This window comes from Symphalangus syndactylus, chromosome 17, assembly GCF_028878055.3.
Source record: "Symphalangus syndactylus isolate Jambi chromosome 17, NHGRI_mSymSyn1-v2.1_pri, whole genome shotgun sequence".
NCBI classification, from domain to species: Eukaryota; Metazoa; Chordata; class Mammalia; order Primates; family Hylobatidae; genus Symphalangus; species Symphalangus syndactylus.
The window spans coordinates 63,234,696-63,378,874 of record NC_072439.2 but is presented as its reverse complement, the minus strand read 5'-3'; the positions used below and the strand labels follow the sequence as shown (position 1 = coordinate 63,378,874).

Below are 144,179 nucleotides of genomic sequence, written 5' to 3'. Positions count from 1 at the left end.
AGAAAGAAATTTCCTTAGGACTATTACTAAAACATTTTCATTTGAATCTCTTGCAATATCTCAAACTTCACACCAATATTATATCCTTTCCCCCCACCCCAGATTTTCTTGCCTCCCAAATTTCTCACTGTCAGTGATACCACCATCCACCTGTCTGAGCTTAAAATCAAGTCCTCTTTGACTCTTCTTCATTTACCTTATATTCATCAAATCTTGAACATTTCCTATAATATTTGATGTCATATCCATTCTCCATCCTCACTGTCAACACACAAACTTAGCAAGGCCTCCAGTCCCATCCGGATTATCACAACAGCCTTCCCATTCTCAGACATATAAAGACTCTCTCTTATCTGCTGCATGCTTGCAGTCTAATAGTCTTGACCTGTTTTTCAGGAATCCTCATAATCCAGTTTTCTCTCTTCCCACTACAAATCCAATCTCACATCAATATCCATGGCCCACGGTGTTCTTGCCATTGATCAATCAAATGGTGATTTGTTCTTTCCCTATCTGGGAGCTTCCCTATCTAGAATTCCACCTATGGGATTCTGCCCACAATTCAAGGCTGAGATCAAATGATTTCTTACATAGGAAACTTATTATGACCATTCTAGTCCTAAGTGTTTCTTTTATTTATTTACATTTTTATTTTGAAATAACTTTAGATTTGCCAAAAAATTGTAAAAAAAAAAAAGAGAGAGAGAAAGAGAGACTTTCCATATACCTTTCACCCAGCTTCTTCTAATATTTTTAATAACATGTTGTATAACCATAGTATATTATCAAAACCAGGAAATTAATATTGTTACAACACCATTGACTGAACTACAGCTCTTATTTGAATTTCTTCAGTTTTTCCCTGAATGTCCTTTTTCTATTCAAGAATCAATTCAGGATCCCACATCGCATTTGATTGTCTCCTTGGTCTGCTCGTCTGGTCCAATCTGTGACAGTTCTCAGTCTTTCCTTGTCTTTTGTGACCTTGACACTTTTAATGAGGGCTCATCAGGTATTTTGTAGACTGGCCCTCTATTTGGGTTTATCTAATGTTTTCTCACGATTAAATAGAGGCTTTATGCCTTTTTGGAAAGATTATGGCAAAAATGATACTGTGTCTTTCCCAGTGCACACTATCACCAGGTATGTAATGTTGATATGTCTCAATACCAGTGACATTAACTTTGGCCACTTGGTTACTATAGTGTTGTTGGGTTTCTCCATTGCAAATGTATTATTCTTCCCTTTATAAGGAATAAGTGCTTTGGGAGAGATATTTTGAGACTATGCTGATATCCTATTTCTCCTCAAACTTTTTCCCACTAATTTTATCTGTCACTGGATCTTGTCTGCAATAGTTATTACTGTGCTATTTCCCCAATGATGGCTTTTTATTCCCCCTCTTTTATTTTACATTTATTAATTGGGATTCTTCTGTAAGTCTGTGTTTCTTAATATATTGTTTTTTTTTATTTTTATGGGTACATAGTAAGTGTAAATATTTATGGGGTACATGAGGTATTTTGATACAGGCATACAATGCATAACAATCACATCAGGGCAAATGGGGTACCTATCACCTCAAGCATTTATTATTTCTTTGTGTTATAAACATTCAAATTATACTCTTATAGTTATTTTAAAATCTACAATAAATTATTGTTGACTTTTGTCACCCTGTTGTGCTATGGAATACTATATTTTATTCATTCTATCTGACTATATTTTTGTACCCATTAACCGTCCCCACTTCTCTCCAGCTCCCACCCCCTACCCCTGCCCCACTACCCTTCCCAGCCTCTGATAACTATCATTCTACTCTCAATATATTGTTGATTTACGTTTCTCGGCAGGTATCTAGTGTGGGGAGTACAGTCCTGGGGGTCTGGGGATCCCTGTCCAGTCACAGCTCTGCTTAAAGGATACCTGACAGAAAAAAAGGAGAGAGAGGAAGAAGAGGAACTAAAGAAGGGAAGGAAGGAGGGAAAAAGAAGAAAAAAGGAACTCTGTCTTTGTCTTAACTATCAGTTACTTTGGAAACGAAGTATTTTAATGGAACACTTTCCTTTGAGTGGATACCCATGTTGAATCCCAAGGAAAGATCCAGAAACACGCTTCTGGTACTTATGCCAATTAGAATAATAAATGTATTATGCACCAGGGTAATAGATTCATGAGGACATTACATGCCATAGAACCTCTATTATGGCTTTTTCTCTTCTTTTTTATAGAGAGTAAGTATATCTTAGGATAGGAAAGAGGGGCTTCAAGCCATAGTACAAACTAGGAGATGGGTAACATGGAAGGCTGACATCAATCCGCAGAGTCTGGTCACCCACAGAAAGAATTTAATCTAAGTCTATCTGCAAAATGGAGAAATATCTCCCTGGCCTGGGCACTGGGGAGATATAAAACCACACAGACCACAGCATCCCATTCTTAACTCGGCCAACTTCCTTGCCAGCAGCAGACAGAACCCTATAAGAGTTTGAAAGTAAGTCTGTGTTCACTCCCTTCAGCAGCGTTCTCCCTCCACCCCCAAGCCTACGGCCTCTGTGCCCCACACAGGGAAGTGGAACACAGCGCACAGCAATTCTCAAACTGGGAACTTCTCACTTATCCAGAGCTGTGGTTGGGGTCAGGGTGGGTGACCATATAACAAATACCTTGAGATTATTTTAATTTTTTATTCTCATATGATTGATACTTTTTTAAAAAGATAGGCATATTCTGCATCAGTCTAAATGACCACTAATACCCACAAAATGCAATCCCTGCATTTTGTACTGCTATTTTTAATCAGGTTATAACCAAATGATCCTATAAAGGAATAGTATTTCATTTCTATGTATTAACATGCATAACTGAATGTATTTGAGCCTGCACATCCTAGTATCTAAATGACAACACTCTGTATCTGCTATTGTACTTGTAATTTATTTTAACCAATTATATGACAAATCTTGAGATTTTCCCATTTACACACTTCTCTGTAAATGGGAACATTTTGCATAAAGATATTACGACCTTTCCTCTATTAATTGTTTCGCAAACCTTTCTTTTTTACAAGACAAAGGTGAACTTGAGCACAACCCTCTGTGAATGATCACAAGTTCCATAATAGTATACATTCTTCCTTTTGCGATTTTTCAGAGGGAAAATTTTTTTTTCCTAGGGATAGAATTACAAGACATTTTCATGGATTGAAACTTTAGTTTTTTAAGTTACTGAATAAACTGAGGTTTACATATGGTGTCATGAAAATGACAGGGGGCAGTAATATATACCAACTGGGGCAGCTAATAAGGAAGAAATTGAGGTGGACTCAGAAAGGAAACAAGGCACCAACGTCCACTGCAGGCCAGAATGCCTCATTTTATACTATGCAAACAAAAGTTTACCAATAGTTCAAACAAGGAACAATTTGTGAGAGAACTGAGTCATCTTATACACAGTAATTCGATACAGTGGTATGGTAGTTAGTACTATTTGGGAAATGTGGATTCTTTGTGTGTATCTACCTCTGTACTAATCAGATTGCAAAAGTTCATTACTAGAACTTACAGTTGTAGAAATACATGAAAAATATTTTTGGCAAATTGTCCTTTAAAAATGTTTCCGTATTGTTTGGGCATGCACTATTACATTGCTTTATTGCCTTTTGACTGGCCATAGGATAAAATGAGAGTATATATTTATTGTTTAAAAGCAAAAAAAAAAAATGCACTATCATGCTCAAAATCAAAAATCAACAAGTGAAATAAAATGTCTTCCTATAATTAACCCAAACATTGGCAATTTTATTTCAATTACATTAAAATGCATTGCCTTAACATTGATGATTTAACTTTCATTTTTAAATTATATTGTTTCTTAATTTATTCAGGTTTTATAGTTATGTATAATTATAAGGACACAAGGAAGTTTCATACCTAAATATATATTTAGATATATATCTATAGATATGTAGATATATATCTGTATAATTTAAGCCACAGTATAATGAAATAATTCAAATCACTCTGGGAGGGAAGGGTCCAAAGTGAAAGGAAAAAAAGCACAAAGTAATAAGAAGTTAAAGGAAATCATTAACAAAATGACCCTATTTACAGTGGATATCCAGCAGGAACAGACCACGGGCAAGTCACTTTAACTTCTCTAAGCTTCAGTTTACCTTTTCTATAAGAATCGTCATATATGTGCTAAGTTTGTAAACGCACAGGGGAAAAAGTATCTGGAAGAAGTCACATCCCACTGTCAATAATGATAACTTCTGAGAAAAAAAGTGGTTTGAGGGACATAGGTCAGAAGAACTGAATTGAACTTTTTACTCTATAATTTTTACTCCATAATTTCTGTAATGTTTGAATTTTATACAAGTATACTCATCTAATAGAGTAAAACATAAAGTTATTGCATAAATAAAAGGTCAGTAGATTACTGAAGTGGTGAAAAGAGCATGGACTTTAGCTTCAGAAAACCTAGCACTAAAATTGATTCAGGTGATTCTTACAAGCTGTGAGACCTTGGGCAACTCACTTAACTTCTTTAAGCCTCAATTTTCCTTATCTGAGAAGTATTAGTAATAATAGCTATGGAGATACTGTGAGGATTAAATAAGATTAAGCATGCAATTCAGACCTAAGATGATCAGGCTTCCCCAGGGTTGCTAGCTTCAGGGTTCTGCATCATTCCTTGTTGTTTTCCCTAGTCAGCAAGTGATGCTTTTCTTAAATGTTTCAAAGTACCCAGTTGGAGTGTAGCATCTGTTTCTTCCTAGACTCCCACATATTCACTGTTCCATAGTGTGGCTTCAGTGAGATGACCCAGCTCTACAGAGACAACTTCACTGCAGGAAACTTCCAGTGGAAATTTCTGCAAATTTCAACAAATCAACGTCGTGCTTAGGCAACATAGGGAGAAACTTATGTTGTGCCATTTCAGTGGGATGGAAAAAATCCCTCTCCTGCTGGTCTGAAATTCCACCACTGTGGTAACTACAGTTCATTCACTGGTAGATATAAAAGATGAAAGTTTTCTAATTACAGGTTGCAATTCCAAACTGCCTACTCAGAATTCGTCTGCAAAGGTAAAGGATAAAATTTTTGAAAATGTAATTTTCTCAATCCCTATTGTCAAGTTATTTTCTGCTTGTGAGTTGCTCATAAGTATGTCTTAAACAGGCAACAGGGGTCAGTGAGAATCATACTTATGACCATAACAGTAGCTGTAGCCTCGACCACTGCCCCTGCCTTTATTACAGCCTCTCACTCTGCTCCAAAAATGCCACTTCCCTGTTCAAAAACCTGTGATGGATACGCATTTTATGTAATAATCACTGTTGTAGAACTTACCTTGTGCTGGGTACTGGTCTAAGCAATTTATAAACATGAATTCATTTAATCTTCACAATCCTCCTATGAAATCCATTTTTTTTCAGGTAAGGAAACTGAGACACAGATAGGTAAGTAACCCCAAGGTTACACAGCTAGTAAGTGGTAGGACTGACAGTGGAACCCACATAGATAGTCTGGCTCCTAGTCTGTGCTTTCGATCATTCCACTATGAAGCTTCATTGTCTAATAAATTAGTGCAAACTTCTCACTAGACTTTGCATTTCTCCACAGTATGGCCCCAACTAACCTTTTCCAGGATTATCTCACATCACCATGACATTACACCATCTACTCAGTATCCATTCATCCAAAAAAAAAACCTAACGAACACCTTGTGAAGCCACAGCCTAATGAAAAGACAGACATTAAGAAAGAATTGGCAGCTAAAGTGGCCAAGGCAAGATGGGTGAAAATCAGAGTGGGGGTTATGGTCCTGGAGTTTGCAAGAAGGATGACAGGACAAGAAAAATAAATATGAACCTCCTGTACCAACTAGAGTGGAGAAGAAGAAAACAAAAGGACCAGATGCTGCCAGCAAACTGCCACTGGTGACATCTCACACTCAGTGCCGATGAAAATTATTGAAGTTAGAGAGAATTGAAGACTGTCTTCTCATGGAGGAAGAATTCATTAGAAATCAGAAATAAATGAAACCATTAGAAGAAAAGCAACAGAAAAGATTAAAAGTGGATGATCTGAAGGGGGACCCCAATAGCAGTAGGAACCTTGGAAGAGATCACAATCATGCCATCATTCTACATCTGTGGGCTCAGAACACTACATCAGCATTCTTTCATTTGTAGACAAGGATCTACTGGAACCTGGCTGCTAGGTTCTGCTCAGCCACAAGGTGCATGCAGTGATAGGGGTGCTGATGGATGACACGGATCCCCTAGTCACAGTGATGAAGGTGGAAAAGACTCCCCAGGAGACCTATGCTGATACTGGGGGAAAAGTTGGACAACCAAATTCAGGAAATTAAGGAATCTGTGGAGCCTCCTCTCACCCAACCTGAATATTATGAAGAGATGGTTATAAAGCTTCCTACCGGGTGGGGGAGTCATTCTCTATGGTCCACCTGGCACAGGTAGAACCTTGTAGCCAAAGCGGTAGCAAACCAAACCTCAGCCACTTTCTTGAGAGTGATTGGCTCTGAACTTGATATTCAGAAGTACCTGGGTGATGGGCTCAAACTCATACTGGAATTGTTTCAAGTTGCAGAAGAACACACACCATCCACTGTGTTTATTGATGATACTAATGCCACTGGGACAAAAAGATATGACTCAAATTCTGGTGGTGAGAGAGCAATTCAGTGAACAATGTTGGAACTGTGGAACCAGTTGGATGGATTTGATTCTAGGGGAGATGTGAAAGTTATCATGGCCGCAAACCAAACAGAAATTTGGATCCAGCACTTAGCAGGCCAGGCCGCACTGACAGGAAGATCGGGATTACCCTCCCTAATGAAAATACTAAGAAGAGCATCTTTCAGATTCATACAAGCATGATGACTCTGGCTGATGATGTAACCCTGGACGACTTGATAATGACTAAAGATGACCTCTTTGATACTGACGTCAAGGCAATCTGCACAGAAGCTTGCCTGATGGCCTTAAGTGAGCCACAGAATGAAGGTAACAAATGAAGACTTCAAAAAATATAAAGAAAATGTTCTTTGCAAAAAACAGGAAGGCGCTCCCAAGGGGCTCTATCTCTAGTGAACCACAGCTGCCATCAGGAAAATGGTTGGGAGACTTTCCAATCCCTGAAAGGGATGAGGCTGGGGAGTTACCCAGAGGAAACCCTGTTCCAGTTTATTTTTGTTGGTAAGATGTTCTGTGTGTCTTTTGGAGTAAAATGTGTAAATGCTCATTGGGCGTCCTTCATCTCTTGGTCACTGTGCAGAACTCTGCTTTCTAATAAAGCATGCTCTTTCACCAAAATAAAAAATAAAGAAAGAAAAAAGAAAAATCCATTAACAGTAATATGGATGAATTGTGGCAGGTTTGCATAATGGAACAACATACAGCACTGAAAATTAACAAACCACAACCACAGGCAACAGCATGGCCAAGCCAGCTAAGACTGAGGCTGCAAATGCTGGGCTTGGAGCAGCAATGTCTGCTATTAGCAAGAGCACTGAGGTAACACACTAGAGAACATGGCCTGCAAAGGGAAGGTGCTGCCCTGGTGATCCTAAGCACTTTCAGCCTCTGGGGCACAATGTCACTATGGCTTTCCTTGTTGCCCTTCCTTGGTTGTTGCCTTTCCAAGCAGCCAGTTGCAGTACTTGCTGCCTTAAATGCTTGTCTATTCCTCCTGAAGACAAAAAACAACAGGATAACTTGGTCCATCTTAGAACTTAAAAAAAGAGAAAAGTCTAAAGTAGTGAATGAAATAAACATTTAAGTCTTGTGTCTTACAGCCCATGACAGATGTTGGCATTCTAAGACCTGTCCTGCCTGCAGAACACATGGTCCTGCATTATGGTTTATATAATAAGCCAAATGATTGATGGGCAATAATAAGGGTTCACCAATACTGAAAAATAGAAGTGTAGTAACAGTGATGAGTTAGGATCAAATGCCTTTGTGTGCTGCATTATCTTATTACAGTATCTTTCCATTTTTCATGTATCCAAAAATTCCTTTAAAAGGTGATCCAAATGATTGCTACTGGTTAAATAATTATTTATGTCTATTGCTTCTTGGTCTATTTCTATTTACATTTGATATTTTATATAATCAAATAGTTGTTTATGTAGAAATCGTCTGTTAAGATAAGATAACCAAAGCTTCTTCTAACAATAAAATCAACACTTCTGATTTTAATCAGGTAAAATCTAAGTGTTTAGAATCCAAACTATTTTTGAATAGAAATATTTTCAATAAAATCTACACATTAAAATTTTTTTCTACTAACCAAAGCAATCTGCAGATTCCATATAACCCTATCAAAATACCCATGCCATTTTTCTCAGAAATAGGAAAAGCAGTCCTAAAATTCTTGTGGAACAACTAAAGAGCCTGAATAGTCAAAGCAACCCTGAGCAAAAAGAACGAAGCTAAAGGCACCACACTATCGGACTTCAAAATATACTACAAGGGTAGAGTAACCCAAATAGCTTAGTATTGGTATAAAAACAGGCACATAGGAACAGAAATTATAATAAACTGTCTCTCAGACCACAGTGCAATCAAACTAGAACTCAGGATTAACAAACTCACTCAAAACCGCTCAACTACATGGAACCTGAACAACCTGCTCCTGAATGACTATTGGGTACATAATGAAATGAAGGCAGAAATAAAGATGTTCTTTGAAACCAAGGAGAACAAAGACACAACATACCAGAATCTCTGGGACACGTTCAAAGCAGTGTGTAGAGGGAAATTTATAGCACTAAATGCCCACAAGAGAAAGCAGGAAAGATCCAAAATTGACACCCTAACATCACAATTAAAAGAACTAGAAAAGCAAGAGCAAACACATTCAAAAGCTAGCAGAAGGCTAGAAATAACTAAAATCAGAGCAGAACTGAAGGAAATAGAGACACAAAAAACCCTTCAAAAAATTAATGAATCCAGGAACTGGTTTTTTGAAAAGATCAACAAAATTGATAGACCACTAGCAAGACTAATAAAGAAGAAAAGAGAGAAGAATCAAATAGATGCAATAAAAAATGAAAAAGGGGATATCACCACCGATCCCACAGAAATACAATCTACCATCAGAGAATACTACAAACATCTCTATGCAAATAAACTAGAAAATCTAGAAGAAATGGATAAATTCCTCGGTAAATACACCCTCCCAAGACTAAATCAGGAAGAAGTTGAATCTCTGAATAGACCAATAACAGGTTCTGAAATTGTGGCAATAATCAATAGCTTACCAACCAAAAAGAGTCCAGGACCCGATGGATTCACAGCTGAATTCTACCAGAGGTACAAGGAGGAACTGGTACCATTCCTTCTGAAACTATTCCAATCAATAGAAAAAGAGGAAATCCTCCCTAACACATTTGATGAGGCCAGCATCGTCCTGATACCAAAGCCTGGCAGAGACATAAGCAAAAAAGAGAATTTCAGACCAATATCCTTGATGAACATTGATGCAAAAATCCTCAATAAAATACTGGCAGACCAAATCCAGCAGCACATCAAAAAGCTTATCCACCATAATCAAGTGGGCTTCATCCCTGGGATGCAAGGCTGGTTCAACATACGCAAATCAATAAATGTAATCCAGCATATAAACAGAACCAAAGACAAAAACCACACGATTATCTCAATAGATGCAGAAAAGGCCTTTGACAAAATTCAACAACCCTTCATGCTAAAAACTCTCAATACATTAGGTATTGATGGGACGTATCTCAAAATAATAAGAGCTATCTACGACAAACCCACAGCCAATATCATACTGAATGGGCAAAAACTGGAAGCATTCCCTCTGAAAACTGGCACAAGACAGGGATGCCCTCTCTCACCGCTCCTATTCAACATAGTGCTGGAAGTTTTGGCCAGAGCAATCAGGCAGGAGAAGGAAATAAAGGGTACTCAATTAGGAAAAGAGGAAGTCAAACTGTCCCTGTTTGCGGATGACATGATTGTATATCTAGAAAACCCCATTGTCTCAGCCCAAAATCTCCTTAAGCTGATTAGCAACTTCAGCAAAGTCTCAGGATACAAAATCAATGTACAAAAATCACAAGCATTCTTGTACACCAATCACAGACAAACAGAGAGCCAAATCATGAGTGAACTCCCATTCACAATTGCTTCAAAGAGAATAAAATACCTAGGAATCCAACTTACAAGGGATGTGAAGGACCTCTTCAAGGAGAACTACAAACCACTGCTCAATGAAATAAAAGAGGATACAAACAAATGGAAGAACATTCCATGCTCATGGGTTGGAAGAATCAATATCGTGAAAATGGCCATACTGCCCAAGGTAATTTATAGATTCAATGCCATCCCCATCAAGCTACCAATGACTTTCTTCACAGAATTGGAAAAAACTACTTTAAAGTTCATATGGAACCAAAAAAGAGCCTGCATCGCCAAGTCAATCCTAAGCCAAAAGAACAAAGCTGGAGGCATCACGCTACCTGACTTCAAACTATACTACAAGGCTACAGTAACCAAAACAGCATGGTACTGGTACCACAACAGAGACATAGATCAATGGAACAGAACAGAGCCCTCAGAAATGATGCCGCATATCTACAACTATCTGATCTTTGACAAACCTGACAAAAACAAGAAATGGGGAAAGGATTCCCTATTTAATAAATGGTGCTGGGAAAACTGGCTAGCCATATGTAGAAAGCTGAAACTGGATCCCTTCCTTACACCTTATACAAAAATTAATTCAAGATGTTAGACCTAAAACCATTAAAATCCTACAAGAAAACCTAGGCAATACCATTCAGGACATAGACGTGGGCAAGGACTTCATATCTAAAACACCAAAAGCAATGGCAACAAAAGCCAAAATTGACAAATGGGATCTAATTAAACTAAAGAGCTTCTGTACAGCAAAAGAAACTACCATCAGAGTGAACAGGCAACCTACAGAATGGGAGAAAATTTTTGCAACCTACTCATCTGACAAAGGGCTAATATCCAGAATCTACAATGAACTCAAACAAATTTACAAGAAAAAAACAAACAACTCCATCAAAAAGTGGGCAAAGGACATGAACAGACACTTCTCAAAAGAAGACATTTATGCAACCAAAAAACACATGAAGAAATGCTCATCATCACTGGCCATCAGAGAAATGCAAATCAAAACCACAGTGAGATACCATCTCACACCAGTTAGAATGCCCATCATTAAAACAGGTGCTGGAGAGGATGTGGAGAAATAGGAACACTTTTACACTGTTGGTGGGACTGTAAACTAGTTCTACCATTGTGGAAGTCAGTGTGGTGATTCCTCAGGGATCTAGAACTAGAAATACCATTTGACCCAGTCATCCCATTACTGGGTATATACCCAAAGGACTATAAATCATGCTGCTATAAAGACACATGCACACGTATCTCTATTGCTGCACTATTCACAATAGCAAAGACTTGGAACCAACCCAAATGTCCAACAACGATAGACTGGATTAAGAAAATGTGGCACATATACACCATGGAATACTATGCAGCCATAAAAAATGATGAGTTCGTGTCCTTTGTAGGGACATGGATGAAACTGGAAAACATCATTCTCAGTAAACTATGGCAAGGACAAAAAACCAAACACCGCATGTTCTCACTCATAGGTGGGAATTGAACAATGAGAACTCATGGACACAGGAAGGGGAACATCACACTCTGGGGACTGTTGTGGGGTGGGGGGAGGGGGGAGGGACAGCATTAGGAGATATACCTAATGCTAAATGACAAGTTAATGGGTGCAGGAAATCAACATGGCACATGGATACATATGTAACAAACCTGCACATTGTGCACATGTACCCTAAAACCTAAAGTATAATAAAAAAAATAAAAAAAAATAAAAATAAGCACATAGACCAATGGAACAGAATAGACAACCCAGAAATAAATCTACATATTCACAGCCAACTGATCTTTGACAAAGCCATTAACAACATACACTGGGGAAAGTACAATCTCTTCAATAAATGGTGGTAGGAAAACTAGACAACCATATGAAGAAGAATGAAACTGGACCCCTATCTCTCACCATGTACAAAAAAATGGATTAAACACTTAAATATAAGACCCCAAACTATAAACTTACTACAAGAAAACAAAGGGAAACTGTTCAGGACACTGGCCTAAGCAAAAACTTGACAGCTAAGACTCCGAAAGCACAGACAATGAAAACAAAAATAAACAAACTGGACTATATTAAATTAGAAAGCTCCTGCATAGCAAAGGAAACAGTAAATGGAGTGACAACCTATAGAATGGGAGAAAATATTTGCAAACCATCATCTGACAGGAGACTGATATGCAAAATATACAAGTGTGAAAAAAATTGACCAAGATGCCACATGATTCCAGAAGAATTGGAAAAGTCATATTTCTTGTGAAGAATATCTTAGAAATAATTATGCATAGAAGATATAGATGTACACAAGTCACTTGCCTATTTTAGTAATTTATCCCCTTGTGGACTTTGGGTTTAAGATTCCTGGCTTAGTTTTTATATCTATAGTTTCATCCTTGGGTACAGATCACTGAGGCTTAAATAAAATATTTCCCACCTCAAGAGACAGTCTTATTTTCTTTCTTTCTATTTTTTTTCAGTGAAACTGAGCTTTTTATGGTGGCAATGTGCCTAGAACCAGGTCTATGCCAAAATTTTTACTCACGTATTCTTATTTCTCAGTTTCCTTTGTTTCTAGCCATGTAACCCAGTTCTGACCAACAAGATGTAGGCAGAACATGCTGCTGACTTGAGGAATTTTAAATTTCTCTGTAGAAGGGACATACAATTGGTTTGGCCCTTGATCTTTCCCCTTTCTTCCTGCTTTGAAGTGGACAAATTATCTGGAGATGCAAATGCCATTTTGTACTTGTGAGCGGACAGCCACAAAGACAAAAGCCAGCTTGTGAAGGATGCTTAGCAGAAAGTAAAGCAAGAGTCTGGACCCTTGGGTCCAGTTGTGTAGCTAAACCAAATGCCAGTAATTGCATAGCTTTGGTAATATGAGAAAAATAAACCCTTCATGTTTAAGTCATGTTGGTCAGCTTTTCTGTTACTTGCAGCCAAATGCATTCTTGATTTGTTTTTCTTCCCTTCTCTTTCTCTGAAGAATCACCATGATGGCTTAGATCCTGTACACATATCCTGAAAACTGGAGGGCATTCAAAGCCCTCATCACTGCTCAGTACAGCAGGGCTCGGGTCTGCATGCTCTCTGCACCATCCCCACTTCCACTTTGGCCAAACCAACCACACCCCTAAATTTCTTTGCAAATTTCCTGCTGGCAAGATTCCAGCATTTGATAGTGACAGTGGAGTCTGTGTGTTTAAGAGTAATGTCATTACCTACTGTGTGAGCAATGAGGAGCTGCAGGAAAGTACTCCAGAAGCAGAAGCCCAGGTAGTGCAGTGGGTGGGCTTTGCTGATAGCAACATAGTGCCCTTAGCCAGTACTTGGTTGTTCCCTACCTTGGGCATCATGCACCACAACCAATAGGCCACTAAGAATGCAAAAGAGGACGTGATGTGGATTCTGGAGCTGCTGGATGCTCACTTGAAGATAAGGACTTTTCTGGTGGGTGAATGAGTAACTGGCTGACATCACAGTTCTCTGCACCTTGTTGTGGCTCTATAAGCAGGTGCTGGAGCCTTCTTTCCACCAAGACTTTCTCAGTATCAACCCTTGGCTCCTCACCTGCATTAACCAGACCCAGTTGCGGGCTGTCTTGGAATAAGTGAAACTGTGTGAGAAGACGGCCCAGTTTCATGCTAAAAATTCCACAGAGAGCCCGACTAAAAACGACACCCATGGAAAGGGAAAGGTTCATTAAAAGAGAAGCAGATGCCTCGGGCTGAGCAGAGAGAGGAAAAAATGTGGCTTCCCCTGCTTCTGAGGAGGAGATGGATGAATGTGAGCAGGCACCGGCTGCTGAGCCCAAGGCCAAGGACCTCTTTGCTCAGCTGCCCAAAGATACCTTTGTGTTGGGTGAATTTACACCCAAATGCTCCAGTGAGGACACACTGTGTCACTGCCATATTTTTGGAAGCACTCTGTTAAGGATGGCTGGTACCTATGGTACTCTGAGTATCACTTCCCTGAAGAGCTCACCCAGACCTTCATGAGTTGCAACCTCATCACTGAAATGTTCCAGTGACTAGACAAGCTGAGGAAGAACTCCTTGGCCAGTGTCTTCCTCTTTGGAACCAACAATAGTAGCTCCATTTCTGGAATCTGGGTCTTCAGAGGCCAGGAGCTTGCCTTTCCCCTGAGTCCAGATTGGCAGGTGGACTACGAGTCATACACATAGCAGAAACTGGATCCTGGCAGTAATGAGACCCAGATTCAGGTTCAAGAGTACTTTTCCTGGGATAGAGCCTTCCAGCCTGTGGGCAAAGCATTCAATCAGGGCAAAATCTTCCAAGTGAACATCTCTTGCAATCACCCAGTTACCTGAACCTGCGCTTCAGGGAGATGAGGGTCATTAAAGAAAACCGAACATTGATAAAAAAGAAATGCTTCAATATTTTATTAATTCTATAATAAAGCAAACAGCTGTGCAATCATTTTGATAAATGGCAACTCAGCCTCCGTGTCTGGCAAAAATAGTGGGGTTAGGGAAGGGACAATTATGACCTGGCTCTGTCCCAAATGAGCAGCTTCTATTCAGTTCCTATTGATAGTTGCTATGCTGAAATGTTATCTGATTTTTTAAAAGAAATCAGAAATGTGGATTTTTATATGAAATCTCACAATTCAATATTAATAATGAATTTGGAAGTTTCAGACTCACCAAATGGCCTCAGGAAGGTTAAAAGTTTTTTGACCTCTGAAAGCAGGTGTCAAAGACAAGAAAGAACAATTACCACAGGCCAAGCCCAGCAACTGCCTCTAAGTTTCCTTTCCCAGTGCAGATGTCAGCCTTCTCTGTGGGCATATTCCTTTTCCACTTCACAATGTCTAGACAGTCTCATCCACCTTGACAAACAAATAAGTGTTAAGTTAGGGCACTTTTCATTCTAAAACTGGAGTCCATTTCTAAGAGCAAACTTCACTGTAGGAATTTCCAATTTTTTACTAAAGGCTAAATAATCTTTGTCATTAAAATTTATACCATTAAGATTAAAAAACAAACCCAGCTATTTCTGGTTACCATAAAAAGCAAATATTGACTCACTTGATGGTGAAATGACTGCTTCTTTGTTCATTCTTTCAGTAGTTTGTTTTCATCTAGAAAGTGCTATTTACTTTACAAGAAATACCAATGGTCTGTTTACAGTTCAGGAAAATGATCAACTCCTTTACTTTCTCAAATTTTCCAAAGTATAACTTTAATAGATAAAGCTCTGCCTTGTCGTCATGCATTTTGATTTTCCTTTTTCCTCCTGTTGTTTTCTGTCTTCCCATTTCACTCTAACCTTCAGCCTTTTGGTAAGCCTGTAGCAAAACCAAGAGTAATTTAACAACGAATATGCTCCTTACTTCACAAAATAATATTCCTATGGATTTATGTCACTGTAACTATCCAAGGCAACTGATAATTTCCTTGGATCACTGAGATTCTCCAATCTCAAATCTAATACTCTTTTTCTCTCATAGTGATAGAAGTGTACCTTTTGGATTCTGTTGCCTGACCTTGGTACCTGCATCTGACCTCTGCCTTTCTCATAACTGGGCCACTACACAGCTGTCTCACCAGGTTTATAATATCCTTCTCCTCTGAGGATCCTTTTGTCTTTCTCCTAAGTAGCAAAACAACCAATACATAACTAAAAGTAAAACGAATTTTTTCAATACATAATTCTCCTCACTGCATAATATCATCTCAGCAACTCTAGCCATGTAAATGTATCTGTTTATAGTTTATAAATCTCCAGTCTACTCTTTGAGTAATCTCTATTTGCCTTTTCTATTCATAAGCATAATACATAATACCTTTGCCTGTTTATCTAACAGTTATTACTGCTTGATGTTTCTTAATGTTTCATCATGGTGAGAGGCATTGATTGGATCTTCCTTCAACATAGAGATGAGCCAAAATTTGCTAAGTGTATTTATTTATAATTTATATTCCTTATAGTTCCAAAATGCATTTAAGATCATTTAGACGAAAATATGTAGTTAGCTTAATTAAAATAAAAACAAAAGTTAAAAATATCTTTTAGAGTTAGGATAAGATAGCTATTGTCACAGCGCATAAAATTTGGCTTGAACTTTTTTGGCAAGCCAGGGAAAACATAAAGTAGTACAAAGCTCTCATTATGTGATCAAATAAACCACATGAGTTCTTTCCTCAATAAATGAATGTCTGTAACAAATATTTGTGAAGGACTCACAACGCCTCAGACACTACACTTACTGTGTGGATACAAAGACAGAAGATACTAAAATGACATGAAAAGCCCAACATCCAGTTTGATAAACAGACATATAGATAATGACAATAACATGAATTAAATTTAGTGCTTGAAATCTCCACAGGGTGTTATTGAAACACTTACTTGGAGTCAGAAGTAGTTACCTCTCCTGAGGAGAAGCATGTGCCACGTGCTGAGGAAAAGAATGTGTATTCTGTAGCCACTGGATAAAATATCCTATAAATATCAATTATGTCAATAGTACAGAGTAAGTCCAATGTTTCTTTGTTGATTTTCTGTATGCAGATCAGTCCAGTACTGAAAGTGGGATATTGAAGTCTCAAGTTATTATTGTATTAGGGTCTATCTCTGTCTTTAGCTCTAATAAAATTTGCTTTATATACCTGGGTGCTCCAGTGTTGGGTGCATATATATTTATAATTGTTATATCTTCTTGCTGAATTAACCCCTTTATCATAATATAGTAACCTTCTTTGCCTCTTATAGTTTTTCTCTTTCATTCTATTTTGTCTGATACAAGTATAGCTACTTCTGCTGTTTTTTTGGTTTCCACTGGCATGGAATAGCTCTTTCCATCCCTTTATTTTCAGTCTGGGTGTCTTTATAGGTGATGTGTATTTCTTGAAGGAAACAGGTAATTGGGTCTTATTTTTTGGTGGTGGTTGTTTGTTGTTGTTGTTGCTGTTGTTTTTTAATCCATTCGGCCACTCCATGTCTTTTGATTGGAGAGTTTAGTCCATTTGCATTCAATGTTGTTACTGATAAGTAAGGACTTACTCCTGCCATTTTGTTGTTTGTATTCTCATTGTTTTGTGATCTTCTCTTCCTTCTTTCTTTTTCTTTCTGTTTTCCTTTTAGCAAAGGTGATTTTCTCTGGCTACATAATTTAGTTTCTCTTGCTTTTTTATTTTTTTGTGTATTCCTTGTGTGTTTTCTGGCTTGAGTTTATCATGAGGCTGGCAAATACTGTCTTATAACCCATTATTTTAACCAGATAACAACACTGGTTGCATAAACAAGCAAGCAAAAAGAAAGCTAATAAAAGCTATATGCTATAACTTTATTCCCCCACTTTTTAACTTTTTGTTGTTTCTATTTGTATCTTATTGTACTATCTATGTCTTGAAAAGTTATTTTAGTTATTATTTTTGATTGATTCACTGTTTAGCCTTTCTACTTAAGATGAGGGTAGTTTACACCACTGTTACAGTGTTATAACATTCTGTGTTTTTCTTTGTACTTACTATTATCAGTGAGTTTTGTACCTTCCGGTGATTTCTTATTGCTCATTAACATCCTTTCTTTGATTGGAGTGCTCCCTTTAGCATTTCTTGTAGGACAGATTTGGTGTTGATGAAATCCCACAGCTTTTGTTTGTCTGGGAAAGTCTGTATTTCTTCATGTTTGAAGGATATTTTTACTGGATATACTATTCTACATAAAAATTTTTATACCTTCAGCACTTTAAATATGTCATATCACTCTCTCCTATTCTTTAAGGTTTCCACTAAAAAGTCTGTTGCCAGATGTATTGGAGCTCCTTGTATGTTATTTGTTTCTTTTCTCTTGCTGCTTTTAGGATCCTTTCTTTATCCTTGACCTTTTGGGAGTTGATTATTAAAAGCCTTGAGGTAGTCTTCTCTGGGTTAAATCTACTTGGTGTTCTATAACCTTCTTGTACTTGGATATTGACATCTTTATCTAGGTTTGGGAAGTTATCTGTTATTATCCCTTTGAAGAAACTTGCTACCCTTATCTCTTTCTCTACCTCCTCTTTAAGGAGATAACTCAGATTTTGTTTTAAGGCCATTTTCTAGATCTTGTAGGGGTGCTTTATTGTTTGTTAATATTTTTTCTTTTGCCTCCTCAGTCTGTGTATTTTTATTTAGCATGTCTTCAAGCTCACAAATTCTTTCTTCTGCTTGACAAATTATGTTATTAAAGAATTCTGATGCATTCTTCAGTATGCCCAATGCATTTTTCAACTCCAGAATTTCTGCCTGATTCTTTTTAATTATTTCAATACTTTTGTTAAATTTATCTAATAAAATTCTAAATTCCTTCTCTATGTTATCTTGAATTTCTTTGAGTTTTCTCAATGCAGCTATTTTGAATTCTCTATCTGAAGGGTCATATATCTTTTTCTCCAGGACTGATTCCCTGGTGCTTTATTTAGTTCATTTGGTGAGGTCATGTTTTCCTGGATGGTTTTGATACTTGTAGATGTCCATCTGTGGCTGGGTATTGAAGAGTTAGGTGTTTACTGTAGTCTTCACAGCCTGGGCTTGTTTGTACCCACCCTTCTTGGGAAGGCTTTCCAGATATTTGAAAGGACTTGGGTGTTGTGAACTAAGCTGTATCTGTTTTAGGGGGCACCCCAAGCCCAGTAATGCTGTGGTTCTTGCAGATTTTTCGAGGTAACAACTTGCTGGTCTTGGAAAAGATCCAGAATAATTTTCTGGATCATCAGGCAGAGACTCTTGCTCTTTTCTCTTACTTTCTCCCAAAGACACTGGGTCTCTCTCTCTGTTCTGATCCACTTGGAACTGGAGGTGAAGTGACACAGGCACCCTTGTGGCCACCACCACTAAAACTGTGCCTCATCAGACTTTAAGCAGCACAGCATTGGGTTTCACTCAAGGCCTACTCTAGCCACTCCCTGGTTACTGTCTATGTTCACTCAAGGCCCTTGGGCTCTACAATCCATAATGGCAAAGCCTGCCAAGCCTGTATCCTTCCCTTCAGGGCAGCAAGTTCCCCTAGTCCCTGGGAAGGTCCAGATGTGCCATTCAGGAGCCAGGGACCACAGTCAAAAATCTTAGAAATATAACTGGTGTTCTATTGTACTGCAGCTAAGCTGGCACTCAAACCACAAGACACAGTTTTTCCCACTTTTCCTTCACCTTTGCAAAGGCAGAGGAGCCTTACCTCATAGCTACTACCACCACAGGCCCACAGAGAGTACAGCCAGATTACCACTGATGTTTCCTTAAGGCCCAAAGGCTCTTCAGTCAGCCTGTGGTGAATGCTGCCTGGCATCAGACTCACCTTTCAGGGTAGTGGACTCCCCTCTGCCCAGGGCAGGTCCAGAAATGCCATCCAATAGGCAAATCCCAGAATCAGGGACCTCAAGACCCCTCTGGGTACTCTACCCTGCTGTGGCCAAACTGGTATTTAAAGTGCAAGGCAAAGTCCCCTTTACATTTCCTTCTATTTTCTCAAGCAGAAGGAGTCTCACCCAACAGGCACCACAGTTGGAAATGTGCTGAGTATCACCTGAAGCCAGCAGGTCTCAGAGGCTCACTCAAGGCCCTGGATGTACTAATATTACCTGTGTATTGCTGATGGTTATTCAGGGCCCATAGGCTCTTCAGTTAGCAGGTGGTGAATCCTGCCATGGCTGAGTCCTTCCCTTCAAGGCAGGGGATTCCCTTCTGGCCCAGGGTGTGCCTAGAAATGTCATCAGGCAGGTAGGGCCTGGAAAAGGGACCTCACACCTCTAACCAGTGCCCTATCCTGCTGTGGCTGAGCTGGTATCCAAGACGCAAGACAAAGTCTTCCTCACTCTTCCCACTCCTCTCCTCAAGTGGAAGAAAGGTGTTTATTTTGGAGCTGCAAGTTGTGCAGCATGGCTTTATGGGAAGGGTGATGCCAGCACTCCTTTGGCTGTTCCAGCTGGTATCTCAGTATGTCACATGCCCCCCTCCCCCCCCCAGCCTACTTCCCCCATTCAGTCCACTGACCTGGGCTCAGTTCAGTCCTAGGACTTCCCTAGGTGTTGCAGTCCTCGTGTCCTAGACTGCCTTTCAAGCTTATGTAGAGCCATGGAACACTTTAGCCCACAGTGGTAAGGCTTGTGGAACTCAAGTTCTAGCCACTGGAATCAGTGATTCCCCTCTGGCTATGGCAGATTCAAATGCTTCCTCCATGGGCAGGCATCAAGTGAGTTTGGTACAGTTTTTCTTTCTGCTATAACAGGGTGAGACTGAGTTTAGTGCCTCACAATTTCTGTGTTCTCCCTTCCCTAGCTCACAGAAAGGCTCTCAGTACCATGCTGCCACTGCTAGGGGATGGGACAGGCCTGGTGTTGGCAATTCAAGGCTGTTTTTTCTACCTCTTCAGTGCCTTTTTCAGAGACATGAAGTTAAAACTAGGTACTGCGAGTGCTCATCTAATTTTTGGTTCTCATTAAAGTGATTTTTCCATGCAGATAGTTGTTAATTAGGTATCCTTGCAGGGGGAGCGATTAGTGGAGCTTTCTAGTCCACCATCTTGGTCCACATCCATTTAGTGTACATTTATTTTTTAGCAAAATGTTCATAGTTACATAGTCTGCCACAGTCCTGTAAATTCAAACTAATTTCTCTGTAAAAAGGAGTTAATAGTCTTACTTGATTAAGCTGTCATCTTTAGCAACATTGAAATCCTAGATCCTCCTTTAACAATACCCTAATACTGGAGGGAGAAATGTGAGATTGAGATTGGGACCATCCACACATAGCTCTCTAATCCCATGCTTCCCAGAGGATCTTAGTCAGCAAACTCAGAGTTGAAAAAAGAAATTATTCTATTTTATCTTTTTTTTTCTTTTTTTTGTTAAGAGACGTGGGGTCTCACACTATGTTGCCCTGGCTGGACTCGAACTTCCGGGCTCAAGTGTTCCTCCTGCCTCTGCCTCCTGAGTAGCTGGAACTACAGGTATGTGTCACTGTGCCCCGCAATTTCATCTTATTTTAACAATTATTTCTATTTTATTATCTCTATTATTTTAACAAAGTCTAATTTCTATTTTGAGTGTACATCCTGCCAAGCAGGGAGGAAACACAACCCCAGACCTCAGGGCTCTTCCCCTCTGGTCAAGCTGCTGTCTCAGACTCAGGCAGTGGAAGACATTCAGGGATAGACTGCCTCTGAGACATTTATCATCCACAGCGGAGGACCCTGGAATTTCAGGGTCTTTCCACTCCTACCCTGACCTATCTGGGGCATGAAAGTCTCTGTAAAAATGCCCCAAGCAGCCTTCACAACTCTAGTGTCTTGCCACCCTCCCAAAACCCTGCCTAAAAGTTTAGCAAGAATACCATAGCAGTTAAAAGAAATGAAGCCGGTTTATCTGGGTTCTAATTCCAGCCCTGCTACTTACTAGCTGTGAGATCAGCAAATTATATCTTCCTTCTCTGTCTCACTTTCTTCATTTGTAAGCTGGGAATATAGTATCTAACTCAAGGGGTTGTTGTGAGAAGAAAACATACCAAGCACTTAGAATAATGTCTGACATGAGAATCTCGTACGTTTTGAAATTCACTAAAATGTAAGCTTCATGAAGGCATTTGTTCTAATTTTATCTATTTGTTCACTGCTCTCGAAACAGTCCTGGTGTAAAAAAAGTTGAATGAATGAATGTTGAAAGATTCAGAATGTCAATCTAAATAACAAATTAACAGAGGCTCTATTAGAAAAAATGATGTTTTCTACATATGGCTAGCCAGTTTTCCCAGCACCATTTATTAAATAGGGAATCCTTTCCCCATTTCTTGTTTTTGTCAGGTTTGTCAAAGATCAGATAGTTGTGGATATGTGGCATCATTTCTGAGGGCTCTGTTCTGTTCCATTGATCTATCCCTGTCTCTGTTGTGGTACCAGTACCATGCTGTTTTGGTTACTGTAGACTTGTAGTATAGTTTGAAGTCAGGTAGCGTGATGCCTCCAGCTTTGTTCTTTTGGCTTAGGATTGACTTGGCGATACGGGCTCTTTTTTGGTTCCATATGAACTTTAAAGTAGTTTTTTCCAATTCTGTGAAGAAAGTCATTGGTAGCTTGATGGGGATGGCATTGAATCTATAAATTACCTTGGGCAGTATGGCCATTTTCACGATATTGATTCTTCCAACCCATGAGCATGGAATGTTCTTCCATTTGTTTGTATCCTCTTTTATTTCATTGAGCAGTGGTTTGTAGTTCTCCTTGAAGAGGTCCTTCACATCCCTTGTAAGTTGGATTCCTAGGTATTTTATTCTCTTTGAAGCAATTGTGAATGGGAGTTCACTCATGATTTGGCTCTCTGTTTGTCTGTGATTGGTGTACAAGAATGCTTGTGATTTTTGTACATTGATTTTGTATCCTGAGACTTTGCTGAAGTTGCTTATCAGCTTAAGGAGATTTTGGGCTGAGACAATGGGGTTTTCTAGATATACAATCATGTCATCTGCAAACAGGGACAATTTGACTTCCTCTTTTCTTAATTGAATACCCTTTATTTCCTTCTCCTGCCTGATTGCTCTGGCCAGAACTTCCAGCACTATGTTGAATAGGAGTGGTGAGAGAGGGCATCCCTGTCTTGTGCCAGTTTTCAGAGGGAATGCTTCCAGTTTTTGCCCATTCAGTATGATATTGGCTGTGGGTTTGTCGTAGATAGCTCTTATTATTTTGAGATACGTCCCATCAATACCTAATTTATTGAGGGTTTTTAGCATGAAGGGTTGTTGAATTTTGTCAAAGGCCTTTTCTGCATCTGTTGAGATAATCATGTGGTTTTTGTCTTTGGTTCTGTTTATATGCTGGATTACATTTATTGATTTGCGTATGTTGAACCAGCCTTGCATCCCAGGGATGAAGCTCACTTGATTATGGTGGATAAGCTTTTTGATGTGCTGCTGGATTCGGTCTGCCAGTATTTTATTGAGGATTTTTGCATCAATGTTCATCAAGGATATTGGTCTGAAATTCTCTTTTTTGCTTATGTCTCTGCCAGGCTTTGGTATCAGGACGATGCTGGCTTCATGAAACTGGATCCCTTCCTTACACCTTATACAAAAATTAATTCAAGATGGATTAAAGACTTACATGTTAGACCTAAAACCATTAAAATCCTACAAGAAAGCCTAAGCAATACCATTCAGGACATAGGCGTGGGCAAGGACTTCATGTCTAAAACACCAAAAGCAATGGCAACAAAAGCCAAAATTGACAAATGGGATCTAATTAAACTAAAGAGCTTCTGCACAGCAAAAGAAACTACCATCAGAGTGAACAGGCAACCTACAGAATGGAGAAAATTTTTGCAACCTACTCATCTGACAAAGGGCTAATATCCAGAATCTACAATGAACTCAAACAAATTTACAAGAAAAAAACAAACAACCCCATCAAAAAGTGGGCAAAGGACATGAACAGACACTTCTCAAAAGAAGACATTTATGCAACCAAAAAACACATGAAGAAATGCTCATCATCACTGGCCATCAGAGAAATGCAAATCAAAACCACAGTGAGATACCATCTCACACCAGTTAGAATGCCCATCATTAAAAAAGCAGGAAACAACAGGTGCTGGAGAGGATGTGGAGAAATAGGAACACTTTTACACTGTTGGTGGGACTGTAAACTAGTTCACCCATTGTGGAAGTCAGTGTGGCGGTTCCTCAGGGATCTAGAACTAGAAATACCATTTGACCCAGCCATCCCATTACTGGGTATATACCCAAAGGACTATAAATCATGCTGCTATAAAGACACATGCCCACGTATGTTTATTGCGGCACTATTCACAATAGCAAAGACTTGGAACCAACCCAAATGTCCAACATCGATAGACTGGATTAAGAAAATGTGGCACATATACACCATGGAATACTATGCAGCCATAAAAAATGATGAGTTCGTGTCCTTTGTAGGGACATGGATGAAACTGGAAAACATCATTCTCAGTAAACTATCACAAGGACAAAAAACCAAACACCGCATGTTCTCACTCATAGGTGGGAATTGAACAACAAGAACTCGTGGACACAGGAAGGGGAACATCACACTCCAGGGACTGTTGTGGGGTTGGGGGAGGGGGGAGGGATAGCATTAGGAGATATACCTAATGCTAAATGACGAGTTAATGGGTGCAGGAAATCAACATGGCACATGGATACATATGTAACAAACCTGCACATTATGCACATGTACCCTAAAACCTAAAGTATAATAATAAAAATTTAAAAAATAAAAAAAATAAAAAATGATGTTTATTTGAGAATAGAGAATTGCAATGGGAATACGTCTGCCATAGTAAACTACGTGTATATTCAGGGAGGTAAAGGAAGACAAAGATTTTTAAAGGAAAAAATTAGCAGGATTACATAATTGTTTTGAAAAAAAATTATCCTTGTCTACAAAGATCAATCACAAAGGATTAGTTGGGCTCAGTAGTGCACACCTGTAGTCCCAGCTACTCAGGAGGCTGAGGCAGGTGAGTAGCTTAAGCCCAGGATTTCGAGACCAGCCTGAGCAACATAGTGAGACCCTATCTCTAAAACACAAACAAACAAACAAACAAAAAGGTGATACCAACCCAAGGTTAAACAGGCAGTTGCTGGGCAGATGTCCTTGCAAAAATATTTTTGTGTGTGTAAGGTTGCAATGACCTTTGTGCGAGGTTTTTGCACTCTTTTGTGATACTTTTGTTATCAGGCATACAAGATCGAATACCTTCTCCTCACAGCCTTGCCCACCTCTGTTTGTCAGGGTTGTTATTGTTGCTATTGCTGTTTTAACATTAGTGACTCCATTTTGAGTCTGACGACTTTCACAAGGGCTTGTTTCTTCTCTGCCCCAGAACTTCAGAGCTGTCTGTTCTTCTATGTTTCCTCCTTCCAGCCCCGGGAAATCTTCCAGCCCTGGTCTCAGAGGAGTCTTTTCCCTTGTGGGTTCCTGGCCAATATGTTGGCCTCACCTATTCTTCCAATGCCAGGAAAACATGTAGACTATTTCACCTTTTTGCCCCAACTATATTCCTCCATGGAAGCAAAGAACAGACTTAACTACCTATTTGAGTGGAAGGAAAGGAAAGGAGGAAATACAGAATAAAAGTAAATGTTTAAAACTTTGAAATGTTATCCCACCCCAAGAGTTTTCATTCATTGTTTTTTTAACTTTCAGCTTTGCGTGAATGAGTCCTAAGGTTGTGTAAAATTATAGAAATTTTTCTTTAGTCATAATATGAAATGCAACTCACAGCTGTTCACATATCAGCTGAATCTAATCAGTGTCTGACTCATGGCCTCACCATCATATTAGCTGTGCTGGTCAGACAGTTTCCTCCTGGCCTTCTTGGAAAAGATGGGCTTGGTGATTGGGTAGCCATGGCACTGGAGTTATAGTAGTAAGCAATTTGCCTTCTTTGAAAAAAGTTCTACTCTATTTGTTAGGTACACCCAGAACCCACACGCAAACACACCACACACATTTTCTGAACAGAGGTGGGGCAAGCAGGTAGTAGAAGACTTTCCTGCCACATCAGACCTCAAGGTAATGTTCTCCTTCCCCACCCTCCTTTCCACCCATCTCCTCCCACTCCCCCAACTAATTTCCAGCCTCCTATTCATTTGCCAAGGCAGTCTGGGTTTCTTTGCCAAAAAACCACACCCAGGAAGGCTCCTTTGCCTGTATCCAGTTATACCAGCCCTGCTGCTTGTTGGAAGCCTCCCTATCCTTCACTTCCTTGAAGAGCCCTAAGTTAACCCACAGTTAACTAGGCTTCTTCTGAGACAGCAGTACCAGAGCCTACAATTTTGCACCAACATTTATAATGAAATTATCAAACCGTCCATTTCAAAAATAGACCTGAAGTTGGTTTGGGTTTTTAAGTAAGATGTATTTTCTTGTTCTTAGTTTACTCAGTCTTGTTTGAGATTGGATTTCAGTCTAACCTGTGCTAACTAGATGGGAAGATGGTGAACTATCTTACAGCAAAGACATCTCTCCCTCAGTCTAAATATTCTCTAGGGTTGAATATTACACCTTACTTACATGGTGAATATTGGTAAGACTGAGAACTGATATAATTTGGAGGTAAGTACTCCAGACTGAAGTTCCAATATCTGCATTCCAAATCATGACCTTGTCACTGTTTGTCCTTGGCAAGTCAGTGACCCTCTCTGGATCATTTCCCTATCTCTATGTTATATTTTTGAAATACTTTCAAGTATATTTTCACATCCTATAATTTTCTTTGACTCTGCTAATCCACACATTGACGTAGCATCTATTCCTTTAGGAGGGCAGATACCACTTAGAAAAAAGGGTCAGCCTCTATGCCCAACACTACCTCTTTTAAAAATTTATAGTGAAGTATTAATTCTGAAATCTCTAAATTTTTTCAGCTACATTTTTATTTTTTAAAAAAGCAAATCTTGGAGTTGGAGTGGCCACCTCATCTTGATTTGCCCAGGACTTTCTCAGTTTTATCAATGAAAGTCTCAAATTTTGAGAACTCCCTCAGTCCCATGCAAATCAGGTGACTGGTCACCCTATTTGGAGGTTTAATGATGAGTCATAGCATAGTGACAACTTAAGAAAGGAAGCAGGATGGTAAGAATGTGAGCTGTAGGGAGAGTGGATGCTTCAGTCACCTATTGGCAAACTATCCCAAATGAATGACTTAAAACAAGGGCAAGCATTTATTTTGCTCATGAATCTGGGCATTGAATGGCTTAGCCAGGTGGTTCTCACTCAGAGTATCTCTTGTGGTTGCCATCAGACAGTGGCTGAGCTGGCATCTTCTTTAAGGATTCTTAGCTCACATCAGCTCCTGAGCTGGATGCAACTGAACAGCTGATAGCACACACTCCTCAGGTCTCATTCTTTCTCCACATGGTCTCCCCAAATGGAGGTCTCAGGATAGCTGGACTCCTTACATGGGATCGGAAAGCTCTGAGAGCAAGTCCTAAGAGAAACTGGTGGAAACGGCAGGGCCTTTCCTAGTTCAACCTGACATCACACGGTATCTTAGTCTGTTTTGTGTTGCTGTGACAAAATATCAGAAGCTAGATAATTTATAAAGAAAAAGGGTTTATTTAGCTCATTGTTCTGTAGGCTGGGAAGTTCAAGAATTATGGTCCCAGCATCTGTTCAGTTTCTGGTGAGGACTTTTGAGCTAGGTCAAAACATGATGGAAGGTCAAAGGGGAAGTGGGTATGAGTGAAAAGGCACAATCTAAGAAATATCCTGGCTGTATAACAACCCACTCTTACAGCAACTAATCTAATATCACCACAGCAAGAACTCACTACATTGAGGTAGCACCAAGACATTCATAAGGGATCTTCCCACATGACCCAAACACCTCCCACTAGGCCCTACTTCCCAGTACCACCACATCGGGGACCAAATTTCTTTTTACTTTTTTTTTTTTTTTTTTTTGAGATGGAGTCTTGCTCTGTCACCCAGGCTGGAGTGCAGTGGCATGATCTCGGCTCACTGCAAGCTCCACCTCCCAGGTTCACGCCATTCTCCTGCCTCAGCCTCCTGAGTAGCTGGGACTACAGGCACCCGCCACCATGCCCGGCTACTTTTTTGTATTTTTAGTAGAGACGGGGTTTCACCGTGTTAGCCAGGATGGTCTCTATCTCCTGACCTCATGATCCGCCCGCCTCAGCCTCCCAAAGTGCTGGGATTACAGGCATGAGCCACCACACCTGGCCTTTGTGGACCAAATTTCAACATAAGTTTCGGTGGGGACAAACTCAAAGCATAGCATGCAGCATCACTTCTGCCATATTCCTTTCATCAAGAAAGTCACAAAGGCCCACCCAGGATCAAGGGAAGTGACATGGACTGCACCTTTTTTAGTTTCAAAAAAATTTCAGGCTTGTTTTAAAACCACCATAAAGAGAAAGAGGAGAATCTACCCCTTCCAGCTCAGGGAGTTTGCTAGAAAGAGAGAAAGGAGATTTAGGGAAAGCAAACTGTCAGATGTGTATGTATTATGGATCACTACCAAACCTCCCTAGCTCATAAGATCAAAGAAGTATCAAGTGGGACAAGGGCCAAGAGGAAAGCCAAGAGTAAAGGTGCTGTTGCCACTTTCAGATTCACTTTGGAAAGATGTCATCACATAGAGGGACAACAACGAATGGCCACAGCAAAGTAAAAAATAGGCAACACAGTATGGGTAGATAGTAAGAGGGCTTGCTTACCCAGAGTTTTCTTTGGCTCTCGGGTGTCATGGAAGAGACCTAGAGGTTCCTGCCTGCCTCATGAAGGTGGTGAAAAGAAGCTGATATTTCTGTTGGCAAAGATGCCACACATCATTAGTGAGGTGACCCTGAAGAATCTTAAGCTGGGGGTCCCAGGGCCCTTCAGACCTTAGAAAGAAAGAACAGCAGCACCAAGAAAACTGAAGAGAGAGTGAGTCTACAGAAAGGAAGTCCAGGCCGACTGAGCCCAGAGAACAGACTAAGTTCTCCAAAGGCAGGGCAGCAAAGCACCCCCGAACTCCACCACCTGACTAGATAGACAAACAGCATTGCCATGGAGACAGGTGGGGCTGGAGTGCAATAGAACAACTTGGCCTCTCTTCTCTGCCACCTTGAGGTCACATGAGCCTCCCAATCCATCTAGGAGAGAAGCAGGTGAAGAGATAAAAATCTGAAAGTTCTCTAAGGAAGAGACGACCAAGGAGGGAAATTGAGCAACTAGGTAGGACCCTTTCCTAGGATGGGAAGTCTGGAGAGGAACAGGTTGGGGAGAGTACAGGTGGGGTGAGATTTATTTATTAGACAAAATAGGCCTGGCATGGTGGCTCATACCTATAATCTCAGCACTTTGGGAGGCTGAGGCAGGAGGAATGCTTGAGGCCAGGAGTTCAAGACCAGTCTGAGCAATAAAGTGAGACCCTATCTCTGCAAAAAATTTAAAAACTTAGCCAGATGTGGTGGCACATGCCTTTGGTCCCAGCTACATTACAGGGTGAGGCAGGAGGATCACCTGGGCCCAGGAGGTCGAGGCTACAGTGAGCCATGATAGCTCCACTGCATTCCAGCCTGGGCAACAACAGAGTGAGACCATGTCTCAAAACGGAAAGAAAAAATAAATAGATATGGAGATCAGGAAAAAAAAATCCTGCCAGATGTGGTGGTTCACATCTGTAATCCCAGCACTTTGGGAGGCCAAGGCATGAGGAACACTTGAGCCCAGGAGTTTGAAACCAGCCTGGGCAACACAGGAAGACATCATCTCTACCAAAAAAAAAAAAAAGAAAGAAAATTTAATTAGCCGGGCATGGCAGCATGTGCCTGTAGTCCCAGCTACTTGGGAAACTGAGGAAGGAGGATCGCTTGAGCCTAGGAGGTGCAGGTTACAGTCAGTCGTGATTGCACCACTGCACTCTCAGCCTGGGTGACAGAGTGAGACCTTGTCTAAAAAAAAAAAAAACCAAAGACATTTTGATACAGCGCTAAATGAAGTCCTCACTCAGGAGTTGATATTTAGGGTGAAATCTAAAATGTGTGAAGAGCCAGGAAAGAACATTCAGATTAATTGACCAATATGTTCATGTCAATCAAATTCTTTAATTCTTTCTTCAATTGAACAATTTATCCCTATGGGTCAAATTCCTCAATTATGATCAATCCCTGTAGGTCAAATTCAAATTGAATCTTTTTAGTAGTTTTATTTTTGATAAATTTTTTATTTCATTTCACCTCTCCCAATGGATAGAAATTTATTTCAAAATACACTGCAACCCATTATTGTCAATGCTTCAAACTTACTCTGATTCATGGGTGTGTGTATGAGCGCATTTAGCCTCTCTCTGGTTTCCAACATGCTTGGGTTAACCATAATGATCACAACTTCCATTTTTTGTCACTTCTTGGCATCCACACCCAAAGCATCTAATCCTATTGGAACAAATGTAAAGCAAATTGCAAGACAATGACTGGAGTTGGTTGAGATATGCTGGACTCATGTTTGGCCAAATGTATGTGCCACAGTCAATTTGAAAATGCTTTCAATTCCCTTTTACTTCACATATCAGAACAATTTTCTATTAACTAATATGATGTTTTGACTTTTGGTTTTAGTATATTTTAGTACAAATATCCAGGGATAAACTCTTAGATTGAATACATCTAAGAGACAGACTTTCAATTCATCCAAATATTCCAGATAAAGGAAGCCATGGGTGTAAAGGTGATAGAGTCACCTGAAAGAGGTGGATTCATTGGCAGGTTTAAAGCCCTGGTACCTTCTTTCAATCTCAACTCCTATGAGAAAAATCAGGTCAGCTAAAAAGAGAAAAAAGGCACATTTCTTCCATCACATCTAAGCTACAATATGAAACACGGAAACCACTCCTTTGATTACCTCTCTCCCTTGGGTTCCCTCTGAGTTGTGAAGCCACTTCCTCCCCTGAGCCTCTGCACCTGCAGTTCCCTCTATCTGAAATGTTCTTCTCTGGCTTTTCACACCTTTCAGTTCTCAACTTAAATGTCAACTCCTGAGTGAGGCCTTCATCGACTGCTCTATCAAAATAAGCCTACTCTTCTTTTTTCCAGTCTCTGTACAGTACCAATTTATTTCTTCATTACCCTTGATTCTTCACTGTACCCTCTCCAACCTGTGCCTCTCAAGACTTTCCCATTTCAGGAAATGGCCCTACCTATGTGCTTAAACCAAAAGCTTCAGTCCTTCTAATCACTCTCTCATTTACCCTCACCCCCACATCCAATCCAACCACAGTCCTGCCAGTTCTGTCTTTAAAATATGTCCTAAACACATTCACTCCTCTTGCTCAGCCCTGCCACAAACCCTACTCTAGACCATATCCTTCTCATATGGGCTGGCTGTGGTGGCCCCATAACTAGCCACATTTTCCACACCGTTCCACATCACATTCAACAAAACATTTTAAAAATATAAATTGTATCCCTCAGCTCCTCTGTAGACCTTTCATAGACTGAGGGTCTTCACTCAGCCCACAAGGCCTGCAGGCTCTGCCATGCCAAGCCCTCACCTTACACTGAGCTGTGTTCTACTCTGAACTGACTAGTCATCCTCCTACCTCAGGGCTTGGCTCTTCCTCGACCTGTGAGAACCTCCTCCATTATCATAACAAAGATGATGAGGACTTTTCATCATTCAGGCCTCAGCCTAAATGTCATCTCCTTGAAAAAGTTCTCCCTGAACACCCCCTTCCTCCCAATCAGAATTCTCTTCTTTGTTCTTCTTTTCTTTAGTGCACTTATCACTGTGATGAAATTGCTAGTTAATCCAAAAGTGTAGTCTTTTCTAATTCCTCTTCCACATACACACTATGTAAGCCCCCTAGGAGCACGTCCCAATATCCCCAGCACTCAGAACAATACATATCTGGCTCACAGGTGCTCAGATTGAACAAGTAACAAACAATTGAATGAATGAACAGCTTGAAAACCACTTATTCCCTGAAAGAGAAGCATCTTCTTCTGGTCTTGTTTTCCTCACCTGTGAAATGAGGCTATTGAATAAGGGAATCTCCAGAGCTCTTTTTAGCCTAAATGGCTGGGATTCTTGCTGTAATTGAAACGGTACTCAAGTAGTTGGTTCAGTGAGGCCATCTTTTCTTCACAGACAGTTTAAATGGCTATTTCAGTCTTCTCCTAAAGTATGAATTAGTTACTGCAAAGATCGTATAACTTTATTAATTAATAATATGTGAGAGTTAATAATTGCCAATTAAGTAAAGAGGACCAAATAAAATGTAAGTCCATCATTACAACAAATGTTGAAATAAATTGCTTGTGATCAAGGGGCTATTCATATCTGGCACTTAGCTTTTTTTGAATTTGGCTTCTCTGGGCTAGAGCCCAATAATTAAACACAAGAAAATACAGAATCAAGACTCTATTAACTGCAAATGGTTTGTTGTGTTCCTAATGGGGCAATATTCTTTATTGTCAGTTGTACTTGATTTTCAGTTTCAATTCATTTTTCAAGTTCTTCCTGACAAAACACTATAGTGGAAGAAATAATCTTATTTTGGCAGAGTTTCCAGCTGTATGACTTCAGCTTACTGCCTCCCAGGAAATGGCAGTAGGACTCAAAACTTAAAGTCATACTTTCCCATTCCAAAGAAAAGTTCCCTTGGAAGAACTACAAACTAAGTATAAACTCTCTTTAAGCTTCAAAGCAAGCACATTTTGTGCCAGTCCCCATGGTCCATTTTTATCATACAGGCATACCCCAAAGATATTGCAAGTCTGGTTCCGGACCACAGCAATAAGGTGAATATTGTCATAAAATTAGCCACATAAATTTTGTGTTTTCCAGAGCACATAAAAGCTATGTTTACATTATATTATAGTCTACTAAATGTGCAATAGTACCATGTCTAAAATAACAATGTACATACTTTATTAAAAGATACTTTATTGCTAAAAATAAGTTAATGATCATCTGAGCCTCCATTGAGTAGCAATCTTTTTGCTGGGGAAGGGTCTTGCCTCAATGTTGATGACTGCTGACCAATCCGGGTGATGGTTTCTAAAGGTTGGTGTGGCTTTGGAAATTTCATAAAATAAGACAACAACGAAGCTTGCCACTTCGATTGATTCTTCCTTTCATGAAAGATTTCGCTGTAACATGTGATGCCGTTTATAGCATTTTGCTCACATAGAGCTCCTTTCAAAATTGGAGTCAATCCTCTCAAGCCCCTCCACTGCTTTATCAACCAAGTTTATGTAATATTCTAAATTCTTTGTTGGTATTTCAACAACGCTCACAGCATCTTCACCAGTAGTAGAGTTCATCTCAAAAAAACACTTTTTTTGCCCATCTGTAAGAGGCAACTTTTCATCCGCTAAAATTTGATCATGAGATTATAGCCATTCAGTCACACGTTCAGGCTACACTCCTAATTCTGGTTCTTTTGCTAGTTCCACCATATCAGCAGTTACTTCCTTCACTGAAATCTTGAACTCTGCAAAGTCATCTATGAGGGTTGGAATGTATGCCTTTCACACTCCTGTTAATGATGTTTTCACTTCCTCCCATGAATCACAAATGTTGTTAATGGCATCTAGAATGGTGAATCCTTTCCAGAAGCTTTTCAGCGTATTTTGCCCAGATCCACCAGATGAATCATTATCTATGGCAGCTATAGTCTTACAAAATGTATTTCTTAAATAATAAGACTTGAAAGTTGAATTAGTCCTTGATCCATGGACTGAAGAATAAATATATTAGCAGGCATGAAAACAACATTCATCTCCTTGTGTATCTTAATCAGAGATCTTAGATGACCAGGTATACTGAAAGGAATCTTCTTTTCTGAGCAGTAGGTCTCAACAATGGACTTAAAATATGTAGTAAATCACACTGTAAACAGATGTGCTCTCATCCAGGCTTTGTTGTTCTATTTATAGGGCACAGGCAGAGTAGGCTTAGCATAATTCTTAATGGTCTAGGTTTTTCAGATGGTAAATGAGCATTGGCTTCAACTTAAAGTCACCTTTGACCCAGCCATCCCATTACTGGGTATATACCCAAAGGACTATAAATCATGCTGCTATAAAGACACATGCACACGTATGTTTATTGCGGCACTATTCACAATAGCAAAGAGTTGGAACCAACCCAAATGTCCAACAACAATAGACTGGATTAAGAAAATGTGGCACATAACACCATGGAATACTATGCAGCCATAAAAAATGATGAGTTCATGTCCTTTGTAGGGACATGGATGAAACTGGAAAACATCATTCTCAGTAAACTATCGCAAGGACAAAAAACCAAACACCGCATGTTCTCACTCATAGGTGGGAATTGAACAACGAGAACTCATGGACACAGGAAGGGGAACATCACACTCCGGGGACTGTTGTGGGGTGGGGGGATGGGGGAGGGACAGCATTAGGAGATATACCTAATGCTAAATGACTAGTTAATGGGTGCAGGAAATCAACATGGCACATGGATACATATGTAACAAACCTGCACATTGTGCACATGTACCCTAAAACCTGAAGTATAATAAAAAAAAAAAAAAGTCACCAGCTGCATTAGCCCCTAACAAGGGTCAGCCTGTCTTTTGAAGCTTTGAAGCCAGTCATTGACTTCTCTTGTCTAGTTGTAAAAGTCCCAGATAGCATCTTTTTCCAATGGAAGGCTATTTTGTCTACATTGAAAATCTGTTGTTCAGTGCAACCACCTTCGTCAGTGATCTTAGCTAGATCTTCTGGGTAATTTGCTGCAGCTTCTACCTCAACACTTGCTACTTCACCTTGTAGACAGCATCTTTCCTTAAACCTCCTGAACAAACCTCTGTTAGCTTCAAACCTTCCTTCTGCAGCTTCCTCACCTCTCTCAGCCTTCATAGAATTGAAGAGAGTTTGAGCCTTGCTCTGAATTAGGTTTTGGCTTAAGGAAATGTGGCCAGTTTGATCTTCTATCCAAACAACCGAAACTTTCTCCATATCAACAATCAGGCATTATATTTTCTTATCGTTTGTGTTCATTGGAGTGGCACTTCTGATTCCCAAGAACTTTTCCTTTGCATTTACAAGTCTGCTAACTGTTTGGCTCAAGAGGCTTAGCTTTTGGCCTGTCTTGGCTTTCAACCTGCCTTTCTCACTAAGTGTAATCATTTCTAGCTTTTGATTTAAAGTGAGAGATGGGACTCTCCTTTTACTTGAACACTTAGCAGCCATTGTAAGGCTACTAACAGACGTAATTTCATTATTGTTTTGTCTCAGAAAATAGGGAAGCCTGAGGAAAGGAAGAGAGATAGGAGAAGGGCCAGTCAATGGAGCAGTCACAGCACACATAATATTTATCAATTATGTTCACTGTCTTATATGGTCATAGTTCATGGTGCCCCAAATCGTTATAATAGGAACATCTAAGATCACTGATCACAGATTAGCATAACAGATACAATAATAATTTTAAAGTTTGAAATATGTAGAGAATTGCCAAAATTTGACACAGAGACACAAAGTGAGCACATACTGTTGGGAAAATGGCACCAATAGACTTGCTCAATGGAGGTTTGCCATAAAACTTCAATTTGTAAAAAACACAATGTCCGTGAAGTGCAATAAAACAAGGTGTGCCTGCACACCTCCTCTGAAGCTGGATGCCTAGACACATCCGGCTTCAGAGGCTAAAGGCATAAAAGAATAAGCTTTGAGATAAAGTAGAAGTTTGATTAAGAAAATAGTAACCAAAAAAAAATCTAAGACATCCACGGAAGCTTTCCCTATTCTCTTTCTCATCTTCTAAATCAAATCCATTTTTCAAGGGTCACTTTAAAAGTCACCTCCTCCAGGAAATATTTTTCCGGCCATTCAGGCCACTATAAAATCTCCTTCCTCTAAATTCCTGCCATACTTTGCTTGGAATTACTCAATTCATTTGATTCAGGGATCGTAAGTGGTTGCTTATATCTGCTTACCTCCCAGTAGACAATGTGCCATTTACCAAACTATCTTCCCTACTCCACCAGGCACTCAAAAGACAAGGACTTCCTCTTACCGAGAAAGCTCAGCAAAACCTAATATCACACTTCTGTTTTTATGTTCAAAATCATTGTTGCCTTTATTCAAAGTATTAATAAAATACAGATATGTCCTAGTACTTTCATAAGCATTTGTTGTTGTTGTTGCTGTTGAGATGGAATCTTGCTGTTGCCTAGGCTGGAGTGCAGTGCTGCAATCTCAGCTCACTACAACCTCGGCCTTCAGGTTCAAGCGATTCTTCTGCCTCAGCCTCAGCCTCCCAAGTAGCTGGAACTACAGGCATCTGCTACCATGCCCGGTTAATTTTTTTTTTGTGTGTGTGTGTTTTTAGTAGAGACAGCATTTCACTATGTTGGTCAGGCTGGTCTCCAACTCCTGACCTCAAATGACCTGCCCGCCTCGGCCTCCCAAAGTGCTGGGATTACAGATGTGAGTCACCACGCCCAGCCTCATGAGCATTTTTAACTCGGCACTTAATTTCTAGTTTGTTTTGTTTTGAGACGGGAACTCATTCTGTTGCTCAGGCTGGAGTTCAATGGTGCAATCATGGCTCACTGCAGGTTCAAACCCCTGGGCTCAGCTGGTGCGATGGCTCACGCCTGTAATCCCAACACTTTGGGGGGTGAAGGCGGGTGAATAACTTGAGATGAGGAGTTCGAGACCAGCCTGGCCAATATGATGAAACCCCATCTCTACAAAAAAAAAAAAAAATTAGCCAGGTGTGGTGGCATGCACCTATAATCCCAGCTACTCAGGAGGCTGAGGCACGAGATTCATTTGAACCCAGGAGGCGGAGGTTGCAGTGAGCCAAGATCCCACCACTGCACTCTAGCCTGGGCAACACAGCAAGACTCTATCTCAAAAAAAAAAAAAAAAAAAGAAAAAGAAAAAAAAACCCCTAGGCTCAAGTAATCCTACTGCCTCATTCTCTCAAGCAGCTAGGACTACAGGTGTGCCCCCATCACACCTAGCTTTGTTATTTTGTTTGTTGGTTTGTTTGTTTTGGTTTTTTGTTTGTTTGTTTTTGTAAAGACGGGCCTCACTATATTGCCCAGGCTAGTTTCGAACTCATGGCCTCAAGCAATGCTCCTACCTCAGCCTCCTCAAATGCTGGGATTACAAGTGTGAGCCATCATCCCCAAGCACCACTTAGTTTTTTTGCTGGTTTTTTTTTTTTTTGAGATGGAGTCTCGCTCTGTCACCCAGGCTGGAGTGCAGTGGCGCAATCTTGGCTCACTGCAAGCTCCGCCTCCCGGGTTCACGCCATTCTCCTGCCTCATCCTCTCCGAGTAGCTGGGACTACAGGCGCCCGCCACCACGCCTGGCTAATTTTTTTTTTTTTTTTTTTTTGTATTTTTAGTAGAGACGGGGTTTCACCGTGGTCTCGATCTCCTAACCTCGTGATCCGCCCGCCTCGGCCTCCCAAAGTGCTGGGATTACAAGCGTGAGCCACCGCGCCCGGCCCACTTAGTTTCTTTTTAACTCTTTATTTTGAAATAATTATAGATTCTCAGGAAGTTGCAAAATAGTCATTGCACTCTTTCCCCAGCATCCCCCTAGTGGTGACAGCCGATATACAATATCAAAACATGAAACTGACTTTGGTATAATTCTGTTAACTAGACCATAGACCTTGTTTAATTTCACCTGTTTTTACTGTGCTCACTTACTTGTATGTGTGTGTGTGTGTGTGTGTGTGTGTGTGTGTTTATTTCTGTGCAATTTTATCCCATGTATATATTTATGTGGTCACCACAATCAGGACTCAGAACTGTTCCATCACCACAAAGAAACCCCCCATATTCTCCCTTTATCTTCACACCCACTCCCCATGCCTGTCACTGTAGTTTTGTCATTTTGAAAATGTTACAGAAATGGAATTATACAGTATGTAAGAAACCTTTTGCAATTGGCTTTTTTCACTCAGCATAATGCCCTTGAGATTCATCAAGATTGTTGCATGTATCAACAGTTCATTTCTTTTTATTGCTGAGTAATATTCTACTGTGTAGATGTACTAGAGTTTGGCTGTTTCCAGTTTGGGACTATTGCACAGCTGCTAGAAACTTTTGTTTACAGATGTTTGTGTGAACCTAAGTTTTCATCTTTCTGGGATAAATGCTCAAGAGTGCAATTGCTGGGTCATTATGGTAAGTACATGTTTTGATTTTCAAGAAACTGCCAAATATCTTTCCACAGTAGCTGTGCCATTAGACATTCTTAACAATGTATGAGAAATCTAGCTTCTCTGCATTCTCTCCAGCATTTGGTAGGATCACTATTTTGCCTCATCTGACAGATGAGTAGTGATATCTTCTTGTGGTTTTAATTTGCCTTCTCCTAACAGCTAGTAATGTTGAACATCTTTTTATGAGCTTATTTATCATCTATATCTCTTCTTGGATGAAGTAGCTGTTCTAGTCTTTTGTGCATTTTCCAATTGGACTGTTTGGTTTTTCCCTGTTGAGTTTGAAAGTTCTTTGTACGGTCTAGATATAGATACATATAGATATATAAATTTGTCAAATTTGTGGTTTGTAAATGTTTTCTATGTAACTTGTCTTTTCTTACTCTTAACAGATTATTTTGCTGCACAAACATTTTAAATTTTTTACAGACCCATTTACTAACTTTGCCTTTTATGGATGGTCTATTTAGTGTCATATCTAAGAACTGTTCACCTAGCCCTAGGTCTAGAAGATTTTTCCCTATGTTTTCTTTTAGGAGTTTGTATAGTTTTACATTTTATGTTTAAATTCATGATCCATTTTGGATTAATATTAATATGAGGTATCATGGTTAGGTCATGGTTTATTTTTTTGCCTATAGATGCCCAATTGCTCTAGCACCATTAGTTGAAAAGACTACACTTTCTCCATTGCTTCACTTCTTTGTCAAAAAAAAATCAGTTAGGCAGTAGATACTGGCAAGAATTGAAAACAGGTACTTAAGTGCATGTACACATATGTTCATAGCAGCACCATTCACAATACCCAAAAAGTAGAAACAGCATGTATGTCCATCAACAGATGAATGCAAAAACAAATTGTGGTATACACATACAATGCAATATTTTCAACCTTAAAAAGGAATGAAGTACTAATACATGCTATAAGGTAAATGAACCTGAAAATCATTATGTTAAGAGAAAGAAGCCAGACACAAAAGGCGACATATTATGTAATTCTATTTGTCTGAAATATCCAGAATAGGTAAATTCATAGAGATGGAATGATGATTGGTGGTTACCAGGGCCGGGAGAGAAGAAGGAATAGGGAGCAACTGCTTAACAAATATAGGATTTCCTTTGGGGCAGTAAATGTGTTTGGAAATAGAGATGGCAGTTGTACAACATTGTGAATGTACTAAATGCCACTGAATTATTCCATTCAGTGGAATAAAGAAAGGGGGTTTAACTGACTCACAGTTCTGCAAGGCTGGAGAGGCCGCAGGAAACTTACAATCACAGCAGAAGGCACCTCTTCACAGGGCTGCAGGAGAGAAAAATGAGTGCCAATTGAAGGGGGAAGCCCCTTATAAAGCCATCAGATCTTGTGAGAATTCACTCACTACCACAAGAACACCATGGGGGAAACTGCCCCATGATTCAATTACCTCCACCAGGCCCTGCCCTTGACATGTGGGGATTATTACAATTCAAGGTGATATTTGGGTGGAGACACAGAGGCAAACCAATATCCAGAGTAGGTAAATTCATAAAGATAGAATGATGATTGATGATTACCAGGGCCAGGTAAGAAGGAGGAATAGGGAGCAACTGCTTAACAGATACAGGATTTCCTTTGGGGCAATAAAAGTGTTTGGAAATAGAGATGGCAGTTTTACAACATTGTGAATGCTCTAAATGCCACTGAATTATTCACTTCAAAATAGTTAATTTTATGTTATGTGAGTTGCACTCAATCAAAAAAAATAGTTGAATGTAAAAAAAATAGTTTAATGTACAAATATATGCAACCATTCAACTACACACCCTTTATCTTGGTAGGTATGTAGTTAACACTGCACTTTTCACACATAGGGCCAACATCCAACCACAGATGAGCTGAATAAATGGATACCTACTCTTCACCAGGCCTTTTCTCTCACTGTGCTGGAGTTTTCCCCCATAGGCACATATCTCCCTGCTCTAACACACATTCACGGGCCCCCTAATATTTCCCTCTCTATTATACTCAAGTAGAGGTCGACTTTGCTGACACATGTTGGCATAAGGTCTCAAGAAACTAGACATTTGGTGAAAGTCAATTTATATTACCACTTTCATTTTCTGCTTACCCACCTTATTGCTTAAAAAAATCTTCTGGCCAGGTGCAGTGGCTCACGCCTGCAGTCCCAGCACTTTGGGAGGCCAAGGTGGGCAGATCACGAAATCAAGAGATGGAGATCATCCTAGCCAACATGGTGAAACCCCTTGTCTACAAAAAATACAAACATTAGCTGGCCATGGTGGCGGGCGTCTGTAGTCCCAGCTACTCTGGAGGCTGAGACAGGAGAATGGCGTGAACCTGGGAGGCGGAGGTAGCAGTGAGCCGAGACTGTGCTACTGCACCACAGCCTGGCAATGGAGGGCTCTCAAGAAAAAAAAAAAAAAATCTTCTAAGTATTAAATGTAATATTTGCATTATTATTTTAAATCCTATGCATAATTTAAGTAAAGAAAGGAGTTTTATCTTTCTATTACTCTAGAATTATCTAGAGTATGAATTACTAGCTTTTCAAGATATTTCAATTTCACAGCTTCACTTCATTTTTTACATTAGAGAGAAAGCTTCTGTCAAGCATTTCAAAGACACCCACAAACTGTCATCAAGAGCTTCTACAGCAGTTAGGCTGTCTCCACCTGATCATAGGGCATTTCAGTCTCCATTTATGGAAGGCTGGGCCTAGGAGTGGGTTTCTTCTCCAGCCAGGCTAAAGGTTAATTGGGAAGTAAAGTCCCATCTCATGCCTGTGCCTAACCAACTGAAGAGCTCATTTGTTGTGTCAAACCTACAATTTACTGACTTTGTGGATCTGATATGAAGATTGATTTTTGTTGCCTTGTCCTTCCTTTCAAATGCTAACAGTGGGATAATAAAGAAAATCTGCTCATGTCAAATCCCTGCTTAGATTTCTCCATTGAGCTCAGAATAAAGTCCCATGGGCCTGCATGTCATCTGAACCCCTTGGCTTTCTGGCTTCCTCTGGACACTTCTCCTCCAACCCTGAGTCCCAGCCTGCCACCATATCAAAATGTTTCCACTTCTAGGACTTTGCCTGTCCTTGCTTGGCCCGGCCCCTTTGCAAGTGCTGTCATTCTTCAAGCTTAGCTCAGGATAATCCTGCCTTTAAAGTTCTCCTGACCCTTCACAGCTGGGTTAGGAGTCCCTATAGAGGTGTTCCCCCTTCCATGGCAGATATCACCTGTGCTGCAATTTTCTGTTGATTTGTTTTCCTCTCTCGTGAGATTAAAGACAAAGCTTATGCCAGGCATATAGTAGGTGCTCAACAAATGTTTTTAAATTAATATATTAATTATTTATTTAATAAAAGATATTTATTGGACTCCCATTTTATGCCACTGTTCTCAATGTGAAGATGTGGCATTTTACAAGGCAAAGCCCCTGCCCTCTTGGAGCTTATATTAGAATGAAATAAGGAGAAAGACAAATAAGAATACATATATATATGATATATAAATACATCATATATATGATATATAAATACATCATATATATGATATATAAATACATCATATATATATGATATATAAATACATCATATATATGATATATAAATACATCATATACATATGATATATAAATACATCATATATATGATATATAAATACATCATATATATTCATATATATATATATATATATATATATATACACACACACACACATATAATCAAGTTTTGGGTGGTGATAAGGGGTATGAAGGAAAGCAAAGCATGGTGAATGAATAAATGGATGGATGAAGAACTCAGAGCTAGAAATCAGGCATTTCAGACTACACTGCCCTAGAAGCCTCATCCCGGCTCAGCATCTCTACACTTCCAGTTCTCTCTGCCTGGACTGTTCATCATGCAGACATCTACGTCTTGTCTCACTTCCTCAACTTCCTTAGCTCCCTGTTCAATTGCTGCTTTATTTGTGAATTCACACCTGACTAACTACAATACCAATACCAATGTTCTGCTACAAATTCAAACTTGAAAGTACATGGATTTATTTTTAACTTGTTTATTTCCTACAGATATTTACTGAATGCCTGCTAGGTGCCCACACTGCTCTAGGGCTGAGATACAGTAGGGCACAGAATAAAAAGTCCTGTCCTTATGGATCTCACATGCTATTGTTAGCAAGTAAATATATAATATGTCATATGGTGATAGGTGCTTTGAGAAAAAATAAAGCAAGAAAAAAAGTGAAGAAATTCTTAGGTATGTGTGGAGAGATGGGGATTATTAGTATTGTAACTAGTTAAGAAAGAACTCACAAATAAAGCAACATTTGAGCAGAGAACTAAGGACGTAAGGGAGTGAGACAAGTATGTATACATCTGCATGCTGAACAGTCCGGGCAGAGAGAACTACCACTGTAAAGACCCTGATGCAGGGCAAAGCTTCTGAACCTGAAACTTGCTCTTAATATGCAGTAGAAGCACAGGTTACAGTGGGGTGCACGCTACACTGAGAACCAAACAAACCCAGTGCAAGACTTGGGGACCCCACTTATTGGTTGTACGGCTTTAGCCAAGTTTTTAACCACCTTGAATTTCCAATTATTTATTTGTACAATTAATGCCTAGCTGAAAGCATGGTCATGATACTCCCGTGGGATGATGTACTCTATAAACTGTGCTCTATAAACTGTAAGATTGTAAATGTCACATAACTACCTTTTCGTATGCCTTATCTTCTAAGATTGACAGTAGTATTAACTAGATCATTTAAAACCAACGATGAAGAGCAATTGTTATCGCTAAATGCAATGTAGAATTAATGGAATTATAGAATTTTTAGCTTCTTGTTGTATGTTTGCATTATGTACCTACTTATTTATATAATGTGACTTCTTGAACATTTGTTCAATCTCAGCATCTCCTTTTTTTTTGAGACAGAGTTTCACTCTTGTTGCCCAGGCTGGAGTGCAACAGCGTGATCTCGGTTCACTACAACCTCCGCCTCCCGTGTTCAAGCAATTCTCTTGCCTCAGTGTTGAACTCCTGACCTCAGGTTATTCACTCTCCTAGGCCTCCCAAAGCGCTGGGATTACAGACGTGAGCTACCACACCTGGCCCAGTCTCAGCATTTCTTGAAAGAGCTACCATTTTTGGTCACTAACAGTATTAAGATTTCCTACATCTTTCAGGTTAAATATTTTTTAAGATTGATATTTAGTTTCATTGCTTGTGTACACACGTCCTTTGTCAAATTGGCTTTGATTCCTGATTCTAGATATTGACCAGATTAATCTTATTACAATTTTATGATTTAAAATTGAATCCAGCTATTCCCTAAGTGCTATGTGAAAAAGAGTCCCTATCATTTTTTATTTAGATAAGCATAATACATTGGAGGTTTCAGTTCAAGAAGACTGAGTATCTAAGCCTCCTAGATGTCTGGGACAGGTCTAACAAGGATACCTGTTTTTTGTTGATGACTGCAACAATGGAAAGGGTCTGATCTGGTAGGGCAGTTAACAAAAAGGCAATTTAAGTTTTCATTATTATCCCTCATTGGAGTTCTATTATACACATTATACATGCATATATATTACAGTGTATTTATACACAAAGCCATGTTTATGTATGTTATGAGTGATATTGAAACCGGCCCAATTGTCCCCCCAGAACTGATGTTTATGGTTTCTTTTGAATAAACATAAAAATTGACTCTGGTCTTAAAACTTCAGAAAGTTACATTTGTCTTATCTGAGTTCCTTTCACAAGAAACCAACCATAAGGCCTCCCAGATGATATCAAGGAACTGACACTTACCAGATCAACACAGCCAAACAATGAGAAGCCAGTCCCTTCACTCATAATGATAGCCTAACTGATCACCTGCTGCCTCTTGACCAACTCCTCTTCTTTATGCCTCCTGAGTTCATGTTTTCCTGCATGTAGTTACATTTCTTCCATGCTATATAAACCCTTGATTTTAGTTGGTCAAGGAGATGGATTTGAGATTGATCTCCCATCACCTCAGCTGCAGCACCTGATTAAGCCTTCTTCCCTGGCAATACTCATGGTCTCAGTGACTGGCTTTCTGTGCAGTGAGCAATAGGACCTAGAACAAACCCCTGGCATTTCAATAACAATACAAGGGATTTTTTTATTTTTTGAGACGGAGTTTCCCTCTTGTTGCCTAGGCTGGAGTGCAATGGCGTGATCTCAGCTCACCGCAACCTCCACCAACCGGGTTCAAGCGATTCTCCTGCCTCTGCCTCCTGAATAGCTGGGATTACAGACATGTACCACCATACCTAGTTAATTTTGCATTTTTAGTAGAGATGGGGTTTCTCCATGTTGGTCAGGCTGGTCTCAAACTCCTGACCTCAGGTGGCCTCCCAAAGTGCCAGGATTACAGGTGTGAGCCACCACACCCGGCCAATACAAAGAATTTTTAAGTGTAATTCTGTACTATGCAAGTCCTTCAGAAACCAATACAGGAATGCATACAAAGCTAATTCACAGATAAGGCAGCATGTGATGAGTGTCAAATGACTGATGAAGACAGAGTACAATGTAGGGTTGAGAGATTTCAGGGGTGAGGTAATTTACTAAATCAGACAATCAGGAAAGTTTACGTATGAATTAGGACTTGAATTAAGGATCTATGATGCAGAGGTAAGAGGAAGAAGACATTTCCAGAAAAAAAAAAAAAAAAGGCAAAGGCCTAGAGAGGGTGCCCACAGAGGATGTTTAGGAGACACTAAATGAAACAATGTAGCTGGAACCAAGGGCTGATCTGAAGTAGAGGCTTCATAGAGGACTATATTTAGAATGAGGGGTGGGAAGAACAGTTGGTTATGAGAGAATGTGGAAGGGCTGGAATGAATTGATCTCTGATACTCACATATACTGTTGGTGGGAGTAGTAAATAATTAAAACTTTCTAAGAGGCAGTTCAGCAATATTTCTCAAACTGCATATACTCTTTGAATTAGTTATGCCACTTCTAGAAATTTATTCTAAGGATATAAAGAGAGAACATCTCAAAGATGTGTGTAGAAGGATGTTTACTATAGCATTACTTATAACAGGAAAATAAAACTAACTGTCCCATATACCAAATTGGTAATAAATAATAGTAACTCCACATATGGAATCCAATGCGACTGTGAAAGCAAGTTTTTTTAATTAGTAAGAAGATGTAAAGATTATATAAACACGAAGTAAAGAAAACAAATGACAAAAAATCTTTATATAATATGATTCCAATTTTAAATGGTTATATAAAATGGGCAGTGAATACAACAAAATGTTAAGAGTGGTTAATGGCTGAATTCTTTTTTTAATCTCAAGGCAATTAATACTTACCTGAGTGTTCCTTCAGTGCCAGCATGATAAACTGGGAAAATGTGTTGGAGGACACTTGTCAATGACTGCCTCTTCCATGGAAAGGACAGTTGTCGTCTCATGGAGGACGGTTCTCTTACAACAGAATCTTCCTGAAGCCAGTGCCTGAAATACAAAGCACAGTGAAAAGCCAGTAGCACAGACATTTTGAAGGTTTCACAGATCATACCAAGAAAGAACTGAGGCTTTAGTTCGTGTTTACTTTGGTGCTGGGCCTTGTGCTTTTACTTTGCATAGATGTTCTAACATAATCCCCCAACTGTCCTATGAGTTAGCTACCAGTGTTATTCTCATTTTACAGATGGAGAATCTGAGGCATAGAGAGGTTAAGTTTCTTTTGAATAAACATAGAAATTGAACTTTCTTGTCTTAAAACTTCAGAAAGTTACATCTGTTTTATCTGAGTTCCTTTTGCAAGAAAGGGTACAGAGCTAAGTGACGGAGCCAGCATCCAAATGCAGACAATGACTCCAGATGACTTCAGAATCCACACTGACTACTACACTCTGCAAACCCATTTTAATGCAAAAGAGAAAAACAATCCATCCTGTAGACCTCCTCATTTCAGGGCCATCTGTTAACTATGTCCTTGGTGGGGAGTTAGGCAGCATACAATCAAATAGAAATGCTCTGGATGGGGCCTGTGGGAGCCGTCTGGTGTTGGGCCTGGCACTTCCTCACTTTGTAACTTTAGGCAAGTCATAACCCATTCAAGCCTTGACTTGCTCATGGGTAAAACAGGGAAATAATATCTGAATGGCTGGCCTCCCACAATGGCTGTGAAGATCAAAGAAGACAAAAACACATAAAGTCCTGTGAAAACTATCAAGTGGCACGCAAGTGGTATAAGGTATAATTAGTCACAATACTAGCGTGGAACTCTCAGAATATTAAGATTGGACATCAAATTCTTCCAAGAAGCTCCTCGAGAGTCATTCTCAAGGAGTGTATCAGACAATCCCAGAGACAATTGCTCCAGCTGTGGCCTGACATTAGTGATGTGCCATTAGGACAAGGCATTGAGTTTGCATCCCTGTGCAACACACCATGTGGTGCCGACTACCACCGAGTAATGGACACCAACTGAGGTGGGCTGGATAACAGCACTCACACAACCCAAATCCCCGCCTGGAAAGCCATCTGTAGAACTTACTCTGATATTCTGGAAATAAGGCGTTTCCTAGGTTCACAACGGAGAAGTTAGGTGAGTAATGATGGTGCCCACTACATACCATTACATGCTAGGTCCCTCATAAATATCTTCTCTAAGCCTCACAGTGTCCCTGCTATTACCCTACTTTACAGTTTACAAATGTGAGGCTCAGGGAGGTTTAGAGGCTTTCCCACCAGCTAAGGTACAAAGAGCAAATTAAGGGATGATGACACAGTTTTGTTCCTCCATTTTTATTCTGATAAACTTATCCAAACTTTTTGGGTTCAGTCCCTCCAAAATAAAGATAATTAATAAATCATACTAATTTCTGGGTTTCTGGTGACATGTTAGATGAGTAAAACTGAAATTGACTCAAAAGATTCTATTAAAATTTAAAACATATATCATTGTTTTGAGATCAATGCATGGCAGCCAGACTCATAAGATCATGTGAATTTAATAGGAAATTGTTTCGTCTACTTTTTTCTCAATTAAGAGGAAAAGGATTTTTATTTTTAATTAAGAAAACTGAAAGGAATACTTACAACAACTGTGACACATTCTTAATGTCAATAGTACATATAAACAACTCCTGTAATTCTATAAGATTGTTTAACACTTCAACCAATTGGCTCCAAAAATGAAATTTATATTTCTTTCTTACAAAAAGGAAGAAATATAAATTTTTATCAAGTCTGTGTAAGTGCACTACGTAAGTTCAAAGTAAAACAATGAGATCCCACATTTTACCTATTGAATAAGTAGAGATTTTTAAAATTTTTAATATTTAATGTAGGTGAGTGTAATGATAGACAACCTTTCTGGAAAGTGATTTGCTAATACGCATAAAGACTCTTCAACAATATGCTCTTTGTGGTAAATTCATTACGGCCACAGATTCTTTGACCCATCCCCTGGAAAGAGGTGTGGCCTATTTTAACCACACTCTGGAATTTGGCCTGTGACTACTTTGAGCAATGGAGCATGGTGGAAGGCACTCTGCCAGTTCTGTGCCTAGCCTTTAAGAGAACTAACAGCTTCCACTTCCTCCCTCCTGGAACCCAGTAGAGAAGCCCATCTGGATGGCACTCGATGCCTCCAGCCACCAACCAGCATCAGTTTGTCAGCTATATCAGTGAGCTATCTTGGAAGTGGGTCTCCAGCCCCAGTGAAGTCACCTCAGTTAACATTATGTGGAACAGAGACAAATTGTCCCCAAAGAGCCCTTCCCAAATGGCAAAATTGTGAGCAAATAAATTATTACTGTTGTTTTCAGTCACTAAGTTTTAAGGTGGTTTGTTACACCATAATAAATAAATAAGATTGTCCCAATAATTTTACTCCTAGGAATTCATGCTCAGGTATTAATTAGAAATGCAGACAAAAGCTCACATTCAAAAGCATTTCTTGTGAAGAAGCTTAGGCAAACCTTATTGTCTAAATCAGAAAAATAATTATGTAGATCACAGTACATCCATTATGAAAGCAATTTAAATGTTAGTAATTTGGGAAAATACTTACAATATACTTTTAAATGGAAAAAGTCACATAAAGTGCTATGCATATCAAAGGGAAAAAATTAACTTACGAGTGGTTATTTTTGGGCAATAAGATTATGGGTGATTTTATTCTGATCTTCACATTTTTGTGATAAGTGCATAATCAGAAAAAAATAATTTTAAAAATGAGAAAAACTATCAACTTGCAAACTATGTCCATAGGTCAAATAAACATTAAAAACATGAAGTTTTATTTTAACTATACTTTCAAACTCCTTTTTATAAAAACCATTTTACCAAGACATTCAGCAGGATTGATGTTGAATTGTTTGCTGTTTCTCATAATTGACATGCTGATATGCAGTTATATTGCAGTTTTAAAAGTCATCAAGAGATAAACCTATTAACAAAGGGCTTCCATAATCCATAAACTCAATATAAAAATCCTGAATAATTAAGCAGTTCCAATGATGTGGCAAAAAAAGTGAAAAAATTGAAGAAAAGCCTTCAAAAAAATCACACTAACATCATTAAAAACCTATTCTGGCTAGGACCCTTCCCACAAACCACGTGCCTCAATCCTCTCAACAGCCTTGTGAGGAAAATGTTCTCCCCATTTTACAAATGTGGAAGCTTCAGACTTCACCAAAGTTTACACAGCCTGCACCTGGGAGTCTGCCGCCATACACTCCCTCCACTGTACCCTCCCTCTGCACAAAGTTCAGTGGTTCAACCTGTTTATATGGTGAAAAAAAAATTATCAAACATGTGGGCTATTTGAAAAAACCTTTCTTTTATTCTAACACAATTAAGTAAAATATATTTAATTGGACTTTTCAATCCTCTTTAGCTACATCATTTTCTACTAACAGAACCTGAAGAAGTGCTCAAAGGTATTGGGAGGAGGGGGATGAGCTTACAAAGTACAGGTAGTTCCTGATGCAGCTCCCTCCTCACTGTCCTCTCTTTCTTGCGTCTCTGTGTGGCCCCATCCTTAGCATTACTGAGGTTTTTGGGAAGTGGAAAGCTGGCTGTGGTTGTTGGATTTATTCACTATTTATACTGGTTTTGTTTTATTTGCAGTAAGCCTTATCCAACCAAGATGTGAAGGGTCAGTACCACAGAGAGTCCCCACAGGACATTTGACTGGAGACAATGAAGAGCCAGATCTTAATCAAGTCCAGTGTGTCTTTTTAAATTAAAGAATGTCAAATAATAAAAATAACAATATCAGCCAAGATATTCATAGTGTCTATATGTATCAGCTCTGTGCTATGCATTTTATCTGTGAACATTATCCTACTTAATCATCCTCCTTCTTAATAGGTAGCTATTATTTTTTATCTTCATTTTACAGATGGAGCTGAGAACTCAGACCCCAGATGGATGGTGGTCAGGGTATGAACTGTTTGTCTGATTTCAGTCCGTGCTCCTAACCACCATGCTATGTGGCCACATGGGCTGCAGTAGTCAGGGCTGAGGATTCAGAGAATCCTGCTTCTTTCCTCCTCCCCCAGCTCCAGAGGGAACCTGAATACAAGCAAGAGGAGAAAGGCTGCGGCAGGGAGAGTGAAGAAATGGGAATCCTCATCTTGCAAGGTCAAGCTGGAGAGTGGCTTTTTCCAAAGCCGAGGCTACTTTCTTCCCAGTTCCAAGCTACTAAGTACACTGCAGTTTCTTTTAAATTGTGTTTGTATTCATCCATCACTCCCCATTTCTAAAAGGATATAAGGTAGTTATAACTACTTTATAGACTGGGCCATTGCACTCCAGCCTGGGCAAAAGAGTGCGACTCTGTCTCAAAAAACAAACAAACAAAAAAATTATGTAACCCGCCTCATTTTTCCTTTAAAAAACCCGTGCTGCCTTCATCTCCTGAATGCACACATAGTTTACCATGGCAGTTATATTCCCATTGCAATGCTCTATTCCCAAATAAATACCGTTTTCTCTTAGAGAGCCTCTCTCTGTTATTTAGGTTGACAGCTCTAATGTCATTTTCTCAGCAATGCCTTTCCATACAACAATATTTAAAACTGAAATGTTTTTCCTACTTGCTTTCCCAAACAAGCAGCCTACGTCCCCTTCCCTGATTTTTCTCTACAGTACTTCTCATGCTCAAATCACCAGTTACTTTCTTTCCTTTGTTTTCTCTTTATCTGTCTCCCCTAAATGAGGGCAGGTTTCCGTATTATACACTGCTCTATTCCCAACAGCTAGAACAGAGCATGACAGAATAGATACTCAATAAACATGTTAAATGAATTAATTAATTGACCCACAAACTCATCACTTTACAATTGCAAGGTCCCCTCAAAACACTTGTAAAGGTAAGTCAGTCAGTCAAAAGATGAGCCAGCCAGTTGTCTGGACTTTTCAATCATCTGGTAACAATTCAGGAAATATTTTGAAAGTCTTACAAAATTATGTGGTGACAAATATAATTCTATTGAGATTTTAGGTGACATGTACCCTTTTATACTTTTTTTATTTTTTTGAGATGGAGTTTTACTCTTGTTGCCCAGGCTGGAGTGCAATGGCGCGATCTCCAGTACTGCAACCTCTGCCTCCCGGGTTCAGGCGATTCTCCTGCCTCAGCCTCCCAAGTAGCTGGAATTACAGGCATGCGCCACCTCACCAGGCTAATTTTGTATTTTTAGAAGAGATGGGGTTTCACTATGTTGGTTAGGCTGGTCTCGACCCACCCACCTCAGCCTCCCAAAGTGCTGGGACTACAGGCATGAGCCACTGCACCCAGCCCCTTTTATACTCCTTAAGCAAGTTTAGAATTAGTGATTATCAGTCACTTATAGCAGGGGCGCAGCTTGAAGAAACAGACAAAATGCAGAAGAAGAGGTAAAGCATTACTGGAATTAAATCGCCACTGTTAATTCCTAATGCAGTTGGTCCAAATAAATCACAAGTTTTATTATCCAGCTCTCTCCTACTGCAAAGAAAAGGCAGGAAAGACAGTTATTGATGAGCACATCTTCCTTCATGCCTCAAGAAACTCAAAATTCCATGCCTCCTAACACAAGTGCAAGAATGAAATGTGCAGAACCGGGGGAGGTGTGTGCTCTGAGGAGAGACACCAGGAGACACAGGGCTCCATCTAGTACCAAGAGATGCATGCCTGCAGTCTCAGTGGTGAGATGTCGTCTTTTTAAACATTTCAATCTCAGTAATGAGAGGTTGTCTTTTCAACCAGTGGAAGGTAATCTAGCAGAACAGAAAACATGCCACAGAAAGGGCATTGCAGGCAGGCAGCGTGAGTCAGACCCCAGGTGGAGCTGGGAAACTTGCCCAGACCCAAAGGCCTATCCACCTGTACCATCCAAATGTGGCAAAATGCCAACCTTGCATCTGAGGCAACCATTTTTGTCCACCACTCCTCGCCACACAATAGGGTTTGGGGAGCTCTTGGCTTTCCCATACTCAACTATGAGAGCTGGGAATATTTTCATGATAAATGAGATTTATTCATACAGTATTCAGAAAGAGGAAGTTGAATTGACTAAGGCCAAGATGGCATTCTTCTGAGTTCTACTGTTGTCCTTAGCTTTGTTCACATTAATTATAGGCTGGGCACAGACTTCACTGCGGTTTCTGGCATGGGAGGCGACTATATGACACGGATTGCTGGCTGTGAATGAGCCAGGATCTCTGAACCCTGCCTGTGCCCTGAGGCCCACAAGACCTTCCCAAGCCTTTAGCTCACATTGACCCAACCCTCTTCTACAAACACCTGTACTCTAGTACTCTAGTCTTTGATTAAATGTAATCTCATCTTACTCCATTCTTTTTTTAAAAGTGTGATTATTCTTTCACAGCTAGAATATAGGTTCCTTAAGGGGCAAGGACTACATTTTATGATTGTTTGTGCCCACAGAACTACACACCACTGTCTGACCTAGCCTTGTATTTTTTTCTTTTAGACACAGTCTTGCTCTGTCACCCAGGCTGAAGTGCAGTGGCACAATATTAGCCCACTGCTGCCTTGACCTCCAGTGCTCAAGAAATTCTTCTGCCTCAGCCTTCTGAGTAGCTGGAACCACAGGTGCATGCCATCATGCCCAGCTAATTTTTTAAATTATTTGTGGAGGCCAGGTCTTGCTATGCTGCCCAGGCTGGGCTTGAACTCTTGAGCACAAGCGATTCTCCTGCCTCAGCCTTCCAAAGTGCTGGGATTACAGGCACAAGCCACCGTGCCTGACCATAGCCCTGTCTCTTTAAGTAATCAAGAACAGAGAGCTCTGGACATCCCAGTTCTTTTTACCACAAAACTCTTGGATCCACTAACTACCTAACTCTTAAATCTCCAGCTTCTCCTACAACTCCAAGCTTCGTCCTTGTCCAATATTACCTCTAAACAAGAACAATTCAAGAACAGAGAGCAATTCAAGAACAGAGAGCTCTGGACACCCCAGTTCTTTTTACCACAAAACTCTTGGATCCACTAACTACCTAACTCTTAATCTCCAGCTTCTCCTACAACCCCAAGCTTCATCCTTATCCAATATTACCTCTAAACTTAGAAATTTGCCCCTCGCTATTCATCCCATTGGATCTGAAATGGATTTGGCTTTTTTGGTTTGGCCTCCTTTTGCCCCCTGGCTCTATCCATTCTGGGTACCTACTCCAGGAGATCAAGCCTACACTCACAAGACCCAACCTGTGATTAGCCAGATGCACAAGGTCACCACTGAGATCATCTCTGGTTCCTGTTGGAGAGAACTGAAGAAACTGGACATGCTACAATCATCATGAGTGCAGTCAGGAGGAGGACATAATTCTGCCAAGCCACCTGCTGCTTCTGCCACCACCAGCAGCAGCAGCCCCTTCCCTGGATGTTCATTCACGTCTCGGGTAAGCAAGAAGGAATAGTCTGACTTGGCTCACCACCACCTGAAGCAACATTTGATTTATCAGGGAAAGCATAAGTGAATTGAGGAACCAAGACATGAAAGTGGAAAAGACTGAAAGCTCCCTGAAGGCAAGAATTATGTGTGTCTTATTCATAATTGCATCTTCAGGTCATGCCAGTGTCTAACCTGTTAGTAGGTTCTCAATAAATTTGTGGAAATAGAGTGTCTGTCTTTTATCTCCATCATACTGTTTTTTTGAGGGAATTAAGTCAATAAACATGTGTTGTTCAAATAGGCAGACACATTTTAGATACTTGTGTGTTAAGTTTCATTATTGATGTAGATAAAATGCTAGTTTCACTATTGATGTAGATAAAATTCTATGGCACTTGCACTCCAGCCTGGGCAACAAGAGCGAAACTCCATATCAAAATTAAAAAAAAAAATGCTATGGCACACAGACAGCACTTTATGGAGTCAATTATTCTGTTCAAATTGGGAGCCTACAGGTGAAAAAGTGACATTTGAGCTGGGCCTTGAAATAGGAAACAGCATTTCAAAGGAAAGTATGATGATGAGAATGAAATTGGCCTCACAATTAAGACTCTTTGAGGGACAGCCTCCTCCTCAGAAAAGAGCTGCTGGTGCCCCTCTGGCAGCCAGAGCTGATTGCTGACAATAGTCCTCTATCACAGATGCTCCACAACACACCAGAGATGCCTGAGAGGAACCCCGGGGACATAAATGGGGAGCACATGGCTTATGATAATTTCAGCTCTCCCCCAAGGTCTGCTAATGGCTCATGTAGCTCAGCCTGGAAGATGCCTCAGAACACTGGTCAGTTCTAGGGCTCCCTCAAGGAGTTCTGGGCTATTCTTGGTGGGCCCTGGGGATTTAAGTCTGATTATGTGAGTCACAATGCAGATGAAAAAGTCTGGTGCCTTAGAAAGGGCCTGGAACCAGCTGGGTGTGGTTGTTCACACATGTAATCCCAGCACTTTGTGTGAATCACTTGAGGCCAGGAGTTCCAGACCAGCCTGGACAACAGGGCAAAACCCTATCTCTACTAAAAATACCCAAAGTAGCCGAGTGTGGTGGCACGTGTCTGTCGTTCCAGCTACTCAGGAGGCTGAGGCATAAGAATCGCTTGAACTTGAGAGGTGGAGGTTGTGGTGAGCTGAGATACCACCACTGTACTCCAGCCTGGGCAACAGAGCGAGGCTCTATTCTCAAAAAAAAAACAAAAAACAAAAAACCTGGAACCACCTGAGCCTCTGGTGTGGCTGGCTCTCATGGTCACTCCAGGCAAGGATCTCCATGGTAACTTTGCCAGCTCCCAAGGCCACCAGAGAAGAGAGCTTCCCTGGAGATCCAGGCTATTCTACACAAATGGTTGTAGACATTAACTAGGGAACACCCACTTACCTGCAGCCATCTATATAATCTCTAGGGTATAGGCTGAGACCCAGATACTTATGCCCATATGGGAAGAAAAAGTCCATGACCAGTAAGGAAGCTATGAGAATACATTAGAGCCATAAGTCATGTCTCTCCACTATTTCGAAGAGATAATAGCAACACTACTAGGCAAGAGTCTAGTTATGCAAAATTAAAGAGGAAGTGAGGTTCCGGGCAGCACTAAAGCCAGTTGACCTGAAGACCCTGGGGAAGTACCCCAGGTTGTGAATCAGGTTGCCTAGACCCCAGTGGCAGCACTGTTACTATTTGTCTGTGGACAAATAATGATGTTTTGATTAAATAATTATCAATAGAATACTATCATAACATCTTGAATCAATTTTTGTATAAGGTGTAAGGAAGGGATCCAGTTTCAGCTTTCTACATATGGCTAGCCAATTTTCCCAGCACCATTTATTAAATAGGGAATCCTTTTCCCATTTCTTGTTTTTGTCAGGTTTGTCAAAGATCAGATAGTTGTAGATATGTGGCATTATTTCTGAGGGCTCTGTTCTGATCCATTGATCTATGTCTCTGTTGTGGTACCAGTACCATGCTGTTTTGGTTACTGTAGACTTGTAGTATAGTTTGAAGTCAGGTAGTGTGATGCCTCCAGCTTTGTTCTTTTGGCTTAGGATTGACTTGGCGACGCGGGCTCTTTTTTGGTTCCATATGAACTTTAAAGTAGTTTTTTCCAATTCTGTGAAGAAAGTCATTGGTAGCTTGATGGGGATGGCATTGAATCTATAAATTACCTTGGGCAGTATGGCCATTTTCACGATATTGATTCTTCCAACCCATGAGCATGGAATGTTCTTCCATTTGTTTTTATCCTCTTTTATTTCATTGAGCAGTGGTTTGTAGTTCTCCTTGAAGAGGTCTTTCACGTCCCTTGTAAGTTGGATTCCTAGGTATTTTATTCTCTTTGAAGCAATTGTGAATGGGAGTTCACTCATGATTTGGCTCTCTGTTTGTCTGTGATTGGTGTACAAGAATGCTTGTGATTTTTGTACATTGATTTTGTATCCTGAGACTTTGCTGAAGTTGCTTATCAGCTTAAGGAGATTTTGGGCTGAGACAATGGGGTTTTCTAGATATACAATCATATCATCTGCAAACAGGGACAATTTGACTTCCTCTTTTCTTAATTGAATACCCTTTATTTCCTTCTCCTGCCTGATTGCCCTGGCCAGAACTTCCAGCACTATGTTGAATAGGAGTGGTGAGAGAGGGCATCCCTGTCTTGTGCCAGTTTTCAAAGGCAATGCTTCCATTTTTTGCCCATTCACTATGATACTGGCTGTGCACCCTATACAAAAATTAATTCAAGATGGATTAAAGACTTACATGTTAGACCTAAAACCATAAAAACTCTAGAAGAAAACCTAGGCAATACCATTCAGGACATAGGCGTGGGCAAAGACTTCAGGTCTAAAACACCAAAAGCAATGGCAACAAAAGCCAAAATTGACAAATGGGATCTAATTAAACTAAAGAGCTTCTGCACTGCAAAAGAAACTACCATCAGAGTGAATAGGCAACCTACAAAATGGGAGAAAATTTTGGCAACCTACTCATCTGACAAAGGGCTAATATCCAGAATCTGCAATGAACTCAAACAAATTTACAAGAAAAAAACAACCCCATCAAAAAGTGGGCAAAGGACATGAACAGACACTTCTCAAAAGAAGACATTTATGCAGCCAAAAAACACATGAAAAAATGCTCATCATCACTGGCCATCAGAGAAATGCAAATCAAAACCACAATGAGATACCATCTCACACCAGTTAGAATGGCCATCATTAAAAAGTCAGGAAACAACAGGTGCTGGAGAGGATGTGGAGAAATAGGAACACTTTTACACTGTTGGTGGGACTGTAAACTAGTTCACCCATTGTGGAAGTCAGTGTGGCGATTCCTCAGGGATCTAGAACTAGAAATACTATTTGACCCAGCCATCCCATTACTGGGTATATACTCAAAGGACTATAAATCATGCTGCTATAAAGACACATGCACACGTATGTTTATTGCGGCACTATTCACAATAGCAAAGAGTTGGAACCAACCCAAATGTCCAACAACAATAGACTGGATTAAGAAAATGTGGCACATATACACCATGGAATACTATGCAGCCATAAAAAATGATGAGTTCATGTCCTTTGTAGGGACATGGATGAAACTGGAAAACATCATTCTCAGTAAACTATCGCAAGGACAAAAAACCAAAAACTGCATGTTCTCACTCATAGGTGGGAATTGAACAATGAGAACTCATGGACACAGGAAGGGGAACATCACACTCCGGGGACTGTTGTGGGGTGGGGGGAGTGGGGAGGGACAGCATTAGGAGATATACCTAATGCTGAATGATGAGTTAATGGGTGGAGCACATCAACATGGCACATGGATACATATGTAACAAACCTGCACATTATGTACATGTACCCTAAAACTTAAATTATAACAATAATAATAAAAAGAATACTATCATAACAGAGGAAATTATCAATTTGCAATAAAAAAAGAACCTCATTTAAACTGCATCATAAACCAGAATTAATTAGTAACTACAACATCTTAAATAGTACAGAAGTTTCCATTTTCAAGATACTTTACCATTTGTCATTGTATATGATATTCATAATCCCTATTGAGGTAGACAGAAAAACAGGTAAGACAGAGAGGCTAACTACATTCCTAGGTTTCACAGCAAAGCAGAAGGCAAGACCAAGAAAGCCTGATTCCCGATCCTGAGGTTTTCTAATCCTGGTCAAGTATGGTCACTGGGAAGATCTCTACAGTCACTGCTTTTATTTAGCCATCTCCAGATTTCATCTGTCAGGTGCTTCCATTTGACTTTCTTCGGTAACAAAATCCTATAGCTGACTGTTTAGTATTTAAAGCACTTAACTTTTTCTTTTTTTTTTTAGACAAAGTCTTGCTCTGTCACCCAGGCTGGAGAGCAGTGGAGCGATCCAGGCTCACTGCAGCCTCCACCTCCCAAGTCCAAGCAATTCTCCTGCCTCAGCCTTCCAAGCAGCTGGGATTACAGGTGCATGCAACAGCACCTGGCTAATTTTTTTATTTTTTTGGTTGAGACTGCGTTTCACCATGTTGCCCGGGCTGATCTCGAACTCCCAGGCTCAAACGATCTGCCCATCTCAGCCTCCCAAAGTGCCAGGATTACACACATGAGCCACTGCACCCGGCCTATTTCTTTTCTTTATGATGCATGTTCCCTGTTGTGTGTAGTAAGAGAAATGTAAAGCAAACTATATTAAGAAAAACACGTAGTTTCAGGAGTATATGTGCAGGTTTGTAATATACGTAAATTGCTTGTTGCAGGAGTTTGATGTACAGATTATTTCATCACCTAGTAATCAGCATGGTATCCAAGGTAGTTTTTTGGTCTTCACCTGCTTCCCACCCTCCACCCTCAAGTAGGTCCCAGTGCCTATTGTTCCTTTCTTTGTGTCCATATGTACTCAATGTTTAGCTCCCACTTATAAGTGAGAACACACAGCACCATTTGGTTTTGGGTTCCTATGTTAGTTTTCTTAGAATAATCGTCTTCAGCTCCAACTATGTTGCTGTAAAGGACATGATCTTATTCACTTTTATGGCTGCATAGTATTCCATATGTATATGTACCACATTTTCTTTATCCAGTCTACTGTTGATGGGCATCTAGGTTGATTCCATGTCTTTGCCATTGTGAATAGTGCTGCAATGAACATATGCATGCATGTGTCTTTATGGTAGAATGATTTATATTCCTTTGGGTATATACCCAATAATGGGATTGTTGGGTTGAATGGTAGTTCTGTTTTAAGTTCTTTGAGAAATCACCAAACTGCTTTCCATGAGGGCTGAACTAATTTACATTCCCACCAGTAGTGTATAAGCGTTCCCTTTTTCCTACAACCTCACCAGCATCTGTTATTTTTTGACCTTTTAATAACAGTCATTCTGACTGGTGGAAAATGATATCTATCTCATTGTGGTCTTGATTTGCATTTCTCTAGTGATGAGTGATGTTGGACATTTTTTCATATGCTTGTTGGCCATTTGTTATGTCTTGAAAAATGTTCATGCCCTTTGCCCACTGTTTAATGGAGTTGCTTGGTTTTTGCTTGTTAATTTGTTTAAGCTCCTTTTAGATCCTGAATATCAGACCTTTGTCAGATTCATAGTTTGCAAATATTTTCTCCCATTCTGTGGATTATCTGTTTATTCTGTTGATTGTTTCTTTTGCTGTGCAGAAGCTCTTTAGTATAACAAGGTCCCATTTGCCAATTTTTGTTTTTGTTGCAATTGCTTTTGGCATCTTCATCATGAAATCTTTGCCAGGGCCTACATCTGGAATGGTATTTCCTAGGTTTCTTCAAGAGTTTTTATAGTTTTAGGTTTTACATATAAGTCTTTAATCCATCTTGAGTTAATTTTTGTATATGGTGAAAGGTGGGGGTCCAGTTTCAATCTTCTGCATATGGCGAGCAAGGTATCCCAGCATGATTCATTAAATAGGGAGTCCTTTCCCTATTGCTTGTTTTTGTTGATTTTGTCAAAGATCAGATGGTTGCAGGTGTGCAGCTTTATTTCTGGGCACTCTATTTGGTTCCATTGGTCTATGTGTCTGTTTTTGTACAGTACCATGCTGTTTTGGTCACTGTAGACTTGTAATGTAGTTTGAAGTTGGATAATGTGATGCTTCCAGCTTTGTTCTCTTTGTTTAGAATTGCTTTGGCTATTCGAGCTCTTTTTTGGTTCTATATGAATTTTAAATTAGAAAAAACTTTTTCTAATTCTGTAAAGAATGTCATCGGTAGTTTGATAGGAATCATATTGAATCTGTAAATCACTTCGGGTAATATGTCCATTTTAACAATATTGATTCTTCCTATTCATGAGCATGAAACATTTTTCCATTTGTTTGTGTCATCTCTGATTTCTTTCAGAAGTGTTTTGTAATTCTCATTGTACAAATCTTTCACTCTCTAGTTAGCTGTATTCCTGGGTATTTCATTCTTTTTGTGGCTATTGTGAATGAGACTGAATTCTTGATTTGGTTCTTAGCTTAGATGTTCTTGGTATCTAGAAGTGCTACTGATTTTTGGCAGGGCACAGTGGCTCTCACCTGTAATCCAAGCACCTTGGGAGGCCGACACAGGTGGATCACCTGAGCTCAGGAGTTCGAGACCAGCCTAGGCAACATAGTGAAACCCCCATCCCTACCAAAAGATACAGAAATTAGCTGGGCACGGTGATGCATGCCTATAGTCCCAGCTACTTGGGAGGCTGAGTTGGGAGTATCACATGAGCCTGGGAGGCAAAGGTTGCCGTGAGCTGAGATCGCACCACTACACTCCAGCCTGGTGACAGAGTGAGACCCCGACTCAAAAAAAAAAAAAAAAAGAAGAAGTATAGAGGTGCTACTGAATTTTGTACATTGTATATCAGGCTTTTAAATGTTCCAAATCCCAATTTGGTTAACTGTAGAAACAATTCATCACAACTGAGGAACAATTCATCACAACTGAGACTCATACAAAATTCCATATATTCCCTTATTTTAAGGAATCAGGAAAAATACCAGAGTTTTTAATCTGTTAGTGGTTACATAGGGAGTGACCAGTGCCCAACCCTATGCATGCATGCCCTCCCCTGACACACACCCACTTGGCCTCAGCATTCCCCGTATGGTCTCACTGCCCCTCACTTCACCCCCATGCTCATCATTACCTCAAGCCATGACATGTTCCACCCTTCTCCACCACTGTTTGGCTTGTAGCTTTGCCTTGACTAAGTTGCAGCTCTGGTCTCTGTTATTAGTTAGCACAAACTTGAAAAGAAGCATTGGCCCACATCTTGGATGGGTAATAAGTTTACACTAAAATCAGAGGGACAAATGGAAAACCCAGCAAATAACTTAATTAAACTTAGCAGCAGGCATCAAATAAAACTGTTCTGTTGTCGAATACATTTAGCTGGGTTAGGAAAATTCTCCAGGCTTCTGTACTTAGAATAACAATTTCTAGCCCTAACAAACCCAACATATCTTTTTTGTAAACATTTCACACTGTGGGAAATGTTGGTTTTGATCATTTTTAAAAGTGTATTCAATAGTGAAGGCAAACAGAGTATCCATCACAAGTGAACAGCTAGAAGGTTCTGGAGCATGTGTTCCACGGATGGAAAGCCTGATATTTGCTTGCTTCGGTGTCTCAATGCACCAGCAGTACAGAAATGTTACACCACCTCCTTTACCATCCTAAAACAAAATTCATAGATATGTCCTATATGAACGTAATTTCCAGAAAGGCTGACAACAACAACATAATGTGCATTTTAATATGCAAATGCTTGGTCATGTATAAACCAAAAAACAAGTAGTCATATGCTTGCATCTGTATGCAGAATAACTGTGAATGTGACAGCTTAGAAACACAGGCTACACAGTTGTGCTGTATCAGCTACTCAAATACAACCAGTGGTGTCTGTTCATGATATGCCTTTCTGAAATAAGAAACAATTTTTGGCAAAGCTCCAAACGAAATACACCCAGCTACTTGGGAGGCTGAGGCAGGAGGATCACTTGAAGTCAGGAATTTGAGGCCACAGTGCACTATGATTACACCTGAGAATAACTATTGCAATTCAGCCTAGACCCCATAACACAATCATGTCTTTTATTATTATTATTATTTCAATAGTTTGGGGGGAACAGGTGGTGTTTGGTTACATGGATAAGTTTAGTGGTGGTTTCTGAGATTTTGGTGCACCCATCACCCAACTAATGTACACTGTACCCAATGTGTAGTCTTTCATCTCACCCCCACCTTTCCCCTGAGTCCCCAAACTCCACTGTATCATTCTTAAGCCTTTGTGTCCTCATAGCTTAGCTCCCACTTATAAGTGAGAACATAACAATGTTTGTTATTCCTGAGTTACTTCACTTAGAATAATGGTCTAGAATGCAAATGACTTTTTTTTTTTGGCTGAGTAGTATTCCATGGTATACATACATACCACATTTTCTTTATCCATTTGATTGATAGGCATTTGAGCTGGTTCCATATTTTTGCAGTTGTGAATTGTGCTACTATAAACGTGTATGTTCAAGTGTCTTTTTCATATAATCGCTTCTTTTCCTCTGGGTAGATACCCAGTAGTGGGATGGCTGATCTACTTTTAGTTCTTTTATTTTTTTTTGGTAGCATCTCGCTGTGTCACCCAGACTGGAGTACAGTGGTGTGATCTTGGCTCACTGCAACCTCCACCTCCCGGGTTCAAGTGATTCTCCTGCCTCAGCCTCCTGAGTAGCTGGGATTACAGGTGCACACCATCATGCCCAGCTAATTTTCGTATTTTTAGTAGAGATACAGTTTCACCATGTTGGTCAGGCTGGTCTCAAACTCATAACCTCAAGTGATCTGGCTGTCTCGGCCTTCCAAAGTGCTGAGATTACAGGCGTGAGCCACCATGCCCAGCCAGTCTTCACACTGTTTTCCATAGTGGTTGCACTAGTTTATGTTGCCACCAGCAGTGTAAAAGTGTTCCCCTTTCACCACATCCATGCCAACATCTATTTTTTTTATTTTTTAATTATGGCCATTCTTGCAGGTGTAAGGTGGTATCTCATTGGGGTTTTGATTTGCATTTCCTTGATAATTAGTGATGTTGAGCATTTTGTACATGTTTGTTGGCCATTGTATATCTTCTTTTGAGAATTGTCTATTCATGTCCTTAGCCCACTTTTTGATGGGATTGTTTGCTTTTTTTCTTGCTGACTTGAGTTCCTTGTAGATTCTGGATATTAGTCCTTTGTCAGATGCAGTTTGCAAAGATTTTCCCCCACTCTGTAGGTTTTCTGTTTACTATGCTGATTATTTCTTTTGCTGTACAGAAGGTTTTTAGTTTAATTAAGTCACATCAATTTATCTTTGTTTTTGCTGCATTTGCATTTGGGTTCTTGGTCATTAACTCTTTGCCTAAGCCTATGTCTAGAACAGTTTTTCTGACATTATCCTCTAGAATTTTTATGGTTTCGGGTCTTAGATTTGAGTCTTTGATGCATCTTGAGTTGATTTTTGTATAAGGTGAGATATGAGGATCCAATTTCATTCCTGTACACGTAGCTTGCCAATTATCCCAACACTATTTGTTGAATAGGATGTTGTGTTGGTTAATATTAAGTGTCAACTTGATTGGATTGAAGGATGCAAAGTTGTTTCTGGGTGTGTCTGTGAGGGTGTTGCTAGAGGAGATTAACATTTGAGTCAGTGGACTGGGAGAGGCAGACTCACCCTTAATCTGGATGGGCACCATCCCCCCGGCTGCCTGCACAGCAAGATAAAGCAGGCAGAAGAAGGTGGAATGAACAGACTTGCTGAGTCTTCCAATTTTCACCTTTCTCCCTTGCTGGATGCTTCTTGCCCTTGTACAGCAGACTCCAAGTTCTTCAGCTTTTGGACTTTTGGACTTACACCAGTGGTTTGCCAGGGGCTCTTGGGCCTTCGGCCACAGACTGAAGGCTGCACTGTCAGCTTCCTTACTTTTGAGGCTTTGGGACTCGGAGTGGCTTCCTAGCTTCTCAACTTGTAGACAGCCTATAGTGGGACTTCACCTTGTGATGATGTGAGTCAGCTCTCCTTAATAAACTCCCTTTCATATATACATATATCCTATTAGTTCTGTCCCTCTAGAGAACCCTAATACAGGGTGTCCTTCCCCCTATTTATGTTTTTGTTTGCTTTGTTGAAGATTAGTTGGCGGTAAGTATTTGGCTTTATTTCTGGATTCTCTAGTCTGTTTAATTGGTCTATGTGCCTATTTTTGTGTCAGTACCTATGCTGTTCTGGTGACTATGGCCTTACAAGTATAGTTTGAAGTTGGATAATGTGATGCCTCCAGATTTGTTCTTTTTGCTTAGTCTTCCTTTGGCTATGCAGGGTCTTTTTTGGTCCATATGAACTTTAAGATTGTGTTTTCTAGTTTTGTGAAGAATGATGATGGTATTTTCATGGAAATTGCATTGAATTTGTAAATTGCTTTTGGCAGTATGGTTATTTTCATAATATTGACTCTACCCATTCACGAGCATGGGATGTGTTTCCATTTGTTTGTGTTATCTAAGATTTCTTTCAGCAGTGGTTTGTAGTTTACCTGATACAGATCTTTCACTTCCTTGGTTAGGTATATGCCTAGGTCTTTGTTTGTTTGTTTGTTTGTTTTGCAGCTATTACAAAAGGGGTTGAGTTCTTGATTTGATTCTCAGCTTGGTAGCTATTGGTGTATAGCAGTGCTACTGATTTGTGTACATTGATTTTGTATCCTGAAACCTTACTGAATTCATCTATCAGTTCCAGAAGCTTTTTGGATGAGTCTTTTGGGTTTTCTAGGTACACGATCATATCATCCATGAACATCGACAGTTTGATTTCCTCTTTACTGATTTGGATGCCCTTTATTTCTTTCTTTTGTCTGATTTCTCTGGCTAGGACTTCCAGTACTATGTTAAATAGAAGTAGTGAAAATGAGCATCCTTGTCTTGTTCTAGTTCTCAGGGGGAATGCGCTCAACTCTTCCCCATTCAGTATAATGTTGGCTGTGGGTTTGTCATAGGTGGTTTTTATTACTTTAAGGTGTGCCCTTTCTGTGCCAATTTTGCTGAGGTTTTTAATCATAAAGCGATGCTGGATTTTGTCAAATGCTTTTTCTGCATCTATTGAGATGATCATGTAATTTTTAATTCTGTTTATGTGGTGTATCACATTCATTGGCTTGTATATGTTAAACCATCCCTGCATGCCTTGTATGAAACCCACTTGATCATGGTAGATTATCCTTATGATGCTGGATTTGGTTAGCTAGTATTTTGTTGAGATTTTTTGCATCTATGTTCATCAGGGATATTGGTCTGTAGATTTCTTTTTTGGTTATGTCCTTTCATCATTTTGGTATTAGGGTGATACTGGCTTCCTAGATTGATTTGGGGAAGATTCCCTCTTTATCTTTTGGAACAGTGTCAACAAGATTAGTACTCATTCTTCTTTGAATGTCTGATAGAATTCAGCTATGAATCTGCTAATCCTGGACTTTTTTTCTTGTTGGCGTTTTTTTAAATTGCCATTTCAATCTTGCTGCAAAAAAATTTTTTACTAAAAAATTCTAAGCAAATTTTTGCTAAAAAACTTGTTGTCAGCCAGGCTCACACCTGTAATCCTAGCACTATGGGAGGTTGAGGCAGGTGGATCACGAGGTCAGAAGTTCGAGACCAGCCTGGCCAACATAGTGAAACTCCATGTCTACTAAAAATACAAAAAATTTGCCAGGCGTGGTGGTGTGTGACTGTAATCCCAGCTACTCAGGAGGCTGAGGCAGGAGAATCACTTTAACCCAGGAGGCAGAGGTTGCAGTGAGCTAAGATTGCGCCACTGCACTCCAGTCTGGGCGACAGAGCAAGACTCCATCTTGAAAATAAAATAAAATAAAATTGTTGGCATGGCCGGGTGCAGTGGCTCACGCCTGTAATCCCAGCACTTTGGAAGGCCAAGGCAGGCAGATCAACTGAGGTCAGGAGTTTGAGACCAGCCTGGCCAACATGGTGAAACCCCATCTCTACTAAAAATACAAAAATTAGCAGGGCATGGTGGTATGCACCTGCAATCCCACCTACTTGGAAGGCTGAGGCATGAGAATCGCTTGAACTTGGGATGCAGAGGTTGCAGTGAGCCAGGCTGCACCACTTCACTCCAGCCTGGATGACACAGAAAGACCCTGTCTCAAAAAATTAAAAAAAAAAATTGTTGGCAATTTTTTTTCAATTCTGAACAGAGTTTTAGTCTCTATTTCTTTCTGGTTTAATCTAGGAGGGTTGTATATTTCTAGGAGTTTATCAGTCTCCTCTAGGTTTCCTAGTTTGTGTGCATAAAGGAGTTCATAGTAGCCTTGATCTTTTGCATTTCTGTGGTATCAGTTGTAACACCTTCCATTTCATTTCTAATTGAGTTTATTTGGATCTTCTCTTTTCTTTTCTTGGTTAATCTTGTAATGGTCTAGGTCTATCAATTTTGTTTATCTTTTCAAAGAACTAGCTTTTTGTTTCATTTACCTTTTGTATTTTTTTTGTTTCAATTTCATTTAGCTCTGCTCTGATCTTTGTTATTTCTTCTCTTCTTCTGGGTTTGGGTTTGGTTTATTCTTGTTTCTCTAGTTCCTTGAGGTGTGACCTTGGATTGTCCATTTGTGCTCTTTCAGACTTTTTGATGTAGGCATTTAATGCTATGAATTTTCCTCTTATCACTGCTTTTGCTGTATCCCAGAGGTTTTAATAGGTTGTATCACTATTATCGATTAATTCAAAGAAACTTCTTAATTTCCATCTTGATTTTATTATTGACCCAATGATCATTCAGGAGCAAATTATTTAATTTCCATATATTTGCATGGTTTTGCAGGTTCCTTTCAGAGCTGGTTTTCAATTTTATTCCACTGCGGTCTGAGAATGTATTTCATATAATTTCAATTTTCTCAAATTTATTGAGACTTTTCTTGTGGCCTATCATATGGTCAACCTTCGAGAATGTTCCATGTGCTTATAAATAGAATGTATATTCTGCAGTTGTTGGGTAGAATGTTCTGTAAATATCTGTTAAGTCCATTTGTTCTAGGGTATAGTTTAAGTCTATCGTTCCTTCATTGACCTAGTGTCTTGATTACCTGTCTAGTACTGTCAGTAGAGTGTTAAAGTCCCCCACTATTATTGTGTTGCCATCTATCTCATTTCTTAGGGCTAGTAGTAATTGTTTTATAAATTTGGGAGCTCCAGTGTTAGGTGCATATATATTTAGAATTGTCATATATCCCTATTGGACTCTTATCATTATATAATGTCCCTCTTAGTCTTTTTGAGCTATTGCCACTTTAAATCTGTTTTGTCTGATATAAGAATAGCTACTCCTGTTCACTTTTGGTGTTCATTTGCATGGAATGTCTATTCCTACCTCTTTACCTTAAGTTTGTGTGAGTCCTTGTGTGTTAGGAGAGTGTCTTGAAGACAGCAGATACTTAGTTGGCGAATTCTTATCCATTCTGCCATTCTGTATCTTTTAAATGGAGAATTTGGCCAGGTGCGGTGGCTGCCTGTAATCCCAGCACTTTGGGAGGCCGAGGTGGTCAGATCACCTGAGGTCAGGAGTTCGAGACTAGCCTAACATGGAGAAACCCCGTCTCTTCTAAAAATACAAAATTAGCCAGCCATTTGTGGTGCATGCCTGTAATCCCAGCTACTAGGGAGGCAGAGGCAGGAGAATCTCTTGAACCAGGGAGGTGGAGGTTGCAGTGAGCTGAAATCGTGCCATTGCACTCCAGCCTGGGCGACAAGAGTGAAATTCTATCTCAAAAAAAAGTGGAGCATTTAGGCCATTTCCATCCAGCATTAGTCTTGAGATGTGAGGTGCCATTCTGTTCATTGTGCTAGCGGTTGCCCAAATACCTTTTTTTTTTTTGTAATAGTGTTATTGTTTTATAGGTCATGTGAGAATTATCCTCTAAGAACATTCTATTTTGGTGTATTTTGAGGATTTGTTTCAAGATGAAGAGATGTAGAGCTCCTTTTAGCAGTTCTTGTAGTGCTAGCTTGGTAGTGGCAAATTCTCTCAGCATTTGTTTGCCTGAAAAGGACTGTATCTTTCCTTCATTTATGAGGCTTAGTTTTGCTAGATACGAAATTCTTGGCTAATGATTGTTTTGTTTAAGGAGGCTAAAGATAGGAACACAATCCCTTCTAGCTTGGAGGGTTCCTGCTGAGAAATCTGCTGTTAATCTGATAGATTTTCCTTTATAGGTTACCTGATGCTTTTGCCTCACAGCTCTTATGACTCTTTCCTTCATTTTGACTTTAGATAATCCGATGACTATGTGCCTAGGTAATGATCTTTTTGTGATGAACTTCCTGAGTGTTATTTGGGCTTCTTGAATTTGGATGTCCAGATCTCTGCCAGGGTCCATCCCACAGACCCCTGCTGCACCACAGATGAAGAACGTACTCAGACACTGATATTCAGTGAAAGACTGGGCTTAGGGGGTGAGGCCACTGACCAAAAGAGTTGTAGCAGCCGAGGCCCTGATTAACTGGCCCTGCTGGAATTTATTCAGCATACATTAAATGACAAAGGCTTTGAGTCAACACCACTAGAGGTAACTAACCTGGTCCCCTCCCCTCCGAGAGAGCCATCCTGCCCTCGAATGATCAAAAGTTAGTTTTAGGACCACATGAGTAAACAAGTTATTTAGGTAAACTCCCTTACATTCCTTTGTAGCTACTTTAAGCTATTTACTTAAAGTAAGAGGATTAGGCTGCCTTCAGCCAGATCTATTACTGAAGTTATGCAAACCCCTTGGCCTTCCAAGAAGGTTTGTGTCTATTTCTTATAACTATCCTTAAAATTTTTCCCACCAGCCTGCCTTAACTCCCACAGATCTCTAGCAAGGTCAGGGAAATTTTCCTCAATTATTCCCTCAAATATGTTTTCCAAACTTTTAGATTTCCCTTATTCCTCAGGAACACCAATTATTCTTAGGTTTGGTCATTTAACGTAATACCAGACTTCTTGGAGGCTTTGTTCATTTTTTTAAACTCTTTTTTCTTTGTCTTTGTCAGATTGGGTTAATTCAAAATCCTTGTGTCAAGCTCTGAAGTTCTTTCTTCAACTTGTTCGATTCTATTGTTGGACTTTCCAATGTATTTTGCATTTCTCTAAGTGTGTCTTTCATTTCCAGAAGTTGTGATTGTTTTTGATTTGTGCTATCTATTTCTCTGGATATTTTCCCATCCATATCCTGTAAAATTTTTTAAATTTCTTTAAATTCCTATTCACCTTTCTCTGGTACCTCCTTGAGTAGCTTACTAATTGACTTTCTGAATTCTTTCTCTGGCAACTGAAAGATTTCTTCTTGGTTTGGATCCATTGCTGGTGAGCTAGTGTGATCTTTTGGGGGTATTAAAGAACCTTGTTTTGTCATATTACCAGAATTATTTTGTTGGTTCCTTCTCATTTGGGTAAATTATATCAGAGAAATATCTGGGGCCCAAGGGCTGCTCTTCAGATCCTTTTGTCCCATGGAGTGCTCCCTTAATATGGTGCTCTCCCCCTTTCCCTAAGGATGGGGGTTCCTGAGAGCTGGACTGCAGTGATTGTTATTTCTCTTCTGGGTCTATCTACCCAGCAGAGGTACCAGGCTCCAGGCTGGTACTGGAGAGTATCTGCAAAGAGTCCTGTGATGTCATCTGTCTTCAGGTCTCTCAGCAGTGGATACCAGCACCTGTTCTGGTGAAGGCAGCAGGGGAATAAGGTGGACTCTGTGTGGGACCTTGGTTGTAGTTTTGTTTAGTGTGTGACTTTTCACGAATGCTAGTTGTGCTGGCAGTAAAGTTGTCACATGGACAGACTTAGGACCTCTGGTTAGCCAAGATGTTACAGGCAGTGGAGTCAGCTGTTGTTTTTTCCTTACGGGGGGGCAGAGTTGTTATTTTATGAGTTGCTGTGTTGGTTGGCCTCCAGCCGGGAAGTGGCACTTTCAAAGCAGCATCAGCTGTGGTAGCATAGGGAGGATACAAGATTGCCCTAGGGTCACCTGGATAAGTATTCAGGTTTCTCAGGGGGTGGGCAGGGCCGTAGAGCTCCCATGAGATTATGTCTTTTGTCTTCAGCTACCAGGGCAGGTGGAGAAAGACCATAAGGTGGGGGCAAGGTTAGGCGTGTCTGAGCTCAGACTCTCCTTGGGTGGGGCTTGCTGCACCTGCTGTGGGAGATATGGGTGTGTTTCTCATGCCAAAGGGATTATGGCTGTCTGTGCTGCATCATACAAGTCCCCAAGTCAGTGAGGGAAGGCTGGCTGTGACAGGCTTCACCCAGCTCCCAGGTAGCCAGAAAGGCCAGTCTCACTCCCATTGTGCTCCCCCAACATGGAGTTTATAACCAGGCAGCTGCTGAGCAGGGTTTGGAACTGGCCCCAGGCTACAAGCCTCTCCTCTGAGAAAGCAAGCAGGGCTTTCAGGCTTCGCCCCTCCTGCTGTGGCTTCTGTGCCTATGTCTGCACTTCCTGTTTGCCCCCAACCCTGGATTCTGCCCTGGAAAATTCACACTTGGTCGAAATTACTACAAAGTTCAGCTGGAAGTTTCCTTCTTCCTGTGGTCTTTCCGCAATTCCACTGGCAGCCCTCCCCAAAGACCCCTGTGAAATAAAGTCAGAAATGGGTTCCCTGGGCTTCCTGGGACACTAGAAGTGCCTACAGGCCTTTCCTGCTGCCTCTTCTACTTTTATATTTCTCTCCACTCTCTAAATTCGTTTCAGCTCTAGGTAAGGTTAAATCCCTCTCCCGTGATCCAGATTTTCAAGCTCCCCGGTGAGGATATGTGTTCAGAGGCGGACTTTCACCCTCTCACACTTCGGGCACTCACAGTTTTTTGGCTGTTTCTTGGAGTTTGCAGTGGCAAGCTGCTTATTTCAAAGGGTCTGTGAATTATTTCTGTTTTCCTGGTATGTTGCTGTGGTAGTTCTTGGAGCAAAAGTTCACGATGTGGTCTCCACATGCTGTTCTGTTGGTCCAAGTGGGAGCTACAAGTTAGTCCTGCCTCCTATTCACCATTTTCCCCTGCAGGCCTCAAGACCATGTCTTTTTAAAAAATTATTTTTGATACAATCTTTCGTTGATTTATATTGTCACTGTATCCCTAAGACATTCAAGTGTCTACTATAAAATCCTAATAACTTTGTATTGCTATGTTAAACACAATTAGTAGTAGGCTTAATTAGATACAGATTTTTAGCTACATGATTGTCAGGTCAAATGAAAGTCCCAGGGGTTGAAGGACAATTCTTGCTTCTATAGCACTGTTAGATGCGCCAAATGTTACCTAGCATGTATCCATGACTTCTGGCCAATTATTGTGACAACAAAAACACTCCCACAAATTTACAAAACGTCCCCTAGGGCATTCTGTATGCACCAACCATACAGAAAAGATGTCATCTCTAAGAAGATAAAAGGAAAGGAGCTGATAGAGACTTTCTAGTATACTCAGATACAGACACAGCCTGAGTCTCATTAGTGCCATTTAGAATAAATGATTTTTTTAAAGTTTCGTACTTGGAGTCCAGAATGTTGCTTTGAAGTCGGCCTTGTAGTCCTTAGACATATTCATTCATAAAACTTATTTTTCAAGGGCCGTAAGTATCTGTAGGCCCATTTCCCAAAATGAAAGGGGACTTGTGGATCAGCCCAGTGAATGAGGAAGAGAATTTTGACTATTTTTTTCATTATCAATTCAAAATATAAAATTTAAACCATGAAATGTTTATTTTCACTATTTTCCCAAGCCTGTAGATTTTATAAGTATTGAAAGACCTATTTAAATTGGAAAGTCTACATTTTAGATTTTACTTCTCCCAAACCTGGCTTTAACTCATAACCAAATGTTTACCAGAAAAATGAATAAAAGCCACGTTATTCGGGGCATAGTGAGGGTGAAAATGTCCTGATCTCTACCTCGAGTAGAAACAGACTCAAGTAAACAATTACAGAGTAATTGGTGAGTACTATTAGCCATAGGATCACAGAGACAAGATACTTCATCCAACTTGGAGCCTAAAAAGAGATTCCTGAAGACTAATTAGGAGGGGACCAGAATTATCTCCTTAATTATACTATCAATTTTAACAGATTTTAAGTATGAGAATAATGCTTATGATTTTCAGAAGTACTTATCAGGCATTGGTGCCACCTCGTGGCCATTTTAATTAAACCTAAAATTATTGTTTAAAAGAATTGGAAGCTTTTCCCCCCTCACTGGGGGAAAAAAATTAGGAAAACACATTTTTATCATTTTGCAACATATTTATTTTACAGTTTCTGAAATTTGGGGACCAATATATCAATTCACTCTTACTAGATTCTCCAGTCAACCTGACTTGGGTCACTTACTAAACGGCCATATCTCATCTTTATCCAGATTTGTGAATAGGTTAACAGTTACCATATTATTTGTAAAATAAGTACTTAATAGTGGTAATGCAAAGAAAATTCCGACGAGATGAGCAATAAAAGATCATCAGTGTTCGATCATATTTTTTTTGTTTTTTCTGAGATGGAGTCTTGCTCTGTTGCCCAGGCTGGAGTGCAGTGGCACGATTTTGGCTCACTGCAACCTCTGCCTACTGGGTTCAAGGGATTCTCCTGCCTCAGCCTCCCAAGTAGTTGGGACTACAAGCACGTGCCACCACGTCCGTCTAATTTTTTGTATTTTTAGTAGAGACGAGGTTTCTCCATGTTGGCCAGGATGGTCTCAATCTCCTGACTTCGTGATCCGCCCGCCTTGACCTCCCAAAGTGTTGGGATTACAGGCATGAGCCACCACGCCCAACCCTCATTCATATTTTTAAAGGCACTTCGTTCAACAGTTTTTAAAGCAAAGGCCTTTACTTATTTAAAAAAATCTAAATTATGGCATCCTAAACAATTGGTCCTTCCTAAACAAGACTCAGGGAAGCATAAACCTTAACGAAAAAGAATGTATGGGCCGGACATGGTGGCTCACACCTGTAATCCCACTTTGGGAGGCCGAGGCAGGAGGATGGCTTGAGCCCAGGAGTTCAAGACTAGCCTGGGCAACATGGTGGGACCCCGTCTCTACAAAAAATAAAAATAAAATTCACCAGGCATGGTGGCACACACCTGTTATCCCAGCTACTCAAAAGGCTGAGGCAGGAGGATCGCTGGAGCCCAGCAGGTCAAGGTTACAGTAACCTGTGATGGTGCCACTATACTCCAGCCTACGTGACAATGAGAACCTGCCTCAAAAAAAGAAAAAAAGAAAGAAATTTACGGCTATAACTACATCAAAGTTAAATATTTGTTTAGCAAAGGACATCGTATACAAACTTAACAAACAATATATTTTCCATGTCTAAAACCAACAAAGGCTATTATATAAGAAATTTCTTCAAATCAACATGAAAGGAAAATCAAAGAATGTGAAGAAATACTAACCAGGATGGAAATCCTAAATAACCAAGGATACTCAGCATGTAATGAAATAAATATAATTAGAGTAAGTATCACTTTATGCCTATCAAAAATTAGGGAGAAAAAGCCTGATATTATCAAGTGTTAGTGAAACTATGAGGAAACAGAAACCTTCATGTACTGCTGGTAGGAAAGAAATTTGACAGTCCTTATAGTTAGCTACCTGTGGGAGACCAGTATATGCTTCCCCTAAATAAAAGATTGTTGAGCTAAAGATTGTTAAGAAGCAATAGATGGGCCGGGCAAGGTGGCTCAAGCCTGTAATTCTAGGACTTTGGGAGGCCGAGGCAGGTGGATCACTTGAGGTCAGGAGTTTGAGACCAGCCTGGCCAACATGGTGAAACCCTATCTCTACTAAATACACAAAAATTAGCCAGGTGTGGTGGCGGGTGCCTGTAATCCCAGCTACTTGGGAGGCTGAGGCATGAGAATCACTTGAACCTGGGAGGCAGAAGTTGCAGTGAGCCGAGATGGCACCACTGCACTCCAGCCTGGGTGACAGAGCAAGACTCTGGCTCCAGAAAAAAAAAAAAGAAGAAGAAGAAGGAGCAGATGCAGGAGAGCTCTCTGCCCTCCCTCTATCTGCCTGAAAGCAGGACATAGATTTATAAGAAAAAAGGTATCCTGCCACTTCTTCTTTACCACAGACAACAAAAGTTAATCACTGAAGACAGCTTTAGACCCTCATCAGCCTTGAAATGATACCAGAGGAAATTTATTTTCACAAGCTTTACTAACCTTTATCTGCCATTTGTTTGCCTTCCCCACAAGTTGCTGCTTGTAAAGACTCCAAGTCCTTTTCCTTTGTGCTGTCACTTCTCTAAAAATGTACTCTTCTTTGTTGAAAATAAAATAAAAGCTAGAATTCAAAGCTACGTCTTTGAGAACTAATCATTGGTATCTCCTTTGTATATATGAAATACACACGTTAATAAACTTGTTTTTCTCTTGTTAATCTGTCTTTTGTAACGGGGATCTTTTCCGATTACAAACGTATGGGAGTTATTTTCCCCCTACATATGCATCCTACAACCCAACAGTCACATTCCTGGATGTACTTTCTATTTCTGTGTAACAAATTACTCTGTGATTTGGTGGCTTAAAAATAAATAATAAAACAACACTTATTATCTCAAAGTTTCCGTGGGTCAAAAATTCAAACATGACTTTCCTGAATGCCCCGAATCACAGTCTTTTGAAAGACTACAATCAAGGACCTGGAGATATAGCCATTTTAAGGATCAGTGTGGTTGTTGGTAAGCTCAGAAGATTCATTTCCAGGCTCACTCACAGTGTTGCAGGCCTTAGGGCCTCACTGGCTGTTGGCCAGGGACATCAGTTCCTTGTCACATGGACCTCTTCGTAGGGCAGTTTATAACAGGGCAGCTCACTTCCTCTAGAGCAAGAGCTCCAAAAAGAGAGAATGAGAAATGGCGAGCAAGACAGAAGTCACAGTCTCTCTGTAAACCAATTTTAGAAGTGACATCGCATTACATTTGACATATTCTCTTTGTTAGAAAAAAATCACTAGACCTAGTCCATATTAAAAGGAAGGACATTAAACAAAAGCATGAATATCAGGAGGCAGAAATCATTGGGAGCCGTTTTAGAGCCTGCCTACCACACTGGGTATGTATCCCAGAAACTCTCAACAAAGCCTCAAAAGAAAAGAAAAAGACAAGGATCTTTTTTTTTTCTTTTTGCTGAGACGGAGTCTCCCTCTGTTGCCCAGGCTAGAGTGCAGTGGCGCGATCTCTGCTCACTGCAAGCTCCGCCTCCCGGATTCACCCATTCTCCTGCCTCAGCCTTCCAAGTAGCTGGGACTACAGGCGCCCGCCACCACGCCCGGCTAATTTTTTGTATTTTTAGTAGAGACTGGGTTTCACCGTGTTAGCCAGGACGGTCTCGATCTCTTGACCTCGTGATCCACCCGCCTCGGCCTCCCAAAGTGCTGGGATTACTGGCGTGAGCCACCGCGCCCGGCCAAGATGATGCTCTTTATCTCAGCATTGTGCAAAATAATTGCAGGCAACTTAGATGTCCAACAATGGGAAAATGGATAACACAACAGTATTTCTTTATATTTAAACCATAAATAACAGTATGAAGATTTTTTAATTTTATATATATATAAAAAATATATATCTACATCTACATATATATATTTCAATGTATCTACATAGAAGTATGGGAAGTAGACATCCATGGCATGAGTGACTATGGGAGAAAGGAATGAGCATAATGACTTACAAGGACCAAAATCAGTGTGCAATGAACTGAAAATAATCAATTCAATTCTATGGATCTAAAGGCCTTAAAAACAAAGCCCGAAAACCAGGAGTAAAAATAATGTATCCCTCCACTGCTATGTTCCAGCCCCTGAGTTCTCCTTCCTAGAGACAGCCACAGTTACTGACTATAAAAGATACATGCACATTATGAAGTCTTTGTACAGGTTATTTACCTGTTGTTTTTCAGTCCACTTACCCTTCTATACTCTGAACATCTAGGGCTGGGAGGTATCAAACTACATGTCCAGGCTCTCTTGCTTCTCTTGTTAGGCACTGAAAGGAACTGAGAAGGCTGAAAAAAGAAAGAGAAAGACTCTTGACTCCAAATGTGTGGTAGTTGGTGGCAGATACTCTTGCTGCTATGTGAATGAAGTGAATCCAGATGACCAGCTAGGGCAGAGGCAGCACCCTTTGGCTAAGTGACACCTCTTCAGCAGATCCAAGCTTGACTCTAACCATGCCTCCAATGGTGCAGCAGCCAGCCCAGGGGCATCTCCAATTTCTGATCTCTGGATATCACCCGTTCATCTTCCATTTTACTGCTCCAGTCCCATTTGTCTTTCTTTTTGCACTTCCAGCACTTTTATGCCAGAGCACCTGAAAAATACTGCTTTACTATTAACCTCAGAATAATTGGACCCCACAATTTTAAACAATGAAATTCCTGCTTTACAGATGAGGAAACTGAGTTAAAAGAAGGTACTTGCCTGAGGGTCACAGTAAGAGCTGGGATTTAAACCCAGGACATCTGGTTCCTAGGCCTATGCACTTAGTCATATTCGCTATGCTTTCTTTCACACACGTATGAGTAGAGCAAAGCTACACTTCCACATGGTGCCATATTAAAAGAAAGAAATGCATCGTAAAGATAGCTAAATAATGTCTGTGGGCCTTATCAAGTAAATATTCATTCCTTAGAAAAAGGAAAATGTGGACAAAATAGTTATAAAATAGTGACATAACCAATCTCGCTTCCTTCTTGATAAATTCATTCATATGCTGGGGTAAAATTAAATAAGTTTCCATAGATCTGCTGCTAAACTTTCCAAAGTTTAGTCAGTGGGGCGTGCCAGAATATGTGAAGATATTATCAGGCCTATTCTAACTGCCCAATGGTTCACGTCGCCCGCTGCCTAGACAGCCAATTTATCAAGACAGGGGAATTGCAGTGGAGAAAGAGTAGTTCACACAGAGTAGCTGCGCAGGAGACCAGAGTTTTATTATTACTCAAATCAGTCTCCCCGTATGGGATCAGAGTTTTTAAAGATAATTTGGTGGGTAGGGTCTTGGGAAGCGGGGAGTGCTGATTGGTCAGATTGGAGATGGAATCATAAGGGTTTGAAGTGAGTTTTTCTTGCTGTCTTCTGTTCCTGGGTGGGATGGCAGAACTGGTTGAACCAGATTACCAGTCTGGATGGTCTGAGCTGATCCAGTAAGTACAGAGTCTGAAAAATATCTCAAGCACTGATCTTAGGTTTTACAGTAGTGATGTTCTCCCCAAGAGCAATCTGGGGAGGTTCAGATTCTTGGAGCCAGAGGTTGCATGACTCTTGAATTGTAATTTCTAATCTTGTAGCTAATTTGTTAGTACTATAAAGGCAGACTGGTCCCCGGGTGAGAAAGGGGTCTTTTTGGGAAACAAAATTTTTATCAATTTTGTTTCAGAGTCAAACCATGAACTGAATTCCCTCCCAAGGTTAGTTCGGCCTATGCCCAGGAATGAACAAGGACAGCTTAAAGGTTGGAAGCAAGATGGAATCGGTTATGTCTGATTTCTTTCATTATCATAATTTCCTCAGTTATAATTTTGCAAAGGTGGTTTCACTATTTCCCATGTTAGATTGTCTCTTATCATAAGGTATTTTGAAATACCAAAAGAAGTACTAAGACAAGCCATATCACAACCTTTAAAATTATCTTTTAAAAAATAAAAAGTATTTCTCTTATTCTTGCTTGCACTGTACATTGTCAAATCACAGAACCATGGGGAAAAGCATAGGACATTGATGTTACTATCACTGAAATAGGTTAAAGTCCAAAGCTAGAAACTGTCAGAATATTTTATTTCCCAAGTTGCTAAGTCTCCATCCAACTTTTATGGGCTTCAGCTTATTCCCACATATCTGACAGCAAACAAACATGTTTCTGTGAACATTCACAGTGCTAAACACTCCTAATGAAAATAAATTACTTTTCATTTTCTAAGACGGAAGTCATTCTGGATTGCCAAAATTGAAAATTGCTAGTCCTCTGTTATGTGCCACCACCTCCCTAACAATAACCTCACATAAAAGAGGATCTGCCTTTCTCTTTTTATCTAATATCATCTTCTTCCCTTTTGCTAACATTACCAATAACAACTAAAAAAAACATGGGTCCTTTCATGGAACTCTTCTAAATTAGATTAGATGGAACTGAATAAACATACACTCACTCTTTCTGTTACATTAACTTTTCTCTAAAGGAGATCAGTAATGGATAGATTGCTCAATAAACTGTCAATATTCGCTCAAGTTTCTTTAAATAAATCATATAACAAAGGAAGAATTATTTCTTTTCCTCTAACATTAGCTTATATTAGCTAATATATATATATATATATAATTCACCTTGTAAACATGATATAAGCACAGTATTGTAATACTAGCTAATATTAGAGGAAAAAATATATAATACATTTTTAAAAGATATATATATATTAGCTAATATATAATCCTCTTATGTTAGCATTATATAACATGGCAATACTTTTAACTCTTAACTTTATTCTGAAATAATTATAGATGCACAGAAAAAAAATTTAATGTACAATTGATCCTTCAACAGCATGGGGGTTAGGGATGCCCGCCACCCACACCATTGAAAATCCACATATCATCCCCCAAAATTTAACTACTAACAGCCTACTGTGGATTGGAAGCCTTCACAATAACATAGTCAATTAACATATTTTGTATGTTATATATATTATATACTGTATTCTTACAATAAAGTAAGCTAGAGAAAAGAAAATGTTATTAAGCAAATCAAGAGGAGAAAATGCATTTACAGTACTGTGTTGTATTTATCAATACTGTAAGTTTACATCATCTGTTTACAAGGTGAATCATCTGTCTGAAATAGTGGACATAGCTGCAAACCTCAGTCTACAGTACATATTAAGCAACTCAACTTTTTCTTGTCATGATTTTTCTCTGCTTCTTGGGAGCACTTCAGCATTACTAGTAGCATTTCATAGGGGTCCCATGGTGTTATTTAAAGTTTACAGTATTGCACTGAACACAATAAAAAGTATGCAAGAACCAAGAGAGATCACTTTTTACTGTGATAAGCAATTTACCAGAGAAATGAGCTGCTCATGCCGAGATGATTAGGGTCACATGGCATTTTAAGTGGATACTTCCAAAATGAGCTCACTACAATAGCAACAGGAAGTGGCCACAAAATTATTACAATAGTACAGTGTTACTACAGTTAATTTTATGAAGTTACGACTGAATAAATCATTTTTACATGTTTACATTTCTCGATGGTGAATGGCGCCATGTGTAAGACGTGTTTGTGTGCCTAAGTTTTGAAAAATGTTAATTTTCTATATTTGTGTATATTTTATGGTAGTAAATGATAAAATAGACTAGCATACATTTTATGCATTCATGCCATATCTTTTTCTTAATTTTTTGATATTCCTAGGCTACATGGTTTGTCTGTTTTTTCAAATTGTTGCAAATCTTCAAAATATTTTCCAATATATTTATTGAAAAAAAATCCACCTACAAGTGAACCCTCACAGTTCAAATGTGTGTTGTTCAAGGGTCAACTGTACTCTTCACCCAGCCTCCCCCAATGGTAACATCTCACATAACATAGGACAGGATCAAAACTAGGAAACTGACACTGCTACAAGCCAATATCTAAAATATGAGGCGGCACAGCCTGAAGTAAGACTAAGAACACTTGGAGTTATGTCTTCTTAGCCTCCCCAATCCCTCCTTGTATATTAGTCCGTTTTCACACTGCTATAAAGAAATCTGAGACTGGGTAATTTATGAAGAAAAGAAGTTTAATTGACTCATAGTTTCACAGGCTTAACAGGAAGCATGACTGGAAGACCTCAGGAAATTTACAATCATGGCAGAAGGCGACGGGAAAGCAAGCACCTTCTTTACATGGTGGCAGAAGGGGGGTGGGGGAGGAGCCAAACACTTATAAAACCATCAGATCTCATGAGAACTCACTTACTATCACAAGAACAGCATAGGGAAAACCATTCCCCCATGATCCAATTACCTCCTTCCATGTCCCTTCCCCAACATCAGGAATTACAATTCAACATGAGATTTGGGTGGGGACACAGACCCAAACCATATCACTCCTCCACTCCAAGCCACCTTCCAGAGTACTATTAAAACCAGTAAAACCTGTAATGTGTAGAAATAATGTATGGGGGTTAACTAACCCACTCAAGACAACACTAGCAGAAAAAGTCAAGCTACTTTAAAAGAATCGATAGGGGTACATCTACTATTATCTGAACTTTAACCCTAGTAAGTGTTTGGGGAAAGAGCGTTGCCCTACTTCTACAATCAGAGCAAGCATTACCCATCAGAAGTTGCACAGTGAAATGAATTTTAAAGATGTAGAGAGTATCAGTTAGCTATTGCCAATAATGCTGCCTAAGAAACCACCCCCAAAACTCAGTGGCTTAAAATAATAATAATTTATTCTCATACTTACGGGTTTGAGTTGTTTGGGGTAGGTAACACTGCTTCAAAAGTTCCATCCTGAGTCCAGTCTGGGGAGGCAGTGACTACCCAGAAATGTTTTTCCAGTGATGATGGTAGAAGGACAAGAACTCAAGTACAAATAAGCATGTTTGTTCCCTGACAAAGATGAAAATACTCTCAAGAATAATATTTTAATCCATAACTATTTATTTATTCCTATGAGTACCAGGCCATTTCCTATAAAGAAAGAAAAGAGGACAAACATGACTAGGGAGGGCAAAGAGTAAGGGGTAAGTGGAACAACCCCAAACGAACTTTTGCTCCATCACACATTTACCTAGAGTCAAAGTCTATCTATTATCACAGAAGGCAAAATGCCAAAATTGGAACTCTACCATCAGAACACAGATTTTTTTTAAAGACTCTCTTTGAGACAAAGAATGCCACATTCCAGATTATTCAGTATCATCATCCCAGGAATCTAGTAACATTCCACGGGGACTTCTACAGCACTCTCTTAGTATACAACACTCTTGAATCCACATGTACACTGATTTATCTTGTACTTTATTGAGTAGTCAGCCCATTAGCATTATTCTGGTCCAAATCCATAAACACAGGAAAACTACCAGACATATTTTCTAGTTCTTGAATATTTCCCAATAGTTTTTCTTCTCTGTATAGGTCATTTGTGGTTGTCTGTCCACAGGATTATTTATAAGTAACATATGTGACATTATACACAATAAAGTTCTCTGGAGGAAGAAAATAATTTACTGTGTGTTAAAACTGAATAGTCTGTGCTAATACTACAATATCAGATTTCTGTGGTTGACTAATTAGCACTGAGAGGTGAAGCTAGCTGGACTTCCTGGGTCCAGTGGGGACTTGGAGAACTTTTCTGTCTTACAAGAGGATTGTAAAACGCACCAATCAGCACTCTGTAGCTAGGATTGTAAAACGCACCAATCAGTGCTCTGTAGCTAGCAAGAGGTTTGTAAAATGCACCAATCAATGCTCTGTAAAATGGACCAATCAGCACTCTGGAAAATGGACCAATCAGCACTCTGGAAAATGGACCAATGAGCAACATTCTAAAAGTAACCAATCGCAAGGATTGAGAAAAGGGCATTCTGGTAGGACAGAAACGACATGGGAGGAGTGAATTACACGAATAAAAGCTGGCCACCTCAGCCAGCAGCTGGAACCCACTCAGGTCCCCTTCCAGGCTGTGGAAGGTTTGTTCTTTTGCTCTTCACAATAAATCTTGCTCACTTTTTGGGTCTATGCCATCTTTAAGAGCCGTAACACTCACTGCGAAGGTCCGTGGCTCCATTCTTGAAGTCAGCGAGACCACAAACCCACCAGAAGGAATCAACTCCGGACACAGCACTACTCATATAAAATTTAACAATGTATAGGATTAGATGCAGATTTGGCTTCTATCAACAAAATGAAGTCTTGACCAATACGGACAGCTCTCTCTACAAGTTCTATTTACCACCTCTCCAAAGCCTTAAAAATCTGCTTGACTTCTTGCTTCATGAGTGGACTCTCAAGGAGTTATTTAAAGCAAAGCAACACCCAACCAAAAAGACCACTCATTTTTCAAAATGTAGCTCAAATCAGATTGTACTACTAACTACATACTTGAGGACCTATGCATTGTGCTATATTTGTGCTGCCCTAAGGAAATATATAGCCTAGTTGGAGAGAAAGACATACATATAAAAATGGTAATGACAATAACTCAGGAGGTTTATAAAAACTAACCATGTAGGACAGATTGTAACTGCTACAGAAGTTCATCTAACAGATCACTATAGACTGGGCTTCACCTGAAGTGAGCCTAGAAAACATTAAAAGAGAAAACATGCCAAACATCAAGAACAGTAAGATTGTAAAAGAGACAATCTCATAAACTGCATTACATGGTAGGTACAACTTTTCTGAAAAGGATTTTTCTATGTACTGAGAGTCTTATATGCTCTTTGACACAGTAAATTCATTCTTACATATATATTCTGAGAAAATGAGAAATGAAACAAATTTTTACAGGAAAAAAGAAAAAGAAAAAACCTAGAAATGCCCAGGCACAAAAATTGTTAATTCAGTGTTGGTATGTCAGAATATTAATTGTCTAATGTCACAACAATGCTCTGTATCAACCACAAATCCTCAGGGGCATACAAATTTATTGCTCATGTGTCTGGGGTGAGTTGAGGTTTGGCTAGGCAGCTCTGCTGATTTTAGCTGTGCTTGCTCACCTGTCTGAGGGTTAGCTGGCTTCAGCTACGGCAACCTGGGTTTGTTCTCCCTCATTTCCTCTAACAGATTTAACTAAACATGTTCTCACAGCAATGGCAGAGGCCCGAGAGGAAACATGCAATCTTTCAGAGGCTCAGGCTCAGAACCTGCACCTCATCCTAACCTCCAAAGGTCAGAATAAAAGTAAACGGGCACTACAAAGTGACATCAGAAAAAAACAATCTAACAATGCATCTTAAAGAACTAGAAACGCAAGACCAAACCAAACCAAAAATTAGTAGAAGAAAAGAAATAATAAAGATCAGAGCAGATATAAATGAAATTGAAATTAAATACAAAAGATCAACAAAAGGTTGGTTTTTCTGAAAAGATAAACAAAATTGGTGACCTTTTAGCCAGACTATGAAAAAAAAAAGAAGACCCAAATAAATAAAATCAGAGATGGAAAAGGAGACATTATAACCAATATTGCAGAAATTAGAAGGATCATTAGAGACTACAATGAACAAGTATGTGCCAATAAATGGGAAAACCTAGAAGAAATGGATATATTCCTAGACACATAAAACCTAGCAAGATTGAACCATGAAGAAATCCAAAATCTGAACAAATAAAAAATAACAAGATCAAAGCCAAAAAGTCTCCCAGCAAAGAAAAGCCTGGGACCTGATGGCTTCACTGCTGAATTCTAGCACACATTTAAGGAAGAACTAATACCAATCCTACTCAAACTATTCTAAAAAATAAAGCAGGAGGGAATACTTCCAGACTGATCCTATGAGGTCATTATTATTCTGATGCCAAAACCAGACACACATAAAAAGAAAAAAAAAAAAAACTATAGGCCAGCATCGCTGATAAATATTGATGTAAAAATCCTCAACAAAATATTAGCAAACAAAATTCAACAACATATGAAAAAGATCATTCATCATGACCAAGTGAAATTTATCCCAGGGCTGCAAAAATAGTTCAACATACGCAAATCAATCAACGTGATACACCATGTTAACAGAATGAAGGACAAAAACAAATGATCATTTAAATTGATGCTAAAACAAGCATTTGATAAAACTTAACATCTGTTCAGGATAAAAACCCTAAAAAAAATTGAGTATAGAAAGAACACACCTCAACATAATAAAAGCCATATATGATAGACTCACCACTAGTATCATGCTGAATGGGAAAAAACTGAAAGCCTTCCTTTCCTCTAGGATCTGAAACACAACAAGGATGCTCACTTTCACCACTGTTATCCATCATAGCACTGGAAGTCCTAGCTGGAGCAATCAGGCAAGAGAAAGAAATAAAGGACATCCAAATTGGAAAGAAAGAAGTCAAATTATCCTTGTTTGCCAATGATATGATATTTTAATTGGAAAAACCTAAAGACCACCAAAAAACTATTAGAACAAACAAATTCACTAAAGTTGTAAGATACAAAATCAACATATAAAAATCAGTAGCACTTCTATAAGCCAACAATAAGCAATCTGAAAAGGAAATCAATAAAGTAATTTCATTTACAATAGCTACAAATAAAATTAAATACCTAGGAATTAAACAAAGTGAAAGATCTCTACAATGAAAACTATAAAAAGTTGACGTACTTTGTAAATTGAAGAGGACACAAAAAAATAGATATCCCATGTTCATTAATTAAAAGAATCAATATTGTTAAAATGTCTATACTACCCAAAGCAATTTACAGATTCAATGCAATCCCTATCAAAGTATCAATGATATTCTTCACAGAAATGGAAAAAAAAAATCCGGAAATTTACATGAAACCACAAAAGACCCAGAGTAGCCAAAGCTATCTGAAGCAAAAAGAAGAAAATTGGAGGAATCACATTACCTGACTTTAAATTATACTACAGAGCTATAGTAACCAAAACAGCATGGTACCGGCATAAAAATAGACACAGACAAATAAAACAGAAGAGAACCCAGAAACAAATCCATATATCTGCCATGAGCTCATTTTTGACAAAGATGCCAAGCACATACATTGGGGAAAGGACAGTCTCTTCAATAAATGGTGCTGGGAAAACTGGATTATCAATATGCAGAAGAATGAAATTAGACCCATCCCCTACCACATACAAAAATCAAAAAAATGAATTGAATACTTAAATCTAAGACCTCAAACTATGAAACTAATAAGAGAAAACATGGGAGAATCTCTCCAGGAGATTGGTCTCAGCAAAGATTTCTTGAGTAATACCTCACAAGTAAAGGCAACCAAAACAAAAATGGATAAATAAGATCACATCAAATTAAAAAGCTTCTGCACAGCAAAGAAAACAACAAAGTGAAGACACAACCCACAGAATGGAAGAACATATTTGCAAACTATCCTTCTGGAATTAAGAACTAGAATACATAAGGAGCTCAAACAACTCTATAGGAAAAAATATAATAATCCAATCAAAGTATGGGCAAAAGATTTGAATAGACATTTCTCAATATACATTTCATATACAAATGGCAAGCAGGTGAAAAGGTGCTCAACATCACTGATTATCAGAGAAATGCAAATCAAAACTACAATCAGATATTATCTCACTCCAGTTAAAATAGCTTTTTTTCCAAAAGACAGGCAATAACAAATGCTGGCAAGGATGTGGAGAAAAGGGAACCCTCATACACTGTTGTTGGGCATGTAAATTAGTACAATCACTATGGTTCCTCAAAAAATTAAAAACAGAGCTATCATTTGATCCCATAATCCCACTGCTAGCTATATACCCAAAAGAAAGGAAATCAGTATATTGAAGGGATATCTGCATTCTCATGTTTACTGCAGCACTATTTACAATAGCCAAGATTTGGAAACAACCTAAGTGTCCATCAACAGATGAATGGATAGAGAAAATGTGGCACTCATACACAATGGAGTACTCTTCAGCCATAAAAAAGGATGAGATCCTGTCATTTGCAACAACATGGAGGAAGCTGGAGATCACTATGTTAAGTGAAATAAGTTAGGCACAGAAAGACACACTTCACATGTTCTCACTTATTTGTGGGAGCTAAAAATTAAAACCATTGAACTCACAGATATAGAGAGTAGAATGATGGTTACCAAAGGCTGGGAAGGGTAGTGGGGAAGGTTTAGGGGAAGTGGGGATGGTTTTAATGGGTACAAAAAAAGAGAATAAGATGTAGTATTTGATAGCATAACAGGGTGACTATAGCCAATAATAATTGTACATTTTAAAACAACCAAGATACTTAAAGTGAAATAAGAAAAAAAATCAAGAGTATAATTGGATTGTTTGTAAAAAGGATAAATGCTTGATGTGATGGATATCCCACTTACCCCCATGTGATTTTTATACATTGTATGTCCATATCAAAATATCTCATATACTCCATAAATATATATACCAATTATATACCCACAGATAAGAATTAAAAATTAAAAACAAAAAATAAAGTGACATCAGGGTCAGCAGGCCTGCTGTTTTTTAAAATAATGTTTTATTAGGACACAGCCATTCTCATTTACACATTGTCTATGGCCCTTTCACGCCACAACAGGAGAGCTGAGTAGTTGTGATAGAGACCATATAACCTCTAAAGCCTTAAATATTTATTTGATCCTACTATAAGTTATAGGATAAAAGGCATAGACACAGGGCAGAGTGATGAATTGGGAATATTCTGTAATCTACTAGTGGAATATTGTTTTATTAAATATATTTACAAAGAATTGTTAATGGCTTTGAAAGGGCTTATTTTATAATAATAAAGGCGGCACAAAAACTATATATACAGTATGATCTCACCACTAATCATCTGTAAGTTATATATATTACATATAAATAACTCACATACATAAATTATTTTCATATATATTGGTATTATTTTATTTTTTATTAATTTTTTTTGAGACAGAGTCTCACTCTTCTGCCCAGGCTGGAGTGAAGTGATGCAATCTCAGCTCACTGCAACCTCCACCCGCCAGGTTCAAGCAATTCTCCTGCCTCAGCCTCCTGAGTACCTGGGGTTAAAGGCACCCTCCATCACACCTGGCTGATTTTTCTATTTTTAGTAGAGACGGGGTTTTGCTATGTTGGCCAGACTGGTCTCAAACTCCTGACCTCAGGTGATCCACACACCTTGGCCTCTCGAAGTGCTAGGATTACAGGCATGAGCCACTGCACCCAGCCCATATATATATATATATATATATATATATATATATATATATATATGGCAAGCCACAGACTGGGAGAAAATCGTTGTAAAATACATATTAACAAAGGACTATCATCTAAAATACACATCTTAAAACAACAAGAAAACAACCCAATTCAAAAATAGGCAAAAATCTGAACCAACACATCGCCAAGGTATACAGGTGGCAAATAAGCATATGAAAAGATGTTTGTCATCAGTTGTCATCGGGGAACCGCAAATGAAAACAGCAATGAGATACTACTGTACACCTATTTGAATGGCTAAAATGTATAAACAACTTACACTACCAAATGCTGACAAGGATGCAGAGCAACAGGAACACTCATTCATTCAAAGTGGTAATGCAAAAGGATACAGCCACTTTGGAAGACAGTTTGGTAGCGTCTTCCAAAGCTAAACAATCTTACCATAAGATCCAGCAATCATGATTCTAGGTGTTTATCCAATTAATTTTAAAACCTAAGTTCACAGAAAAACCTGACCATGAATGTTTATAGCAACTTTATTCATAATCACCAACAGCTGGAAGTACTCAAGATGTCTTTCAGTAGATGAATGGATAAACAAACTGTGGTACATCCATACTATAGAATATAATTCAGCAAATAAAAAGAAATGAGCTAAAATACATACAACATTAAAAACGCATTGCTAAGTTAAAGAAGCCAGTATGAAAAGCTACATGCTGTATGATTCCAATTATACAACATTCTGAAAAAGGCAAAACTATAGAGACAGTAAAATGATTAGTGGTTGCTAAGAGTTTAGGGTTTAGGATGAATAGGGGAAACACAGGTGATTTTTAGGGCAGTAAAATTCTGTCTAATACTGTAATGCAGATACAAGACATTACCCATCTGTCAAAACCGTAAAAATTTACAACACAAAAAGTAAATTTTAAAAAGTCATTTAGGAGGTCAGGTTATCCCAGGAAGAAATGAAGACTATGATAAGACTAGCTCTTTTACAAGTACATGAAACAATTGCACTAAAGGTGCTGACCGAAATAACTCTGGAAATGAGTACAGTCTGAAAGACTCAGGGCAAAAGGGAACTGCACATAAAACATTTACTGTAGTTAATAAAGTTATTTTTTACAGGATGCAGGTTAATAATTCTTGTACTACTATACTTGTATACTGGAATGTAATAATTAAGTAAATGGATGGCAGATGGTGGAAATCAGGTTTTACACTGTTGGAATGGGAGTTCACAGATAAACAAGGACAGAAAGCTAGACTGACTCATGCAGTAATTAATTATAATTGGAGACATCAGTACGACTTCATGTGTACTTTAATGTAGATACATTTGGTACATATAGAAGTATTTATAAATACATAAAAATACATAGGTTAGTAAAACAGCATTTTTTTTACTCTGTCAGCTGAGAGGAACTAAATGAAATGACTTCAGTAGCAGCAAGCATACCTAGCACCTAGATGTTGGTTTTTAAAACCATTCTCCAATAAATAAAACCAGAGCTCCTTGAAAAAAATGACCAATTCTAGGGCAATAAATATACAAGATGAGTCTGTAACACCTTATAGTACCAGAATGTAAGGAAATGCTCAAACACACACACACCACAACACAATGATGGGGGTTTGTCAAAGGACCATATACCCAAAGGAGACAACTGAAAGAGCTCCCAATGGCCAAAGCTAGAACAATTCGAACAAAATAATTAAAATAGTATCAGATTATAAGACCAAGTATAAAATAAATATTCATGACTCCACATGGCTAAACATGATTGAAATAATTAGTAAATTAAAAAGAGACAAATCTCCCATCCAGGAGAATTCTAAATAATTTACGGAGATATCCCATGCTTAAGGAGGGGCAGTGTAACTCACTACCTCTTAGGCGTGGGCTGTGCAGTGACTTCCTTCCAAAGTGTACAGTAAGGAAAGGGGGAAAAAAGAGTAACTTTACAGTGGAGAAATCTGACAAACTCTACCTCAGTCAGGTCATCAAGGTCAACATCAACAGTGAGAAATCATATTGATACTAAGCACCATTGAAATTATGTCATGAAAATGGCACTTTGCCTCTGCGGTTTTTCTCCCAATAACCTATAACCCCAGTCTTATCATGAGAAAAACATCAGACAAATTCCAATAGCAGGGCATCCTATAAAATAACTGAGCAGTATTCCTCAAAACTGTTAAGATCATCAAAAACAAAGGAAATCTGAGAAACTGCCACTACCAAGAGGAGCATAAGGAAACATGACAACTAAATGCAATGTGGTACGCCCTGGAAAAGAAAATCAGATAACTAAGAACTCTAAACATATGGACTTTAGTTAGTAATAATGTATCAATATTGGCTTATTATAACAAGCATATAATTATATTTTATATCATACTGATATAAAATGTCAATAGGGAAAACTGGGTATGGAGTATATGGGAACTCCCTGTAGTGTTTTCTTAATTTTTCTGTTAAGTGTAAAACTAAATAGAAAATAAAGCCTATTAAAAAAGAAAAATATCAAAATGTTAACAATGACAAAATGTTAACAGTGAATCCCTGTGGTAGGATTATGGGTAATTTCTACATTTGTCTTTATGGTTCCCTATGCCATATGAATTTTCTAGAACAAACTCTATGATTCTATGCTGCTCTAAAAAGTGTAGGCATACAAAATGCAACAAGAAACAAGTCATTTCTCAACTTGTTTAAATACTAAACACTAAAACTGTTTATAAATTTTGAAAGCAGATACTATTGAATTAATTTGTTGCATACTGACTATGCTGAGAATTTTAGCAATCCTCTATGTAGTGAACAGTATTATGTCCTTTTAACAAACTGAAGAAATAGGTGTTCAGAAAGTTTAAGTCATATAGCTAATAAGTGACAGGTAAGCTGATTCCAAAACTTTTCATTTCCATCATACAGCTCCCAAGAATTGTCTAGCACTTAATAAACTAGTTCTAGTACATATTTTACCTTAAAGTACTTCACAAAAACGCTGTGAAGCAGGTGATAAAGACCATATTTATATGAAACTGTGTCAGAAGGAAAATGTGTGATAGGCACCACTGCAGTGCTGACTCCAACAAAAACAAAATAAAATTGCCATCAGATAATACAAGCAACATTGCTACAGAAACATAGTGGCTGCCCAACCTATTCCAAATAACCTTTAATTACTACAGATCTTGTTTTGTCACCCTGAATCATGTCTCTTCCCTAGACAATAACGCAGTTTTCAAAATGTATGAAGTCAATCAACTAAAATTCAATTTTCTTTTCACATTATTTTGAAATACAGAAAGATACCTAGACTGATTTCTTGCTGTCATCAAGGCTCACTACCCCACTGATCAAGTTATTTCAACATGTGACAGAACTGATAAGCTGAGAATGCGTAACACTGACAACAGTGTTTTTTTATGAAGCCATTTCATGATTCCTTAAATCACAGATGACTCAACTCAAACTGCCCTATTTTTAAGTACATTGGTTCCTCATGATGCAAAATAATCTAAGAGTAGATTATATGTGGGGCCTGAACAAGAAAAATTCAAATCCTGCCCAAAAAGTTATATCAGCATAAGAACAAGATCAAATACAGAGAAGCACCTGTCAAAAGGACGTAAGCCCCAGCTTGGAGGGGTACCCACTGGCCAAGTCTGGAACAATATGAACATCAAAATAAAAAAAAAAAAAACAAGAAAACAACCAACCTGCTATGGACTGGATGTTTATGGTGCCCCAAAATTCATCTGTTGACACCCTAATCCCTAATGTGATGGCATTAGGAGGTAGGTCATTTAAGAGGTAATTAGGTCATAAGTGGAGCCCTTATTGATGGGATGAGTGCTCTTATGAAGAGATAAGAGATACTAGAGGGCTCTCGCTCTGCTATGTGAGAAGATGGCAAGAAGACAGCCATGCATGTACAAACCAGGAAGAGGGCTCTCACCAGAATCTGACCATGCTAGCTAGCACCCTGATCTGACTTCCTAGCCTCCAGAACTGTGAAAAGGTTTGCTTTTTTATTCAGCTACCTAGTCTATGGTATTCTGTTATAGCAACCCCAACTAAAATACAACCCAATTCTTAAAAATAGATGAAAGATGTGAACAGCCATTTTACTGATAAAAAGATACATGTAACAAATAAGCACATGAAAAGATGTTCAGTATTATTAGCCATTAGGGAAAGGCAAATTAAAATCACAAAAAGACACTACCATCCACCTATCTGGATGGCTTTTTTAAACTGACAATGTCAAAATATGACAAGGATGCAGAATAAGTGAAAATCTCATACACTGCTGGTGGGAAAGCACAATGGCACAAACCACTTTGGAAATCAGTTTGACAGGTTTTTACAAAGTTAAGTATAGGATGCAACAATCTCACTCCTGGTTATTTACCCAAGTAAAATAAAAGCCTGTACAGAAATGTTCATAGCAGCTTTACTACTAATCAGCAAATACTAGAAACTCAAACATACCTCAACATAGGAATGAATAAACTGTGATATTGATAATGCGTTACTCAGTAACAAAAAGGAACCCACTTTGATTTACACAACACCTTAGATGAATCTCAAGTGCACCATGCTGAGTGAAAGAAACCAGACTTAAAGGCTACATACTGTATGATTTCATTTATATATTTTGGAAAAAGCAAACTATGAAGTTAGAAAACAGATCAGAAGTTACCAGGGGTTAAGGATGGGAGGATTTGAAAACAAAACAAAACAAAAAACATGGAATTTTTTTGGGGTGGATATGATAGGACCGTTCTATAATTGGACTGTGGTAATTACATGATCTATGTGTTAAAAGTCATAGATCTGTACATCAAAGAGAAATTTCACTGTACATTGAAAATAAATTTTTTAAAAATCAAGTAAATATAACTATTGCAAAGGGCTAGATCCCATTGCATTAAAGTAAAAATTCAAGAGTCCACAATGACATGAAAAACAACTGAATAAGCAAATATATGAAAAAAGAGATAGCTCTTCCTTATAACAGAAAACCAACAAATAACCAAGTTTGGGAACATCTGGACTAATCAACAGCACACGCTTCCCGATACTATGCATTGAGAATTTGGCATCACTCCTGGCATAGCCCTGCCAAAAGGACATAACCTAAAATTAATCTTGAGAAAACATCAAACAAACCCAAATTGAGGTCACTCTACAAAACAACTGGCTTGGACTCTTCAAAAATGTCAATTACATAAAACATTACACTCAGAACTAGTACAGATTAAAGAAGACTGAAGAGATATGAGAACCTAATACAACACAGAATCTTAGATTTACTATTTTTATCAATGACTTTATTGAGATTACTGACATCTTAATATGGTCTATCAATTAGATAACAGTTTTGTGTCCATGTTAATTTTCCGATAGCGATCACTACACTGTGATTTGAGAATTCCTTGTTTTTTGGGTGGGGGGAATGCTGAAATATTTAGAGGATAAAGAAGCATCATGTCTGCATCTTACTCTTAAATGTTGAGGAAAAAATTATTAGTGAGAAGGGGAAAGAAAGCAAATGAGGCAAATTGTTTACATTTGGCAAATCTAGGTAAATGGTATCCAGGAATACTTGCAACATTTTGTAAAATTATGGATAATTAAAAATATTTTTAAAAATAAACATGCCTTGGGCTGGAAATAACATACCCAGTTATGTAAGGATTGACTCAATGTAAGCACATTTACTAAAATTAAAGAATCTAGGGAAAACTCTGGTACTAACTACTGACCAGGGAGGCATCTGCTGGCACACAGCCCAGAGCTTCTGGGTTCTACTATGGCAAGGAATTAGCTTGATGCTGTTAAACATCTCAATTACACAAGCAACTCTACCCCGAACTTCTCTTGCTCATCAGACTTTATTAGGGGAGTCGGGGGACAGTCTCACTCAGTCGCCCAGGCTGGAGTACAGTGGCGAGATCTCGACTCACTGAAACCTCCACCTCCTGGATTCCAGTGATTCTCCTGCCTCAGCATCCCGAGTAGCTGGGACTACGTGTGCACCACCACGCCCGGCTAATTTTTGCATTTTTAGTAGAGACAGGGTTTCACTATTTTGGCCAGGCTGGTCTTGAACTCCTGGCCTGAAGTGATCTGCCCTCCTCAGCCTCCCAAAGTGCTGGGATTACAGGCGTGAACCACCACACTTGGCCTCTCGGTGACTTTTGACTCTAAATCAGCAGCTTCAAGTGCAGATTTGGCTACAAAAAAATAATGGTCATACTGACTTGTAAATTAGTTGTATTTATAAATTGGTTATAAATCATGTTCTTGTGCATTTGATTAATACCAGCCTTCCCAAGCCATAACAACTTTGGGACATGACTAAGAATACTGGGGGACCCACAAGACTCTTGAGTATGGGAACCTTACTATAGTATGGTAGATTTATCAAGGTTATTTAACTTACTGCAAGCTCTTGGATGACAGCTTTTCTCTTAGCTACATTTGTTTGCCTGTCACAGCCTTTCAACCAAGAAGTTTCAATACTTAAGACAGCATCAAAATGAGTAAGACTAAACAAATGAGTAAGACTAAATAAGGTTAGTGGGAAACTATTTTTCAGTGGGAAGATTATAAAAGTACTTAAATAACATTAACAATTCTTTGGAAAATTGCGTAAGATACTTTCTCATGTAAATACGACACCGATGCAACCATTTCAAACACATGAAAAAGGGCAAGAATGGCTTTATTTTCATGCTTTAAAATATCTTGACATGGAAGATGTAAACATAGACCACCAATGAGAACTTGCTTTGGTCAATCTTACCTTTGAAGAACTAGGACAAGCCATTCCTACTAGGCCACCACCAAAGACAGGATATGGCTTTCAGATCCACAATTTTAACAAAACATGCAGACAGAAAAGAAGCCACTATAGAAAATTTAGGCCTTTATTCATAATTTCAAAATTGGAAAGTCCAATATTAAAAAAAAGAAAAATGTTCCACAAAGTGGCACTTGCTCAATCTCTTTATTTAGTGGCACACATAGAATGAATGAATTAGCTCTTACTTGCGGCATACTTAGTAAGTCTGATCTTGCTTATAGAAATTGGATCTTAATACTTCATTCTCAGAATACTTTAAAACGTAAGCCACAGTTTTTCTTTCAAGGATGTGGAAAGCATTCCTCATTCAAATCTGATTAATGGTTTTATAAAGTATGTACCTCATTTTTATTAGCCATTATCTTCATGCTGGATTCTAATATTCTTTTTGATGGTGATGTGTTCAACGACAGAAACTTACAGAGAGAAAATTCCTTCTCAATTTATAAACAAAAATTTTAAAAGCAGCATTTTTGATGTGGTAGGAAGATATTTATGACAAAAGCAGCTACCGCCCTAAACTGGCAAAAACAACAAAAGAACAAATTGTTATTTAACCTTTAAATAACGAGTCTCTATTTGCTATAAATCTACAAATATTTTAAATATATTTCCCCCTACTGCAATAAAAATTAAGATAACTCTCTGTTTAACAGCTTTTGAAGAGTTAATTTTATAAGGAAATAAAAAAGATTGACTTGCCTCCTGAATGTCCAGTGATGTAGGGAAATTAGATAAAAATGATGTAAAGTGGATCAAAGTATGTAACAATATTAAAAATGCTTCTTCGTATGGTCTTTCACTAAAATAATCAACGTAAAAATAATGTAAAAATGTGTTTTTCTTGAAGATTTAGTGAACATTCAAGGAATCACAATTTTTGAGCTTTTACATCCAGAGTACTATACTATGTGAAAATACTACAGTGCCTCATACGCAAAAGCACAGTGATAAAATTCCACATGTAAAATAGCCTAAATATCAATAATAATTACATTCTCCATAATCTTTTCTTATCTAAAACTTCAAAGCTATCCATCTCTTTTAGTGGTTTGAGTGAGCACTCAAAACAATCATGTTTATTCAGGTTTAAAACTAAATTTCTCCTCTTGAAATCTGGAGGCATAGATAGTAGAGACACTTCAGGTAATTCTGGCCAATTTCTTAAGCCCATGTATGTGGAAATAGTCTACAACATCTCATTATGTCATCATTGATGCACCTTCTTCACCAGTGGCATCTTGGGAAATATGAAGGTCTTCAAGCATCTCAGCCAGACTAATTCGAGGTGCTCCTTCATCATCTGTGTCACTTTCCACAGGGATGGCTGAATCTAAAAAAATACAAAGAGAATAAAATAAATACAAAGTATTTATATGTATACAAAGTATTAAGTATATTTGAAAATATACAAATATCTACCTTCTTTATCATTATTATTATGTAACTATATTGTATCAGAAGCTCTTGCCTCTTACAGCAGTCATTCAAATTATATTCACTAAACAAACGAACTGAGTAACTGTATGAATATACTTCCACCACTATAGGAGTGAGCAACTTAAGAGATCAAGCTAGAATGCAAATAATATTAACTGTAATATACAAAATAGTATTTTGTTAAGTTTTATTTATTGTTTTCCAAGTTTTTTTGTAGAAGTGTGACTAGAGTATATACAGAACAAATGACTTAAACACTCCTAGAACACCAACCTCTGTAAATGTTGACATTTTTTCTAATTGCCTCATCTTCTTCAAGATCTTCAAGAAAATCTTGGTATTGCCTTTAAATAAACATTTAAATATTTCATCACCAAAAATATACAGTTATATTTTCTTCATTTAAGGACTTTCATTTTAAGGACTATGTAGACATACTGCTGTTTCCCACTCACATTTCATGAAACAATTTTATATAAACTCTCAGTTTTTTTAGACATCGGCGTCTTCACCATCATTAAAGCCACTTTTTGAATCATCCAATAAACTGTTTTAGAACATTGTCTTCATTTCTGCTTAAAATTATTTGAGAAATAACACATTTGGCATCAATGAGCTGTTTCCTTTTTATCTCAAGCCATAAGTACTCATCTGCTATTTGTGATATTCATAATGTAATTATTTATTATAAAGCCATGTGCCACATACTCTATGATGCTCACACAACAAAATCACCTAATGATGCATTTCTCAGAAGGTATGCCCATTGTGAAGCAAAGTATGACTATATTTTAACTTTTCAAATGAACTGTTTACATTAACACTACAATTATTAGGTCATAAACCAGGAAATAATTACTAAATCTGTGTTAAATGTCTTTACATGATCTTATACTGATTCCATTAATACCTTGATAAGAATCCAAGATTATAATTGAGTGCAAGGATCAATTGTGTGATGCCTATTTCTTTACAACATAAAAAGTATTTATCATAAAGATTTCCTTTGAGACAACATAAGAGATTTAAAGAAAAGCAAGACCTTTCATCATCTGTATCCATGTTTTCTCTCTCTCTTGCAAGCTCTTTCAATTTCCAGTTTCTACGACGCTGACGTTTAGTCCGGTCATAGCTCTTCTTGATTAATACCTGCAAGATAAATATTTGTAAAGTTACAAAGAATGGGAACTATACAGTGAGGCCACAAAATTCAATAAAGCTAAAAAATGACCAAACTAATCACACTGGTTACACCTCAGGAGAAAGGAGAAGGGATGGAGAGAGTGTCAAGAGGACTTTTATTTTTCTCCATGTATTTAACTTCTTATGAGAATGGATTCAAGCATCATTTGTATAATTGTTAAAATTTACTAAAATTTTTCAGTGACTGAATACTGTTTTTCTTAATAACAAAAACTGTAGTTTTCTTTTAACTCAAACTTCAGTTTTCAGCTACCATTCATATAAATCATTCTGAATATCACAAGTAGATACTTTTTCTTTCTCTTATTCCCACCAATAAACATTTACAGAACTACATATAACTTTCACAACAATGTATCTTAGAATGCTTGTTTAATAAATTATAGAATGAAAATAATTTTACAAAATACAAAATCTTCTAAGATTGCCATGATCTCCTCTCATGACCTTGTTAGAAATACCTATTTAGACTTACACTCCAACCACGCTGTTATTCCTCATTTATCAACTAATAAAAGCACAACTGGGCAGGTGGTCGGAGTCCTGGATTTGTCATGGCTCTATTTTTTTTGCTCACTGCTAAAGAAATCAATGTTTATTCTAAAAGATTAAGCAAGTATAGAAGACAGGGTCTTTCACACTAATTTCATTCACTGTTTCTCATGATTCTTAACCTCATCATGTTAGAACTTAACAGATTTTTCAGAATTAATAGTTTTTTTCCAAGCCTTGATGATACTGTGAAGATTATTTTTCACTGATATTTTATTCAGCTTTGAATAACAGCCTTAACTCAAAATGCCTTCTTAACTGAACAATGTATGTGAAACAAAGTGAGCCTAATAAAAATGAACCTGAATAAATGCTAAATGTCATCATTTTTAGCTGCAAATTTATTTATTTATCTTTTGGAGATGGAATCTCGCTCTTGTCACCCAGGCTGGAATGCAGTGGCATGATCTTGGCTCACTGCAACCTCCACTTCCCAGGTTCAAGCAATTCTCCTGCCTCAGCCTCCTAAGTAGCTGGGACTACAGGTGCATGCCACCACGCCTGGCTAATTTTCTGTATTTTAGTAAAGATGGGGTTTCACCGTGTTTTCCAGGCTGGTATCGAACTCTTGAGCTCCAGCAATCCACCCACCTCAGCCTCCCAGAGTGCTAGGATTACAGGTGTGAGCCACCGCACCTGGCTAAATTTATTTTTGCTCTACAGATAATATCAGGTATTTTGATCGAGAATGAAAATGTGATTAGAAAAGGAACAAAAAAATCACAATAAATCTTGGATTTACCCCACCAAGAAAAATTATTTAAAATGAAGCCAGGCATGATAGGTGACACCTGTAATCCCAGCTACTTGAGAGGCTGAGGTGGGAGGATCACTTGAAGCCAGGAGTTCGAGACCAGCCTGAGCAACATAACAAGACCCCGTCTCTACAAAACATGTTTTAAACATTAGCTGGGAGTGGTGGCATGTGCCTGTAGTCTCAGCTACTCAGGAGGCTGAGGTGGGAGGATTACTTGAGCTCAGAATTTTGAGCTGCAGTGAGTGATCATGACACTGCACACAAGCCTGGGCAATAAAGCAAGACTCCCGTTTCTTTTTTTTTTTTTTTTTTTTTTGAGACCAAGTTTTGTTCTTGTTGCCCAGGCTGGAGTGCAACGGCGCGATCTCAGCTTACCACAACCTCCACCTCCCGGGTTCAGGCAATTCTCCTGCCTCAGCCTCCCGAGTAGCTGGGATTACAAGCATGCACCACCACGCCTGGCTAATTTTTTCGTATTTTTAATAGAGACAGGGTTTCTCCATGTTGGTCAGGCTGGTCTCGAACTCCCGACCTCAGGTGATCCACCTGCCTAGGCCTCCCAAAGTGCTGGGATTACAGGCTTGAGCCACCGCACCCAGCCTCCTGTTTCTTTAAAAAAAAAAAAAAAACAAAATGAAGACTTTTGCTATTATACCTTATCTGCAGTTTCAGAAATCTCTAAATTGATTTGTTATTTTCAAAAGTGTGAACTCCTACCTCTTACCCCTAAGAGTTACATTCATCCTCTTTAACACAGGAAAAAAGGGAAAAATCTAATGCCTTACCACATCTGGAACTCTATCTGAGTTCATTTTGTTGACATGCTCATCATTTAAGTTACAGTTGGCCAAATCAAACCTGAAATGTAAACAATGAAAAACTTAGTGACCATTTACCCTTTGTGTGTAACTTTTTATTTTATGGAAATCACCTAAAACTTCCTAAAAATCAAACATTTAATATGCTTCCCACTTTAAAAGTTCGGTCATTTATTACACAATGAACATGCTTCTGTAGATGCTGGTAAAGACAATAAGGAACTCTGAGTTTCACTTATAATCAATTATTGTCCACCTTGCCATACATTTGTAAAAGCAAAACAGACATATCAGTCCAACTTTAGAATTCAGTTAGATGCTTCCTTCTAGTTTATTTTAAACAAAACAAAAAAACCCTCATTCTCTAGTAAAAGAAACTGAAATCCTAAAAGCAAAAGTAATATTTGAGGGTTTAATCACACACTCACTGATAAGCTCTGATTCAGAAAGAACTGACCTATGCCTTTACAAGCCCTTTATATATATATAGTTGTCATATCTTAAAAGTGAGTTATCTGAGCAGTAGCAACTGCACAATAAAAAACAATCCAATCTGCAAAAGCAGTTCTAAATACAGATACAACCACATAACTTCAAGGTTCAATTAACAAAATCTTACAACAAATTACTCTTCAAGATTATAACCAAAATGGAGTAACTATGGGCTTCTGTCCAACCCAGTTTAATTTAGTTGTCAACAATAAAATGAGTTATAAGGCTCCTAAGAACCCCTTCGATCTGTTTAGAATAAACAATGTTAGTATTTTAGGTAGTTTTGCTGGTTCCCAAAGAAAATTTGCAATCCTAATTGGCAGTTTAAAATATGAAATAATACAAACCCTAACACCAGGTCTCCGGGATTTAGAAGATGTCCCAAATGAGTACGACAAAAATACTGTTTATCTGTATTCATTTCAGATGTCTTCTGTACCCAGACTTCCCCAAGGGTATGCTTAAGAGGAAAGAAAATGTATTCTTCAATAATCTAAACGTAACTCTAAAAGCATCTCAGAGAAAAGTTAAATACAACATTGATTTTTGGTTTTCTAATTTTTAAAGACAGAAAATTTTTTTTTATTTTCCTGATACATTGAAACACTATCAAAATTAACAAATTACTGAATCATGAGTATAGAATGACTCACAAGCAATTCATAAAAATAAATCATTGACTCTAAGATTTTATTCAAGACTTTTATAAAACATTAACAATGTCCCCAAAATATATATATATGTAGAATTTTCAAAAGAAATGTTTTCACAGGAAGATGGGCCAACATAGGCAGAGTGAACAAAATAACTGAAAAGGTAGGGGAATCTTAAAGCAACAAAGTATTCCAAGCAAACTCTTGCTTGACACAAGGGTTCAGAAAACCAGGGTTCAGACAAAACAGCCTAGAAATCCTAGTAGTAAACCACTAGAGAGGCCAAATCTTTATCAAATTAATTTTTAAAGTACCTACTAGTGTAGAATACAATCATTCATATATATATAAATTATATATATAGATTATATATATATAGCAGAAACAACATCCCGATTTTTAAACTAGAAAACTATTAATTCCCTTTCCAACATGCCAACACCTTTAACAACAAAGACAGACCAACTGAAGTGAGATCGAGAGCAAAATACTAAGAGTTATAAATAAAATCAAGGAATCTCAAAATAAAGTTATGAAAAGAATCAAGTGTTTCTTATTGCAGTTGGTCAAAGAAAAAGAAATGAAAAAAATGAAAAGAAATACAGTGGAAGGAGAAACTGAAATAAAAGACAAGTCTCAAACTTAAGAACTGCAAAAGAAAAGTCAATTAACAGGGAGACGATATTTTATTTAACAGGATTTACTTTCTAGCTATTAGACTTCTGCTTGTAAGAAATTTATTAACCTCTTCTAGCTATTTTTTTAAAAACAAGAAAATATAGTATCTGGTTTTATATCTGCCTGAGGGGAAATGGTACTCTACATTTATTATAAATGAAAAGTTTGCCCTAAGTACATTACCTTAATTTTTAAATACAATGTAGAAAGTCATCTGTCTTCCATTTCCATTGATTTTTCCCAAATTATCACAAGTTATCTTTGTCTCAAGAAGCATTATTAGCACGCACACACACACACACACACAAAAGGGTACCCTGGGAGTCTCTAGATACTATTTCACAGTAAAAGAAGCCAGACTTTCATCTTTGAAGAAACATTTGATTTCAGATATGGGTTATAAACTATACATGTGATTCTGGAACACCTGAATGCTGTGTTGCACCAGAAATCAAGGATGCTTTCAAAGACTAGGAAAGTCACGTCAAAACAACATAGGAACCATTCTGAAGGGGCTCCCATTGAATAATTTTCGGGCAATATGAGGATTTTTAAAAAAAGAAAGGGCAGGCACTCATGCTCATTCCTATAAGGGAGGCAGTAGGATCGTTTGAGACCAGCCTGAAAAAAACAGTGAGATAGACTCTACAAAAAATTAAAAAACAGACAGGTGTGGCAGCATACTGAGGTGGTAAGATCACTGGAGCACACAACCTCAAGGTTCCAGTGACCTATGATCATACCATTGAACTCCAGCTCTGAGAGACAGAGTGAGACCTTGTCTCTTTAAAAAAAAAAAAAAAAAAGGAAAACAAAAGATGAAGGGAGAGGAGGAGAGAAGAAGAAAACAAAAGAAAATACAGTAAATATATAATACTTATACTTCATGAGATCATAATGATCATCACAAAGAGAGATACCACCTGTACATGTAAGCTAATTTTCACCACTGGAAATGATTCCTAGATCAACTCTTTACTCTAAAAATATTTGCTAAAAGAATAACTTATGCATAGGCCAAGGGAGGTGGCTCACGCCTGTAATCCCAACACTTTGGGAGGCCAAGGCAGGAGGATTGCTTGAGCTCAGGAGTTCGAGACCAGCCTGAGTAACATGGAGACCTTATCTCTACAAAGAAATAAAAAAATTAGCTGGGCATGGTGGCACATACTTGTGGCCCCAGCTACTCAGGAGGCTGAGGCAGGAGGATCACTTGAGCCCAGGAGTTTGAGGCTGCAGTGAGCTATGAAGCCACACCGCACTCCAGCCCAAACAAAACGGCAAGATCATGTCTAAAATTAATTAATTAATTAAAAGAATGTATGCAGGCGAGCAATTCAGGAAAGCTACATAGCCCCTAGTTAATAATGAAAAGCTCTTCTTTAAGAATGACAGCTAATAAATGTAGAATAGGAATGAAAATTCACCATTTTTTAACCCTGAATAAAATAATTAATTTATGGGCAAGAATTATCAACAGATGCTAAAGCCAGAAAAAAAAAAAAGAGATAACAGGAACTCAATACTTGCATATTATTATAGTATCAAGCCACAGATTGCTTGCTGGTCAGAAGGGAAAAAAATTGTAACATTACAATGGAGGAATCTGACTATTACTATGTTAACAAGTGAAACAGTCAAACATTACTCGTCTCTTGATACCATAAAAAGTACATGGCATCATCTCTGAAATATTCTGGCAAGAAAAATTTAACCTAAATGTAACCAAACCTTTAGATCAACTTTCCAGTTTAGAGAAACACAACGAACTAAGAAGCTAGTTAAATGGCATCATGAGGAAACAATTAGATAGATTTAGAAGGTGGAGTATTCTACAAGATAAATGCACTAGTTGTCTAAGGAAGTTGGTATCATAACCAATAAAAGAAAAAAGAAGGGGACTATTATTAAAGACTAAAAAGGTATAATATTCCCATTTAATGAGTGGTCTCCAATTGAATATCTGTTTGAACAAGGCATAAAAGACACTTTTGGGACAAATGAGGAAATCTGAACACAGTAATCCCCCCTTATCCATAGTTTCCCTTTCAAAGGTTTCATCTGCCCACAGTTAATCGCTATCCAAAAACAGATTGCTGGGGTAGAATTAGATAACTTTGAGAAAGAGACTACATTCACACAACTTTTATTACAGTACATTGTTATAATTGGTCTATTTTATTTTATTTTATTTTATTTATTTTTTTTGAGACAGAGTCTCGCTCTGTCACCCAGGCTGGAGTGCAGTGGCGCAATCTCGGCTCACTGCAAGCTCCGCCTCCTGGGTTCACGCTATTCTCCTGCCTCAGCCTCTCCGAGTAGCTGGGACTACAGGCGCCCGCCACCACGCCCGGCTAATTTTTTGTATTTTCAGTAGAGACGGGGTTTCACTGTGGTCTCGATCTCCTGACCTCGTGATCCACCCGCCTCGGCCTCCCAAAGTGCTGGGATTACAAGCGTGAGCCACTGCGCCCGGCCTAATTGGTCTATTTTATTATTAATTATTGTTAATCTCTTACTGTGCCTAATTTATAAATTAAACTTTATCATAGGTATGTATGTATAGGAAAAAACAATATACATAGAGTTTGGTACTACTGTGGGTTGTTTCAAAAATCCACTGGGGGTCTTGGAATGTATCCCCATGGATAAGAGCAGAATACTGTGTAGACTGTATGTTTTATGGGTATGGTAACAACATTTTCATTATGTAGAAAAATATTCCCATGTGTGAGAGATGCACACTGAAGTATTTAGTATTTGGTGATGACTTTTTAAAAGTCAAGATAATCACGGTCCTCCTCTATAAAAATAAAGCAAAGAAATGCCTTTTTTTTATATAATGGAGTAAACATTTAAAAGATTTTTCCTACACAAAAGAGAATAAATTAACTTAACAGTCTAATAATTTCCACAATGACCACATATTAAAAAGACAAAAAAAAAAAAAAAAGAATTGTTTTCCTAATGAGGCGCTAAGTTTGGATTCCATACTGTGGAATCACCAACAAATTTTTTTTTTAAAGAGGGACTGAAACAATAATAACTGAGGGAAAAAAAAAATACACTGGCAGGCAGGATGTAGCTTACCTTTTTTGATATCATTCCAGCACCTGCAGCACGTTTTATATCTCGGACTATGCTGCATTCCCTCACAATAAACTCCTCTAGCTGTTTGGGATGACATAAACTATTGAAAGGGTGACTCCAGAAAGTGCTCCCATCAATATCTGCAACTAAAAATAAGGACAGAACACAAAAACATAAGAAAATTATATATTTCAGAGTCATCAAATGTATTAACTAAGAAGAAACTGGTAGATACCAACTGGAAAGTGGCAGGTCAACAGAACTAGTGTCAACTCACTCCTTAAGGTCATCAATTACTCCTATAAACCAACCCCAAACTTCTCAAAGCACAAGAAAAATATATAAGATGTCAAACATATCTTAAATAGTTACTATAACCAGAATGCCACAGGGCTAAGTGCCTTTTAAATAAGATCAGATCCAATCAGTGGTATAGCTGTTTCATATGCTGGCACTTTATTTTAGAAACATATCTGTCATCTTAGCTGCTTAGTGTATGGGAAATAAAGCCTAGTTCTACCAGATAAGTAAAGAATGTCCATCCCAATATTGCAAACAGATCTTTAACTTATGAATCCTAATTGATAATGAACGACTTTTCAGAAAAATACCAAAATAAACTCACTTTTTGTATAAAGGAAACTTATATTACAGAAAATACATGAAAAAGATCAAGTAGAAGATACATCCAAATACTAAGATACCTACCAAAATGTGGTCTTCTTTAAAAAATAATTTATTCTATTGACAATGTTAAAAAATGATCTACAGTAATAACAAAATTGGTTAAAATTCATATTCAAACTAAATGTTCCAACGGGCCACAAAAAGCCAAATGTTCCAAAATTTAAAATAACTGCTAGACACCAAATTTTGGCAATGGACTTAATAGTCACAAAAATTAGATGAAGTAAATAAGTCAATTTCAGGCTGGACATGGTGGCTCACGCTTGTAATCCCAGCACCTTGAGAGGCCGAGGCGGGCAGATCACGAGGTCACGAGTTCAAGACCAGCCTGGCCAACACAGTGAAACCCCCTCTCTACTAAAAATACAAAAATTAGCTGGGCGTGGTGGCGGGCACCTGTAATCCCAGCTACTTGGGAAGCTGCAGCAGGAGAATCACTTGAACCTGGGAAGCAGAGATTGCAGTGAGCTGAGATTGCGCCACTGCACACGAGCCTGGGCGATAGAGCTAGACTCCATCTCAAAAACAAACAAAAAAAAAGTCAATTTCAGTAAAAATTAATGGAATAAACCAGTAAATATGTAAAAGTTAACAGAATTGTTTCTTTAAATAAAAAATACAAGAGTTAACTAATCAAAGCTTGTAATTCTACAGTGTTTTGTATTAAACAATAGCACAAATTTTAACTAATCTTTCAAAACAATATTACAAGAACGCTTGAAAAATTAGCAACACGAATTATTACTGTTTGTCATACAGAACAAAATTGTCAAGGCAAATCATTTCCAGAATTTACCTTGTAGAGTGTTTGGATCAATGAGGTGAATGGCACTGGTTACTCGAATACACACACAAATCTGGTTCATATTTCCCAGGCTTTGTGCCAGCTTTGGAGACAGACAGACAACATTATCCTAGGCATAAGAACCAACATTTAGAATGAGGCATATCCTAAATAATAGTCCAATAAACACTCATCAATAAACACCCAATCCAATTGCACTTGACCAACCAAAATGTTATTTTCAATTCTATCAATCAACAAAGAGACTAAAGAAAAGAATCACACCTTAAGTATGACAGGCATTTTGTCTTAATAAAAACGCTTTAAAAAAAAAATCCTGGCTGAGCACGGTGGCTCGCTCCTGTAATTCCAGCAATCTGGGAGGACAAGATGGGAGAATCCCTTGAGTCCAGGAGTTCAAGTCTAACCTGGACAACATATGGAGACCCTGTCTCCATACACACACACACACACACACACACACACACGCATATATTTTTTTTTTTTAATTAGCCAAACGGGGTGGTGCATGCCTGTGGGCCTAGCTACTTGGGAGGCTGAGGTGGAATGACAGCCTGGGCCCAGGAAGCCGAGGTTTCAGTGAGTTGAGGTGGTGCCACTGCACTCTAGCCGAAGTGACAGAGCAAAACTGTCTCTCAAAAAAAAAAAAAAATCCAGGGCCTGAATCACCAAGCTATTATTTCCATTTTATTGCAATGTGAATGCCTCTTATCACTCTATATGTTAATACAGTGTACATTCTAAACAGAGTATTATAAACATCAGCATGAGAGTGATTCTATAAATCCACCTGTGACTTCTTTCAATCTCCATTAAAAACAAACTTCAAAGGAACACATTTCTCTTACATGGCTACATGTGCCAATATACAATCAAAAGATTTAAACCCAAAAAAGTCACATGTCTACATTTACATTGGGAGACATGAAGCAGCAACGTAATTATCTGTTTTTAAACTGAATTAAAATACAAAAAAGATCTGAGTTATATTTTAAGGTGTATCTATTCACAATCGTAACAGCTCTTACAGTCCTTGGTTTTTAATACATGAGTTTCCAAAGATAAACAAATATACTTTTTTACATAGTGTAATACATATGTTAATTTTTACATGTGTAAAATTCAGTTACACAAGGCCTAAATATGCCCTCACACCTAAATTCATATTTCTCAAGCTTTGTACCAGGGAAACATTCACTGTTTTAAACCAGAGGTTGGCAAAATGCCACCCTCAGGACAAATCTGACTCACCATCTGTTTTTGTAAATAAAGTTTTACCAGAACATGGCCCTGACATTCCTTTACATATTACTCTTGCTACTTTTGTACAACAGCAAAGCTGAGTAGCTGCAAAAGAGATTATACGACCTGAAGGTTAAAAAATTTACCATCTGGCTCTTTACAGAGAAAGTTTGCTGACCCTATTTTAAGCTATCATTTCATCCCTAGTACATACTATAAAAGAGCAATAGCAGTTTTAAAGCTTTAGAGACACAGACCTGGGCGCAAATCCTAGCTTCATCATTTTGTGATCGTGTAACTTTGGGCAAGTTGTCTAACCTCCTCAAACTTCAATTTACTCATCGTCAAAATGATGTGGCTTACCTCAGTTATTATGAGATGAAAATGAGGTGAGACACTAAAGTATTTAGATTAACCTTATGTAGAATGGTCACAATAAATAATGGCAGTTATCATTCTTAGTGATTTAATACTGACATATAAATTCTTACATGGCAGAGACCTGTAGTTATACAATCCTCAGTACACAGCCTTCTATATTATAGATGCTCAATGACTATTTATTGAATTTTAATTCATATTTTTTTGAAGCAGGGTTTTATCTTAGTACAATTAAATGAAATAATCTACATTTTAAACGTTTTATTCAGCTTTTGTTTTAAAATCATAAAAATGATTCTATGATCTCATTTTCACATTATCACAATATTCTTTAATTTCTCGCCAAAATTTTGTTTGTACATATTCCACAAAGTGGCTCACTAATATTGATTTTAATGTCATTTCTTTTATTCAATTTCACTGAACTATATGATATAGGCTCATAGGATCACAAATTTTAAATATGGACTTTTATCAACTGTAACCAGGTTTTTTCATTTTAATACACCAAAATAAAAGGCATGTCAATTCATAAATATAAGCATGACTTTTTTAAAAACATATATCTTTTAACATGGCTGAATATGTTAAAAATCACTTAAGGAACTTATTCTAAATTTTTAACCAACCCTAGAGGAAAACCAGGAGCTACAAATCACATATAAGCCAATTAATTACTTGTACTCTTTTACAGATTTGGATTAAATGAAAAAAAAAAGTACCTTGCATATTGGAACAATTTCCACGGAAAAAGTGCTTTTGTAATTGTATGTGTTACTATGGATATCTTGAGAGATCAGTCTTTGTGATGCTTTGTATCTATTAAGAAAAAAGTTAGTAGTAATATAAAGACAAAGATCATTAACTTGTATGGACTCAGGAATATCAATTTTCATTAAATCAAACCATCATTGTCCAAGGTCTAAAATGGCTTCATGAGGCCTCCTCTAGTAAAACCTAGTGTCCTCCACTTGCATGTCAAAACCTTCACCATTCTGACTAAGCCCTACCTATTTTGAACCTTTTCCACCAAACCTCTAGAACATGTTGTTGGCTAGACCAATCTACTTTCTATATAGCATTATTAAAAGTCACACTAACGCCCACTGCAAGTCTTTGTTCACACTAATAGTACCTTTCAATATAAACTCCAGCTATGAAAATTTCCCAATCTTTGGAGCACAAGTCCTACCACCTCTATGAGTGGGTGGTTAACCCAATATATGCTTCCTGATTGTATAAGTATTTCTACTACGATTTTAAATAAAGGGAAGTTGTCTGAGCCTGAAGAATATATGTGATCCACATCCATTCCCAGGTCCTTAGATTTAGTCACATTCAAGGTTCAGAACATACCTACAGGGAACTGTACACTGAAGAAATTCGACCATCTTCTGAGCATGTTGTTTTGAGGAATAATAAAAATCCAGACCGTCTTAAAAAAAAAAAAAAGCCATATGAAAATAATTATGCAAAATAGGATTCTCCTCTACTAACATGACTATATTATAAATTACATCTGTTTTAAACAAAATCAAATTATTAGAAAACTCTATTGCAGTCACAACAGATTAGAGATACCACTTAAGACTTCTTTGGCAAAAAGACAGACAAAATAAATCAGCAAATGAAAATAAAACTCATAATTCTAATTCTAGAAAAAATAAAACTCAAGGCCAAGGGGGACAGAAAAACAAAGAACAAAGAAAGTTTATGAACAGCTGGGCGCAGTGGCTCATGCCTGTAATCCCAGCACTTTGGGAGGCTGAGCTGGGTGGATTATGAGGTCAGGAGATCAAGACCATCCTGGTGAAACCCCGTCTCTACTAGAAATACAAAAAATTAGCCAGACGTGGTGGCATGTGCCAAATCTCAGCTACTCGGGAGGCTGAGGCAGGAGAATCGCTTGAATCCAGTTGGCGGAGGTTGCAGTGAGTCCGGATCACAACACTGCACTCCAGCCTGGGTGACAGAGCAAGACTTCATCTCAAAAAAAAAAGAAAGTAAGTTATTTTACGTAATAAATAGAATAATCTACCAAGAAGATAACAGGAAACTATCTGAGATACAGAAAACAAAAACTATTAGAAAAAGAAAAGAAAAAATTAACAAATATTAACACATACAATCATTGTGAAGGACTAGAATAGGACTCTCTCAAAACCAAAATGATCAAATTGACAAAAAAATAGTAACAACTCACAGAACTTGAATAACCAACTATCAAGGTCGAGTTAACTGAGATTATAGAACACAGTTCTAAGAAAGAATACATATTTTTTCAAATATTCATAGAACATTCATTTAAAAATCATGTATTAAGATTTTAAAAAGAAAAACAATTTCAATAAATCCTAAACAGTAGAAATTACTAAAGACAACATTATCTCGTCACAAAACAGTAGCACTAGAAATCAAGAAAAGAACAGCCAAAAGCAAACCCACCTAGCTGAGAAATATTAAAAGATATTCTTGCAAATAACTCAACTAAATATAATTACCAAAACAGCTAATACTAAAGTTACCCAGAATAGCCAAAACAATTTTGAAGAAAACGAACATTACACATTTAATGTCAAAACTCACTAACTTTAATAAGTATTCAAGACAGCATGGTACTAATATAAGGACAGATACATAGATCAATGGGAGTAGACTTGAGATTCTAGAAATAAACCATTACATTTATAGTCAATAGATCTTTGACAGAAGACCCAAGGCATTCACTGGGAAAAGGACAGAGTTTTCACTGGGATGAAGAATATCCACATAGAAAAATATGAATTTAGACACTTATCTCACACTCTGCACAAAAATTAACTCAAAAGAGTTAGACCTAAATATATAAGACCTAAAACTATGAAACATTTGAAAGAAACTATAGGAGAAAATCTTTATGACCTTGATCAGACAGTTTTTAAGCATAACCCCAAAACCACAATTAAAAGAAAAAACTTGATAAACTGGACTTCATCAAAATTTAAAACTTTTGCAATTCAAAGGACACCATTAAGACCAGCCAGTGTGAATTTCCTCCTACACACTAGGAGAAAATATGTGCAAACCATATATGCAGTAAGAGACTTGTATCCAGAATATGCTCAACATCGTTAGTCATTAGCAAAATGGAAATTAAAACTACAATGAGATACCACTTCATACCACCCTCTAGAATGGCTATAAACAAAAAATATAATAACAAGTGTTGAGGAGGATACAGAGAAATATTGCTGGCAGGAATGTAAAATGGTACAGCCACTTTGAAGCAGTTTGGCAGTTAAACATAAATTTACCATATGACTTGGTAATTCCACACCTAAGTATGTACCCAAAAGAATGAAACAGCTGAGGTGCTTGCTGAGGGCAAATAAAATACGCAATGGGCAGTGGAAAAAGGTAGCTACAAGTACCAACTACAGACCCATTATAGTACTCGGAAGAAAATGTATGATCTTAAATATATTTATTAGAAATTAAAAATAAACTAAGCTTTCAATTAATTAAAACAAAACAAAACTAAATAGAGTTGAAGGAATTAGTGTTAAAAACAAAATTAAGGCCTGTAATCCCAGCACTTGGGAGGCCGAGGCAGGTGGATCACGAGGTCATGAGATCAAGACCATCCTGGCTAACATGGTGAAAACCCGTCTCTACTAAAAAAAAATACAAAAAATTAGCCAGGCGTCGTGGCGGGCATCTGCAGTCCCAGCTACTCGGGAGGCTGAGGCAGGAGAATGGCGTGAACCCGGGAGGCAGAGCTTGCAGTGAGCCGAGATCGTGCCATTGCACTCCAGCCTGGGTGACAGAACGAGACTCCATCTCAAAAAAAACCCAAAAAACAAAACAAAAAAACAAAATTAAGAAAAAGATTGTTTAAAATAAAACTAAAAATAGTTTTTTGAAAAAACTAACATAATAGATAAAAGTGGCAAGTCTAAGGTGAGGTGAGTAGAAAAAAAGAAAAAAGATAAACATTAGGAACAATAGAGAGGACATAACTACAGTTACGGATGAGATTTATTTTATTTGTTCAATTTTATACCAAGAATCTAAAAAGCTAGATAAAATGGTTTTTCTTGGAAAATGGTATTAAAATTAACTCAAGAGGTAGAATACCTGAGAGGTGAATATCATAAAAGAAACTGAAAAGACATCCCCTAGGAGATATCAGATTGGATGGCTTAATGGGCAAGTTCTTTAAAAACTTCTAGAGGTTAATTAAATGCTAGGTAGAAAGAAGGCAAGCTTTCTTTCTAACTCTTTTCAATGTCACTCACATAACTGACAGCAAGATTGGACAGAAGTATGTATGCATATATATCAAACAGAAACCTCAAGAAATATTATACTTAGTTATAAAACATAAAAAGATAATTATGTTTGACATTAGCAGAAAATTAAAAATTCAGTTTCTCAGTTGCTCTAGCCACATTTCAAGTACTCAACAGCCACACATGGCTAGTGATTATACCATGCTGGACAGTGCAGATAAAGAATTAAGTTTTGTTTTGTTTTGTTCTTCTAACAGAAAGTTCTTTTGGACAGTACTAATCCAGATATTATCAGTAAATATAAGATTACTTAGGTATGTTGAAATAAAAATCTGACATCATTTCAAATGCTTTTGAGTTTTAACTCACCATGAATCTCTTTGATACGAAGTGTATTCTGATGCATTCCATATTTCAGAATTAACTGTTCCAGATAGTAGAAAGTTTTTTTATGCAAAGTCTAAAATATAAATTATTTGATCAATAAATGCCCCACAAAAAGCCATTTATAGGTATTGGACACACATACCATCTACAGATAGAGCATACTGATTTTTCAAACAATAACAATCTTTAAAGATTATCTATAATGTAATAATGACCTATTTCCAAAGGTGAATGCTTCAGGGCCCCAGACTATGCCTGGTACCCACAAGATTTAGAAAGAAGGAAAAGAGGTTTTACTAGCTGTCTTATAATTAACAAAGATGCAATATAAGATGTAAGACTCACTCATCTTCTCTCATTACCTTTTGCCTCACTTGAATCACAGCCTTCCAGAAATCCTTAGCTTCTACTCTATGGCAATCTCCACACATTTGGGACTGAACAACATAATCCACCACAAACACTTGTTGAAGGATAGCACCATTCATCACCTGATAAAGAAAACAATTACACTCCTTCATTCTTTTGGTTTTGTTTAATAACAAATATTTTCTTTAAAAGAAGAACCTTTAATATTTAATTTAAAACTTTTTCCATTAATGCTTTGAGGACATCAATCAAATGTCCTCAAATTTAAAGTCATAAAAACAAGTTATACTGTTTCAAGAACGGTATATAGATTTAATTCCTAAGATTTATTAGATTAGCATTTCAAATTTTCCTTTAGCTGAAGTGGTTGTGAGAATATTCTGTGTACATTTTACATATATATATATAATTTTTTTGAGACAGGGTCTCACTGTGCCTGTTGCCCAGCCTGGAGTGCAGTTGCACGATCTCGGTTCACTGCAACTTCCGCCTCCTGGGCTCAAGTGATTCTCTACCTCAGCCTCCCAAGTAGCACACACCACCATGCCCAGCTAACTTTTGTATTTTTAGTAGAGATGGGGTCTCGAACTCCTGCGCTCAAGTGATCTGCCTACCTTGGCCTCCCAAAGTGCTGGGATCACAGGTGTGAGCCACCACGCCCAGCCCATAGATGTTTACATAGAAAAATCATCCTTAGAAGAAAAAAATAAGGAAATCTTCTCAAAAAAAAAATTCCTTAATTTAATGGTTCCCCAACACAGCTGATCAGAAATCACATGGGAAGCTTTTTAAATACAGATTGAACATTCCAAATCCAAAAACCCAGAATCATAAATTTCAGCTTCAAAATCTGAAACTTCTTGAGGTTCTAAATGACACTCAAAGAAAATGTTCACTGGAACATTTTGTATTTGAATTAGGGATGTTCAACCAGTTAAGTATAATGCAAAATTCCAAAACCCAAAAAATCCAAAATCTGAAACACTTCTTGTCCCAAGCATTTCAGATAAGGGATACTCAACCTACATATAGATTCCCAGGCCTCACATACAGAGAATTTTTGCTTAAGTTACGATGGGTCATTACAACCATCAGCCAAGTTTGAGAATCAGTACCTTAGCCCATGTTTTTACTTCAGTCCTTTCCTAATAAAAATAACTCTGGAAAAGATCAGTAAGTCTGCTAATCAGAAGCAATGACTACTCTTACTAGTGATCTAATTATTTGTACAGATGCTCAAAAGAAAACAAACAGCTAAAATTGAGTGTACTCTTTTTCTTTTAAGCTGTTGAAGCCATAAAATAACTTATCACTAGGTCCTCATTTTCACTACCTGCACTTTAACCATGCTGAGAAAATTATGTACTGCTTACCTCTTTCTGAATAGTCAGTTTAACTTTAAGTCTCTTAGAATGAGGCTCAGTCCAAACAAAGCCTGCATCTACAAGCCGTACCTTCAATAAAACATAAACAAAAAGAAACATAAGTTCTCACCTGAGAAGAAAAAAAAAACTAAAGAACAAATCATCAATAAGCAGATTTCATAAGATGCTTAAGGAATCTGTGATCAGCATACTACACACCATCATCACAAAAAAAGATTAATCATCAGTTATGTAATAATAGCAGCAAATCAAAGGACAACCCAATGACTACATTAATGCAACTGATATAATTTAAGCAAAAATTAAAGTATTTGCATAGGAAAAAAATTCTTTTCCCTTAAAAAAAAAGTACACTGTCCTTTAAAAGGAAATTATATTTTTTGGAGGAAAGCAAAGACCTGGTGACCTCATTATCTATTAGTAACCTCATGAACAAAAGTTTCCACTTGGATTATTCTCTCTATATTCTGTGACTTTTTTTTAAGAAGTGACATTCATTACAGAAGTTTCATGCACTGAATACTAAATCCACAACTATAACTCACTACTAAATCTGCAGCATCTGCATAGGCCAAAAACAGTTTGCTATATGTGATGATCTGAATATAACTCAAGAACGGCCAGAATGGGTGTTTGGGGAGAAGGGGTGGGTGGGAGAACAAGAATGGAGGCTGCTGTAATAATCTGGGCAGAGATTGTAGATGATCTGAACTGAGAGGCGCTGGAAATAACAAAAGCAGATGCAAGGGCTAGTTAGGAGATAAAAATCTGTAAGATTTATCTGCACAGTCCAAGTGATGTAGAAAAAAAATCTGTAAGATTTAATGGTGGATTGGTTGATCCTGGGCCAGCATGGCGGCGCCCACGTAACCCGGTAGGTGCTGCAAAGGGAACGGCGGCCGCGGCGCGGGCCCCGCGGGGGTTAGAGGTCACCATGCTGAGGGTCGCGTGGAAGACGCTGAATTTGATTCGGACCCAGGCAGTTACCCAGGCCCTAGTACCTGGGCTGCCGGGCTGTGGGAGCGCCAGGTTCCCTTTCAACCAGTGGGGCGCGCAGCCTCGAAGTCTCCTCCGCCAGGCCGCGCGCGGATATGTCATCCGGAAACCAGCCCAGCCTAGGCAGGATGATGACCCACCTCCTTCTACGCTGCTCAAAGACTACCAGAATGTCCCTGGAATTGAGAAGGTTGATGATGTCGTGAAAAGACTCTTGTCTATGGAAATGGCCAACAAGAAGGAGAAGCTAAAAATCAAGCAAGAAGAGTTGATGAAGAAGATTGTTGCAAACCCGGAGGACACCAGATCCTTGGAGGCTCGAATTATTGCCTTGTCCGTCAAGATCCGCAGTTATGAAGAACACTTGCAGAAACATCGGAAGGACAAAGCCCACAAATGCTATCTGCTGATGAGCATTGACCAGAGGAAAAAGATGCTCAAAAACCTCCGTAACACCAACTATGATGTCTTTGAGACAGGGGGCTGGGGATTGAGTACACCTTCCCCACTCTGTATTACCGAAGAGCCCACTGCCGATTCGTGACCAAGAAGGCTCTGTGCATTGGGGTTTTCCAGGAGACTCAAAAGCTGAAGAAGCAAAGAAGAGCCTTAAAGGCTGCAGCAGCAGCCCAAAAACAAGCAAAGCAGAGGAACCCAGACAGCCCTGCCAAAGCCAGACCAGAGACACTCAAAGACAGCTAATAAATTCTGTTCAATCAAAAAAAAAAAAAAAGATTTAATGGTAACTGGATATGGAAAAGAGGAAGAGAACAGACTCTAGAATGATGCTCAAGTATCTGCTTAGACAACTAGGTAGTACAATTTTTGTGACACAAACAACGGATATAATGAGAAAAAGATGTTACATTTGATTTCAGACATTTCAGTTTAAGACAGTATCTGTGAGATACCCAAGAGGACTTTTCAGTGAACAGTAAGATACAATTGGTCTGGAGATCTATGAAAAAATTTGGGCTGTAGTTAACAGATTTGATACGTATCAGCAGCAGATTATACTTTTATCAAGTACTGTCTGGTAAAAAGTAGATAGACTAGCCACTTTTAGTGTAGATGCAAAGATTCAACACACCAGAGTAAAACCCTCCTCATACAATTGGCCTCCCTAAAGCAAAGCCTAGTAGTTAACAAGTGATGCCAGGTACCCACGGTGATAGGCAGATTCCTATTCCTTCAATCTCCATCTGCAGTGGTTTAAAAAAAAAAAAAAAAAAAAGCCCCAAAGGCACTGAGTAAGACTGATCTTCCCCTCAAGCTCCAACCTTTACCTGCAGGAATGGAGAGTCTCCTTGACATCCTGCTCGGCATTCCCCAACACAACCACTACACCATGTGTCCTCAGACAACCACGACTAATCAACTTTCTTAGTCCCTTTCCTTCTTTACCATAGTCCCAGACACCTCAGTCACCCCTCATCTCCCATACTGCAATTTCCATATGGTTATGCATATTCCCTATTCTGCCCCCATCTAACACTCCTCCCCGAGTCCTAAAACCCTTCTACTGTGCCCTCCGGAGCTCAACATTCATTAACAATGAAATCTCCTAAATCCTCAACTTTGCTGAACATTCCCTTCACCTTCTAGATCTCCTGATTCTCTCTCTCCCCTGCAGCTATATAAAGTGATGACTGATATTTCTCTCATTTTCTTCCTATCACTGGACCAGGCACCAGACAGGTATCCTCTTTGCTCTTCATTGCTAATTACAGACCATTCTCCTTGTCTCCTCCTCAAACATATCCAGCTCTGAGTCTAAAGTCATTAGACTCTATCACCCACTACTCTCTTTGTTATAGTAATCCATTCATCTTTGTATCACTTGTTTTCATTTCTCAAAAGATTTTAGCTCTGGCTCACCATCACACTTTCCAACAATATTAATACCTAGTGATTTCAATATCCACACAGGTGATCCCCACAATGCCCTGACCTCTCTCTCCATTCTTTGAGTTCTTCTTCTCCCAAAATATTATCCACCTTCCTATCTCAGTCACTCATATGCTTTTATTACCAGTAACTGCAAACCCTCCAAACTATCAACTCCAAATATCCTACTTCCTGACTACCACCTTCCATCTTTCCAGCTTATTTCCTCTAGTTCCTGGGCACCAAAAATCTTTCAAGCTAATATAATGGACAATCCATTCATCCTACCAACTTTATTCCTCATTCCTCCTCACTAGCTTCAAAATCAATAATCAAAATTATTCTCATGTACACACTCAATTTCCTTGTTCCCTCTCTTATTTCACCTTAGCCACTAGGCTAAATTATAAATTTGGTTAAATCCAGTGATCTGCCTGCTCTATGCCTTAACTATGTGGCTGACAGAACTAGAGAAATAGATGCACACCACAGTGACTAGTCTAAATTTGTAACAGTAACCCTCAGCACTGCCCAGCACCCATCCAACACTGTCCTGGTGCATTTCCTCTCCAACTGTTCTAGAGGACTATTTCATATCTTCTGCTCTCTCCTCAAACATCTATCTAACAGCTCTTCCCACATAGCTACTGCCCACGCTTCTGTTTTCTCCAGTAAAAAAGAAGGAACCAGAGGAGAATTCCCAGAAGCTCCCACTCAACACCTTCCCTCCTGTTACCACAGATGAATTGTCCATACTCCCATCAAGATCAACCTCTAGAATGCCCCTCTAGAGAGCAGAGATCTTTACTTTGTTCCATGAAATATTACAGCCTCCCAAAATGGTGCTTGGTGAAGAGTAAGTGCTGAATACTTGTTGAATGAAGGAGTGAATTAACAAATAAATGTATTCTTTCACTATGTGCTATATCTCTTTTCCACTTCTTGAGGCCACCCCCCAGCCAATTATTCTTTTCCCTGCAATTTCACAAAAATTTCCCTCCATACTCTAACACTCCCAGAGAGCTTACAAATAGTTATATATACCATCTTAAGAAATGTGTCCTGGCCAAGCACAGTGGCTCATGCTTGTAATCCCAACACTTTGGGAGGCTGAGGCAGGAGGATCGCTTGAGCTCAGGAGTTCAAGACCAGTCTGCGCAACATAGTGAGATCTCTGCTCTATAGGGCCAAAAAGAGAGAAAGAGAGAGATCTCATCTCTAGCAAAAATAAAAATCAGCCAGGTGTGGTGGTGCATGTTTGTAGTACCAACTACTTGGGAGGCTGAGGCAGAAAGAAGGATCACCTGAGCCCAGGAGTTTGAGGCTAAAGTGAGCCATGACAGCGCCACTGCACTCTAGCCTGAGCCATAAAGCAAGACCTTATCTCCAAAAAATAAAATAAAAAGACACGTGTCCCTTCCCAAACTTCCCCTTCAACCACTGCCCCATTTCTTTGTTTTCGTTTACAGCAAAACTCAAAAGAATTGTCTATCTTCCTTCTCCCATTTTCATTTCTATTTAAATGACATCTTTACCACCACCACTAAACAGAAATTGCCCATGTAATTAAGGTCGTCCACATTACTAAATCTACAGAACTCATTACTTGACTCATCAACTGCAAACCACATAGCTACTCATTCCTTTCTTCTTAAAACGCTTCCCTTTCCTCCCAGGACATCACACTCACCCTATTTTCCTCCTACCTCCTAGCAGCTCCTTTCAGTCTCCTTTGCTGATTCCTCCTCATTACCCAATTATTTCTTCCTCATTACCCTTTAAAGGAATGATTCCAGGATTCAGTCCTCCAGTTTCTTTCCTTCTCTATGTAAACTCCTGAAGTAATCTAATCCAATTCGTGACCTTAAACACTGTCTATATCTTAAATTCATTATCTCTAGACTGGACCACTCACTGGCTTATTTATCAACCTGCCTACTCAGTATTTCTACTTAAGTGTCTAGTAGACATCTAAATACCAGTTACAGATGAACTCTGATGTCCCCTACCCAGTGACTTGGCTGCTCAGGTCACGAACAGTGGAAGGCATCCTTAACTCTTCTGTCTCTTACAAAAACACATCCCACTACATCAGTAAATGTTACTACCTTAAAAATAGATTCAAAATCTGTCCACTTCTTACCACCTCCATTGCTGATCCAAAACCATTTCTCATGATTATTACAAACACTTACACCTTTACCTCCCTTACGTCCATTGTAAAAACAGCAGCCAGAGGAATACTAATAAGTCACGTCATCTCACTACTCTGCCCTTCACCCTCTATACTCCTTACACTCAGAGTAAGAAACAGCCCCTATAAGGGACTACAAGGCCAGACATACTGTGGCCTTCCATGACTTTTCTGGACTCTATCCCCAACTACTTTTCCCCTCACCACTCCATTCTATTCACACAAGTAAGCTCTTGCTTTTGATCTCTACATTTGTTTTCTTTACCCCTAATGCTCTTCTTCCAGATTTCTGCACAGCTTCCTCCCTTACCATCTTTAATGTTTACTCAAATGTCACCCTATCAGTGAGACCTCCCCTAAACACCCTTACTTTAAATTTCAACTCTTCCATGCACAGTTCTTATCCTCTTCCTAGCTCCTTTCTCCACGGAATATACCTTTTAATATACCACGTAATATATCTACCTATTTTGATCATTGCATACTAACATGCTGCTCCACACTGGCATGTTAGTGTGCAATTAGAATATATGCTTTCTAAGACAGGGATTGTCTTATTCACTGCCATATCCCCAACACCAAAAGCAGTTTGGCACAGAGTTGGTACTTAATAAACATCTGATGAATTAATTAATGAACTGTTAAGACTCACTAGACATTTGACAAAAGCCCCAACTATAAAAGCAAAAAACCAAGATACACAAAAAACTCACTTCAAAAAAAAAAACAGAGACAAATGAGGGAACAGAAGGAAACAAACAAAAGAAGTCCTATTATCAAAATCTTCTTCAGAAAAACTTAAAATGCATCAAGAACATGAAAGACTCTGGAACTTAAAAACATTACTACTGGAAAAAAAAAATTCATTAGAAAGATCAGAAGATAAAGCAAAAGTCACCAAGAACAGAGGGGAGCAAAAAAAACCAAAAAGGCTTTTTAAAATATGAAGGGAAAAAGACAAAGTTTTATGCCAGGAGGGCCAACAAGTGACTCAGAAATTTGTGGGGTTGGCTGGGACCTAGTAGGAAAATAAAGGCAGAAATTTCAAAGAACTATTACATGAAATTTTATTAGAGCTTAAAGGAGAATCAGAAAAGTCTTCAATCTGAAAGAGTCAATTTCAATTAAAAACATGGTAGAAGTGAGTCATAAAGCTTAAAACAAAGAAAACTCAAAGTGTCAATCACTTTCAATTTTATATCAGGAAATAAACTGTACTTTAAACAAACTCTTTTTTTTAATACATTTATGCACTGACTTTCAGTGACAGGCATAAATATTTTATTTCCAGATCAATAATGACAATAAAAAGAAACCAAATAACATAGCCCTAATATTATTATCTCAATTATGTTTAGTGATGGTTTTACATAAAAATTTCTGTTAAAAAATTATACATGAGGTTCTCCATAAATAACAAATGAAAAAAATTAAATTCTGTCTTTTTAAAGCAAAAAGATATTTTTACTTTTCATAAAAAGAATATATATATAACTTTAAAAAGTGTATGTAGTGGGGTGCTACTGGCAACAATAGTAACATTTAATAGTTACCTTCCAGGCCAGCATGGTGGCTCACGCCTGTAATCCCAGCACTTTGGGAGGCCAAGGCAGGCAGATCACGAGGTCAGGAGTTCGAGACCAGTCTGGCCAACATAGTGAAACCCTGTCTCTACTAAAAATACAAAAAATTAGCCAGATGTGGTAGTGTGCACCTGTAATCCCAGCTACTCGGGAGGCTGAGGCAGGAGAATCGTGTGAACCCACGAGGCGGAGGTTGCAGTGAGCCGAGATCACGCCATTGTACTCCAGCCCAGGCAACAGTTCGAGACCCCATCTCAAAAAAAAAAAAAAAAAAAAATTCCTTTTGAAAAACCTACTCACAAGAATTTTCTGAAAATGAGACATAATGAAACATAATGAAAACATACCTATAAATACTGATTTTAGCTGTTTAACTTACCTTACTCAGAGGGGTTTTGATTTTTTTCAAGCACAAAGCAAGAAGTTCCCTGGATTCTAAAGCGCACTGTATCCAAGTTCCTGGTGGCTGAAAATACCTAAAAGAGAAGATAACATACTGAAATCCAACATCTCTCAGGAAACACAGAAATTTCCATCTGAATATACAGATATAACCCAAATTATCAACCAGGCATAATAAAACCCAAGAATGATATGAAGCAGTTAACTCAAACATATTTTAATGGTTCCAAAACTTTCAACTAGACTAGTAGCTTTAATTAAAAAGGTAAAATTCTGACTGAGAAAGCCAATCTGAAATAACCTACTAAAGTGATCTTATTACTTCAATCACCAAATCACCACTAAAATGTCCAAGAGTCTCTTGAAGCTATGCTCTGAAAAACAGGTGAGAATCATCTCAAAATGGCATTAAAATGGTTTATTATGTACTTCTAAAATGCCTGAGAACTGCTTATTTTTCACAAATAAAAGGTACATTAGTACCGCACAACACAATGAATCAGCAATAGTTCAGTCTATTCGTCTACATTTCAAGTCCTTTTCAAATTTTAAATTGTAAAACAACATTTAAAATGTTAAGTAAAACCAGACTAAAACAAAACTTAAATCTCTTACGTATGTGCTTTAAGATTTTTAGTCCCGCTTACCCAGGACTTAGCACTATGCCAGACACATCTTATAGTAGGTGTTCAATAAATGCTTGTTAAATATAAAATACTTCCAAATGTGTTATGTGAATGTCTTTTTGCCATACTTGTTAAATAACAGAAAGTTTTGAATTTCACTTTTCAAGGTTCAATCAAAAACATTACACAAGTCCCCCTTTGTTTATAAGTACATATTATTTATTTTTTTTTTTTAATTTTTTTTTTTTTTTTTTGAGACAGAGTCTCACTCCGTCCCCCAGGTTGGAGTGCAGTGTATGATCTCGGCTCACTGCAACCTCTGCCTCTCGGGTTCAAGCGATTCTCCTACCTCAGCCTCCCAAGTAGCTAGGATTACATGCGTGCCCCACCACACCTGGCTAATTTTTGTATTTTTAGTAGAGACAGGGTTTCACCATATTGGCCAGTCTGGTCTCTAACTCCTGACCTCAAGTGATCCACCCACCTCAGCCTCCTCAAATGCTTGGATTACAGGCATGAGACACCAAGCCTGGCCTATAAGTGTACTTTTAGAGCAAGAAAAGGCTTCACATATCACCTAATAAAACCCTTCATTCTGATGAGGAAACTGAGGCCCAGAGATGATAAACAGCTAAGAGTTTCGAACAGCTAATTTGTGAGGAAGCCAAGACAAACTAAGTCTGTTTAGTTCTTTATCAGTACTTTTCTAACTCCACCAGGCTTTTAATAGCAAATATTTATAAAAGATTAAGCCTCACACTTGCTAAGCTTGTACACTGTAAACTCCCTGAAACAGTACAGTTGCATGTGTTTGTGTGTATATATATATACACACACACACACACATATATATTTACATATATATACACACACACATATATATACATGTATGTAAATATTTTGCGGGAGAGATACAGTTTTCAAATTCTCAGAGGAGTCCCATGAACCACCCCTCTAGAGATACACTCAAAAAGTTAAGGTCTTAATCCATTTTGGAAATCACAGGCATACACTTTTACACTCATTAGGCAGTTTTGTGTTACTCAATGGCCTAATAGATGTAAGTTGTTTATGCTGACAAAGAAAATCCAGAGGAATGAAACATTAACATTCAGAAGAAGTCTTCTGCCTTCAAATCCAATCTTTACTTCAGACCATTCCAGATATGAATTATTGAGCTTCTTTTCCATCAACAAGTTATTTTAATTACACATGAACGTTATGAGTTTTTAAAACATATTACTAAATTACTCCAAACATAAGGTGCTTTTTATCATACATGGCTTCTAATAACTAAAGAAAAAAAAACCTCATAAGAACATTCCATGCTCATGGGTTGGAAGAATCAATATCGTGAAAATGGCCATACTGCCCAAGGTAATTTATAAATTCAATGCCATCTCTATCAAGCTACCAATGACTTTCTTCACAGAATTGGAAAAAACTACTTTAAAGTTCATATGGAACCAAAAAAGAGCCCGCATCGCCAAGTCAATCCTAAGCCAAAAGAACAAGCTGGAGGTATCACGTTACCTGACTTCAAACTATACTACAAGGCTACAGTAACCAAAACAGCATGGTACTGGTACCACAACAGAGACATAGATCAATGGAACAGAACAGAGCCCTCAGAAATGATGCTGCATATCTACAACTATCTGATCTTTGACAAACGTGACAAAAACAAGAAATGGGGAAAGGATTCCCTATTTAATAAATAGTGCTGGGAAAACTGGCTAACCATATGTAGAAAGCTGAAACTGGATCCATTCCTTACACCTTATACGAAAAATTAATTCAAGATGGATTAAAGACTTAAACGTTAGACCTAAAACCATTAAAATCCTACAAGAAAACCTAGGCAATACCATTCAGGACATAGGTGTGGGCAAGGACTTCATGTCTAAAACACCAAAAGCAATGGCAACAAAAGCCAAAATTGACAAATGGGATCTAATTAAACTAAAGAGCTTCTGCACAGTAAAAGAAACTACCATCAGAGTGAACAGGCAACCTACAGAATGGGAGAAAATTTTTGCAATCTACTCATCTAAGAAAGGGCTAATATCCAGAATCTACAATGAACTCAAACAAATTTACAAGAAAAAAACAAACAACCCCATCAAAAAGTGGGCGAAGGACATGAACAGACACTTCTCAAAAGAAGACATTTATGCAGCCAAAAAACACATGAAAAAATGCTCATCATCACTGGCCATCAGAGAAATGCAAATCAAAACCACAGTGAGATACCATCTCACACCAGTTAGAATGGCCATCATTCAAAAGTCAGGAAACAACAGGTGCTGGAGAGGATGTGGAGAAATAGGAACACTTTTACACTGTTGGTGGGACTGTAAAGTTCCCATTGTGGAAGTCAGTGTGGCGATTCCTCAGGGATCTAGAACTAGAAATACCATTTGACCCAGCAATCCCATTACTGGGTATATACCCAAAGGACTATAAATCATGCTGCTATAAAGACACATGCACACGTATGTTTATTGCGGCACTATTCACAATAGCAAAGACTTGGAACCAACCCAAACGTCCAACAACGATAGACTGGATTAAGAAAATGTGGCACATATACACCATGGAATAATATGCAGCCATAAAAAATGATGAGTTCATGTCCTTTGTAGGGACATGGATGAAACTGGAAAACATCATTCTCAGTAAACTATCGCAAGGACAAAAAACCAAACACTGCATGTTCTCACTCATAGGTGGGAATTGAACAATGAGAACTCATGGACACAGGAAGGGGAACATCACACTCTGGGGACTGTTGTGGGGTAGGGGGAGGGGGGAGGGACGGCATTAGGAGATATACCTAATGCTAAATGACGAGTTAATGGGTGCAGCAAAACAACATGGCACGTGGATACATATGTAACAAACCTGCACATTGTGCACATGTACCCTAAAACCTAAAGTATAATAATAAAAAATAAAATAAAAAAAATAAAAACAAAATAAGCTGAAAAAAAAAAAAGAAAGAAAGAAATACCTCCAGGGGTCCATTTGCCATCCCCACTAAAAAAAATAACAAGAATATGTCCTCAATAATCTACTCTCACCCTTACAAACATCAACTCCTATCTATTAACTATATACATCAAATCTATTAGATCCTTTAACAGAAGAACAGATTCAAATACATTTACACTATCTTTACCAGATTAGAAGGACACACTAGAAAACTACACTATAAAATTGCAAATTCTAAAATCTTTGGCAACACCAACAGAAAATTTAAACCTTAATTGCATGCACTTTACTCCATATGCCTTCGTGTAATCTCAGCATAATACGGTGGCTCTCTAAATGTAAATTCCATCTTTAAAAAGAGCAAAATTGTACCGCACTGTACCTTTGACATTGTTTGCAGAACGAAATCGAGACTTGTTTCGGAATACCTTGGCTGATGTCCACTTTACTTCGCAAACAGGCCACACAAATATTGGCAGGATTTGGACTTATCGGAACACCACACTCACAGCACAAGCTTTAATAAATAAAGGATAAATTTTTCAAATTATATTTTTAAAATACACCAAATTTTTTTTTAGATGTCAAACAAAAGCCTTCAAGTTAGGCCATAGCATCTTTGCCCTTTTTAAAAAAATAACAGAAACAAAGCAACCTGGGCCAGCCAGTGGCTCACACCTGTAATTTCAGCACTTTGGGAGGCTAAGGCGGGTAGATCACCTGAGATAAGGAGTTTGAGACCAGCCTGGCCAACATGGTGAAACCCCATCTCTACTAAAAATACAAAAATTAGCCAGGCATGGTGTCGCATGCCTGTAATCCCAGCTACTTGGGAGGCTGAAGCATGCAAATCAAACCCAGGAGGCGGAAGTTGCAGTAAGCCAAATCACGCCACTGTACTCCAGCCTGTGTGACAGACCAAGACAATGTCTCAAAAAAAAAGAAACGAAAAAAAAAGAAACAAAGCAATCTTCAAAGATGCAGTAGATAAAGAATAACCCTGTAATACAGGGGCAAAAACACCAAAAATGGCTATAATTCTAAAAATTCTCAATATAAGGCCGACGTCCTAAAGGTTCTAGAGGGTCAGTACTGTCCAACAGAACTTTATGCCATGATAGAAATGTTCTATTCTGGTCTGTACAACAAGGTAGCCACTAGCCACATGTGGCAACTGGGCCATGAAAAGTGACTAGTACAACTGAGAAACTCAATTTATTTTTTTAATTCAAATTTACATTTAAACAGCCAGTATGGGTCTAAACAAGTCTTTTTTATTAAAAGCAAATGAAACTATATTGTCACATTAAAACAAATGGAGGTATATTGATGAAGAATACAAATCTTGCACTAATTTTAATTTTAGATACTGAAATATAATAAAAAATGTTAACTTGCTCTTTACCACACCCAACCAACACTATCCATAAAGGTAACATTTATTAACAATTTGTATATATCCTTCCAAACATTTTCTATGCAGACACAAACATTCACATTAACTTTTATAAATAAACAGATAAACTTCCCAACTGCAAGTGTAATAGCAAACTTGGGAAAAATTTGAGAAGCACTGCTATTCATTATCCCTTGTTGAAAATTGGAAAACCAAGAAAGAATCAATTAACAAGGCAATAGTGTGTCAATGGCAAAAACCAAAAAGAAGATCCTATATCAAGAATATGTAAGATCAGTTTGTGTCTTTTTAATTCAACCACTTCATCTCTAAATACTAAGCCTTCAAAAATCTATTTATTCAGTGCATACAGAGGACCATAGCTTAGGTGAACACTATGGTGTCACTACATTAAAAGACCACAGCTGTCTACTTATCTCTAATGAACATTTCTTCAAGTATATCTCTGGACTACACTAACAGAAACTAATATCTAAATTATTTCTAACAGAATCAAACACTAATATACTCCAAAGGTAATTAAAAAAAAAAGCATAAGGACTGCTAAAATATAAACATTTACCCAGAGCAGAATTTTTATTTTAAAAAGTATAGGAAGTCTATCAACATCTAGAGACTCAGTATAAATGACGGAACTATCATAATTCGAGATGTACTGGGGGCAGAAAAGTCTGAGAACCCCTAATGTAGAACAACATTGTCCAAAATAAAGGTTCAACAATCTTCCATGTCCAACGGTAGCCACTAGCCACGTGTGGCAACATGGCTAGTACAAACGAGCAACCAAGTATTTAATTTTATTCCATTTAAATTAATTTAGGAAACTTCCAACTTAAACTACTTGGGGTTTATGTTGACAGAGTGGAGCCAGCAGTACCACCTGAAAAGCAAGCAGTTCCTGACAGAGCTAACCAGGCTCTTCCAGAAGTGCTGGTTGTCCGGCAGGGAAGTACAATGGTCATACAACCCATTCCAAGAAACGGTTCTGTGAAGGGCTTTGAGCCCTTAGACAAGTGTCTGTTAAAAGCTACTGATAGAACAAGGAAGATCAGCACTATGCTGAGCTCCAAAGACATTTTCAGATGGCTTATTCAAACCCACTGAGCTAACTGAGGGACAAGGGAAGAGTAAAGGATCACAGGGAAAGGGGCCAAATTTCCTGCTTTCACTAACCACTGAATTCCTATTTTTCCTTTGGTTTTTACTTTTGGCCACAAAGCTAGTTTCTCCATAGTTACTGTTTTCCTGTGACATTAGGGTCATTCTAGACAGGACTACAATGTTTACAGGGTAGTTGTGGTAAGAAGCCAATTTATTTTAGATTTAGCTAATTGGTATGTGCTGAACGATTCCAGGATTATCGTTTAAAAGTCTCTGTAGTCATCTCTTTGAAGAGCACTGTATCATTAAACCTATTTAACAGCAAAAAAAAAAAAAAAAGTTAATTTGAACTTAAATGCAAGAAATTAAAAATTGATAATTAAGTTTTAAGATGTTCAAAATTTAAAAATTACTACATTATAATCTCCAATAAAAATCAGTAAGTCATCCCAGCTACTCGGGAGGCTGAGGCAGGGAATTGCTTGAACCCGGGAGGTGGAGGTGGCAGTGAGCCGAGATCACACTACTGCACTCCAGCCTGGGCAACAGAGCGAGATTCCGTCTCAAAAAAAAAAGTAAGTAAAAAGTAAATTTAAATAGCCACACGTAGCTAATGGCTACATATTGGACAGTGCCGATCTAAAAGGATGTATGGTAAATATTTTAACCCTCTTAGAGCTTATATTTACTAGAACAAGCTTTATAACCAGAAACTAATTCGATTTTCTACAGAAATAAGACTTTATTTTTTCCCATTTATGACAACAGACGTTCCTTCCCACCCACCCTCAAGCGTTGCCCACAGTGAGTTTCCCAGGCTCATTGAAGATTTTCACATTTAAGGGGGAGGGAAGAAGTGTCGCACTCACATGTGTCCAGGGCTGCGGTCGGTGGATTCTGTCATATATTCCATCGTTCTGTATGCCTTTTTTTTTTTTTTTAAAAAAAAAAAGAGAATGTTGGGATTTAAATCACTTTATCTAGTCTCCTCTTTTTAAGTCTTCCTCCAGTCTCTCTGAATAATTAACATATTCACAGAACTTCGAAAAAGCAGGAAAGAAGGAAACCCAACTTCACTGGGTAAGTTCGTTAAAAAGAACTTTTAAGATGAGGACTATGGGATTTCCTGAGCTTCCCAGCTGCAAGACCCTCGGGCCACCCAGCTCTGCTGCTGACCTCCATCTCACCTGGGCTCCAACCCTGGACGACCCAGGGCGAGGTCAGCCCGGGATTGCGGACACCTGGGCCCTCCCGCTCTCCACCAGCCCAAGGACCGCACCGGACCACCGCGCCTCAGACCCACGCCTCAGGAGTCCCCGGACGGCGTCCCGGCGCCCGCGGGCCACCCACGCCGACCCCCAACCCCGGGGCGCGACCGCACACGGGTTCCGGGCACGCGGCGCTCACGCAGACTGAGCACGGCCCGAGCCCGGGGAGCCCGCCCCACCCTCTAATCTGGGGCCCGAGGCCGGCAGCCCAGGTCTCGGACCCCGGAACCTACTTCGCGCCTCCAGATCAGCCCTGGATTTGCTGAAAACCCGCAACAAAACAGACCCCGGCTGTTCTGTCAGCTGCCAACCTGGGGGTCTCCGCCACAGAGAAGATCTCGCGAGAGAAATGCTCGAAATCCCGCGGCCTGAGTGACGTGTTGAAAGGGGCGGGGTGGGGGCGAGGAAAGGGGCGGCACTGATGGGCGGAAGGGTGATGGGAGCTGCCTGGCGGCTGGGAAAGCTCGCGGAGAGAAGTCCCAGGGGCTCATTTGCCGTCAGTGACTGCTTTTCAGTTATCGTCTCGATTTTCCCAGGCCAGGGTTCACTCCAAACCAACCTCGCCCGTATATTAGTCTCTTTTCAGCTATCCCGACTGTGAGCTTGCTTCTTGATTAAATGATTATTTTATATAAAAGTTATCTGTAAACAGTACCTTACGCAAAGAAACTCCATCCAGGGCGGTGCCTTTGTCTGTTTGGTTCACCATCATATACAGGCCTGATGCCTGCCACATGCTAACTGCTCAAATGATTATTTGTTGAAAGAATGAAATGTAAAGCATAATTATCTGTGAAGAAGTCTATGCGATTTTTAGACAAATTATTAATTATGTGCTTCCGGATAGTGCACTTAATATCTTCTTATGACTGATTTATCCCTCAAACTTGGAGCAGCACTGACCGTGTCTAATCTGTCTCATGACAGCCTTTCAAATATTTGAAGAGTACAACCATTTTTTTTTCTAAATCCTCTCATCCCAAATTTCAAGGAATAAGCAAAGGCGTTTTGTAGAGGGTGATCAGAGACAGCTTCTCATCGTTTCTTGCCCAGAATACTTAAGTAGCCTCTTGTCTGCTGTCTCTACTTGTAGACTTCAATTCATCCTTCTGAAATGCAGTTCTGATTTTGTCACACTCCCCTGCTTTTAGTCCTTCAGTGGCCTCTGATTACCTTCAGCATTATTTCCAGTTTCTTTGCATGGAAAGAAGACCTTTCAGGATCTGATCTCCACATATCCTGTCCTACTCCCAAGCACACGTACTCGCAAGCCATGAAGACCAAGTGGCAGGTCCTCACAGAAAATAGTCTTCCTTTACTTCTACCCGGGACTTGGCACTAAAGATTAAGCCTGAATTAGCTTCCTAGTGCTGCTCTAACAAATTATCACTGATTTAGTTGGCTTAAAAAACACAAATTTGTTCTCTTCCAGTTCTGGAAGCTGCAGGTCTAAATAGATGGTGAGGGCTGACTCTGGAGGCTCTAGGAGAAAATCCATTCCCCGGCCCTTTCCAACTTCTACACGCTGCCCACATTCCTTGGCTTGTGGTCCCACATCATTTTGCAGTCAGGGTCTCCTTTTCTCACCCCCCCGCCCCCCTCTTACAAGGACACTTGTGATTTCACTGGGCCCAACCAAATAATCCAGAATAATCTCTCCATCTCAAGAAATTTAATCACATCTGTAAAGTTCATTTGCTGTGTTAGGTAATATATTCACAGATTTCAGGGAATAGGACATGTTTGCAGAGCCATTATCCTGTCCACCATACAACCTCTCTTTTCTGACTCCTTCGGTCCCTAAGGGCCTTCTAGAAGAGTTACATGCTTCTTCTGTATATATGGTTCTATGATAACACCTTTATACGAGGTATATGCCTCTATAATAGTGCTTTGAATTGGATCATAAATTTTCTACTCTGCATGCCCTGCAGTTTGAAAACCCTGGAGAGCAATTCGGGTCTTGTTCTTGGTATTCCCTGCACCTAGCACAGCAGCTGACACAAAACAGACCCTCAATATATATTGGTAAATTAATTATCCATTTAATACCCACCACAACTCTGAAGAGACAGTGTTTTTCTCCCCGTTTTTTCTATTCACACTGCCTATGCCCTCAACCAAACACCACTAGGAACACAGCTGTAGTTAAGCAGCTTCTGTCTATTTATTACTCTTTGAAGTGAGCCCAGACAGACACCATGGAGGCCCTTTGGGTATCTCAGTAAAGGGGTGTTTAGAACAAACCTATCATAAGATTGGGGCTTTGGGCGGGTGTTTTCAGGGAGGCCCTAAGAAAATAGGGGTTTTTCTATAGATTGGATGCTATCAGAAAGCAGGGGCAATTCTGTGATTGGATGTCTCAGTAAATCTTATTTACACAAAGGGAAGCAGGAGGCTAAAGCTGCAATTAGCAAAGAAGTAGCAGTCACTCATTTTAGTGAAGAAAGGGAATGTTTGGTATTTTGTGGGTGGCATAGTGAACTTATTTTGGTCTGTGCTTAAACAAAATTATGAAGTGACCTTGCTTTGCCTCATTTTATCATGGTTTCAGAGTAATCTTGTCTCAGTTTAGTATTCTGTGAAATTATTTCTAATAGGAAAATATTATGCCATAGCTGCAAGTACCAGACCAGCTTCTAAATGTCAAAGACTGCTCATTTTTTAACACATTCCTTCTACAATTATTTGATTTGGCTCTGAATACCAGGCTTCTTAAGCCCTTGATGTATGATAATAACAGCACAGACATGGTCCCTGCCCTCATGGACCTTACATATTACAGATGAGGCTGGATTAGATTAGGCAATTTGTTGAAAGTCCTATAGCAAATAAGTGATAGAACTGGGACGTGAAATACAGTTTGTTTCTGAACCCAGACCCTCACCATAGCAGCCTACCTCCCCTTCTGAGCTGAGGCTGTCTATTCCTATCCACAACCTTTTGATAAATGAAATACTTCTGCAGTAGAAGGCACCTATATTTTTCTCTTCATCTCCCAGCCCCCACCGCTAAGATTTCCAGATGTCAAAATTAAGTTCTTGATTTCAACTACCTCTCTCACGAGCCTGAATGAGCTTGCTAGGATTGGACTGAGTGGGATAATATTGGCAAACAATACCAGAGGGAAACTCACTTTGCACTTTTTATTTAATCCTCAAATCTCACCTGAAAATAATAGGTGAGATTATTTTCAGCTTCCATAGTCCTTACACTGAGGATATCTATCTGTATTCAAATCTAAGCCTTAGTATATGTTTACAAACTTCATTTCTATGTGTTTGACCATGGTATTAAAATGGAATTCCTGGCCAAACATGGTGGCTCATGCCTGTAATCCCAACACTTTGGATGGCCAAGGTGGGAGGATCGACTGAGTCCAGGTTATTCTGGACAGCATATTGAGATCCCTCTAAAAAATAAGAAATAACTATAAAACAATCAAATTAGCCAGGCATGGTGGTATGCACCTGTAGTCGTAGCTACTCAGGACACTGAGGCAGAAGGATCATTTGAGCCTAGGAGGTCAAGGCTACAGTGAGCCAAGATTGCACTACTGCACTCCAGCCTGGGTGAAAAAGGGAGACCCTGTCTCAAAAAAAAAAAAAAAAAAAAAAATCAGCTAATCAATGAAATAATGAAATTCTACACAGAACTTTCAAATGCATACTGTGATATTTTTCACACTATCAAATGTGATAGCACATTTGGGGGTATCAAGATAATATTGGAGATTAGTGCAGGGGAGGTGTATTAAGGTATCCTCTTAGAATCAACACCTGTGGAAGAGAAGGGTGGAAGCACCATTGGGCAGAAGGGAGCTGTGCTGCTGTGCAGTCTAGTGGAAGCTTCAGCTAACCCTGTGGGAAGCTCTGAAGCTGAAATGACCATTCCGAGTTTTCCCGAGGGGGACTTTGCTCATCGATGAGTCATTGTATGTGACTGTCCCAGGAAAAGGACATAGCATTGGGTGATGTTTCTCTCTTCAGCCAAGGCAGTCCCAGAAGTAGATGAAACTGAAGGCTTTCTGCCAGCAGCACTCTGTGCTGCTGTGGGATAAGTACTTCATTCCTTGAGGGGGATCTGGGCAGTACCTCACAGCCATAGAATGCGCCATGTAGAAAGCAGTGTGCCTAGGAGAGTCGGTGGAAGACATGGACTCTAAAGTCCTTGTTTGAAGTCTGAGATTTGTGACTGATAGACTCTGTGACCCTAAGGATTTGCTTTATCGCTCTGAGCCTTTCTAAAGGCTCCTTTCCTTCTTTCTAAAACTATGTAATAATCCCTACCTCAGAAAATTGTTATGAGAATTCACTGAGATAAGGTACATAGAAGTGTTTAGTAAGCTGCAAAATACTATAATGATTGTCGGCCCTGTTATTCTCTGGTAAAGATCTTAATAGGAATTGAGTGAAGCAATAAGAAATGGTTTGTATCTGACACAGCCAGTGTATCAAATTTGAAACATTACACCTGTGATTCTGCTTCACCCTTAATTTACAATATAAAGACATCATTTAGTAAATGAAATAAAAATTTAGTGTTCACTCCGTAAAATTTGTTAGGGGTAGTGAATATCTGAGTTACCGGTGGCAAATAGATACGGGTCTGCAGCAACCTCAATTCTTGCCTTCTCGGCAGAAAGAATTTGAGGGGCATAAGGCAGAAAAAGATACTGAAGCAAGTTTCAGAGCAGGAGTAGAAGTTTATTTTAAAGCTTTAGAGCAGGAAAGAAAGGAAAGTACACTTGAAAGAGATCCAAGCAAGAACTGTGGAGGTCAAATGTGGTGTTTCACCTTTTGACTTGGGGTTTTATATGTTGGCATATTTCGGGTGTCTTGCATTCCTTTTTTCATGATTCTTCCCTTAGAGTGGGCAGCCCACATGCATGATGCTGTCCTTACACTTGAGAGATGAGCAGGTGCAGTGTGTTTAAGAAGTTGTATGCATGGCCACCTGAGGCTTTTTTCCCTTTTCCGGTGGAATGCACCCCAGAAGGTCATATAACCAAAGTCTGCCATTTTACCTTTCAATGCACATACTCAAGCCCACTCGCCCAATTCCCAAGATTTTATTGGAAGTTGCTGATTACCAATTTCAAGTGTTTTTATCCATTGGGAAATTGCCTCTCCCTGGTGCCTGCAACCAATTATTATTTTTAGAAAGGTGATGTGACAACTGTCAGACCGTCACCTAATGGTTGCCTGACATTCCTGGTGGGTAGGGGAAGCTCTCTCCTGTCTGGCTCATGCCTAATTACCACTGTAACAGATTCATTCAGCTATACATTATAATCTGTGCCTATTTCTGCCTGTGTATTTCCTTCAACAGAAAGTTTTAAAAGTACAAATAATGTGTTAACATAGAATCCCAGCAAATACAATAGAAAAGATGAAATAAAATTACAATAATACTTGTACAGTTTCTCCATTATTACAAATTCCAAAATATGAGACTGAATTTATAATATTTTATTATAATTTTTAAAAGATGTAATCACTGAACAACCTCTAACTTTTACATGTTAGTGATGGGGGAGAATAACACTATATATAGGTTGAGTATCCCTAATCCATAATCCAAAAATCCAAAATCCAATATGTTTCAAAATCTGAAATTGAGCATTAGCATGACACTCAAAGGAAATGCTCATTGAAGCATTTCAGATTTGGGGTTTTCAGATTTAGGATTCTCAATCAGTAAATTTTAAACCAAAAAGTATCTAAGACAAGTCTCAATTTAGAAAGTTTATTTTGCCAAGGTTAAGGACGCACCTATGACACAGCCTCAGGAAGTCCTGATGACATGTTCCCGAGGTGAACAGCTTGCTTTTATACATTTTAGAAAAACATAATACATCAATCAACACATGTAAGATTTACATTGCTTCGATTTGGTAAGGCAAGACAACTTGAAGAGAGGTTGTGAGGAGCAGGGTGGTGGCAGTGGCGGGGGGTTCCAGGTCATAGGTAGATTTAAACATATTCTGATTGGCAATTGGTTGAAAAAGTTTTTATCAATAGAAAGGAATATCTGGATTACAATAAGGGGTTGTGGAGACCTAGGTTTTACCAGGGAGATGAGGCGTCCAAGTAGCAGGCTTTAGAGAGAATAGATTGTACATGTTTCTTATCAGAGTTAAGGTCTGTGTTGACATTCATGCTGGAGGATTATAATGACACTTGTTGTGCAAGTCTCAGAGTCCAAATGTTGAGTCTGATGTCCAAGGGCAGAAGGAGAGGAAGTCAAGCGTCCAGCATCACACAGCGGGAGAGAGAGAGCCCAAGCAGACTCAGCAAATGAGCTACTCATTCCTCTTGTTCTGTCTATGTTCCAGCCACTGGTAGCAGATTGCATGGTTCCCACACACTCTGAAGGTTGTTCTTCCCCTCTCTCAGGCCACTGATTCAAATGTCAGTGTCTTCTGGCAACACCCTCACAGACACACCCAGAAGCAATACTTCACCAGCCATCTACACATCCTTCGATCAATCAAGTTCATACCTAATATTAACCATCACAGATGTCAATTCTCCTAAATTTGATGTCATTTTAATGCAATTCCTATCAAAATTCTAGCAACAGTTTTTTGTAAATGTACAGAAGATTATTCTAAAATTTATATGGGAAAGTAATGGAACTAGAACAGCTAAAACAATTAAAAAAAAAAGAAAGTGGGAAAAATTAGTCAACTTAGTTTTAAGACTTATTACCGGACTACAGTAATCAAGATTATTTGGAATTGGTGAAAGGATAGACACACATCAGTGGAAGGGAATAGGGAACCCAGAAAAAGACCCTCCAAAAACATGTTCAACTGATTTTGACAAAAGTGCCAAGCCAAGTCAGTAAAGATAGCCTTTTCAACTATAGCCAGTTGCCTATACAGAGGCAAAATAATAAACTTCAACCTAAGTCTCACATCTTAGATAAAAATTAACTCAAAATGGATCATGAATTTAAAGCAAAATGTAAAACTAGAAAACTTTTAGAAAAAAAAAAAAAGAAGAACATTTTCACAATCTAGGACTAGGCAGAGTTCTTAGCCCTGACTTCGGAAACAAGATCCACAAAAGAAAAACTGACAAGTTGGAGTTCGTTAAAATTAAAAACTTTTGCTCTGTTAAAGGCCCTGTTAAGAAGATAAAAAGACAAGACAAAGAGTAGCAGAAATATGTGCAAACTGTATTCAACAAAGAACTAGTATCTACTAATAGACATAAAGAACTCTCAAAATTTAACAGAAAATCAAGCAGCCCAATTAGAAAATTGGCAAAAGATATGACGACATTCCACTGAAGAATGTATATAGAAGTCAAGCATACATGAAGATGTTCAACACTATTAGTCATGAGAGGTATACAGATTAAAAACACAGTAAAATATCACTGCCTCTTTATTGGAATGGCTAAAATAAAAAATACTGATAACACAAATGGCAAGAATGCAGAGAACTGGATCACTCATTCATTGCTGGCAAAAACGTAAAATGGTAGAGCCACTCTAGAAAAAATTTGGCAGTTTCTTATAAAATTAAACATGCAACTACCATATGACCTAGCAATTACACCCCTAGGTATTTATCCCAGTGAAATGAAAACTTGCACATAAAAAACTGTGCATGTAGAGGGTGGCAGCTCTTCATTATATCATGACCATTATAGTCAAAAGCTGGAAACAACTTGGAAACAATGCAGATATCCTTCGGTGGGTGAATGGTTAAACAAACTGCAGTACATCCCTACCATGAATTCTTGTTTGTTTGTTTAGGCAAGTCCTCACTCTGTCGCCCATACTGGAGTGCAGGGATGCAATCTTGGCTCACTACAACCTCACCTCCTGGGCTCAAGTGACTCTCCCACCTAGTCCTTCCAAGTAGCTGGAACTACAGGCATGCATCACCATGCTCAGCTAATTTTTGTATTTTTTTGTAGATATGGGTTTCGCCATGTTGTCCAGGCTGGTCTCAAGCTCTTGGACTCAAGAGATCCACCCTGTTCGGCCTCCCAAAGTGCTGGGATTACAGGGGTGAGCCACTGTGCCTGGCCTATATAAAGTTGTTGAATAGACAAATTCATAGAAAAGGGGGATGGATTCGTGGTTGCCAGAAATTAAGAAGGGACGGGGGTGTGAGAGCTGTATCTATGAATGGGTAATATGAGGAATCTTTATGATGACGGACATGTTCTGTATTTTAGCTCTGTCCATGTCAATATCTCAGTAGTTACATTGTACTATAGTTTGTAAGATGTTATTATTGGAGGAAAATGATCTCTCCATATTATTTTCTACAATTGCATTTGAATCTAAAATTATTTTAAAATTTTTAAAAGTTTAATTTTTTTAATGAGTTGAAAATTCCTGATTAAGGAAAACAATTCCCTGGTTTTATCTTTTGTACTAATTATTTTACAAGGCCTCAGCAATTTTGTCTCCAGTGTGGGCTGGCTGATTAATCCCATCCACATCATGCCCTTTCTCCCACTGTGGGCAGCCATGAGACACAATTTTGGCCAGAGGAAAATTTCAAGAGAAAGTCTTGCAATTCCTGGGCAACTTTCCAGGAAAGCTTTAACTCTCTTAATAAAAAGGCTCAGACTCATGGGTATGCCACCTGCCCACACTCTCTGCTCCTTTGCCCTTCTGTCTCTTTTCAGTATGGGGTACAAACCCAGAGGTATACCAGCCAACAAATGAGCATAAGGCAACAAAAATATAAGTGCAGATGCCATCATTCTAACAATGGTGAGGCAGAGACCCAGAAAGAGCCTAGCTAGAAAGAGCAAGAAAGAGCCTTGACAGTGTCATTACACAGGGGCACCAACTCTGAATTGTTGAGGTTTTTTCTAGTTAAGGAAAAAAAAAAAAAGACTTTGTTTAAGCCACTGATGGCCAGGTTTTCTATTATTTGTTGCCAAACACATTTCTAACAGATGCTCACACTCAAAGGAGATTCTCAGCAGGGCTAATATACTTTGCCTGCCTTTTAAGACTGTTATAAGGGTGAGAAGCATGATAGCTACTTAATAGTCTTGTTTCAGAAACCAAATTGCTGATTCTGCCTTTTCCTTTCTCCTTTCTCACCAGTATTTTGTTTCTTATTCTCTTTAGCTTGGCCTGAATTTGTATTATAATCAGACTCTTGCCAGTCACTCTCCTAATTGAATTAAGTTTTTGTTGCAGTTCAGATAGCTCAGAATTTTTTTTAATGGTTTTCCTAAACCATTCCAGCCCAAGGCAGTGGCTCCCCTCTTTGACCTAAGAGCACTTACTGTCCACACCTTCCAATTGCCAATTCATCATCCACTGCCCCCTGATGCTTCTCATACAGCTGTCATAGAATAATCAATGTTTAGAGCTGCAAGGGGCTTTAGAGATCATCTTCTCCAGCCACCTCAGTGCATGTGAATTGTGACTTAACTCTTGGATTTTTCATTACCTCTTCATAGGTTTATAGCTTATCTTCCCAACTAGAGCTCAAAAAGTGAAAAAAGAGATAAGAAATAAGTTTTATTCAGTTACTTACTACATGCCAGACACCTTACTTACACACATGACTGAATTTTCACAACAATTCTGGAAGTGGGTATTAGTCCCCACTTGACAGGTGAAATAACTAAAGCTCAGAGAAGGCTGGGCATGGTGGCTTATGCCTGTAATCCCAGCATTTTGGGAGGCTGAGGTGGGCGGGTGGCTTGAGCTCAGGAGTTCAAGACCAGCCTTGGCAACGTGGTGAAACTCTGTCTCTACCAAAAATACAAAAAATTAGCCAGGTGTGGTGGGCACACCTGCGGTCCCAGCTACTCAGTGGGAAGGCTGAGGTGGCAGGATCACTTGAGCCTGGGAGGTGGAGGTTGCGGTGAGCTGAGATCACTCCAGCACACTCCAGCCTGGGTAACACAGTGAGACTCCATCTCAAAAAAGGAAAAAGCTCAGAGAAGTTGTTACTTGTAAAGGTAAGTTACTTAGAAAAAAGGGAAGGAAGCCCAGATTCTGACTCAGGTCTTAACATAATTAAGCGTCTTTAACCTCCTCCCAGGCTGCTAATTTAGTTGCTTGGATTTACTTTTTGGAGTTCTTCAACATTTAGACTTCAAGAAATTCTACATTCTGTTCATAGGCCTTCTCTTTTGTAAGAGGTTTAAAATATATTGAATCGCTAAATAAAATCATGGTTCTTTGTTTCTAATGTCATTATTTTTATTTTATATATATATAAATATAATTTATTTTTATTTTTATTTTTTTTTTTTTTGAGACAGAGTCTCGCTCTGTCTCCTGGGCTGGAGTGCAGTGGCCCGATCTCAGCTCACTGCAACCTCTAACTCCCGGGTTCAAGTGATTCTTCTGCTCAGCCTCCCGAGTAGCTGGGACTACAGGCACATGCCACTACGACCGGCTAATTTTTGTATTTTTAGTAGAGACGGGGTTTCACCATATTGGCCAGGCTGGTCTCGAACTCCTGACCTCGTGATCTGCCCGCCTCGGCCTCCCAGAGTGCTGGGATTACAGGCGTGAGCCACTGCACCCAGCCAAGATTTTTAAAATGCAGTACTGATAGAACAAAAATATTATACTGATTTTAGTGGAAAAGTGATGAGATATCCGTCATGTTAAATGTTAGTGAAAATACATATATCATTAACACAAGGTGGTTTTCTTTGTATCAGAATAACAAAAGATACAAGTGTTTTATAGACAATAACTTTGTAAGCTATTATATTTAATATAATTTGCGCCACTGGGAGAAAACAATACAAAGAAATATTCAGAGAAATTGAATTTAGTCGTTCCAAACTTCAAAGAAAGTTTTTATTCTATCCAATAAGCCAATTACATCTTTATTATTTTTCATATGAAACAGTCCATATTTTAATCTGAGCCTAGAAGATTTTTAATTTGGAGTTGAAGGCTTTCAGCTGTATTACATTTTTGCAGAACTTACTTAATGCCAGATAGACAATTAAAATGCAAGATAGTTTTCCTTTAATGTTGTTCTTATTGTTTAGGAATAAGAAAAATATTAAGGTAATTGGTTTTCGACTTCATAATTTTTCCCCTAAATTCTTACTAGATTTCTTTCACATTCTTACAGGTAATATATTTTCAATGATTTTTTTTTTTTTTTTAGAAATTGTGTTCTTTTTTTTTTTTTTTTTTTTTTTTTTTTTTTTTTTTTTTTTTGAGACGGAGTCTTGCTCTGTCGCCCAGGCTGGAGTGCAGTGGCGCGATCTCGGCTCACTGCAAGCTCCGCCTCCCGGGTTCACGCCATTCTCCTGCCTCAGCCTCTCCGAGTAGCTGGGACTACAGACGCCCGCCACCACGCCCGGCTAATTTTTTGTATTTTTAGTAGAGACGGGGTTTCACCGTGGTCTCGATCTCCTGACCTCGTGATCCGCCCGCCTCGGCCTCCCAAAGTGCTGGGATTACAAGCGTGAGCCACCGCGCCCGGCCGAAATTGTGTTCTCTTAAACCAATACAATATTATAGCGATCATTCATCTCTGCTATATCACATTTTATTTTTGAAGTATATAAATGGTGTCTTCATTTATAAAGGTATAATTTTACATTTCTGCCTTCTAAAAATAGTTTGGTCATAATTTTAGATGCATCCTTTTAATTAATGTATGTGTATGTGTCATTTTTAGGAACACACCTTTGCCTATATAATCTGAGTTTATTTATAACTTTCTGATTATATACTGCTTATATCTGTGGGCTCAAGATACAGAAGTGAATACTAATTTTTTTAACAAAAAAAATCCAATAGGTTATAATTTAAAAATATATTTAAAAAAATAGGGTGATTGTACATGCTTAAAATGTTAACTAAAAATAAATAAATAATCTAATAAACATATCTTATAGGCTCCTGTGTATCATGAGGCCACATAGGTCTTCAGTCAGGTAAATTGTAATAATACGTATTAACCATAAGCCCCAGAGGACAAGGACATACCTTGTACATCTTTCAATCTGTAGGGTCTAGTAGAATGTAATAAACATTTGAAAAATGAATGAATGAATGAACAAATATATTTTCTTTAAGGTCTGTCGGGTGACTCACACTTCTTTAATTTTCTCCAGACTGCTGGCACAATGTTTTGTCCAAAGTAGAAATTTACTGATTGGTATGAGTATTAAAAGAAGGAAAGGAAAAAGTTTCCTTTGTGTCTGAAGGAAAGACATTGCTCTTTCTCCCCAGGAAAGCTATTGTCTTAGGTACTACGAAATATGCATTTTCCAGCCAGCTTGTTACAGGTACTATGGTGTGTCAAGATCTAAGGCAAACTAGATGTGCCCTATGCACTAGCCATTCCACCCTTGATCCCTACATTTCCCTGAACCTATAACACTCTGTTAAATTACTTTATTAAAATTCCTCTGCTAAAATTACCATTTTTAAAAGATAAAATGATGTAATACTTTGATAAGTAGGAGAAAAAAATGAAGAAACCTAATTAGTATGGGCTCTGTTTCTATTTTCTCTTCTCCCACTTTATACATGAAGGAACTTATAATTTATCAGGGAGGTTTCAAATTTGGTGCACTAGGCATCAAATCCAATCCATGGGAATTTTTTAAGCCTAACAGTTCGCTTTTTAAAACTTTAGTTAATCATTCTATCACATAATGTTCTTAGTTAAAGCAAGAGAAACTGATTCTGGCTTATTTGGCCAAAGGAATTCATAAGTATGCTTTTGGTAGCCCCCACAATCCTAAGAAGGGTTGGACAACAAGACTCAGGGGCTTGCAGCCAGGAATAGCACCCAAAATCACACAGCAGAGCCAAGTTATCCAGTCAAGGCCACACAGACATCACCCTTGCAGGATACATGCTACAGACTGTGCCACGGGCACCATCTAATGCTGCTGGCACAACATCCCCTGCTCCACTGAGGCCACTATATGGCCACTGTATGGCCCCCCTGTCCTTGCTTCTTTGCATCATTAGCTCAGCAGTTCAAAGCATGTGGATCTAGTCAGCAGGGCCTAGATCATATGAGCAGTTGAAGGAGAACGGGCAGTAACTAGAGATGAAGAGTTGAGCCAGTGTTTTCTGCTGGCCTCTCCCTTTCTTGCTAATTTTCAAATAATGTCCTCCTACTCCCCGACCGTTGCTTTTCGAAGTTTAAAATCCCCAAACAATCTTAGTAATTTGCACACTCATTGCCAAAATTAACACAGTTGGAAGCACTAGGTTAAGAAGTCTAATAGCTGGCTGTTCTTGGTAAATATTTATCAGACCATTTTTAGACAGTGGTAATGTGTCCAATTAATATTTATGAATGTAAAATAGAAATCCCTAAATGGTTATGATGGCACTCTTCTGGTATTTCTTTAAAATTCATCATTAGCTCCTGAATAGAGTCTGCCAAGTGCCTTGTGAAACCAATTAAAATCTTAATACCTATTTGGGGTGATTTTCTTTCCCTGTTTCTTGGTACATCAGCTGCACTGTCAACTATGGCCCCCCTCCAATAAACTATAATCCACACAACAGAGTGAGCAATCAAACAGCCCAGTGAAAATTTACTTGAATTCCACAAATTTTTGGATAAACTCATTAATTTTCTCAGAAAGCTTCCAAGAGGGTAAGTGGCAGCCCAGAATAAGATACTGATTTGTGAATTGCTTGGCATGTAGTCACAAGCCTTAATTTCGCATACAAGGAAATGCTTTTAGCTGCAAGAATTTTTATTTCTATTCAGGATACAACAAACCCATCCTCTAAAATTCTAGCAATTAATTTATTGCTGACATTTAGAGATTTTTAAAATGAAACCCATCATTGGCAGTAAAGATTTTAGACAATAAATGTTTACACATGCTAAATTCCAACAGACTACATCTGTCAGATTTAGAATCAATTGATAGTTATTGAACATAGACTATGTGTCAGGCACTGTTCTTTACAAGTTTACAAACATCTCAACTGTCCTATAAACTTATGAGGTGGATTCAATCCCATTTTACTGATGAAAGAAGCAAAGCTCAAAGTCTATGGGACTTAACAGAGATTACAAAGCTAGCAGGGGGTAAAGCCAGGGTTTGAGCCTGTCCCCTGATCCAAATCAGCTCTCTGCCTCAGCAGAGTGACCCCAGATGCAGAAGAGTTTCATCATGAAAGAGTAGTTAAGGTAGGCTAAGCTTTAGGCAGAAATGTGTAACTTCTAGCATTATTATGCAGGCTCAGATATTATGAATTAATCCATTGTTAAGCCCAAAGTGTTGAGATTCCACTGAGACACTACAACTTGGCATCCAATCATTCAAAACTGGGTTGAAAGGAAGGACATGTCCAAAGCAAATAAGCATTTCACCTGATGAAAGGATACCTTAAAGTGATGAAAGATGGCTAGATATAAATCTCTTCATATCTCAATGCATAGATTTAGAAGGTAAAAACAAACACAACAAAACAGCATACAAAATAATGATATAGAATTGTCTTTTTGTGCTAAGTGACTACGTAATTGGACAGTCAACGACTGGGGAAGATATTTTGCACAATCTTTTTTTTTTCTTCTTCTAACTCGTGATTCTCATACATATTTGTTGCCAAAATGAGTAAATCTAGGCCTGCGATTAGGTCTTAGAGCTGGTCCAAGGGTGCATTACCATGACTCCCAGGGCCATCTGGGGAATAGGTGCTTGCTCTAACTTCACAGCATGGTACTGAGGGTCATATCCGGCCCAAGCTGCTTTAGCTTGGAGAGGTTGAGAGTAAAGACTAAGAAGTTTATTTAGGCATACAAGTACTCTGTTACCTATTCCTGCAAGTGTACTGTATATCATGTATACTCTGCAATGAATTATATACACCTGGCTAGGGCGCAGTCTTTAGCATCATGTGTGTAAGACTAGGTCTGAAGGGGCAGTTGACCTTCAAAAGGTCTAATGTGAGTTTCACTTGCTCAAACTTACTATCTTCAATTGTGTATCTGCTGATGTGGCCCATCAGAGGGATTCTCGAGTGTAAGCACTTCTGTCTGTTAATAAAGATTGAGAGCTGATCTCTCTGCTACATATCCTAACTGCTCTGACTTTGTGCTGCACATTCAGATATGTAAACCTTGTTTGATTTACCCAAGTAATGTCTTTGGCTGTTGAGTCAATTGCAATTTTTTATATTTGTCAAAATGGTATATGTGCTGAGTCAAATATCTACCATAATTCTATGACCTTTGATTGCTGATTAAAGACTCCTTTCAAAGGAGATAGGTAGATTTATTGACAAGCTGATGCCCAGCAATGGTTCTCATCCTTGACCAAAATGTAAGGCTAACCCCGAAGAAAGGCTTTCTTTCTTACACATCCATCTAACATGATTACTGTTTTAGACATTTCCACATATCCTTAAACTAAGTTCTGCTAAGTAACTCACATAGAATGGAACGTCTACGGCAAAACGGCATAAAATTTATGAAATGTGAAATATGCTGTAGCAGTAAAGCTTCTAGAAGAGGAGATCTTTGTGGGGTAACAGTGGCTAATGCCCTTTTGTATGTAATATTTTGGTGTGCTCTATATGAAGGGAGAAATCTTTCAGAAGTAAATTGTTGCTAACTTGAAAACCTAGGTCTAGATCTAGGGGAATTAATAATCTCGGGAAAATATTTTTATCTGCAATATATAATGTTAAATTCACTCCTACTCAGCAGAAAGCTACTCCTTCCCTTCTACTGAGTTTATGGTTGATGGGTTCCTCACTCCATTTCCACCGTTCATTTAACCATTTACTCATAACTTTTACTAAGAAGCACTCCTTTCCTTGCCATTTTATTAGCTTGCAGCTGTTTTCTCTCTGTGGCTTCAGGTTGAAAGAAAAAAAAATGAAGGCATTATGTCTTTGAAAACTTTTTAAAAGGCTATTTCATTCTTATCATTAATTTCGTATGTGGAAAATGTAGAATTGTATTAGATACGTTATTTTCTGATGCAATTTAGATGCATGAACGGTTTAGCTATTTTTGGATTCATTTTTTCTTTTATTTTCTTTTTGTCTGTCATTAATACTGTGCTGAAATTTTTAAGATTAATAAAGATATTTGGTAAGATTTTTCTTTCAACCATTTTCTGGTTTGTATAGCCCACCAATACTGCTGTTTTGTGTTAGAAAAGATGAGTCACGAAAGGAATAAAATTTTTTGTACTGTGTCTCACGGTGAAATAATGGTACCCCGTTACTTAACCTACTGGTTTCTACTCTTCTACTCCTTCAGATATAATTAAATTAGCTCACTTGCTTAAAAAGTAAAATTCCAAGCCAAAAGCTTCGAATTGTCATTTAGATCAGCTTTATTTTATTTTATTATTATTATTATTATTTGAGATGGAGTCTTGCTCTGTCACCCAGGCTGGAGTGCAGTGGCGCGATCTTGCCTCACTGCAAGCTCCGCCTCCTGGTTCACGCCATTCTCTTGCCTCAGCCTCTCCGAGTAGCTGGGACTACAGGCGCCTGCCACCGCGCCCGGCTAATTTTTTGTGTTTTTAGTAGAGACGGGGTTTCACCGTGTTAGCCAGGATGGTCTCAATCTCTTGAACTCGTGATCCGCCCGCCTCGGCCTCCCAAAGTGCTGAGATTACAGGCATGAGCCACCGTGCCCAGCCTAGGTCAGTTTTATTTTTTTAAATTTAAGCAGTGGTGCTTTAAGTGTTTTAAAGTGAACCATTGAAATGTAACAACCGCAGAAAAGTGCACGGATCTTAAATTTTACAGTTCAATAAATTTTCACAAACTAGAAATACTTGTAACTACCAAAATAAGAAAATGAACATAACCAGGACACTGGATGCCCCCTTGGACCCCGACCCCAAGAGGAGCCGCTATCCTGACTTTCATACTATAGATTGCTTTTGCCTATTTTGAACTTTGTATAAATACAAACATACATCATGTATATCTTTGGGTCTGACTTATTTCACTCAACATTATATTTATGATACTCATCCGTATTGGCACATGTGACAATAGTTTGTTCATTCTTGTTTTGAGTAGATCATACTTTATCTATTCTATTATTGATGAACTTCTGGGTTGCTTGCATTTCAAGGCTATTACAAATAGTGCTGCTATGAACATTCTTGTACACATTGTTGGTGAATATATTTGTATGTTTCTGTTGGATATATATCTAGGACTTGAATTGTCAAGTCATATGGTCTCACTTAGTATTGGCTATCTTTTCATTTTGGTAGGTTTAATGGTGTGTGAGAGTTGGTCCATACTGGCCCTCAGGAACCAATGCTTACATTTTCAGGAATTCTGTGAGTTGGTTGTTAAACACATTATTAAAAATTAAATTATATAAATTTAAATAAGTTAAATTTAACTTACTTAACACAATGGCCACAGTGGAGTATTTACACCACGGAAACTGTGAAATGCTACTAATTTCAAGGCCTCATTTATTATTTTGTTGATTTATGCAGACTTAAGAAAGTGATACAGAAAATGTTAATAATGCAGATTAAACTCTAAAGTGCCATGTTTGTAGCTGATATGTTGTGGCTAGCATAAATAAAAATTTGTAAAAGCATCGTTGAATTTCAACCTTAGATACAGACACAAGGGTTCAGCAAAAATCAACAAAAACATCTTTAAGAATCAACTGGCCGTCCGGGTACCGTGGCTCATGCCTATAATCCCAACAGTTTGGGAGGTCAAGGCAGGAAGATCACTTGAGTCCAGGAGTTCAAGATCAGCCTGGGCAACATGGTGAGACCCCCCTGTGCTGGGCATGGTGCTTCGCACTT

The 144,179-nt window shown here is 38.6% G+C and overlaps 2 protein-coding genes and 2 pseudogenes across 5 annotated transcripts; 3 read left to right on the top strand and 1 right to left on the bottom strand.

The window, feature by feature from the left end:
* Nucleotides 1-5,798: 5,798 nt before the first annotated feature.
* On the top strand, nt 5,799-7,146 carry LOC134733298 (26S proteasome regulatory subunit 4-like; annotated as a pseudogene).
* A 6,049-nt stretch (nt 7,147-13,195) lies between these two features.
* Nucleotides 13,196-14,532, top strand: LOC134732833 (elongation factor 1-gamma-like; annotated as a pseudogene).
* Nucleotides 14,533-78,718: 64,186 nt separating this feature from the next.
* Nucleotides 78,719-126,811, bottom strand: NMD3 (NMD3 ribosome export adaptor). 4 transcript variants are annotated; one of them, XM_063620378.1, is made up of 17 exons: nt 126,729-126,805; nt 126,019-126,074; nt 123,014-123,148; nt 118,989-119,085; nt 111,938-112,018; nt 110,558-110,686; nt 110,178-110,268; nt 106,894-106,972; nt 106,260-106,356; nt 103,906-104,023; nt 102,423-102,568; nt 98,349-98,461; nt 97,477-97,549; nt 95,222-95,328; nt 94,453-94,523; nt 93,962-94,072; nt 78,719-92,107 (listed from the first exon to the last, which is right to left on the bottom strand). In XM_063620378.1, exons 2-17 carry the CDS (start codon nt 126,060-126,062, stop codon nt 92,010-92,012), a joined length of 1,590 nt encoding a protein of 529 aa, XP_063476448.1. In that variant the 5' UTR covers nt 126,063-126,074; nt 126,729-126,805; the 3' UTR covers nt 78,719-92,009. The 4 variants fall into 4 exon arrangements, with proteins under 4 accessions (XP_063476448.1, XP_063476449.1, XP_063476451.1 ...); XM_063620379.1 differs by lacking the exon at nt 78,719-92,107 and having other exon boundaries at nt 92,567-94,072; nt 126,651-126,811; XM_063620381.1 differs by lacking the exon at nt 78,719-92,107 and having other exon boundaries at nt 92,567-94,072.
* On the top strand, nt 112,803-113,678 carry LOC134732946 (small ribosomal subunit protein uS15m-like). The gene is given in 2 exon segments (XM_063620418.1): nt 112,803-113,421; nt 113,424-113,678. Coding segments are annotated over 2 exon segments (762 nt in total). The 5' UTR covers nt 112,803-112,883; the 3' UTR covers nt 113,648-113,678.
* Nucleotides 126,812-144,179: the final 17,368 nt, after the last annotated feature.

Coding starts and splice junctions, on each gene's coding strand:
- NMD3 (XM_063620378.1), bottom strand. CDS start 126,062: ATGGAATATATGACAGAATCCACCGACCGCAGCCCTGGACACAT. Junction 110,687..111,937: donor AACTGACTATTCAGAAAGAG/GTAAGCAGTACA, acceptor TTTCTTTATCAG/GTGATGAATGGTGCTATCCT. Junction 104,024..106,259: donor AAATTGTTCCAATATGCAAG/GTACTTTTTTTT, acceptor TCTTATGCCTAG/GATAATGTTGTCTGTCTGTC.